The 139,358-nt window shown below is 54.3% G+C and overlaps 3 protein-coding genes and 1 non-coding gene across 11 annotated transcripts in view; all 4 read left to right on the top strand.

The window, feature by feature from the left end:
- Positions 1-55,416, top strand: part of IGSF9 (immunoglobulin superfamily member 9) — a 55,601-nt gene extending 185 nt beyond the window's left edge. The window contains exons 2-22 of one of the 4 annotated variants that reach the window (XM_043502088.1): positions 368-440; positions 1,295-1,708; positions 2,855-3,046; positions 17,169-17,321; positions 21,054-21,205; positions 22,767-22,884; positions 23,786-23,927; positions 26,393-26,538; positions 27,138-27,280; positions 27,373-27,513; positions 39,925-40,041; positions 41,003-41,153; positions 42,023-42,146; positions 42,465-42,640; positions 43,614-43,864; positions 44,708-44,792; positions 45,104-45,274; positions 46,271-46,316; positions 46,649-48,136; positions 52,243-52,388; positions 53,939-55,413. In XM_043502088.1, coding sequence (XP_043358023.1) covers positions 1,651-1,708; positions 2,855-3,046; positions 17,169-17,321; positions 21,054-21,205; positions 22,767-22,884; positions 23,786-23,927; positions 26,393-26,538; positions 27,138-27,280; positions 27,373-27,513; positions 39,925-40,041; positions 41,003-41,153; positions 42,023-42,146; positions 42,465-42,640; positions 43,614-43,864; positions 44,708-44,792; positions 45,104-45,274; positions 46,271-46,316; positions 46,649-48,136; positions 52,243-52,388; positions 53,939-54,168 — 4,230 coding nt within the window. In that variant the 5' untranslated portion in view covers positions 368-440; positions 1,295-1,650 and the 3' untranslated portion in view covers positions 54,169-55,413. Of the gene's footprint in view, positions 1-339; positions 441-1,294; positions 1,709-2,854; positions 3,047-9,944; positions 10,007-17,168; positions 17,322-21,053; positions 21,206-22,766; positions 22,885-23,785; positions 23,928-26,392; positions 26,539-27,137; positions 27,281-27,372; positions 27,514-39,924; positions 40,042-41,002; positions 41,154-42,022; positions 42,147-42,464; positions 42,641-43,613; positions 43,865-44,707; positions 44,793-45,103; positions 45,275-46,270; positions 46,317-46,648; positions 48,137-52,242; positions 52,389-53,938 lie in introns of those variants that run through there. The other 3 variants (XM_043502087.1, XM_038383154.2, XM_038383156.2) reach the window with 3 other exon arrangements.
- Positions 55,417-70,398: 14,982 nt separating this feature from the next.
- On the top strand, positions 70,399-99,110 carry TAGLN2 (transgelin 2). 3 transcript variants are annotated; one of them, XM_038383255.2, is made up of 5 exons: positions 70,399-70,423; positions 82,638-82,830; positions 83,239-83,413; positions 84,075-84,177; positions 84,711-85,864. In XM_038383255.2, the coding sequence occupies exons 2-5, from the start codon at positions 82,654-82,656 to the stop codon at positions 84,850-84,852; spliced, it is 597 nt and encodes a 198-aa protein (XP_038239183.1). In that variant the 5' UTR covers positions 70,399-70,423; positions 82,638-82,653; the 3' UTR covers positions 84,853-85,864. The 3 variants fall into 3 exon arrangements, with proteins under 3 accessions (XP_038239183.1, XP_038239182.1, XP_043358046.1); XM_038383254.2 differs by lacking the exon at positions 70,399-70,423 and adding an exon at positions 70,511-70,655; XM_043502111.1 differs by lacking the exon at positions 70,399-70,423 and adding an exon at positions 99,071-99,110 and having other exon boundaries at positions 84,711-84,887.
- Positions 99,111-104,520: 5,410 nt separating this feature from the next.
- Positions 104,521-136,121, top strand: CFAP45 (cilia and flagella associated protein 45). 3 transcript variants are annotated; one of them, XM_038383519.2, is made up of 12 exons: positions 104,521-104,672; positions 105,149-105,274; positions 112,392-112,534; positions 117,137-117,281; positions 125,257-125,427; positions 126,043-126,221; positions 126,461-126,590; positions 127,017-127,163; positions 127,805-127,918; positions 129,532-129,725; positions 130,468-130,692; positions 135,909-136,121. In XM_038383519.2, the coding sequence occupies exons 1-12, from the start codon at positions 104,670-104,672 to the stop codon at positions 135,982-135,984; spliced, it is 1,653 nt and encodes a 550-aa protein (XP_038239447.1). In that variant the 5' UTR covers positions 104,521-104,669; the 3' UTR covers positions 135,985-136,121. The 3 variants fall into 3 exon arrangements, with proteins under 3 accessions (XP_038239447.1, XP_043358030.1, XP_038239448.1); XM_038383520.2 differs by having other exon boundaries at positions 104,538-104,672; positions 105,199-105,274; XM_043502095.1 differs by lacking the exons at positions 112,392-112,534; positions 117,137-117,281 and having other exon boundaries at positions 104,522-104,672.
- LOC119848163 lies at positions 109,284-109,393 on the top strand. The gene has a single exon (XR_005290196.1). It is a non-coding gene; the product is annotated as a U6 spliceosomal RNA (small nuclear RNA).
- Positions 136,122-139,358: the final 3,237 nt, after the last annotated feature.

Genomic DNA, 139,358 nt, shown 5'->3' with positions numbered 1-139,358 from the left:
TGGGTTCTCTTGCTGGCGGGGGCGGTTCTCTAGGTACCTTAGCAGGGATGAGGGACTCCTGGGTTCTGCCCCCTCTGTGCCTCCGCTTCGCCGTCTGTAGTGACCCAGCCTGGGGGGGGGGGGAGGCGCTGAGATCCCGTGGGAAGGGTGAGCACAGGGAGGTGCGAGGGAAGAGGCTGCGGTGGGGGGCGAGCCTGGCCAATGGGGGCTGCCCGCGCTGGACGCCACCGTGTTTGTTTTTGAATGTTTTGCCCCGGCGATGGCGGCGGGGCGGGGGTGGCTGGGCGTGGGCAGGGGCTGGGCTTTGCCGTTGGCTGCAGGCACATTCGTTCCCCGCAGGAAAGTTGGTTTGTTTTCCGCATAAAAGCAGGGAAGTAAATCTCCCCTCGGGGCCCTGCATGGCAATCGGATCCGGGACCTAGAACAAAGGCAGCGGCCAGGTAGGAGCCCTGCTCCCCTTGCATGTGCCCAGGAGCACTAGGCCCTGGCAATGCCAGGGACAGGGATTGGGGCTGGCAGAAAAATGGCCTGGTGGGAAAGGACAGCGAGAGCCTCCCCTGTCGGGTTCTGCCAGGCTTCATGCCCAGATCTCAGCACGAGGGCACTAGGGAAGAGAGGCAGGTCCAATGCTACACCAGGGCACTGAGCTGGAGGGGGGTTCCTGCCGGGCATGTGCTTCTTATTAACGGAGTCATCAGCTGGGAAGAGCCCTCCGCAAAGCGGAATGCAACGGCTCCCAGCCGCCAGAGGACTGGAGAAGCAGGGCTGTGGGTCTGGGGTCCCTGGGCTGGGGATAGGTAAGGTACCCAAAAGGGGCTGGCTGGCTGAGGGCTCCATGGCTGTCCCTGAGGGAGCTCTTGCTGTACCTAGAAGGGCACAAACTCTGGGGGAACTAGGTGAGAGAGAAGTAATGAAAAGAGAAGAGCAAATGAAGGATGAAAGAAGGCAGGGGAGGGGAGAGCTGTGATGGGAAGGGGAGGAGGGGCTGAAACAGCTGCAGGCAAGGATCTCCCTTTGGTTGCCCCACTCTGCAAGACCTCCTCCTGCTCCCCCACAGACAGCTGGCTGATTGAGGGTGAGGCTGAGGGGCTCTCCTGAAATAAGGCTAGCAACTCCCTGCATCCCATTCTCCTGTTAACAGAGCAGGAAGAGAAAGGGGTGCAAGTGGGAGGCAGATGCTTTCTGAGCACTCGGCTATGCTGTGTCTAGCTGGGGCAGGAACATGCCGAGACAGCTCTGCTCGGACCAGCTAGGGAGCTGCTCCCTAAGGGCTTTGTGCTGGTTTATTTCCTAGGTGTTTTTTCGAGCTCCCGATAGCCCACAGGAGACCAAAGGGCAGCTGGGAGGTGAGACAAGCTGGATCTTGCCTGGATTACAGCGCCTGGTCTGTGCTAGCCGAGGGCTCTTGGTTTGAGGAGTGGTACTTTCCCATCAGGCCACCGGAGCACAGAACCTAGGAACAGTGCCAAGGAGGCTCCTGGCCCTAACGGGCCTCACCTGGGGGGACACCAGACCCTTCTGTCCCATCGCACAGCCATTTCGTCCTCCCACCCTCCTCCCCCGCCCCGGGTCTGGTCTCTAATTGGGCAGTGCGGCGAGCCGGAGGACTTGGGACAGGGGGTGCGACGTGGCTGTAAGGGGAGCTGTGCTATGAATTGGTGTTTATGGATTGCCTACCTCAGCCTGTTTGCCAACAACTTTGCTGAAGGTAAGTGGGTGAACATAGCACGCTGTATTGTGCAGCCCCACAGCTGTACGCACCAGGGGCCTGACCCAGAGCCACTGAACCCAATGGAGCCTTTCTGTGAGTTTGAATTGGATTTGATCAGGCCCCAGAACTTGGGGTGTGCAGAGGGGAGGGTGCAGGAGTCACTGAGGTCACGATTAGAGCAGCAAAGAAGGCTAGTGCTCCTCTGGGGGACCATGTTCATGAAGAGCAGAGACAGTGATGCTGCTGAACTGCCAAAGAGGAGGGGGTGGGAGGGAATCCCAGACGTTCACCCCTTGCTGGGGAGGTGGTGCCCTGCCCAGATGCCCAGGCAGCAGGTTACATTAAGGGAGCTCCACTGGGGATGCTCAATCTCACTGACCATGACAACTGGATCCCTGAGGGCCCCGGCACTGCCCCTGCCCTGGAATTCCAGCAAGCAGCCTGCAGGGCTGTTCGAGCGAGTTCTTTCCTGCTGCAGAGGGTCTGGGGTGGGGAATGCAGTACCCCCCCCCCCCCCCGCACACTTACTCTATTCCTTTCCCTTCAGCCCTGCATTCTGCAGTGATGTGGATGTGGGTATCCACGGACCATGTTTGTGGATAAGTTGTGGTTTCAAACTTTGTATCCATGCAGAGCTCTAAAAAGGGGGGTTTAGACAGTGCCCTTCCTCTGTGAAGGGTGCTGGGATGTGGGGCTGGAACACACTGCAAAGCCAGGGCCCCAGGCAAAGCCGGGCAGGATGCAGCCTTAGCTCTCCCCTTCTGCCTTTTTGGAGTGTGAGTTGCATCCCACGGGGCTCCCTCGTCATCAGCAGAATAGTGTGAGGCACTCTCCAGGAGTCACTTATGGCCCCAGGAGCCATTCCCTCTCAGGGTTTTGAATTCTGCTCCAAGAGTGCCGTGCCCAGGGTGCTGGGTGTGATGGGCCCTGCCTCGCTGCAGGGTATTGGGCGGGGCAGGGTACACGGGCTCTCCTTGCAAAACCTGGATACCTGTGGGAGCATCCCAACTTGGGGCTTGGCTGGCTGATGCGGTGCTGTGTCTGAGCTCCAGGACATAGCAGGGGCTCCACTGGAGACGGTGGGCTGCAGCTCATGGGATGTCCTCCCCATGAGTGTGAAATCTCCCTGTGCTGGCCCTACAGGTAACAGCCAGGTGAAGTCTCAGGCTGTGGTGGGGCGTGTCGGAGAGAGCGTGATCCTGGGCTGTGACCTCCTGAACGCAGAGGAGGCGCGTCCCCATCTCTACGTGATCGAGTGGGTCCGCTTTGGCTTCCTCCTCCCCATCTTTATCAAATTTGGGCTCTATTCCCCACGCATTGATCCGAAGTACATAGGTGAGTGCATGCTGGGACAGCAGTGAAAAGGTGAACCCGTTGGGAGGACCTGGGGGCTGGGAGGTAGCAGAGGGGACGCTGATGTATATGGAGGTAGGGAAGTCGGGGGGTGGGGCTGGGAGGTAGCGGAGGGGACACTGGTGTATATGGAGGTAGGGGAAGTCGGGGGGTGGGGCTGGGATGTAGCGGAGGGGACGCTGGTGTATATGGAAGTAGGGGGTGGGGCTGGGATGTAGCGGATGGGATGCTGTTGTCTATTGGGGATGGAGAAATTGGGGGTGGGGCTGGGAGGTAGCGGAGGGGACGCTGGTGTCTATTGGGGATGGAGAAATTGGGGGTGGGGCTGGGAGGTAGCGGAGGGGATGCTGGTGTATATGGAGGTAGGGGAAGTCGGGGGTAGGTCTGGGACTTGGCAGAGGGGATGCTGGTGTATACGGAGGTAGATGTGGCAGGGTGGAATGTAGCAGAGGACATGCTGGCATGTCTCAGGGCTGGAGGCTCTCTAGGTGGGACACACCGATGGGGGAGCAGTAGGGCAGTGGCTGGTTCTGTGGCATGTGATCCAGTGTCTGAGGTGCAGTCCATGGGCTGGCCTTGCACAGCTGCATGGTGTTTGCCTTCCCTGAGGCGAGCCCATCCCACCCTGGGGCCCAGAGGAGTTTCCTGGCAGGAGCCCTGGGTTCCCTCCCGTGACTGCAGTATGTGGTGACTGGCCAGGCCCCAGGAGGGTGAGGCCATGGCATTCCCTGTGCTGGACTAGCTCTGGGTCTTCCTGTGTGTACAGCGCACTAGTGCTCTACCTGCCACATGCTCCTCCCCGCTCCCCCAGCTGGGCCCCAGCCGAGGGCTGCTGCTGTCAGGCTGCATTAGTCACGCCCCATGGGCTGTGTAGTGCAGCAGGCAGGGCTCTCCCCCTGCCCATGCCAGCTTGAGGAAGAGATGGCCATGGGGCAAGGCAGGAAGGTGAAGGGGTCTGTCCCTGCAGCTTGGACTGACTGGTCTGACCCTCTCCGCTGGTAGGGATGGGAGTGTGGAGGAAGTGGGGGGAGGGGCGCTGTGAGAGGCTACAGAGGGGGTTCCCTCCCCCACCCTCTAATGCCTAAGGCTCTGTGCTGAGGGGGGTGGGGGATGTGAATCTGGCCTCAGCCACACACAGCCCAGCTGAGTGTGGGGGAGGGGATGGGGCTGTGGACACATCAATGGGCACCTGCTGAGGCAGGAAACTCCCATAGCGTGACCCTCCCCTTATTGATGTGCTGGTGGCCTCCACTTGCAGGGAGACTCTCCTCCCTCCAGCCTGGGAACAGGCCTGTCCGGGGCTGTGTGAGACGGTGCACTGCAAGGCTCTGAGCCTGCATCCATGCATGGCGTCACATGTCTGCACTTGAATGGGAGTGTTTCAGTGGCTCGGTGGTACATCTTTGCCTTGCATCGGAGTGTACTAGTCTCTGCTGGTCTGTGTCTTGCTGCCCAACGTGCATGCGTCCTGCTCGGCGCAGGGCAAAGGGAAGCCAGGAGGAAGCAGCAGGCCACACGGGGAGCTGGACCTTGCGGGGGCATCATGGGGCTGGGGCTGCTGAGAGAAGGCTGGCAGTAGATGAAGGTCCCAGCCTGAACAAGCTGCTGGCCCCTTTGTGCTGTGCGCAGGAGCTGGGTGCCTAGGGCCTGGGCCACACAAAGGCTCTTTCTTGCCAGGGTCAGAGATCAGATTGACACTGCTCCTGGGATCTTTGTTGCATTCTAATCCCGTAATCCCAACTGGGGCCTGCTGCTGCCAGGGGAAATTCATGCCTGGGAGCCAACCGCCACCTGGGCCTCCTGGCAGTTCCTAGGGCTCTGGGATGAGCTGGGAACCCGGGGGAAGAGCCGCAGGGAGCCCTTGGCACAACCTTGAGGGTGGGCTTTTGTGTGACAGTCACAGCCTCCTCCTTTCCCTAGTTGCACTGCCCTTGCATCACAGCCCCCTGCCCCTTGTTACCACTCACCTCCCCCCCCCCCCAACTTCTCTTCACTGCCTCCTGGCTCCTGTTACAGTCCACAAGCTGCCCCATCCACAGTGCCATGTGTCACACCCACCTTCCGAGTCACAGCTCCCCCACCCTCATCTACACCCACCTGCATCACAGCCCCCAGCTCCTGTTACTATACCCACACCCCACCTGCCCTTCTCTTCACAGCTCCTCCATCCACCACTCCTGTGTTACAGGCCCGCCGCCGCCCCATCCACGCTGCCCCTGTGTCACAGACCCCCACTGCTGTGTCACAGATCTCCACTGCTGTGTTACAGCCCCCCCACTGCCCCATCCACACTGCCCCTGTGTCACAGACCCCCGCCCCATCCACACTGCCCCTGTGTCACAGATCCCCACTCCTGTGTCACAGCCCCCTGTCCCATCCTCACTGCCCTGTGTCACAGACCCCCACTCCTGTGTTACAGTCCCCCCTGCTGCCCCATCCACACTGCCCCTGTGTCCCAGCTCCATGCGCACTGTCTGTGTCACAGTCCCCCACTCCCTGACCCGTCCCATCCCTCCACCCCATCCATGCTGCCTTGTGTCACAGTGCTGCTCATCAGTTGCACCTACCCAGTATGGCCAATATTCCCTGCTCTCCACCCCACCCTTGTTGCCCTGAGTATCAGACAGCTCCTCCTATAGGAGAGGACTAAGTCCTACAACACCATGGGACTGGGCACAGTCCTGCCTGTTCAGGGCCCAGCCAATCGCAGCTCCAAGAGTTGTTCAGTATTTGGGGACAAAACTAAAATCTCCTTGGGAGACACAGAAGGACACACACATGCACACCGCTCCCCCTCTCAAGTCTGCCCTGGGTTAGGATCTCTGTGGCTGAAGGGTCCTCTAGCCCCTCTGTCCCTGCCACACACACTGGGACTGAGCTAGCCTTTCCCCACACTTTTGTGGCTTGATCGCTGCTGGACTCCTGGGGCCGTGCGCGCTGCCTGCTCAGCCCTGCCTGGTGGGTCACTTGAAGGTTGAGCTTGGGGAGGGGATTTCGGCAAAGCTGCTAATTGGCAGTACTGGGTGGAGTGGGATTTGGAGCGAAGCTGCTGGAGACGGGGCAGTGGCGTGGGAGGGGGATGTTCTCCTACTCAGAGGGTATTTAAAGTGGAACAGTGGCAGATTTTCAGGGCTCTTTGCAAACACAGAGGCGTGAGCAACAGGATCTTCTCTTAGTGAAAGGGAATGCTGAAAGCTTTGGTTTGGGGTGGAGTGGGAGGGCTGGCTATGGGGCTGGAGACTGACAGCCCTGCAGGCCAGGGCAGAGGCTGGGGGCATTAACACAAACCACATCCCAATAAAGATCTGTCACAGCCAGACTCCGGGGGGCAGGGTGGGATAGAGCTGGGGCACCCAAACTTTGCCCAGGCAAGGCTGCATTGGCAAGCTATAGCAGGAGTATCCCTCCAGCGTGAGCAGGGCTGGCTGCAAAAATATTCCTGGACTTTGTTTCAAAAGCAAAAATTTAAAAAAAAAATAAAACCGTCCTGTGCCCAAGCTGGCCAATGAGAGCTGGCGTCTTGGACACCAAAATGCAGACCAAGAAAAGCCTATGGCCAGCAGGGTGGCCCTGCACCCACGGAAATCACAGCTTTCAACATGGGTTGAGTTGTGGAGGATTTAGGCAAAAAATGATCATTCTATTTCAGCCAGCTGGCATGGGAGAGACGCTGCCGTGGAGGTGGGAGGAGTTGATATACACTATTTATCTGAAAAACTTGGCCCAGCTCTGCTGCTCAGCTGACAAGTATGGAGTACTGCCCCCAAGCTCTTAGGCAAGTCCCACTGGGCTCCCCCGCCCACTCTCAGATCACCAGCAGGAAAGACTCTGCCTTCAGAATGGAGCTAATTCCACCTGTCTGTCTCCTAATGCCTTTAAACCCCATTCCCACTGCCAGGATGAAGCACAAGCCAGACTGGAATCCAGTTCCTCTCCTGTGGCTGTGCTGACTCGTGAGGGAGCTGATGGGACTCTGGACAAAGGGAGTGATTTGTCGAGTAGCAAGATACTACCTTGAAATAGCCAATCTTCAGAGCAGGAATGTGTGCACATTAATATTTAGAGGCTTGCTCCCAGCATGCACTGCTCTGTTCTTGGTTTGGGCAGTTGAGTTGCCCTCTGGGCTGCGGCTGGGCTGTAGAGGCCCTGAGTTAGGCTCTTTCCTGGCAGCGGGAACCACACATGGTTCAGCTTGCTCGTTCTGCACGGCTGGCCATAGGAGGGGAGCCTATACCAAGCTGTTCACAGTCCTGCTTCCTCACCACGACTCCTGGCTCACAGCAGCTGTGCCGGGTTTCAGCTGGGCAGCTGCACACCTCCCCAGTCTGGGGGGTCTCTGCCTCCTGGTGCTCACTTATGACTGGGGAATGGTCTTGCTTTGCCTTTTCCCCTGCGCTCTGACCTAGTCTCTGTGGAGACCAACTATTTCCTCCCCACACCTCTCTAGGGCATCTGGCTCCAAGTCTGTCCTGAGGTCTGGAAGGCATTCTTAGCTGGCCGGGCTCTGGGATCCAGAGGCACCACCAGCCCTGTTGGTTCCCTGGTCAGAGAGCTGCCCCAGCTGCCCCACTCAGCCTGTGGCTCAGAGCTGGCTCCTTTCTCTCTGCAGCCATGGCTGCTGTTCCAGGTTTGTGAGCTGCTGAGGGCAGGGGTCTCGCCAGGGCCGTTGAATGCAGGGTTCAGTGCTGCTCGCGGCATCTCTGCAGCAGTGAGGGGCTCCCCTGATGCTACCTACTTGCCAGGCCTGAAAGCACAGCAGCTTGCTGTGTGGGGACAGCCCAGCCAAGGCTCCCAGCATGCTAGGTAGAATCACAGAATATCAGGGTTGGAAGGGACGTCAGGAGGTTATCTAGGCCAATCCCCACTCAAAGCAGGACCAATCCCCAATTTTTGCCTCAGATCCCTAAATGGCCCCCTCAAGGATTGAGCTCACAACCCTGGGTTTAGCAGGCTAATGCTCAAACCACTGAGCTATCTCTCCTCCCCCCCCCTGAGATGGAGAAAGATGCTACAGGCATGTTTGTCACTGGTTAAGAGCCTGGCTTGTCTTAGCTCCCTGGAATCATAATGCAATGCCAACCAGTCAATGCTTCATCCTCCCAGGGCACCATCCTGGGCCTTTAGGTCTCTTGGAGGAGGATTTAAAAGCCTTGGGTTCTGTCTGCTTTGTGCAGGCAGTTCAAGATCCCAGGCAATTCCTCTTGATGCTAAACATTTGCTGTGTTGGCCGGTTGCCACCTCCCCAAAGGTGGTTGCACTTCAATACTTTTGTGTGAATCAGCCCTAATGCAGGTGCAGTGCCATGCATGGAAGCATGCTCCAGCGGCAGAGACCATGTTGGGGGGATGATGTATTTTGTGGTGGACTGGGATACTGATAGTGTGTCTCTGCTCCCAATAGTGACTGCAATAACGGCACATTTCCTCCCCGCCCCAGCCAGCTCTGCAGAATGTAGCAATTCCCAGCAGCCCTGCATGCTCCAGGAGCCACTCCTGCGGGGGCAGCGGCAATGCAACTTGGGAGAAGTTCAAGTTGGCCACACTGGGGCAAAAGGGCCACCCAGGGGAGGGCAGCAAGAGCCCCTCTCCTGGTACTGATGGGGGAAAGAGAAGAGCCTGGTTTGACTCATGGAGTGCATGGAGGGAGCTGGGGCTGGCACATGGAAAAGCTGGTTGGCTAGACAGATACTGACCAGAGGGACCCAATTAAGGGCAGAGGGGGTGCAGCTGTGACGATCACTGGCCCCAAGGCAGAGTTGCACTGGGGGTGGGTGGGTGGGTTGCCAGAGGCACTGGGCCTAGAGCTGTGCTGGGGGGAGGGGCTGGGAAGGCGCTGGGCCCAGGGCGGGGCCGGGCTGGGGGGAGAGGGCAGGGCTGGGTCCAAGTAGAGCCAGGAAGGGGCAGGGCTGGGCCCAGGACAGAGCCGTGCTGGGAAGAGGAGGACTGGGAGGGTGCTGGCCGTGCTGGGGGCAGAGGGCAGGGCTGGGGCCTGGGGGCTGGGCCCAGGGGAGAGCCAGGAGGGGGCAGGGCCAGGCCCAGGGCAGAGCTGTGCTGTGCTGGGGGGAGGGCGCTGAGCCCAGGGCAGAGTCCTGGGGCAGCTCGGTGACACCCTTGTTCCCATGGCAACTGGCTGCTTATTTTCAATCTTCTGTGGGGGATGGGGGTGAGTTGGGGGGCGGGGCCTGCCAATGGGAAGCGCCTGCGGTTTCACCAGGGAGGGCAGGCTGGGATTTCACATGGGATTTCAGTCCTGTTGCCGCAGTTCCCATGTGGCGCTTTTCAAACAGCTCCAGCCGTTGGTGGGAGCGGCTGGACAGGGGCCAGGAAGAATCTCACCCCCCCCATGTGGCATGCCCCCCGGGCCTCTGAGCAGGGGAAGGCAGTTCCTCAGGATGCAGCTGCTGCTGGTGAGGCAGGTGCATCTGCAGGGCCTGGGGCAGGCCATGACTCTTGCTGTCTCCTGGAAGGTTGCTTCCTCCACGCTCCCATGTGCTGCTAGTTGGGCTCCCTGTGAAACCAAGGTGGGGGCTTGGGGGCCGGGATTCATAGATACTAAGGTCAGAAGGGACCATTCTGATCATCTTGTCCGACCTCCTGCACAACACAGGCCACAGAATCACTCTCCCTGCCCAGAGGCCCAAAGATGCAGGATCTTAGTGCCACTAGACAAAGCAAGCCCTTCCTAATCTAGGCCCTAAAGCCTGAGCCATGGCCCTCTGTCCCTGCCTGGCAGCTGGGCGCAACCACACTCAGACAGGACTGGCTAAGGCAGGGCATGGAGTTCCTCTCTCCTGCGGAAACGGCGGCAGGTGTCCTGATCTTGCCAGCCTCTGTCTGCCTGACTTAGGGATGGCTCCATGGGGGCTGCTTTGGGGTGGCATTTGGAGGCCCCTGGGAATGGATTCAATCCAGACCAAGTGGTGCCTGCACACCATGGATACAGGTGAGTAGAGCAAGGTCTGGGGGAGCTGCTTCCAGCCTGCTGCAAGGAACTGAGTGTGGGGCATGGAGGGGGCAGCTGCCGAGCCCCGCGTAAATCCCCACCTGGGACAAGGATGCGGCACCAGTGCTGCTGCCTGGAGAGGTGTGAACAGTTCTTCCTCTCTCCTGCCCTCCTTTTCCTCCTCCTTTCCCCATCTCCCCCTGTGAGGAAGCGGAACTGTTCTTAATGTTTCCTCTGAATAGTGTGGGGGGTACCTCAGTTTCCCCTAGGCAGTTCTTAAGTCTCTAGGTGATGGGATAAGGGTGTATGATCCTTGCAGAGCCCTAGAGGGCAGGGGGTCTGGACACAGAGAATGGCCGACACCCTGTTTCCTGGCAACTGATGGCTTGGCCCTTCCCCCCTGCAAGGTGAGAGCTAAAGGGTTGGAGAACAAAGGAATCAGGTGCCCTCCTGGCCCAGGAAAGGGACAAAGCCCAGAGGAGGAGGGGCTGGAGAGAGTTTCAGTTTGGGGGCTGGCTGGGGACATGGAGTGAAGTGCAGACATGGTTGTCTGGCTCACTGCCCCCCAAAATGGATCCAGCTGAGGGGTCCTGTTCTCTGCACCTACAAGCTCTGTGTTAGACCATGTTCCTGTCGTCTAATAAACCTTCTGTTTTACTGGCTGGCTGAGAGTCACGTCTGACTGCAGAGTTGGGGGTCAGGACCCTCTGGCTTCCACAGGATCCTGCCTGGGCGGACTCGCTGTGGGAAGCGCACGGAGGGGCAGAGGATGCTGAATGCTCCGAGGTCAGATCCAGAAAGGTGGAAGTTGTGTGAGCTGTGTGTCCTGCAGACAGGCTGCTCCCAGAAAGGAGACTTCCCCAGAGTCCTGACTGGCTTCGTAGGGAGCAGTTCCAGAGCATCGCCCGGGGACTCCGTGACACCCCTATGTCAGTCAGTGCAGCCCCTGCCCTCCTCTCCCAGCCCTGACCTGCCACTCCTGCTTCCAGACACAGGAGCAGCTAATGGGGGGAGCTGCAGCCTTTGAAAGGTGGTTGCTAAGCAATGCGAGGCTGGGGTTGCTAAAGTCAATGATGTTTTGTTGCCAATCCTCTTGGTGAGTGAGGGGGAAGGAATGGGCAGAGCCAGTGCAGGGGATTATGGAGGGGTTGGGGGAAGGGATCGGGGAGGGGTCCCCATTGCAGTCTTTTTGCAGGGTTTAGTTCCTTCCAATGGGGCCTTTGTTTAGGAGCCTGGCCGCTGCTCCAGGCTAGGGGAGGGGAATTCCCCGGAGCTCCCTGCCTCACTGACTCTGCTACTCACCCCCACTTGGCCCTGCCCATGTGTGATACCCAGCACCCCTCCTCCTTGCCTGAAGGCCTGGCACCTCTCGGCAGGCACAGAAAGGGCAGAGTGGGATGGCGGAGAAGGATTCCAGGCAGCCCTGGGCCTAAATTTGAGCAGTCCCAGGAGCTGCTCTAGTTGACCCAGGCTGCAGACCGGAATTGCTGGAGCATGTTCCCCTTTGCCAGGCAGTTGCAAGAGGTCAGCAAAGGGGATGCTGAACCTGTACTGCACCTGCACTGGGCACCGTTACAGCAGGGCTGGGATCTGGCCCCTTGTTTACACTGGCAATTTGCCTCAGCTCCCTCTGGTGCAGCCCCTCTGGCAATCAGTTGCAGCTGGGGGAGCACTGGGCGTACCAGCATTACCCAGGGCCTACTCCGAGCAGGGTTAGGCCACGTGGCAGTTAATGCACTACTGGCTGGTCTACACTGGTGCCCTTCACTATGGGTGCCACAAGTCTGGTCATGTAGTTGAGAGTAAACCTGGGTAAACTGAGTTTACCCACTTCCTGTTTGGGGCTGTGGAGTTTAGCTTAGGGTAGTTTAGCCATTTCATTATTTATCACTACAACCCTGCAGAGGGGCTGGTGCAGGGACAGGGAATCCCAGCAAAATGCTGGTGTGTACCCAGCCTGAAAGGGGATTGTGAGCATAAGGCTTGGGGCAGAGGGCTTGTGAGCACACACATGTGCATGAAAGTGCATGGACGTCTGGGGGGTGGGGGAAGGCGGGGGAGTATGTAGCAACCTGCCACCAGATCACGAATGGACACTACTGACAAATGGGCACAAATCCAGCAGGGCACCCTCTTGGTGCACATCTAAGCCCTGTGTTTGGGGTCTCTGTGACATGCTGGCTGCGGCCTCACTAGAACGGGTTTGCCAGTGGAGCTTAGAATCATAGGGTTAGAAGGGACTGCAAAGGTCATCTAGTCTAACCCCCTGCCAAGATGCAGGATTTGTGTCTAAACCATCGCAGACAGATGGCTCCAGCCTCCAGTGAAGAAGCTTCCACAACCTCCCTAGGCGTCTGTTCCATTGTCCTACTGTACTTACCATTAGGAAGGTTTTCATGAGATTTAATCTAAATCTCTATGCTCTAGTTTGAATCCATTGCCTCTTGTCCTGTCCTCTGTGACAAAAGAGAACAACTTTTCTCCATCTTTTTTATGGCAGCCTTTCAAGTTTTTGAAGACTTCTATCCTATCCCTCCTTAATCTCCTCTTTTCCGAACTAAACATAAACTAAACTAAACTAAACCAGTTCCTTCAGCCTTTGCTCATGTTTTGCATTCCATCCCTTTGATCATCTTTGTCGCTTGCCTTTGGATCCTTTCCAATTTCTCTACATCCTTTCTATACACTGGTGACCAAAATTGGACACAGTACTCCAGCTGAGGCCTAACCAGCGCTGAGTAGAGCAGTTCTATCACTTCCCATGGCTTGCATGCTTTGCTTCTATTAATGCAACCTAAAATTGCATTTGATTTTTTTGCAACAGTTTTGCATTGCTGACTCAAGTTAAGGCTGTGATCTACCACCACTACCAGATCCTTCTTAGCAGTGCTGCTGCCAAGCCAGGTATCCCCCATTCCGTATTTGTGCATTTGGTTTTTCTTCCCTACGTGTAGCACCTTACATTTATCTTTATTTAATTTCATTTTGTTGTCTATAGCCCAGTTCTCCAATTTATCAAGATCCCTCTGCATTTTAGCTCTATCCTCCAAAGTGTTGACAACCTCCTCTAGCTTTGATCTGCAGATTTGATCAGTACGCACTCTAGTCTTACATCCAAGTCATTGGTAAAGATATTAAACAACACTGGATCCAGAGCAGATTGCTGCCCCACTTGAGACCGCACTTCACTCCAACATCATTCCATTAATAGTTACTCTTTGTTTTCGATTGTTTAACCCAGCACTTCTCAAACCCTGGGTCAGGACCCCAAAGTGGGTCACGACCCCCTTTGAATGGGGTCGCCAGGGCTGGCTTGGACTTGCTGGAGCCCAGGGCCGAAGCCCGAGCCTAAAGGCTTCAGCCCTGGCTGGCAGGGCTTAGGTTGCAGGCCCCCTGCCTGGGGCTGAAGGCCTTGAACTTTAGCTTTGGCCTCCTTTCCTGGAGTGGTAGGCCTCAGGCTTTGGCCCCCCACTTGGGGCAGTGGGGCTCGGGTGGGTTCAGGCTTCAGTCCCCCCTCTGGGGGTTGTGAAGTAATTTTTATTGTCAGAAGGAGGTCGTGGTGCAATGAAGTTTGAGAACCCCTGGTTTAACCAATTATCTATCCACTTAATGGTAGTTCTGCCAAGTCTGCATTTCTCCAGCTTACTTATCTATCAGAATGTCATGTGGGACTGTGTCGAAAGCCTTGCGGGACTGTGTCGAAAGCCTTGCTGAAGTACAGGTATATTTTGTCCACCAAACAGTTACCCTGTCAAGAAGGTTTCAGAGTAGCAGCCGTGTTAGTCTGTATTTGAAAAAAGAAAAGGAGTACTTGTGGCACCTTAGAGACTAACAAATTTATTTGAGCATAAGCTTTCGTGAGCTACAGCTCACGTCATCGGATGCATCCGAAAGCTTATGCTCAAATAAATTTGTTAGTCTCTAAGGTGCTACAAGTACTCCTTTTCTTCCTGTCAAGAAGGAAATCAAGCCAGTTTGGCATGATTTGTTCTTGGTAAATCCATGCTGGCTGCTAGTGATCACCCCATCATCCTTCAGGTATTTGCAAATTGAATGTTTTTACATTACTCTAGTAGCTTCCCACGTATTGAGGTCAGCCTGACTGGTCTATAGTTCCTGGCTCCTCCGTTTCCCACTTTTTAAAGATGGGGATTACGTTAGCCCTTCTCCAGTCTTCCAGGACCTCTCCTGTCATCCATGAATTTGTAAACATTATTGCCATTGGCTCCAAGATTTCTTCAGCTAATTCCTTCAGTACTCGGGTGAATAGCATCCGTCCCCGCTGATTTTAATTCATTCAGATCAGTCAGATCTCTGATATGTTCTTTACTTATCCCACTCTGCATCCCCCTTGCCCATTTTTGTCTATGGTAACTTGGAATGGGATTATGCTGAGCTGGTGGGGAGTGTTTCTCAGTGAACTGTGCGGTAAGCCCATGTTGCAGAGTGTTCCTCTCAACCTCCATGTACAGATCCCACCTCCATGCAGGAGAGGGATTATGGGACTCTGGGGTGTGTAACCCATGCAGCCAGAGTCAGCACCATCATTAAAAGGGACGAGCCTCAGAGACTGCGAGGTGCGGAGCCGGTGTGGGTGTGAAATGAGGGACAGTTGAGCAGTGATCTATGTTGAGACAAAGTGTGTGTGCTCACTCACATTTATATGGGTGTGTGCGAGTAGAGATAGGTATCTGTGGTAGGGATCCTGGTGTGCACATACAGGAATGTGGCCATGGGCGAGGATATGTTTGGTGTACATGCTTATGGGTGGGTGGCAATGCATGTGTGTTTGTGGGTTGCATGCAAGTGTGTACGCATGCATACAAGTCCTAAGCAGATGTCTCTCTTTCCCTGACAGTCTTTTTTTTACACTTTGTGAACCCTTGCATAGCTTGTCATGACGTATTATTTAATTGTACTGTATGTGTGTGCATGTCAGTGTGTGAGCATAAAGACATGGGTCTGTATAGGTGAACAAGGTGTGCGTGGTGTGTTAGTATGTGTGTATTAGGGTGTGTGTGTATATGTCTATATCTCTGCGTGTGTGTGTTGGGTCGATGGATAAGATATTGTTGTGTGTAATATATGTATCAGGGGTGCGTGTGTATCAGGGATGTAGCAGTGTGTATTTGGGGGGTTGTGTAGCACTGTGTATTGGGGTAGCTGTGTGTATTATGTGTGTGTCTAGCAGTGTGTGCATGTATGAGTATGTATGGGTAACTGTATGAGAGGGGCGTAGCAGTGTGTATTTGTGTGGGGAGGATGTAGCAGGGTGTAGTGGGGGTAGCTGTGTGAATTGGTGATGTGTAGCAGTGTCTAGCGGCGGTTGTTCAGCAGTATGTATTGGAGTAACTATGTATTGGAGGGTGTAGCAGTGTCCATATGTGTGTGTCGGGGGGTGTAGCAGTGTGTATTTGCGTGGGGGTGTGTAGCAGGGGTAGCTGTGTATCAGGAGGATGTGTAGCAGAGTCTAGCGGGGAGTGTTTAGCAATATATATTGGAGTAACTATGTATGGGATGGCGTAGCAGTGTGCATATATGTGTGTCGGGGGCTGTAGCAGTGTGTATTTGTGTTGGGGAGTGTAGCAGTGTGTAGCTGGGTAGCTATGTGTATCAGGAGGATGTGTAGCAGTGTCTAGCAGGGAGTGTTTAGCAGCATGTATTGGGGTAACTGTATGGGAGGTGTAGCAGTGGTCATATGTGTGTGTTGGGGAGTGTAGCAGTGTGTATTTGTGTGGGTGGTGAGTAGCAGGGTAGCTATGTGTATCGCAGGGGGGTGCGGTGTAGCCCTGCGTAGCAGGGTGTGTGTACACGTAGTGCATCACAGCCCCTGCACTGAGCCAATTGCCCACTGCGCTCCTGAGCCGATTATGGCTCTGATAATAGCCCTGGAGATTAGGGGGCTGCATTTGCTGCTTCTTTAGGGTACTTATCCTCCTGCTCATGAAAGAGTCTGCGCACTGGGCCCCCAGTTGGGTGCCCTGCAGCCCCAGACAGTGGGACTGAGGGCAGCCCCTGCATCTGGCTTGCTGCCCTCCCACCCTGCGCACGCAAGTGCCATCCCAGCCTACGGTGTGTATTCCAGAGCAGGGACTGGGATGCAATGCTTGAGGCCCGCAACCCCCACGGGGGGGCTGGGGGGAGATGGAGTCAGGCTGGGAACCAGCAGCTCGGTGGCTGGCAGGGGTAGGGACTGCTGGGGGAGGGTAGCTCCTGGGGGAGGCAGAAGTTACTGTAGCAGAGGAGGGGAAGTTCAGACTTTCAGGGGTTCAGTGAGGGCTCCAGGGTTATGGGGGGAGGGGCAGGGGAGAGTGGATTGGCCAGAGCTGAGGCAGGGTGAGGGGCAAGGGTTTTCTGGCGATGCTGGAGATGGGGAGGGGGTGGCCTCAGGCTCCCAGGGAGGTGGGGTTAACAAGAACTCTGGGGGGGAAGGGTTTGGGGGGTGGCACTAGTGGTTAGTGGGCAAAGGGGGCTGGAGGGGGCTCCCTAAGGAGGCAGCAGCTGCTGGGGAGGGGACCCTCAGCGCACAGCAATCTGCAGGACTTGCGGCCAGGGGCTCCCATGCCATAATAGGTAGAGGAGACCGGTACTAGAGGATGATTCTGGGGGGCCTCATTAGTTCCTCTATCCCAAGCCCCCTTTCTGCATCTCCCCTCCCCCGTTGCCTTGCCCCTCCTTCCCCGCTGGGCCAGCAGCAATGTGTCTAATGCTGAGTCTGTGTATCTGATCTTGTCCTCTGCCAGGCATTTGTTTGCCGGGCAGTTTCCAGTCCCACACCCCAGTCTGGAGCAGGAGCAGGGCTGCGAGGCAGGGGGTTGAGCTGTAGGGCCTCAGCCTGGACCAAGAGCCAGCTGGCCCCTTTGGGTGGGCTGAGGAGGAAGCTGGGGTACTGTGCTGGGAGAAGACAGGATGTGCTGAACGGGGACCGGGTAGAGCTCACTGCTCTGGAGCCTAGGGGGCTGCGAGATACTGCGCTGGCACTGCCAGCGTTGCACAGAAGGGGTTGGCGCAGGCTGGGCATGTGCCCTCCAGCATACGGCTGGCCCAGGCAACTGCCCTCAGGTAGGGGGTGTTCCCAGGCCAGGCAGCTTCCCCTGTTGGTGCCTGGCACTGACCCCAAGCAGCTCAGTGGCTGAGTGACAGGCTGGCTCTGTGTTGGCAGGTCGTGTGCGGATCCAGGAAGGCGCCTCGCTGCGGATCGACCTCCTGCGCGCTGAGGACCAAGGCTGGTATGAGTGTCGCGTCCTCTTCCTAGATAGGCACAGCAACGACGACGAGTTCCAGAATGGCACCTGGACCCACCTCACTGTCAACTGTATGTGCCAGGCCAGGCGTTGGTGTGCTCTGGTGGGGAGGCTGGGCCGTGCCACAGGGACATGGGGAGAGATAGAGACCATGCCAGCCGTGACCAGCCTCCCCCATGCAGGGACTCTTGGTCAGCTGTGACCAGCTTCCCCCATGCAGGGATGCTCTGAGTCCTGGTGGCAGCCATGACCAGTCTCTGCCACGCAGGGACATGCTCGGTCCTGGTGCCAGCCATGATCAGCCCCCTGCCCCTCATGCCAGAGCTGTCTGGGTCCTGGTGCCAGTGAAACCGAATTCCCCCCCTTCCTGGGGCATGTTGGGTCCTGATGATCACCCCCATCCCTGTGTCAGGGCACTCTGGGTCCTGGTGCCAGTCATGTCCAGCCATTGCCTGCGTTGGGGGTCTCTGGGTTCTGGTTCCAGGCATGACCATTCCCTCCCCTGTGACAGGGCCTCTAAGTCCCCGTGCCAGGCGTGTCCAGCCTTTCCCCATGCAGGGGTGCCCTGGGGAGTGACGAGCTCCCTCCCCATCCTGGGCACAAGATTTGCCTGGCACCAGCAGCTATTACAGCCTTCTTAGGCACTGGCACTGGCACTGGTCTCCCCAGCTCTGTGTGAAGGAGGCATTGCCTCCCCTACGTAGGGCCTAGGTTTCCTAGAGGCAGTGGTGTGGGTGCCTGCCTGCATCATGGCAGGGGCAGTGCTGGGCAGGGCCTGCTGAGGCCATCATGGCTCCATGTCATGTCTCGGGCTGGGCCTGATGGTGCTCCAGGGTGATTGAGGGTGTTGGATCCCAGTTCTTGTATTGGAATGGGGGGTTCCCAAACCCTGTAGTAGACTCGAAGCAGCTGTTGGCAGGGTGCAGCGAGGGCTGAGTGTGCTGGGGACACACTATGCTCTGGGGCTGATCTCTGCTCCCTACCCCTCCCCCCGCCCCGCTGCACTCTGGGCCTGATTCTCCTCCCCCAGGTACACACTGCACTCTGGGTCTGATCTCTGCTCCCCCCCACTGCACTCTGGGCCTGATCCTCACCCCCCCCTTCCCAGGTATACTCTGGGCCCAGTTTCCCCCCTCCTTCCTCCCAGTACACTATGGGCCCAATTCCACCCCACAGTGGCTATACCCAATGCTCTGGGCCCAGTTTTCCCCCCACCCCTCCCCCGGGTACGCTCTAGGCCTGATCCCCTTCACCGGATATGCCCTGGGCCCAATCCTCCCTGGGCTCTCCATTTAGCCCTGAGCAGAACGAGCACATGGTCAGGGTAAACACGGCCAAAGGACAGCAGCAGTGAGGCAGGTCCCCGTCAGGTCCCCGCCCCTCTTGCCTTTGCTAGCCTCTGTTTCAGAGTAGCAGCCGTGTTAGTCTGTATTCGCAAAAAGAAAAGGAGTACTTGTGGCACCTTAGAGACTAACAAATTTATTAGAGCATAAGCTTTCATGAGCTACAGCTCACAACCCTGGCAGCTGCTTTCCTCGAAAGCTCCACTTTTCCCCTCTGTGCCAAGCACATTAGCAGAGCAGCAGGCAAGCTTATTGCTCCATGAGCTGAGGAGCAGGGGGCCAAGCACCTGGCTGGACCCTCCCCCAACTGGGGGCTGGTTACCTGCTGGGGCCCAGGCAATGCATCTGCAGGAAGCAGCCCAGGGGTCCTGCTGAGCTTGGCCGAGCACGCCCAGCCCACCCCAGAGTTTGCACTGCCCACGTGGTGTCTCTAGACTCCTTACATGACAACACACAAACTCCTGGCCAGGGCTCCAAGGCCAAAGCGCTCTGACAAGGTTCCAGACTGGGGGAGCCTCAGTTCTTGGGAGCCCAACTTGAGACTCTTCCGGGAACCCTCTGCACATGCCTGAGGCAGCCCCCATTAGGGGTCCCTGGTAGACGTGTGGGTGTAATTCTCCTGTGCCCACTGGCAGTGCTAGCCCTGGGGATGTTGGCCAGGCTGCACTGCCATCACAGCCCTTGGCTTCAGCATTCCACACTGGATCTGAGCACATGGGCCCCGTGGCTGGGTTGCAGGGTCCCATTCCAGGTCTGTACAGCCCAAGTTGCTCAGCATAAGTGCTAGCCCGGAGGGGATCGTCCTGCCTTGGCCTGAGGATGCTGTTCCTGGAGCAGACACAGCTCCTGCAGGGCCCCGACCTCCACTCCCCCTTCCCAATCCACCTTCCCAGAGAAGCCTGCAAAGGGACCCAAACCCTCCCTCCTGAGTCAACACTTGTAAAAGGCCCAGCCTAACTATTAAACCTCCCAAAGAGCTGGGTCCGACCCTTGGACCCCAGGCAGCACACAATGAGCCTTTGTGCTGAGCCTCTTCTCCATTTATAGCAACTGGGGGTGGGGACCAGGAGGCCTGGATCCCAGGGCAGGTCCCTCCCTGCTCTTGGCCTGCAGGAGTCACCCTGAGCCTGTACTTCATGCCTTGTGGGCTTTCCCATCCTATCCAGCTGGGGAGGCAGAGGAGGTCCCCGAATGCCTCTTTTCTGGCTCAGCCCAGCAGCCCTGGCCTGGGGGCTGCAGGCACCCTGCCATCATCACAGGCCCAAGGGAGTGAGCCCTGCTCTGTAAGAGGCGTTGGCACAGTCTGTGCCTCCCCTCCCCTTTGCCACAGAAACCCAGTGGTTGCCCCAGGGTCCCAGCAATCCCGGACCCATCAGGACCAGCAGAGCTGTGCGCCTGGATGCAGGCTGGGCCCTGGGTGTAGTATCGACAGTGCCCTGGGAACTCTACAGCTGAGTGCAATGGACACAGGCCCTGCCCCAAGGAGTCTGCCATCTCCCTGCAGACAAGTCCTGCCCCACAACTGGTCCACCAGCGACAGCTGTGCACCGAGTGTGTCAGTGTTCTGCACTCCCGTGGGAGGAGTGTTCAGCACCCACTGCGCACAGCAGGGTCGTGTGTCAGCACTAGCTGCTCACTTCCCTGAGGGGCTTCCTGACCCCAGCTCCCCTCACGGGGGTGGGATGAGCGCAGTATTCCTGGAATTCGGGATTCCTGAGACTTAGAGGCTGACTCATTCACGTCTTCAAGCTTGTGTGACACCCCACCCCCCCCCACACACACATCAGGGTCACTTAGGCTGCTAAAGGTTAAAAGGGACTGCTCCTCTTCTGGCCCTTTGTTTGGGGATCTGGCCCTTCACTTTCTTTGCTGTTATTAAAAAAAAAAAAAATAGTTTAAAGCATCTGGGAACAAACAGTCTAATACCCCGTCACACAACAGACTTTGTTCACTCCAAAACAAATCTGTCGATTTTTCCCATTCGCTGACGTTTCTCAGCGTTGACAGTTTCAGTTTGGGCTGAAACAAACTTTTTCCAGTTTATTTTTTTCAGCACTGCCAGTGAAGCCCCCAGTCCATCCTCGGCCCCGCTCTGCTCCTCGCTTCCCCACATGCTCCCTGCACAACACTGCACTGAGGCTGGCAGGGTTACGGGTGGGAGAGAGAGGAAGGAATTTTCCCAGCGCCGCAGACAGGATTGGACTCCGCCCCCTGTCCATACCCTCACAACATCCTTTCCCTGAGCCAGGAATAGAACCCAGGAGTCCTGGCTCCTAGCCCTTGGCTCTGACCCTCAGATCACACTCCCTGCCCTGTGCTGCTGGCCCACCAGGACTAAGCAGAGTGAGTGCCTGGGGCTCTCTGCAGCAGAATCAGCTGGTGTGGCTGCACAAGGGAGCTCAGCCTGCCCTGGGGCCAGCAGCGCGGTTCTGAAGCACTGTTTCCATGTTCTCTCCGCAGCTGCCCCCACCTTCCTAGGGACCCCGCCAGCTCTTGTCGAGGTGCCAGACAGAGAACCCGTGAGTCTCACCTGCTCAGCCATCGGCAACCCCCAGCCGGTCATTGTCTGGAAGAGAAATGACCTGGCCATTGAGAGTGGAGAGAAGGTGCAGGTAAGGGAGGGGCAGCCCCAAAGAGGGAGGAGATCATGGAGCTTTCCCAGGCTGTCTCCTGCATCTCCCCAAGTGCTGTTCACTTGGGGCTTCCTCCCCCAGCAAGTGCTAAGAGGGGGTTGGGGCTCAGGCAGACAGAGGGGTGGCATTGTGCGGGGAGGAGAATCCCCCTGTCACTACTGCAGAGTTCTCCCAGCCCGGGGGGGCGAAACTTTGTGTGGGGAGGTAAGTGCACCAAGGGCCTGCTTTGGTGGAGACCCAGGCTCGAGCTGAGCCCCTGAGGCATAGGCCCCTCTCTGCCTCCCCCGGAGCTGCCCAGCTTAGCATAGAAACCAGGGTGGGGCCAGTCCCCACAGGCCACATGCCCCAAGCACTGGCCACAATCCCCTCTCCCCCAAGAGCTGTCTGGGAGTGATGCTGATCCACATGCTTGTCCTGGCCACTTTCTGTCACAGATCCTTAGGACTGGTGGAACAGTCTGTCGGTGGAAACCCTTTGATGGGCCAGGCTCCCAAAGGTCTCACTGTTCCTTCAGGGTCACCTTCTGAGACTGACCCTCTGGGGTCCAGCACTCCTGCTTCACGCTGTGAGGTCTGCTCAGCGAGTCCAGCTGAGCCGGACCCCTGGGAGAGACCTAACGCATCTCCCCCAGCATTCCCAGTGATGCTCACACAGCGTCTCCAAAACAGCTGGATTTATCAGTCAGCTGGAACACAGCAGCTGGAGGCCAGAGGTCAGCACAGAGACAGTAAGGCATTCTGGTCAGCCCAGAGCCCAGCCACACTGTAGTGAAGCCCATGTTCAGGCTGTGTTTGTATCTGTCTGGCCTCCTCAGTCAGTTCCAGGTGAGAGAGCTCCCAGCTTCCTCCAGGAGCCAGCACTTATCTCCTCACCTCACACCTTCCAGTCATTTGTTCTCCCTCTGGGCTCTTTGCTCAGCTTCCCTGTGGAGAGGTGGGGAAATTCTTTGACCTTGAGTCATTGAAGCTTGCATTGTCTCGCTGGTCTCCTTGTTGATCTGGGTCAGTTTCAGCCATTTCCTTACCTCTTCATTCCACCCAGCCTTCCCTGAGAGAAAACGTTGTCCCCCGCCCTCCCCCCGGTAGCCATGCCAAGTATAGGGGAAACTGAGGCACGCACAGCATTCATACAAATAATTCCCATTTTGTCACACTTTCATTCTGCCTCCCTAACCCACACTGTAGATTCAGTTGGAACAGGAGTCTTCTTCATTTCTTGTCCTGAGCTGCTGTGTCATCTTGCTGTTAAACAGCCACCATGTTGTATCCCAGAGGTGGCTGTGTTTTTGTGCTGGGCAACATAACTCTTCTGTATAGGACAGAATATCACTGGGGAAGGGGAGGTGAAATACTGGCCCCATCTCGCAGCACCATGCTAGGGTTGGCACTGTGAGCCTAGGGAAGGCAAGAGATTCAGCTCCTTGGGATGCTGAAATGGCCTGTACAGCTCATAAACCCGAGCCCTGGTCTGCTGCCAGGCTGGGAGTGCCTGAGAATGTCCTTCCCTGCACTCCTACCTGTACGGCTTTGTGCCTTCACAGGTGAGCAATGGGACGCTGAGGATCACCAGCGTGGAGCGGGCCAGCGCTGGCATCTATACATGCCACGCCTCCAGTAAGGAAGGCTCTGTCACCCACACCACCCGGCTGCTTGTTCAAGGTAAGGGGAGGGGTCTATCTCTGGGGCTCTGATTGATCAGGGGTGATTTCCATAGTCAGTGAGGTCCTGTCATCTGGGCACCTCTTACCTTCCACTGCAGAGACCAGCCTGTCATCGGAGTGAGCTTTAGCTCACAAAAGCATATACTCAAATAAATTTGCAAAAAGAAAAGGAGTACTTGTGGCACCTTAGAGACTAACAAATTTATTAGAGCATAAGCTTTCGTGAGCTACAGCATCCGATGAAGTGAACTGTAGCTCACGAAAGCTTATGCTCTAATAAATTTGTTAGTCTCTAAGGTGCCACAAGTACTCCTTTTCTTTTTGCAAATTTATTTGAGTATATGCTTTTGTGAGCTAAAGCTCACTCCGATGAAGTTAGCTCAGTGGTTTGAGCATTGGCTTGCTAAATCCAGGGTTATGAGTTCAATCCTTGAGGGGGCCATTTAGGGATCTGGGGCAAAAATTGGGGATTGGCCCTGCTTTGAGCAGGGGGTTGGACTAGATGATCTCCTGAGGTCCCTTCCAACCCTGATATTCTATGAAGTGAGCTGTAGCTCACGAAAGCTTATGCTCAAATAAATTTGTTAGTCTCTAAGGTGCCACAAGTCCTCCTTTTTCTTTTTTAGTGAGATGTGGGAGTCTGTTAACAGAACTTGGCCTCTCTCAGAGGATCTTGCAGGGATAGTCCTCTCCCTCCCCCTCAGGCCATGTTAGCCCCCCACATCCCCTGCAGCCAGACCCTGCTCGCTCCCCTTTCCAAGTCTCTGCAGAGGAACTGAAGCCTCTCTGAGAATCTGTTCTCCATGTCCCATTGGTCCAGTCAGCGCTTTCCCTCCTTGTCAGAGTGAGCTGTTGCCCCCTTCTGCCCAGAGCCTCACTCTGTACCCTGTGTGCGCCAGGGCCGCCGGTCATCGTGGTGCCGCCACAGAACATCACAGTCAACATCACCCAGGATGCCTTCCTGGCATGCCAAGCCGAGGCCTACCCTGGCAACCTCACTTACAGCTGGTTCCAGGGCAGCAGCAACGTCTATCACCTCAGGTACACCGCGCCGGGAGTCGAAGGGGTGGCACGGGGCAGCGGGCAGGGGCAGAATGGCCTCTTGTGGGGATGGGCAGGAGCTGCGTCAGGGAACTGGAGTCTCCACATCCACGCACACATCCATACCTGTGCATTCACTGACACGCACCCGCACACTCACACACTGCCGTGCACACACCCATTGCATTCACATTGCCACACACACACCCATTGCATTCACACTGCTGCATGCACACATACCCATGCATTCACTGACACATACCCATGCACTCATACACTGCCACGTGTGCATACACATGTGCACTCACATGCTACCACATTCACAGATATTGCACTCACACTGCTGCACGCACAGACACCCAAACACTCACTGACACACACCCGTGCACTCTCACACTGCCACAGAAGCACATACCTCATAGATGTTAAGGTCAGAAGGGACCAACATGATCATCTAGACTGCACATTGCAGGCCACCAGTGCTTAATTTGTAATGAAAGAGTTCCCGGGGCTCAAGCAATTTTTTTACATTCATAACTGATGCAGCAAGCCTAGCGGTGCCGGGGCTATGAACTGTCCAGCCTAGCGGTGCTGGAGCTCAGTCCTGGCACAAATTAAGCACTGCAGGCCACAGAACCTTGCCCACCCACTCCTGCAATAGACCCATAACCTCTGGCTGAGTTACTGACGTCCTCAAATCATGGTTTAAAGGCTTCAAGTTACAAAGAATCCACCATTTACACTAGTTTAAATCTGCAAGTGACCCGTGTCCCAAGATGCAGAGGAAAGTGAAAAACCACCAGGGTTTCTGCTAATCTGACCTGGGGGGAAATTTCTTTCTGACCCCAAATATGGTGATCAGTTAGACCCTGATCATGTGGGCAAGACCCTCCAGCCAGACACCTGGGAAACAATTCTCCATAGTAATTCAGAGCCCTTCCCATTTACCATCCCATCTCCAGCCACTGGAGATATTTGCTACTAGTAGTCACAGATCGGCTACATGCCAGTCCCGTCACACCATCCCCTCCAGAAACTTCTCAAGCTCAGGCTTGAAGCCAGGTAGGTTTTTTGTCCCCACTGCTCCCCTTGAGTTCTGTTCCAGAACTTCACTCCTCTGATGGTTCGAAACCTTTGTCTAATTTCAAGCCTAAACTTATTGATGCCACGCACACACATCCATGCGCTTATGGACCCACACCTGTGCACTCATATGCTGCTCCCCCACACACACCCATGCACTCAGTGACCCACACCTGAACTCCCCTCAGCTACGCACACTTTGGCACGTGGACACACACACACCATAAACACGCTCATGCACTGATTCATAGAGAAGTGTATACACTACGAGATATACACCTGTATACATACACATACACACACTGATACACATACACAACACAATGGCAGAGGTACTGCTGCACATGCACACACGGAATGTTGTGGAGACATATGCATGCAAGCACACACCTGAAGAGATGTGCGCACACAGATGTATAGTTGCTGACACACAACAATGGCATCGGATACACACCAAGAGATGCAGGCATGCACACAGGCCTACAGCAAGGGAGATGTTTAGAGTCCCTAAGCACACAGATACATGCAAGAACGTGTGTGCACACGGATACCAGCCCACGCAAAGCTGTGTGGCAAGGCTGATGTACACAGGCAGTATGGTGCTGGCACTGGTGACAGGAGCGGTGACCCCAGCTGGGTTCCTGTGATGTGCCAGTGCTGGTGGGAGTGTGAGGACTCCCTGTTAGGCCTGGTGGTGCTGAAAAGGGGACTCAGATCCTCTGGTGGCCTGACAGCTCAGACACGGGTGGTGATGCATGGCCTGTGATGCGGACAGTGCTGGCAGCACATGGAGCCCGTGGCTGGAGCAGGGTAGAGGGAGGAGATCGGGGCAGGGACCCCCCGCAGCACCATTCAGACCATACATACCTGGCCAAGGGCTTGCCCGGTGAGTGCTCAGGGGGTGATTTGATTGACTGGTGATGGGAGGATGAAGTGGTGCTGCTGGAGTCATAGGAGTCAGCGGGACAGTCAACAGTGATGAGCGTGTGGACAGGGCTGTGGTGATGGCAGCTGTAACGAAGTGATGGCGGCCATGGCAGAGCTGTGGGACTGTGGGGAGAGTGGTTGGGTCCCAGTGACGTGGCCATGGCTGGACTGTGGGGATTTGGCTGGACAGTGGTATGGCCACAGTGGCAGTAACCGGGTCACAGTGTCAGGGCTGTGGAGGAAGTGACTAGGTGCTAGTGGCAGGACTGTGGGGGCAGTGGGCAGGGCCCTGGGAGCTGGTCTTGGGGGTGCTGCTGAGCCGATGCGATTGTGTTGGGATCAAGTTATGTGGATGTGCCCTGAGCCCTGCAGTGGAGACTGCCAGCAGTTTGGGCGCTGGCTCGTTGAGGCAGCTCCTGCTGGGCTGCTGACTCTGCCCCCTTCTTTCCTTCTAGCCACCTGCAGTCTCGTGTTCGTGTCCTGGTGGACGGGAGCCTTTTGCTCCAGAAAACGACCCCAGACGACTCTGGCAGATACACCTGTGTTCCCAGCAATGGGCTGTGGAAACCACCCTCTGCCTCGGCCTTCCTCACGGTGCTGTGTAAGGCCCCACTATCCCTGCCCTCCCTGTCCTGTGTAAGGGCCACCCCGTCCCACACCGCCCTCTCTCAGGGATCCTACCGTACCCACACATCCTGGCTCCTGAGCTGAGCCCTGGTGGCCCCACTTGTTTGACAGGGACAGGGAAACGCCTCTGGCCTGTGACCTCCCCCTTTGTGGCCTGAAACCTGGAAGAGAAGGGCCCATCCCCTGCCGTGGTCCTTGGCTGGCCTCCCTATCCGCCTGCCCTGATTTGGGGTGTGCCTGCCTCCCACCTGGCCCAGGTCTCTGAGCTGAGGAGCCCATGTGACCATGGCCCTAGACGCACCCAGGGGAGCAGTGCTGAATTGCCAGGATCTGGGCTCTCTCCATGGGTAGATCCTAGGGTGTCCCTAGCTTTCCGGGGGCTTTGCCATGGAGAAGCCCATCGCATAGAGAAGGCACCGTCCCTGGTGCTGCTGCCACCTGGGCTCATCTCTGCCTCGTGGGCCAGCAGCATATTGTGTATATGGCCGCCACACCCCATTCCGCAGCCCCTGCGCTGCAGGTCAGGGAGCTCACCCAGGCCTTGACCACGTCCTGCCCATTGGTGCCTTGCAGATCCAGCCCAGGTGACCACCATGCCACCAGAGACCCTCTTGCCCATGGGGATGCAGGGCATGATCCAGTGCCCCGCCAAGGCCAATCCGCCTCTTCTCTCCATCAGCTGGACCAAGGACGGGCATCCCCTGGAGCTTGATAAGGTACTGACTACACCAGGCCTCCCTGGAAACTCAGCCTCTGCCACACACCCGCTGGCAGGGGGCCGCATTCTGACTTGTCTCTCCCTCTGCAGTTCCCTGGCTGGTCCATGGCACCCGACAGCTCCATTGTCATCGCCACGGGGAACGACGACGCCTTGGGGCTTTACACCTGCACCCCCTACAACAGCTATGGCACGGCTGGTACCTCAGCACCCACCCGTGTCTTGCTCAAGGTGAGAGAGGGGGCAGCCTGCCCTCCACACTGGCTGAGCAGGGGCATGGCTGGGGAGCTCTTTCTTGGTGCCCTCGCACAGCCATGCAACCAGTTGTATTAATTTTGGTGTAACAAGTGGGCCCAGAGAGTCAAGGTGTGAACGTGGCCCAGTTATTGTATAGCACTAAACAGTCAAACGTGGTCGGGGCTTTAGAGTGCAGAGATCTCCACCTGCTTAGATCCATGGCAAATGCCCAGGAATATTTTTAACCATGTATTACAGATACATAAGAAAATAAAAAAGTTAATTAGTATTTTACAGTTCAAATTATTAAGATTTTCATTTTAATAGTAACTCTTGTACCCTTCCCATTTAGCTGTAGAGAATTTTTACCTGGAAAAATGTCCTTGTTTGACAGTTTTTAGGTGGTATTAAAGATGGTGATAACTGTCCTTGTTGGGGGAAGGAAAAGAAGTTAGTTGAGATGGGCTGGAGCTGTTACTGCTGCTCTTAAAGTCTGATCCTTCTTCCTGTAAGACAAGGCAAGCGCACAAGAGGGGCGAGAAAAGACCAGCAAAGATAGAAAATGCAGCTTCTGTCTCTGGTGCTGACTCTCACTTGCAACCTCACTGCTGGAGAAACGCAGGCCCAGCCCATGGTCTGATCAGCTACTCCAAGCCCTGGCAAACTTGTACCAAGTCATTGCTTTTAGCTGCCTCTCGTGTCATGGGCTTAGAGCAGCATTGCAAAAAATGCCATTGTCTTGGTTGGCTGAACCAGACTCTTGTTAGAAGATGAAAGAGAGAGCGTGGGCTTATCTATATGAACACTTAAGTTTTTCCAAGTTGTTGTCCCTATGGGTGCTCCATGTGAGGATACGCATGCCCATAAATTCTCAATCAGAGGTTTTTCTGCTAGTAATGCCCGGTGCACCCTCCTCCCTGAGAAAGGGACTCTAGAAAGCAGCAGATGTTTGACCGATAGCCCTGGTGAGACCACCCATGAGGTCTAGTACCTTTCCCTTATGCCCCTCCACAGTGGGTTTTCTGGAAACTCTGGCATTCTTTTGGGGACCAAGTCTACAGGGTACCCTCACACACAAGAGGTCCTGCTGGAGTCTCTTCTGCCAACAACTGGGGAGCCTCCTTACTCAAGAGGAGCCATCAGTGCATTAAGAGTTGAGAATAGATGGGGAGGTGCCACTATCCTCTTTCTCCCCAAATAAGGCGACTGTCCCCCCCACTGCCATCCCACGTGGATGACTTCAGGGCCTTTCAGGGTTTGATGAAACGCATAGCAGAGGCTTTGCAGAATCCCTTGGAGGAAATCCAGGAACAGAAGCACTCCCTGGTGGACATCACTCACGCCTCTACCCAGGGCAAGGTAGCCTTACCTATTAATGAGATCCTCCTCTTGCCAGCCCACTCAGCCAGCATCCCATCCACCTGTAAGAGGGCCGATAAAAACGTATTGTGTCTAGCCAAGGGCCCAGAGTACTTGTTTACTCATCCCACACCCAACTCCCTGGTCATGAGAGCTGCCAACAAAAGGAGTAGGCAACATTGTTTCAAGGCAACAACATCTGACAAGGAGCTCAAGTGTCTGGACCTTCTAGAACATAAGAGCCACAGTTCTGAGGCGCTTGCTCCCAAGCCCTGATGGCGAATGTGACTTTACCAGCTAGAGTAAATTTTCACACTAAATTGAGTTTTTGCCTTAGGACGAGACAGAGCTGTTTCATGCTCTGATTACAAAGGGCCAGACAATAGCCAAAGCCCTCCTGCGGCCTCCCTGGACGTGGCAGATATGGCCTCTTATTAATGGCTACTGCCATAGTCGTGGGTCAAGCCTCCTGGCTAAAGTCCTCCAGCTTGCCCAGGGAAGTGCAAAATAGTGTGGAGGACTTGCCCTTTGAAGAGCCTAAACTCTTCAGTGGCACTACAGTTGGCTCTCTTCGCCCGTTCAAGGATTCCAGGGTGGTGTTGCGCACTCTTGGTATCTTTGTATCCAGCTACAAGGAGGAAATACAGCAAGTCTCAGACAGCACAACGCTGCCCAAGAGAATTGCTGAGCCGCCCGGAAAGAGGTTTAGGCCATACAAGAAAGACGCATCCTCCACTGTCACCTCCCAGGTGGCTGCCTCATCCAAACAACCATTTTGACACCTTGGTTGAGGCCCACATATCCTCCCTATTGGATCTTCAGCTACATCATTCCATTCACCCACTCTTTGGAGATCATCTTGCCCATGTCTTCCCTTCTTCCCAAAACCCTGGCTGGGATGATTTATTTGGGGTTGGTCCTGCTTTGAGCAGGGAGTTGGACTAGATGGCCTCCTGAGGTCTCTTCCTACCCTATGATTCTTGGGAGCGTAACACCTCAGACAAATGGGTACTGGCAGTAAACTTGACTGGCTATTCCATCTAGGTCAGCTCCATCCCACCTCCCTGTTCATATTCAGGAACCCCACTCAGGAGGAGCTCCTTAAAGCAGGAGGTAGAATCCATTCCTCCAGACTTCATCAGTAAGGGTTTCTATTTCCTGGTCCCAAAGGAAAATGGAGGTTGGAGACCGATTGCAGACCTTCCATCTCTAAACACTTTGATTCACATGCAGCACTTCTGGATAGCCACCCTAGCTGCCATCATTCTGTTGTTAGCTCTTCATCACCCTTGACTTCCAGGTTGCCTATTTCCATTTAGCCATATACCTAGCACCATGGTGTTTCCTCAGGTTTGTAGTGGGCACTGATCATCACCAGTACTGTGCCATGCCTTTTGGCCTATCAGCTGCCCTGAGGGGAAAGTCCCCTCCAGCATTACGAAAGTTCCCTCCATCATCACAGCCCACCTTTGGCATCTGGGAACAGTAACTTTTCCATGTCTGGATGACTAGCTCTTCAAAGGCCATCCTTCACTCAAAGGTCAGTCCGCCACCAAGAGGGACCTAGCTCTGTTCCACTCCTTAGGCCTTCACCACAGTGTAGAGAAATCAACCCTATGCAATGCAAAGACTTTATCAGGGCCACCATGGACTCTGGCAGCTAAAACATACCTACCTGTGGATAGGTTCACCTCGATGTCTCACCTGATTTCTGCATGACAGCAGAGCCCACAAACCATGGTGTGGGCTTGTCTTTAGCTCTTGGGATGCATGGCAGCCTGCACTTTCATAACCCCCCATGCAAGCCTGGCTTAGGACAGCTTACACCCAGTAAGCACAAGCTCTCCAGGGACACATCAGTCCCTTGGATGGCACCTGATTCCCTCAGTTGGTAGAAGGACCCTCAAAGAGTCTGTGTGGGAACCCCCCTCGCATTCACCTCCCACACGTCATCCCCATGGACGCCTCTCTTCTGGGCTGGGGCGCTCACTGACAGAATCATACAGTGCAAGGCAGATGGACTCCTTGAGAGTTGTCACTACACATCAACATCCTCAAACTTCAAGCCACCCGTGATGCCTGCCTTTGTTTCCTACCTTATGTGGGGCCAGTCAATCAGAGTAGGTTGGACAACCACGCGGCCACGTACTATATAAACTTCCAAGGAGAAGCAAAATGCCAATTCTTATGCGAAGGGTCACTGATACTATGGAACTGGTGCATACCCTAGTCCATAGATATCTCCGTGGTCTATTTGCCGGGATCACAGAACACCATCGCACATCAGCTGAGCAGAATTTTCCATCAAGACCATGAGTGGGTCTGACGGATGTATTCTTCTTCAAGTGATTGCTCATGTCTGTTCCACAATAGGTGTGTGTGCTTGCCACGTGCACCGGTGCCAGAAGTTTTTCCCCTAGCAGTACCCGTAGGGGGGAACGCCCCCCCCCCTGCAGCACATGCCTGGTGCGGTATAAGGAGGGCTGCGCTCCCCCCACCCTCAGTTCCTTCTTGCTGCCAGTGAAGGTGCATCGGAACTGCTCGGCTCCAGCTTTGCTGCAGCTCGTCCCCAGAACTCTTCGTTTGTTCAGTAATACCTGTCTTCCGTTAGCTAATTCAGTTAGTTTAGTTAGTCATTGCGCCCAAGCCGAGGCATGCCCTGCACCCCAGGCTTTAAGTCGTGCGGCTCTTGTAGGTGCTCTATGCCACAGAGCGATCCGCACGCAAAGGATTGTCTGCGCTGCTTGGGAAAAACCCATATCAGCGAAAGCTGCAAGATCTGCAAGTCTTTCAAGCTCCGGACCGAAAAAGAAAGGGACATTAGGCTCTGGGCCATCCTGATGGAATCGGCGCTGGCCCCGACCCCGGCACGCTGCTCCAAACTGATACCCGACATCGTGGTGTCGGTACACTGAGACCCTCCAGTTCCATCATCCAGTCGGCACCACTCCCCGTCCACGGGGCACGCCAAGAAGACCGGAAAGACTCCCTCTTCACAATGGCACCGAGGGAAGTCTGGGACAGAGGCTAGGCCCATGTCAGGTAGTCCTTGATCCCCATTGGGCTCTAGGCCTCCGACTCACATTGAGCGGAGTAGCCCGGCCCCTTCGGAGCAGGCCTCTCTAGGTGTTCGGATGCCATCTATGCCCGAAGCCCTCCAGGCAGCCAGGGATGTCATGTCCATGCTGGTGCCTGGAGCTCCGCCGGTGTCGGCCCCATGCTCCAGAGGCAAGCCACTGGTGGGAGCACCGCTGTCGCCACCAGCCCGGTACCAGTCTCAGTCGAGGGAACATTCCCAACACCCCTCACCGCCCGGCGACCGTTCAGGGCTCAGTCCATGTGGATTGCCCTCAACACCGGCCAGACTATCCGGATGGGTGCCATCTGACTGGGACTCCCAGCACTGCTCGTTTTCACAAAGCAAATATCGACGAGACCGTGACAGACATCACCAATGGTCCTCGTCTCGCAGGAGATACTGCAGTCGGTCGCGGCACAATCGTCAATACCGTTCCCGCTCAGACTCCCATTCCAAGTCTCCGCCAAGGCACCGTAGCCAGGCCAACCTCCCCTCACAGCGATCCATCTACAGGCCAAGCTAGCTAGCCAGCCAGCCCTGCCGGTGCCTTGGCAAGCACAATGGCACCAAGCGTCGTGGCTGGCCCAGTGGTACCACTGGGCACCGTGGCCTCTGGTGGAGGCTCGCTCAGTGGCCAGGGCCTCAGAAGCACCATCGGCGTCCATCTTTCGACCGCCAGAAAAAAGGTCGGGGGGACCTGTGTCCTTGGTACCGTGCCCTGAGTCTGACCAGGTGGTGGATCCTCCAGTGCCGGACGACACCCAAAGCACCGCACCGGCCTCACCCTGTCCAGAGGAGCTGATTGCGGCCCCGCCCCCCTCCGTCCCGCAGGAGGACGACTGGGCCCACCAAGACCTCCTAAGAAGGGTGGCAGCGAGCCTCCACCTCCAGGCTGAAGAGATGGAAGAGCCCTCAGACTCGCTGTTCAATGTGCTGTCCCCTTCAGCACTGGGCAGGGTGGCCTTGCTGCTCCATGAAGGGGTGGCAAGAATTTCAAATGCCCTGTGGCAAATACCAGCCTCGTTGGCCCCCATCTCTAAAAAGGCGGCGCACAAGTACTTTGTACCCACGAAGGGACACGAGTATCTGTATAACCACCCGGCGCCCCACTCCTTGGTGGTCAATTCGGTCAACCACAGGGAGCGGCAGGGGCAATCAGGGCAATCAGCCCTGACCCCCAAGAACCAAAGACTCTCGGAGGCTGGATACTTTTGGAAGAAAAGTTTATTCGTCGTCAAGCTTTCAGCTACGAGTAGCAAACCATCAGGCTCTCCTGGGTTGCTATGAGTTTAACCTCTGGGAATCCCTCACCAAATTTGAGGACTCTCTCCGGGAGGACGATAAGAAGGGGTTTAAGGCACTCATGGAGGAAGGGGCGTGGCTGCCGCAAGGGCATCCCTGCAGGCCGCTTCGGATGCAGCGGACACGGCCGCACGGTCCATGGCGGGCGTCATGACTTCTGCTCTCTGGGCTCTCCAGCGAAGCGCAGTCGTCTATGCATGATCTCCCTTTCGACAGAAAGGCTCTGTTTGCTGAGGAAACAGACACAAGTCTGCATGACCTGAAAGACTCCCGCACAACTCTCCAGACCTTGGGCCTCTGTGTCCCTCCTCTGGCAAAACCCAAGTTCAAGCCGCTGCAGGCTCCCGCCCAGGCCGCCCTCCCGAAGTACAAGGCCGCCCACAAAAAGCAGCGGGACTATAGAAAGTGCCCGCAACAGCAATCCCGGCCTGCCCCCCGGTCTGGGTCTTCTAAGGGCAGGCAGGCGGGCAAAAGGCGCTTTTGACGGGACGCTCGGGGGTACCCCACCAGTTCTCAGCAGGGACCTATCCCCAATAAAGCTCCTTTTCTCCAATCGGTTGTGTGCTTTCCTCCCAGAATGGTCGTGGCTCACCTCGGACCGGTGGGTCCTCAACACCATCTCCCGAGGTTACACTATTCAATTTACCTCCTCTCCGCCCCCATCCCTTGTGGGGGACCACTCTCATGAGGCTCTGCTTGAGTAGGAGGTGGGGCGGCTCCTGGACCTAGGAGCTATAGAGGCAAGGCGTTCCTGGGCAAGGAGTATTACTCCCGGTATTTCCTTATCCCGAAGGCCAATGGGGGCTCAGGCCCATCATGGACCTGCAAGGCCTGAATCACTACATGTTGAAACTCAGTTCCGCATGGTTTCCTGGGCTCCATCGTCCCCTCCCTGAATCCCGGGGACTGGTACGCTGCCTCAATCTACAGGACGCCTACTTCCACATCCACATATTTGAGGGGAACAGATGCTTCCTCGGTTTCATGGTGGGACAGAGTCATTACCAATTCACGGTCCTACCGTTTGTTCTGTCCACTGCCCCCAGGGTCTTTACAATCCGTATGGCAGTGGTAGCGGCCAACCTCAGACACTAGAGGTCCAAATATTCCCATATCTGGACGACTTGCTAGTCAAAGGCACCTCCCAGTCGCAGGTGAGGGATCATGTGGCGCTCCTCCTGTCCACATGTACTGCCCTGGGCCTGTTGATAAACAGTGCCAAAGTCCACGTTAGTCCTGGTCCAATGCATAGAGTTTATCAGGGCGCTGCTGGACACGTCAGCCAGGGCCTCTCTTCCACCAGACAGGTTCGAGATCCTGAAAGGGCTCATTGACTCGGTCACAAGGTTCCCGGTGGCTTGCCTGCAACTGCTGGGTCACATGTCTGCGTGCACATATATGGTCTGTCATGCCAGACTCAGAATGAGGCCCCTCCAGGTCTGGCTGGCCTCGTAGTTCTCCAAAGCCACGGACAGAATGGACAAAGTCCTCATCATGCCGAACTCGGTGATTCATAGATTCATAGATACTAAGGTCAGAAGGGACCATTCTGATCATCTAGTCCGACCTCCTGCATAGCGCAGGCCACAGAATCTCACCCACCCACTCCTATGAAAAACCTCACCCATGTCTGAGCTATTGAAGTCCTTAAATCATGGTTCAAAGACTTCAAGGAGCAGAGAAGCCTCCCTCAAGTCAACCATGCCCCATGCTACAGAGGAAGGCGAAAAACCTCCAGGGCCTCTCCAATCTGCCCTGGAGGAAAATTCCTTCCCGACCCCAAATATGGCAATCAGCTAAACCCTGAGCATATGGGCAAGATTCACCAGCCAGATACCCAGGAAAGAATTTTCTATAGTAACTCAGATTCCATCCATCTAATATCCCATCTCAGGGGATTTGGCCTATTTACCCTGAATATTTAAAGATCAATTACTTACCAAAATCCCATTATCCCATCATACCATCTCCTCCATAAACTTATCGAGTAGAATCTTAAAACCAGATAGATCTTTTGCCCCCACTGCTTCCCTTGGAAGGCTATTCCAAAACACCTCCTGTAGTGGTCACCTCCTGTAGTGGTGGTCCGCCCCAAACAACATGCTCCAAGGGGTCCCATTCAGGGACAGGGCCCTGTCATTGGAGCTGGTGTCCGATGCATCGGACGTGGGTTGGGGGGCCCATGTGGGGAATTTTCAGACCCAAGGCCTGTGGTTTCTACAAGACCTACCCCTTCATATAAACGTCAAGGAACTCAGGGCGGTGCGACTGGCATGTATGGGCTTCCACTCGCACCTGGAGGGTAAGGTAGCCCGGGTCCTCACAGACAACATGGCCTTGATGTTCTATATCAACAAGCAAGGCAGGGCCCAATCCTCTGCCATGAAGCCCTCAGTCTGTGGGACTTCTATATAGCCCACGACATCTACCTAAAAGCCTTCCACCTGCTGGGCGCCCGGTTCTGCTCCAGGGAGTGCCTTTACCCTGTCCTGGTCAGGCCAGCTCCTCTACGCCTTTCCCCCGTTCCCTGTGATCAGCAAAGTCCTGGAGAAAATAAAGACGGACAAAGCCAGGGTCGTCCTCGTTGCCCCGGCGTGGCCCCGGCAGCATTGGTACAGGACCCTCTCTGGGCTGGTGGTAGCTCTGCCATGGCAGTTGCTGCTCCGCCCAGACCTGCTCTCTCAGGACCAGAGCCGCTTCCTCCATCCCAACCTAGCAATGCTTCACCTTACCATGTGGCTGCTCAGTGGCTAGGTGGCGAGGAAAGGACATGCTCGGAACAGGTTCAGCGCATCCTCCTCGAAAGTAGACGGCCCTCCACTTGCCGCTCCTATGTGGTGAAGTGGTCGCGGTTTCCCCGATGGCCGTCCCGATCCAGCTTATCCTTGATTAACTCCTCCACCTGAGGGCCCAGGGATGCACCCTCATCGGTCAGGGTACACTTGGCAGCCATATCGGCCTTTCATCCCCCGGTGCAAGGGAACATGGTGTTTTTCCCATGCTATGACTGGCCAGTTCCTTAAGGGTTTGGACCGTCTCTACCCATATTCCAAGCCCCTGGTTCCACAGTGGGACCTAAACCTGGTGCTGGCTCGTCTCATGGGGGCCCTGTTTGAACTACTGGCCATGTGTTCCTGGTCTCACCTCTCGTGGAAGGTGGCCTTCCTGGTAGCTATCACGTCGGCCAGGTGGGTCTCAGAGCCCGAACCGCCGTATACAGCTTTTCGTAAGGACAAGGACAAAGTGTACCTCCGCCCACACCCCGTGTTCCTCCCGAAGGCGGTCTCCACCTACCACATGGGTCAGGACATTTTTCTGCCAGTCCTCTGCCCCAAGCCTCACGCGACTAGTGAGGAATGACCATCTCCACACGCTCAACGAGAGGTGAGCTCTGGCTTTCTACCTCGAGCAGACCAAGCCGTTCAGAAAGTCTTCGCAACTGTTCGTCGCCTCAGCTGAGCGCGTGAAGGGTCAGCCATTTCCACTCAGTGGCTTTCTAAGTGGATCACTTTGTGCCTCTGTTCCTGTTATGAGCTGGCAGGGGTTCCCCTGCCGTCCGTTGTGAGGGCACACTTGACTTGGGCGCAGGCCTCTTCAGCTGCCTTCATGGCCCACGACCCCATCCAGGACATTTGTAGGGCCACCACGTGGTCTTCAGTTCACACGTTCACCTAGCACTATGTGATCGTCTAACAGGCCAGGGATGATGCCAGGTTCGCAGGGTGATACTCTGTCCCGAGAACTTGTGAACTCCTACCCACCTCCAACAGATATAGCTTGGAATCGCCTATTGTGGAATACACATGAGCAATCACTTGAAGAAGAAAAGACAGTTACCTTTTGCGTAACTGGTGTTCTTCGAGATGTTGCTCATGTCTCTGTATTCCACATCCCACCCTCCTTCCCTTCTGTCAGAGTTGTCTGGCAAGAAGTAACTGAGGGTGTGGGGAGCGCAGCCCTTCTTATACTGCGCCAGGCAGGTACCGCTCCAGGAGTCACGGGGGGGCAGGGGGGCGCTCCCCCCTATGGTTACTGCTAGGGGAAAAATTTCCACCACCAGTGCACGTGGCGAGCATGCACATCTATTGTGAAATGGACATGAGCAACACATCTCGAAGAACACCAGTTATGGAAAAGGTAACTGTCTTTTCTTTGGAGAGATCTTCTTTGCCTGGGTTCTTCAACAGAAAGACCTCTTTGCCACAACTTCCAATGCAAAACGCTGCTACCTATTCTCAGGGGCGGGATGGAAGGGGAGACACATGGTCATGACTCCCTGGGAAATGCACTCCTTGCCTCTTGGCCCTGGGGTCTATTATATGCCTTCCATCCAACTCCACTGATCCACAAAGCCCTGCTTAAATTGAAACGAGAAAGCAGCAATCATTTTCATGGCTCTGGTGTGGCTGAGACAGGTGGTTCCTGACCATGATCCAGCTTGCAAAATATCTGCCTCTGCAATGTCCTCTAATGACAGACCTCCTGACCCAGGAGTTTGGCTCCATAACCCACCCTAACCTATCATCTTTGCCTGACTTCTCGGGCCTAGAACAGGAATGTTCTCCTGAAGTTGTCTTTTTTACTGAATAGCAGGAAATTAACCACACGAAGGACTCGCCTGCGGGAGGTGAAGCACTTCCAGATCTGGTGCACCCACCACTCTATATCCCCTACTGACTTTTCCCTTGGCATCCATCCTCGCCAGCTGACTAAATCTGAAATCTCTGAGACTGTCCCTGTACTCTGTCAAGGTTCATTTAGCTGCTATCACAGTATTCCATTTGCCAATCAAGGGTTTCTTGGTCTTCACACATCCTATGACAGCAAGATTCCTTAATGGCCTCCTTAAATTGTTTCCTCCAGTACAGGACCCTACCCTACCCTGCAACCTCAATTTAGTGCATAATGCATTAAGAGGACCTCCCTTTGAGCTTGTGGCAACCTACTCACTACTCCATCTGTCCTTGTGAAAATCCCCTGAGCCAGAAGGGTAGGGGAACCAGCTGTAGCCAGTGCTTTATCTGGACAACATAATGCTGTGTCCTACCCTCACTTCCTCCCTAACATGTCATCAGAGTTTCACGTCAATCAGGACGTTCAGCTGCTGGTGTTTTATCGCAAGCCCCACTTATCCAGAGAAGAGACCAGGCTCCAGACATTGGGTGTAAGTTGAGCCTTGGCTTTCTGTCTTCATTGAAATAAGCCCTTCAGGGTTTCCCCTGGACTCTTCATTTCCTCTGTACCAGATCCGCCCCTTCCACATTAGGGGCATGTTCTGGAGTCTCCACACATGAAGTACCCAGAGGGACAGTAACTTTATGCTAAGTAAGTAACAGCAGTTCCTGGAGATGTTTTATCCTGATGGGTGCTCCAGTACCAGCTCTCCTCTCGCCTCGACTTGAGAGCTTTATCAAGCTCTGAGGCTGAGAAAGGACTGTGTTGGTGTGGTCCGCACCTTCCTATATGCACTCGTACTGGAGCATGAGAGGCATAGCATGCAGGGGAGAAGCTCTGGGCACTGCTAGCAGAAAACTCGAGAGTGCGTGGGCACACTTATCCTCACCTGGAGCAGCCATGGGGACAAAACATCTCGAACTCCGGTTGCTGTGCAAGGTAAGTAGCCTGTCTTTTGTGGCAAGCTGGGGTGTAAGTCTGACCTGCACTAGCCTGCAGGACACTAACTGGCTGTGTGGTCCCTGCTGCACTGCGTTAGAAGTTCCCTAGTGCCCGTGGCTCTACCCTGCTTTGAAACAGGAGTAGATTAAAACACACTAGGGAATCTTTAGTGCATGGCAGCATAGTCCACATGGATACTTAATGCAAAGTAGATTTACACCCCAGCCAGCCATGACCTATGTGTTTATATAGGCAAGTCCTGAGAGATAGGAAAGTGAAGAAGTAAGGTGGGGAAGGAAAAGGGAGGTGGCGACAGTCAGAGGACTTGAAGCTGCCGTGGTCAGGATTCAGGTGGAGGGGGTGATGCCCTTGCTCTGGCCTGCTCTGGTCAGGATACTTAGGACAGTGAAGGCCCAGTGGAGTCTCAGCGATTCCCAGAAGACAGCAGGGGTGGCAGCCACGATGGGGAACCTCGCTCCTGTTGGTCCCAGCCAGTTGCTAATTTCATTTGAAGGACCTTAAAATGGGGTTGGGTGGAATAGCTCATCCCCTCCTAATCCCCAACACAGCAATTCTGGTGCATTGATTTCCGTCCCACACTCCTCTTGTTTACCAGGTGTGAACATAACACTTTCCTGGAGTTCCATGTGGAGGCCTTTTTACTTGTACTAATCCAGCCTGTCTGTCTCCCTCTTATACCTTTTCCCATCAACACCCATGGTTACAGGTGACTGGGACATTCTTCAACCTTGGATTAAGCTCAAATTGGGGTAGGCCTGCCAGGCCTGTTGTTACAGTACCCACGCCATCTATGCACCCCACAGAGCAAGCTGGGTAGCAGTGCTCATGCTGGTCTCTTCCCTGCCCTGAGTGCCATTGTGCAGGGCCCTCTGTCTGCACTGCTCCCTGGGCCTGTCGGATCTCTTGCCCATGAGTCCAGGCCAGCACCACCTCCCGCTTGAGCTGCTGAGCCCTGACCCCTTTGTCTGTCTGTCTCGCTCCCCCTGCCCCAGGGTGGGGTGCTGAGCTACCCAGTGTGTCTGTTCCAGGACCCGCCCGTGTTCATCATGAGCCCCAAGGAGGAGTACTTCCAGGAGGTGGGCCGTGAGCTGGTGATCCCATGCACTGCCGAAGGAGACCCCCCACCCACGGTCATATGGGCAAAGGTAGGGGGGCTGCAGCTCTGGGTTCAGATGGCAGGAGGGACTGGGGAGCCTGGGTTCTCCATGGCTCAGGGACTGTGGCTCCTTGACATCACACTCTCACTTCCCCCAGCCTGTGGTTTGGTACCTGCTCTGCTGCTGGCCACCTACTTGGCAGATTCCCCTTGGCAGTGGGGTGCAGCCTAGAGCTTCAGGACTCCACAGGCAGGACCCACTGTGGCCCAGGACTCGGCTCAGTGCTGCAGGGGGAGCCAGCCCCAAACGGCCCTGCTGCCCCATACAGCTCCTGCCTTACAGACGCACCCTGAGAGGCAGAGCCCTGGGGATGGGGGTCATCCACTGAGTTATTCGTTCCTCAGGCTGTCCCTGTGCAGAGACTTCCCTTGCCCCAACCCTTCCAGAGCTTGCGGTGGGGTGGGGGTCTCTTTCCAGAAAGCCCCCTCCCTCTGAGAAAGCGCTGACCCAGGACTCTGGGGTTTTGTTCCTGTTCTGCCCCTGTCTCTCACTGAGACCTTGGCCCAGTCACTGCCCCTCCCTTTGCCTCACCTTTCCCACCTGCCACTGGGGCAGCAGGTTCAAGGCTTTTGGAGGTGAATGCGGCCCTGGCACCAGTGTGGCAGGAAGCAAGCTCAGCTTGGTCACTGGCTGGATTACTGCCTAGAGACTCTCCTCAGCCCCCATCTATGCTCAGGGCCTCCCTTTTCTCCCCAAGCTGCTCTCCCCCAGGCCGGCGCCACCCTATCTCCCTGCCAGTCTGTGCACGCCTGCCGGCCTGGCCCCCCCCACATTCCCTCCCCCCCGTTTGCACGTGCAGGGCCCAGCCCCCCTCAGATTTGTGCTCACAGCCCTGCCCACTTTAGGCTCTCCCCTGGTTGGTGGACAATGGCACTGGTGGGCTCAGGGACCCGTGGGTGGGGGAGGGCTGGGCTGCCAGTGTCAGTGTGGCTGTGCTTTTGCTCTGCAGTTGGGAAGCACAGGGAGGAACGGTGCCCAAGTGGATGGGAACAGCAGCCTCATCTTCCGGCCCCTGGTTAAGGAGCAGCACGGGGCCTGGGAGTGCATAGTCAGCAACCAGGTGGCCCGGATCAGCACCACCACCTCCGTCTACGTGCTGGGTGAGTTGGGTCATGCCAACACCACCACCAGCCGCCCAGGGTGGGCGGGAGGCCTGACCTAGGGCCTTTGGGCTCTGAGGAGGGAGCTCTGTGTGTGTATGTATGGGGGGGGATGCATTGGCAGTGTGTCTATGGGGTTCGAGACGACGCTGTGTGTGGGGAGGGGGGTGTGGAGAGGTGAGTGGCTGTGTGTGTATGGGGCTCAGTGTGGGGGTGGGTGGCTGTGTCGGGGGGAATGAGGCTTGGGGTGGGGCTGGGCAGCTGTGGGGGGGTGTATGGGGCTCCGGGTGGAGGTGGGTGGCTGTGTATGTCGGGGAGGAATGGGTGTGGGGCTGGGCGGCTGTGTGTCTGTGTATGAGGCTCAGGGTGGGAGTGGGTGGCTGTGGGGGGGGGGCTCGGGGTGGTTGTGGGTGTAACACAGGGTGGGGGTGGGTGGCTTTGTGCCTGCCGAGGCAGGGGGAGTGCACTGTCTGTGCATGGGAATGCCTGGCAGAGTGTACATGAGACGAACACCCAATCTCCACGTCCCAGACCCCGTATCACTCTGGAATCCATGTTGGATTCGGCCTGTGCCCAGCTCCATTGGGCACTGCCAGGGACTCTGCAGTGTAAGACCAGTGTGCCCTGGTGAGCAGCAGCCCAGCCGCTCCCGCCAGCACAGCCACTGCCCATTGTGAGCCCACAGATGCAGGTGCCTCCCCTGTGGGTGCCCTGTGGATGGCACCCACCCGTTTCATCTGTGGGGCGGGGCATTTGTGCTGGCCAGGTGGCACTCTGCTTCTGGCAGCTCCCAGCCAGCGCCTGAGCCCTGGGAGGGGCAGGTCAGAGATGGCCCCTGACTCACCCCCCACCCCGGCTGTCTCCACCAGGCACCAGCCCTCACGCTGTCACCAAGGTCTCGGTGCTGCCGCTGCTGCTGGCAGCCAACGTCTCCTGGGAGCCAGGGTTCGACGGGGGATACTTCCAGAGGTTCAGCGTCTGGTACACACCACTGTGAGTCCCATGCCAGGCAGGGCTCTCAACTGCCTGGGGTGCCCCCATCTACCTGCTCTGGAAGTGGGCTGGTGTGGCCATGGTGGCACAGAGCCCATGGCCCAGGCTAGCCCTGGGTGTGAGCGCGGGGATCCCTGCCCCATGCAGGACAGACACAACACGGGGAGTTCCCAGCTCTCAGCAAAGGTGAAGGCTGTGTCCCTTGCACCCTCATGAGGGGCAAATTTGGGGCTCTCAGGCACAGGCCCTCACTGAGAGGGGCGCGTGGGGGGGTTGGCCCTCAGCACTGGCTCCAGCTTGCCTGCTCTGTCTCCTCAGGGTGAAGCACCTCAACCGGCCCCATCACGACTGGGTGTCGCTGACTGTGCCTGTGGGGGCCGAGCACCTCCTGGTGGAGAACCTGCAGCCAGCCACTGGCTACCAGTTCAGTGTCCTGTCCCAGAACAAGCTGGGCAGCGGCCCCTTCAGTGAGATCGTCACCTCCTTCCCCCTGGGTGAGAGAGCCTCTGCCCCTCCCCCCCCCGAGTACCACCCCCGCACCAGCACCCCTGGGAACTGAGCTCCCCTCTTCCCCCACTGCCTGCACCCCTGAGAACTGGGCCCCCTATGCCAGCCATGGGAATGGCCCCACCACCACCAGCACTCTAGAGAACCACCCCACCACAAGTCCCAGGAATGGCTTCCCCCACTGCCAGCACCCTGGGAATGCCCCCCGCCCCACTGCCCACACCTCTGATAAAGCAGGCTCCCCTCTCTCCACCCACCAGCCCCAGGAATGGCCCCACCACTGCCAGCAACCCTGAGAATCAGCACCACCACCACCAGCCCCGGGATTGGCTCCCCCTCTGCCAGCCCCCTGCCTCCTGGAAATATTCTCCTCTCCCTTCCCCCAGCCTCCGGGAACAGCTCCCTTACACCTGGGAACATCCTCCACCTAGAAGAGAGACCTCACCTGTAGGGGCACCCTGATCTTCGCCATTCCCCAGAAGGGGCACTCTCACTGGCTGCCCTGAACTCCTGGGAAAGGAACCTCCACCCCTCAAGTGATGCTGGAAAACCCCAGGGCTCTAGGGCTGCCCCTTCCTGTGTCTCCTTCCCATGTCCTGCCCCCCAGGGGGGTTACGATCACTAAAGGAAGAAGGAACATGCTTCCCAGCCACCCACTCAAGCTCATGTCCCCTGAGTGGCTGCCCTGGGGCTCCCCCCCACCATTTCCCCCAAACAGCTGCCTGGGGCTACCCCTCTCCCTGAATGGCTGCTCTGGGACTCACCCCCACCTTGAGTGGCTGCCTGGCGTACCCCCCAGAACCCCTCCTGAATAGCTTTCCTTGGGCTCCTCCGCAGCCCCTTCCCCCAAATGGCTGCCTGGGGCTCACCCCCACCCCCACCCTGAATGGCTGTCCTGGGGCTCCCCCACTCCCCACATGGCTGCCTGGTTCCTTTCCTCAGTGTCTCCTTTCCTTTCAGGTTTCCCGACGACCAAGGTGCCTCCTGAGCTGCCTACCACAGCCACACGCATCTTTCTGTCCCCCCCGCAGTCCCTGATGGCCAATGAGACATCACGCGGGGTCCTGCTGCAGTGGGAGCCCCCATTGCAGTTCTCCGTGGCCCTGACAGGCTACGCGCTGGAGTTACGGCAGGACCAGGGTGGCTGGGAGGTGCTGGATGGCTCCATCCCCAGCACGAAGACCCAGGTCCTGGTGCCAGGACTCATCAAGGTAGGCTGGGTGAGGGGGGTTGAAATGCCAACCTCTGGGTCTTGCAATGGATGTTTCTGCACCGGGTTTCCGCCTGCCGCTGCTGAGATTGGCAGCCTTAGCCCCTGGCACTGAGCTGTGAAGGATGCAGCCCCAGGCTTGAGGAGCAGCCCCTCCCTGGCTGGGTGGCACTAGATGACGGCACGCCCGGTGCGCTTTGTGGCCTCCTCATTAGTGCTGTGCAGATGTACCTGCCACTGTCTGGCTCTGTGGAGTTCGGAGACCCCTGCCAGGCAGGACCCCCGGGTAGGGAGGGGAGACCTGTACAAGCAGGGGGCTGGCAGCCCGTGGGCTGAACAGTGGCTCCAGACTGGTGCCTGGTGCTCCCTGCCGGGTGGGAAGCCCTGGGCCCTGGCTCGCAGGGTTCACTACGGAGCCTGTGCCCTGGTGCTGCAGGCTGCTGAGCTCTCGGGACAGCAGCAGGCCTCAAAAGGGCTAGTGGGGCCCAAACAGCCTGGTCAGGCCTGGGCCAAGGTGTATCATGGGAATGTCCTCTTGCCCAGCAGGCCACTGAGGGTGGAAATGGGTTTCTGCTCTGCTCTGGCACTGGCCCCTTGGTGGTGTATACTGCGTGGACGAGGCTGGCCGGAAGGGCCTCTGCTTGTCCCCAGGTATCCCTGCAGAGTTGCTTTGAGAGGTGCTTTGAGACCGAGTGCATCTGGTGCTGGCCCTCAGCTCGCTGCATACACAGCTGTGGCACTGCAGGTCTTGTGGCAGGAGCTGCCTCTGGTCAGCGCCCGGCATCATGGGGGAGAGCCGGCCGGCACTGGCGGTAACGCTAATGCAGCCTCTCTGCTCTCCCAGGATGCCTGCTACGAGTTCCGCCTGGTGGCCTTTGCTGGGAGCTACATTAGTGACCCCAGCAACACCGTGAACATCTCCACAGCAGGTAAAGCTCTGTGCTGCCCCGGACAGCCAGCCACGCCCTGGCGGGGCCCTGGGTATCCTTGGGGTGCAGGGGAGGGGACCTGTACTGCCACAACTCCTGTGCTGTCTCCTCAGGCATGGGCCTACCTCCATGCACCCAAGCCAGGCCAGCCTGGGTGTGACGGGTGCAGGAATTGAACTGGCCATTGTGCCCAAACAGAGGGCCCCTCCCTGCTAAGTAAGTGTCTATGGGCTGGTTTCCCCCTAAGGGAGAAGCACAGTATCCCCTCGCCCTACTGGCTGTCTGAGGCCTCTCCCCGTCACCTTGCCCAGGTATGGAGGTGTATCCATCCCGCACTCAGCTGCCTGAGCTCCTGCCGCAGCCTGTGCTGGCCGGTGTTATCGGGGGCATCTGCTTCCTCAGCGTGGCTGTGATTTTCAGCACCATGGTAGCCTGCATCATGAACCGCCGGCGTGCCGCCCGCCTCCAGAAACGCAGGCAAGGTAGGGACCCAACCCGGGCATGGAAGGGCAGCTGCTGAGGCTGGGAGCACAGCAAGGGGCTGGGATCCTGCTGGGTGACCCAGAAACACACTGGAGGATGGGGTGAGGTCTCAGGGGAGTCAAGGGTCATTCCCTACATAGGGGTAAGGGGTTGTAGCCCAGGTGGGGGGCACAGAAGGCAAGGGACATGAGGTTGTAACTCAGGTTGGGTGACAGCCCCCTCTAGGTTGGTTGGGTGGGAAGAGCCCAGAGGAGTGGGGAGCTGAGGTCAGGCTGGCATGGGACACGCAGAACCCCAGGACTGTCGCAGCAAGAGGGGTGAGTTCAAAGTGGTTCAGTTAACCGGGTGCCCTGTTGGTGGGGCTGCTCTGACTTTTGGTTGGACCCAGGCTAGTGAAGATTAGCTACAGCCATTAGGAACCAATGTAGGTTAAACAGTAACTAATCCACTGGGATGAGCCACAGTCCCCGGGGACTGCCCCGAGGTCACTGAACTCCTGGGGTTATACTGGTGCCACTTTCCCCAGTCGACAAGGCCTGGGAATGATGGAAGCCCCTTGATCCCAGCCTCTCTACCCATCCCTTCATCTGCTGCTCCCTCCTGGAGGTGCAAAACCTGCCCAGAGCATGTCCCTTGCTGGGAATGGGGCTGTGGGGAAGGAGAGCTGAGAAGCGCAACACCATTAGGTCAAGGGACTGGCTGGGTCAGCGGGGTGGGAAATGGGACACAGGGCCTTTTCTTTCTAGGGGACACCGGTTCTGATCCGGCCCCAGGGCAACAGGGTCTGTAACCCATCCGCTGATGGCTGTCTGGTGGCCCCTGGGCGCTGGTGGATTTCATTCCAGTTGTCACAAGCAGATGATCACCCCCCCCCAACCTGTGGGGGCTCTCAGGGCATGTCTGGGGGCCAGGGGTGGGCACAGGCCACTGCAGTCTCCTCATCTCACGCTGAGTTGCTCGCCATGTGATCCCCTTGTGTTCTCATGACCTTCCAGATCCACCACTCGTCTTCTCCCCCAACAAGAAGCTTCCACCTCCGCAGTAAGTCGTGCCATTCCACAACATCTTCCTGTCTCACCACGCTCCCTGTGCATTGCTGTTCTCCTTGCTTTCCTCATTCGCTCCCCCTGGCTCAGGGTGGGGCTTCGAGCGGGAGGGAGGGGGGCTGGGTCCTGGCCCCTGGGGTGGGGCTGAGGGGAACAGGGCCATGCTCTGGTGTGGAGCTAGCTCCCCAGCAGTGCACTTTGACCCTTCCCTCTCAGGGCTGGGGGGTTGTCCTCAGTTTTTGGAGTGAATGTGCAGGCCAGGTTGGATGGGGGGAACAAGTAGGGCAGGGGGATTCCCCCCCCAGTAATCCCTCTGTTTCTCTGCAGAAATTCTCTCAGCTCTGGTAGCCCGGACAGCACCATGAAGCTGAAGCTGCAGGCCTCCCCATACCAGAGCTTGCGCCGGACCCTGCTGTGGGGGGAGAAGGCTGGCACCAGTCTGGGCCTCACCATTGCTGGCGGCCCTAGGACCAGCTCCAAGTACACGGTGTACGAAAGCCATATCGGGGATGCGATGCCCCTGGAGCGCATCTGCCGGGGCCCTGACGGACGCTTTGTGGTGAAAACGGACAGGCTGCCCCGGGAGACGGATGGAGAGAAGACGGAGCTGTTCCCTGAGCTCCTGCAGCGGGATCCCTCCCCCATCCCTCCTGAGCCCAACCTGCCAGCACCCTACCTGCACATGTATGCTCCCCCAGAGGCAGAGGAGCCCATCTGGCAGAGGGGAGTGCCGCTGCGGCCCAAGGCCACAGGCCAGGCCCGCAGAGAAGCCAGATCCTCTGGCTACCGCCAGGGACGCTACTTCAGCTACAGCAGCAGCCCCATGGACGAAGCCAAGCCCTTGTGCGTCATCAACCTCAGCCCCGTGGCCTCCCCGATGCCCCTGCCCCTCAGCACAGTGGAGGAGCCACGAGACAGCACGTGTTGCGAGGGGTGCTGCCAGAGCACTGTCAGCACACTGTGCAACTCCCCAGGCCCTGGGGGCTCCCCTGTGCTCAGCAGGCTGCTGAGCACCCCAGCTCCGGCCAGCCCCAAGCCACTGGGCTCTGGGTCCCCAAGCAGCCAGCAGAGAGCCAGATCCTCAGCCCAGAGTGGGATCCTCCAGTACCTGAGCCTGCCTTTCTTCAAGGAGATGAGCGTGGATGGGGAGTGGCCGCCCCAGGAGGAACCCTGCGAGCCCCAGGCCCTGGGCAGCATGGAGCCCACCCTGCTGGGGGAGGAGGGTCCCATGCAGAGCACGGAGGGGGTGGCCTGCCTGGACTACATGGACGCGCATGGCACTGCAGAGTCTCCTCTGGAGCAGGCGCCCAGCAAGGCTCTCCTCAAACCACCAGAGCCACAGGTGGGCCCTGCCAAGGCTGCCCTGCCTGGGAACACGGTGTGGCCAGGCTTCCTGGGCTCCGACCCGCTCCCGGCCAAGGAGCAAGCCCCCTGGGGCCGGGGGCCATCGCCCACGGACAGCAGCAGGACCGAGCTGATGTACACAGCCGTCTCCTCAGAGTCCAACTGGGCCCTGAGCCTGCCAGGGCAGCCGCTGCCTGCAGGGCTGCTGGAAGCTCAGGTGTCTGAGAAGCACCAGGCCCCGGGACCACCTGCCGAGAAGTTGCTGCGGGGCAGCCTGACCAGCCAGAGCAGCGGCCGGGGCAGCGTGTCCTTCCTGAGACCCCCCTCGTTGGCGCTGTCACTGGGGGGCACCTACCTCAGCTCCCCCCTAGGAGAAACAGCAGGCTGGCAAAGCGAAAGCGAGTCCCGGGGCTCCATGGCAGAGGAGGGCAGGCCAAGGAAGGAGCTGGCCATTGCCACTGTCGGCAAGAGGTGAGCGGCATGGGTTGGGATGGGGGAGAGGGGTGGAAGAAACTCCAGGACTCCTGGGTTCTATTCCCAGCTCTGCTGACTCATGCGATGATGGGGATAATAACCCCAGGGCCTGTTTTGCAGCCTGGATGCTGAGAGCCCAGGGCAGTGGCTATGGGGAGCTATCCGAGGGAACCCCAAATCTGGCATTACCAGCCTGGAAACCAGCTGCACCCAGACACCTTACCCACCCAGGCCCCGAACACCCTCAGCTCTGCCCTGCCCTGGCTCCCGGGGAGAATGAGGGATGAAAAGCCCTTCTCTGTGTAATGGAATCGGGGACTGTAAAGTGCCCCAGCTTGGCCAAATGCAGGGGCTGGAGATGGACCTAAGCTGCTATGAGCAGAGCTCCCCCTGGCCTCTCCCCTCTTGAGTGATTTTTTCCTTCCCAGTGTTCACATGAGCCGATGCCCAGCTCCTAGGCTGTTTGTCCGCTGTGGCATGGGAGGGTGAGGGAGGTCCATGCTGCCATGGGTTTTGTTCTGGAGCAGGGCATGGGAGACTGCCCAGAGAGCCGCAGAGACTGCTGGTGGCTGGTCCATAGGGTGAAGAGGGAGTACAAAGGCTGTGAAATTCCTGGAGACCTGGCATGAGGCAGCCTGCCCTAGACACTGCCCAGTCCATGATTTTGAGAGAGACTGGATTTATGGCTCTTTACAATTACTTGTTTTCCACTAAGAACTCCCCTGTTCCCAGGTGTTTCCCCCCCCACCCCCACCCCCACCCCCCGCCAACCTCCTTTCCTCCCTAGGCTGGAGGGGTGGTAATGAGGCACTTCACCTTAAATGGTTCCTTGATGGGTGTTAACCACTTATGCTAAACTCTCTACTCTCCTTGTATTTTACTGTGACGCTGGGGGTACCTTTCCCAGCCCTGTCTAGCTCGAAAGCTCGTCTTTCTTACCAACAGAAGTTGGTCCAATAAAAGATATTTACCTCATCCCCCCAAATCTCTTGAACATCGCAGAACAACCACCTAGAGAGGCCTGGGGGGGCAGCATAAGCCCCGGGAGGGTAAGGGCCATCAGCCTGCAGTGTGGCCACACAGACTGATGCTGGTTCTTAAAGTAGTTTCATGTTTGAGCTCCAGAATCTCTTCATCGCCATGGAAATATCTGAGCCCCCTGGCTACCAAGAGCCCTCAGGCTGGCCACAAGGTGCTCTGCAGGCAGCCTGGACAGACAGCTCTGAGAGCAGGGGGACTGTTCTAGTGCCTCAAGGTGGTGTTGACCCTTAACCCTAACAATGGCACATGTCACTGCTGATTGCTTTAGCAGCAGCCCCCAGTTAAGGTGCATTCCCGAGACTGCTGAACGCAGTGTCAGATACCCAGCTGGGAGCAGCTTGTCAGTGTCTGAGATCGCTGGGAGGAGACTAAGGAATTCAAATGTCCCTCCCTTGAAATCTCCAGGCCTCCTTTGCCCTGATCCAAGCAGGTGAGGAAAGGAGGGGCTGTTCCCCTCCCCCTACCAGAGCCCCCAGAGCTTCTGAAACCACCTCCCAGCCCTCCAGGTGCCCTCCCACCAGTGGCTTTGCAGTTCCGGGGCAGGGCATGGCCCAAACCATGGGAGATGTGCTGAGCCAGGGGAGGGAGCTCTGGGGGTCCTGGCTGCATGTCAGAACGTGCTTGTGGAGTGGTGCCGTCCTAGCAGCCCGCTGCCTTGGGGGCCTCACTGGGTGTGTCGGGGGAAGCCCCTCAGCAAGTGGAGCAGAACTTATGTCCACGCCCTGCACGCCACGCCACAGCGCAGGTCCCCTGGCAGACCATAGCTTGGCCTGCTCCCGCACAGCCAGCTCCCCCCAATGCTGGAGGCCAGTGGGGTCATGGGGTGTGCAGGCCTCTGCTGCCCCTGGTCTGGATTGTCACCAGAGCATCCATCGCTCCCCAGTGGCCACTGTGTCAGCTGCTGCTGTGGGCCTAGCTTGGTCTGAGCTCCTATCTTTGCTGCCGTTACAGGGGAGCAGGTCAGGCCAGGCCAGCGGTGGCACCGGGCTCGGGTGTGTAATGGGATCACACCTGAGTGCCCCTCATTTTCAAGGCTCCTCAAACCCAACTCAGGCCAAAGGAAATTAAAATATTTCCCCACGTGGGCTCCACTTTACTCTGTCCTCAGCTGTGTCATGGCCCTCCATGTCCCGATCCCATTCAGTGTGTCTCTCCCTTAGCTGGGGGGTTCCCAGAGCTGGGCACAATTCAGTGTCTGTAGGAGCCGGACTGGCTCCCTGCAGCCACTGCTTCAAGCCAGCTACAGCTCCTCAGGCTTCTAGCTCCTGAGCATCCCCTTCACTGCAACCACCTGCTGCTCTCTGCTCTCCCAGGTGTGCCTCCTTTGGGAAGGGGTGCTGGCTAGCCACAAGCCTCTAGCCCTGCAGGGGCAAGCCACTTGGCATGCTCTACATGAGAAAGGGGGGCTGGATTGGTCCCTTGTGGCCAGATGGGGCCAAGCAGCAGCCCTCTTGTCCCTTCTCCCAGTGATCAGTTTGCTCACTCCCCGGGGAGGGGAGAACCCTGAACCTGTCTCGACTCACTCCCCCAGGGCGCTGTGAGGGGGGCGCTCCGTGTCCACCTCGGCTCACTCCCCCAGGGCGCTGTGAGGGGGGCGGGGGGCGCTCCGCGCCCGCCTCGGCTCACTCCCCCAGGGCGCTGTGAGGGGGGCGGGGGGGCGCTCTGCACCCGGCTCAGCTCACTCTCCCAGGTGCTCAGTGCTGCCAGTTGTCAGGTGTTATGGGCTCAGGATGGGTTTTGTGGCTCTGTGGCAGATCTAGCTGTGGGGCATGTGAGTGACTCTGTGTGGCCCATGGAGCAGCATGTGCACCCCATAGGGAAGGGAGGCTAAAGGTGACCCCAGCAGCCCAGGCAGAGTCACCGCCCAGCCCTGGGGCTCTGCTGTGTAGCCTTGTGCCGTTGCTGACGCCAGTGCACAGGAAGGCCTCTCTCCTATGCCGGGGGGGACGCTTGCTCGCTGGCCCAGGGACCCGAGCAGCAGGGAGAGTCCAGCCCAGTAAGCTGGAAGGGAGTGAGGAAGACGGTTGGCTACATCACAGAGCCCAGGTCAAGCCCAGCAGCAGGCTGTGCTTCTTGGGCCTGTCCGTGAAGTGTTGCCCTGGGCCCAAGCCATGCCCTAGGTCTGGGATGGATGGGGCATTGGGATCTCACTCCCATCCTGCACCATGTGGCCCCACACTGCTGGACCCAGGGACGGCCAGTCCCTGGGGCCTGCTGGGTGCAATGCCAGTCCTAGGGCCCTGGAGTTGGAAGGTCGCCTGGCACCTACTGTGGAAGTGTCAAGCTGTCCTGAGACAGAATCATAGAAGATTAGGGTTGGAAGAGACCTCAGGAGGTCATCTAGTCCAACCCCCTGCTCAAAGAGGACCAACCCCAACTAAATCATCCCAGCCTGGGCTTTGTCAAGCTGGGCCTTAGAAACCTCTAAGGATGGAGATCCCACCACCTCCCTAGGTAACCCATTCCAGTGCTTCACCACCCTCCTAGTGAAATAGTGTTTCCTAATATCCAACCTAGACCTCCCCCACTGCAACTTGAGACCATTACTCCTCATTCTGTCACCTGCTACCACTGAGAACAGTCTAGATCCCTCCTCTTTGGAACCCCCCTTCAAGTAGTTGAAGGCTGCTCTCAAATCCCCCCTCACTCTTCTCTTCTGCAGACTAAACAAGCCCAGTTCCCTCCTCTCCTCATAAGTCATGTGCCCCAGCCCCTAATCATTTTTGTTGCCCTTCACTGGACTCTCTCCAATTTGTCCACATCCTTCCTGAGGCACCCCCTCACCCCAGCAGCCAGTCCCTTGTTGGCATCCTCTCTGCTCTCCCCTCACCCTGCGCTGGGCATGGCATTGGGGCAGTGGTTCGGCCAGCTCCCTGGGGCAGTGTTCCCCTGCTCCCGTCTCCTCAACACTGAGCATGGCACTGGGGCAGCCAGCCCTCTGTCAGCCTCCCACTGCTCCCCACCCCATGGCATTGGGGCAGCCAGCCCCACCCCCAGCACTGAACATTGTCCCACATCAGCGCCCCAGCTCCTACCACTTGCTTTTGCCCTCTGCCCGGCAGGAGGAACACATCTGTGGATGAGAATTACGAGTGGGACTCAGAGTTTGCGCTGGAGTCAGATATCCTGGATGCGCTGCAGCTGTACCGCAGTGGGAACCCCAAGAGACCCGTCTCCACCATCGCCGTGCAGGAGCTGGAACGGCAGAGTAAGTGAGCAGCGTGCTCCTGCCTGTGGGCTGGCCACCCAAGTCCCAGAGTCCTGCCCCCCGAGCCCTCCCTGCTGTTCCAGGTGCCTGTGGGGCCTCTCTAACTCTCTGCCCTGGACTCCTGTACAGGGGCATGAGGATGTGAGTATAAACAGCAGCCACATCCTACTCCGGAGGTGGCTGCATCTCCATATGGGAGGTGAGCAGAGCCTATATTGTGATTTGAGATTCCGGGGCCTCCGGTGTATCCCAGGGATTAGCACAAGCCCTCCCCTCCAGGATGAGGCATCCAGAGAAACAGAAAGTTACAGCATGGTCCATCTTGGCCAGCACAGAGACCTCTGACCCCTCTTTAGTCCCAGCCCAAGAGCATCTGCTGCTTCCAGCAGCCCACACTTAACAACCCCATGAGGCCTTTGTTCTCCAGCTGGTCACACTTGCAGAGGGTGGGCCATCCATGGTTGTTAGTTGCTAGGTGCCAAATGTCCGGGCAATGGGAGAGGCCATTGTCTTCTCGGACTTTCCATGGGCTTGGGGCCCCAGGCCCCACACAGGCAGGCATCAGTTACACCTGGATCTCTGCCAAGTAAGTAGAGGCCTGTCAGCTGAACAACCTTTTCCCACCTTTGACTTAATCATGCACCACCTAGGGAAAACTGAGGCACATACAAAATATTACAAAAAATTCCTACTCTGCCCCAGGGCTGGCTTCAGACCAAGCTTCCCATGGCCCTGCTGTAGGCCTAGCAGTGGGTTAGCTGGGCACAGTGTTGTATTCCCACCCCACCACACAGGAGGCCACCAGGCCCAGTCTAGCTCCTCACCTATTCCCGTCTGGAGTCAGAGCCCCTCAACCCCACGGGCTCCTGTTTGGTGCTTCTCAATCCCAGCTGGGGGCCAGGCTCACCAGCTGTTACCCCACCCATGAGCGGGCACCAAGACAGGGCTGCGAGCAGTAACTCTACATCCAGGAGGGACCTAACCCATGGATGAGCCATGCTGAGCGGATCCCAGCCGGGAGCCCCTGTGGGCAGGCCCATGTGAGCCAAGCTGAGCAGTTCCCAGCCGGGAGCCCCTGTGGGCGGGCCCCTGAGGGCGCCGTGCTGAGCCGGTCCCAGCTGGGAGCCCCTGAGGGCGCCGTGCTGAGCCGGTCCCAGCTGGGAGCCCCTGAGGGCGCCGTGCTGAGCCGGTCCCAGCTGGGAGACCCTGTGGGCGGGCCCCTGTGAGCTGTGCTGAGCCGGTCCCAGCTGGGAGCCCCTGAGGGCATCGTGCTGAGCCGGTCCCAGCTGGGCGCCCCTGTGGGTGGGCCCGTGTGAGCCGAGCTGAGCAGATCCCAGCCAGGAACCCCTGTGGGCGCTGTGCTGAGCCAGTCCCACCTGGGAGCCCCTGTGGGCGGGCCCGATTGAGCCATGCTGGGAGTCATTCTTTGCTTCCCTTCCCCCAGCCCTGGAGCAGCGTCCTGGGGACCATGATGAGGGAGGGCAGGACTGGGGTGGGGGGTACTTCCTGCCCTCCCCTCCCTTCACACCGTCCTCTTTGCTGGCTTGCAGGTGCCAAAGCTCCCAGTGATGGCAGTGGCTCCCCAGGAAACTCCAAGTCAGTGGATGCCCTGGAGGCATCGGGCTCAGAACATGCCCTTGCCAGCCCAGAGGCTCGCTGCGTGGCCCTGAGGGAGGAGTTCCTGGCATACCGGCGCCGCAGGGAGGTTGCCCAGCAGTGCAGGCAGAGGATGAGCAGCCGTGGCTACGATGAGTGCTTTGAGCAGGCCACGCTGCTGTGAGAGGATGCACCCCCGCTCTCGCACAGCCTGGCATGACTGGGCTGCAAAGAGTCTGCCGGGTGGCAGGGCATCCCTGCAGCGCCCCGGTTGCGCCGATGCCATGCCCCACCATGGGATCATGAGCACATGTGGGGTCAGGACTCAGGAGGCCCCTGCAGTGGCTGATCTGCCAGGCTGTCCTACGGCCTGTGATGGGGGGAGTCCATGCCTGATGCTCAGCCTGCCAGGTGCGTTTTGGCCTGGCCGGCCCTTCGTACAGCACGTGGTTGAACAGCTCTGGGGACCGAGCTGAGCCTAGGCCCAGCCCCAAGCCCACAGATAGCACTTGCCACAGGCTGCTTGTCCATTGCTCCTGCCCCCAAGAGCTCCCAGGGGCTGGGCCAAGGGCTCCTTGTGGGGGATGGGCCAAGGGGGTCCTATCAGGGGATGGGTGGAGGGCAGAGGCATTTGTAATGGAATAAAGAGACTTGCACAGACTTTAGCCCCCGTGGGAGTGACAGACCACACTGGAAGGGGAGACAGGTGCCAATGCCAGGCAAGGGAGCCTCCCCCCCATCTGCCAACCCCCTCCACCCAGCTCTGTAGAGCTCCCTCCCACATCTTCCCCTGGCCCCAGGGAGCGTCCTCCCCTATCTCTCGCTGTCGCCCCATGGAGCGCCCTCCCGCCATCGGTCCCCGGCCCCACGCAGCACCTGCCCCCATCTCCCACCATCCCTATGGAGTGCCATCACCCCCACCTGGGGCCACGCAGCCTTTCACCTCCAGGGCTCTGCTGCTTCCAGCTGCCTTGGCTCAGGAGGGCTGGGGCCTGGGCCTACTCCAGCTCATCTGTAGTTGGCAAGTGCCCCCTCCCCTCTGGCCCTAGCGGCTGCAGGTCCGTGGGCAGAGGGGGGGCAGGCTGACCAGGCTGTGGCCTCCACGCAGCGCCGGGGGGGGGCAGCAGCATGAAATCCAGCAAGGCTGCTGCAGTGGCCAGCAGGGCCTGCTGGGGTGATGGGGCAGGGCTGTGGTGCAGCCCCTGCGGCAGGGGCACAGGGGCTAGAGCCGGCCCTGGAGCAGCACCTGGCATGGGCAGGGTTAACGGAGGCCACGCCCGGCTGCTGGGGCCGGATGGGCTGCACTTCCTCTTTCCCCAGATTTGGCCAGGCTCAGGCAGGTCATTTGACAGGCCCTGCCCCATGAACCCCTCTCTCCCCCACGCCGGCTGCCTCCTTCAACCCTGCCCTATGGACCCCTCCCACACACAGGGTGCTTCCCTTTGCCTTCCCCTCCCCAGACCCTTCCCCACAGACTCCCCTGTACCAGCATCCCTGCCCCAAAGACCCACTTCTGCCTCACCCACCCCACAATCCTCCCCCAATACCCCTCTGCCCCACCCCCATACCACAGATTCTTCCCTGCAGTTCCCCCTGCCCAGCCCCCACTTCCTTTGCTCCCGCTGCCCTGGGATCCCTCCCCCCACAACTGAGCCAGGACAGGAGCAGCATGAGGGTCCCTGGGGGAAGAGGTAGCTTGGGGTGAATGAACTCAGGCAGCCTTGTCTATCCCCCCAGAATGCCACCTCCTGTAGGCACTGCCCCCCTCCCCCGTAGGCAGAGTCCCCATTACATTACCCCACACACAGGGAGCAGGGATTGGCCCAGAGAGCTGGGGGCACCTGCTGGCTGCTTGGGAGCCTGGTCATGCGGCAGGAGCAAGTGGGGCCAGCTCAGGCCCCGGTGCCGCTGTTGCTGGGTTTGTAGCTGCCCCAGAGCTTGCTGCCTGCAAAGACCTCGTGGGCAAATGCCTCCCCCCACCCCCAGAGGTGACAGGGGTTGCTTGGCCCTGCTCCGTGCTGCTGCCCAGCATACCCTGGGCAAGGATTCTGCCAGGCACCAGGGGCCAAAGGGCACCCATCACTGTGAGATCAGGGCACTGCTCCCTGACACATCCCCACTGAGGCTGGGAGCTGTTGTGCCAGCCCAGCCCACAGGCCCCAGGATGCCGGGGGCTGGGACCAGGGGCTTGCCCTGGCTGCTGGGACTGGGGACAATCACTGCCCAGGAGGTGGCACTGGACTGAGACCCAGGGGAGCAACGAGCCTCCTTCATGGGTGAGAGTTGGACTCCACCACCCCCAGTTCCCCAGGCTGCTCCCTGGCAGCAGAGGCTGGACACATTCTCTGGGACAGGACTAGAGTCTCGAGCTGGGGGAGGAGAGGGGGCTGTCCCTGCTCCCTCCACTTCCCCCACATCGAGGGGCCTGCTGGCAGGGGCATCAGACAAACTGATGGACTTCAGCATTTCCCATGGAGGGGCACAGGGCCTGGAGCATGAGCTGCGTGGGCATGAGTCTCTGGCCTGCCCTCGCGCCACGTGCCCTGGGATGCGGGCACCCCCCACATCATTGCCAGCCTGGCTAGGCTGGGAGGCCGGGCTGGGGGAGCATATAACCAGCCCCAGCGCGCACCACAGCGTGAGCGTCCCCAACCCCTTGCAGCTGCCTCAGCAGCTGGGGCCTATTCACAACAGCCACTCCATGGGGCTGCCTGCCCTCAATGCCAGGGTACCTGGGGGGCTTGATGGGGCTGCCTGCCCCCAATGTCAGAGCACTGTGAGGGGGGCTCCATGGGGCTGCCCAGGCTGTCCTCAATGCCAGGGCACCTGGGGGAGCTCCATGAGGCTGCCTGCCCCCAATGCCAGAGCACTAGGGCGGGGGGCCCTCCATGAGGCTGTCCTCCATGCCAGGGCACCGGCAGGGGGCTTCCATGGGGCTGCCTTCCCTCAATGCCAGGGCACCTGGGGACTCCATGGGGCTTCCTACCTTCAATGCTAGGGCATGGGGGATGGTCCTTCCCTCAATGCCAGGGCACCAGTTGGTTGAGCACCAGAGCTCAGAGGAGATGGTCATAAAAGTCCCCTCTGGCCTTGAATCTAAGGTGATTCCCCTGATCACCACGTGTAGGGGCAGTGATAGGAAGGAGGCTGAGTGGGATGGGGTCAGAGAAGAGATGGGTTGAAGGGGAAGAGAAGGGGAGGGCTGTGGGGGGCAGGAGACTGGTGAGCAGGAAGAGGGGGGGCTGGTGCGATTGGCCAGAGGGAAAGGAGTTGGACCCCTCCCTGCCTTGGAAGGGGAGGAAGCAGTCCAGGCAGTGGAGATAACACCTGTGGTTTTACATGGGCATTTAAGGTTGAATCCTGGCCCTGAAATCCTCCCTGCAAACCGGACAGCAGCTGCCCCAAAGGCTCGAGTTGTGCTCGAAGCTGGGATTATCCGCAGGCATTCGGCTCTCAGGCACCGGCAGCACCTGCAGCGACTGCAACAGGAAGCCATGAACCCGGTGACTGGGCACCTGGGCCAGCCCTCCCTGGTCTCAGCCATGGGGCGGGGGTGACACCAGGGCCTTGGCATGGCTGGGCTGAGTGACAATTGGATTGTGCCAAAGTAATTCTTTTCATTTTTAAAAAGTTTTTTACAACCTTCACTATCGTATTCACCTTTTCCACCTCCCCTCCTTCAGCCCTGCCAATGCACATCAGCCCCCTCTTACCTCAGCCCTGGGCTCCCCTTTCCACACCCTCCATCCAGACCCTCAGCGCCCCGGAGTATCCCTTGGGCCGGCTGCCCACCCTTTTTGCCTGTGACTCTCAAGGCTCAGACCCAAAGCTGGATCCTGGCTGACCCCGAGCCTGCCTGGCCAGCTGCTCTCTGCCTCCCCAGCAGCAAAGAGTCCTTCAACTTTCCATGCCACAGACAGTCCCCAGCTGGGCTGTTGCTGGGATCTTCAGGGCCCCAAGCCATCGTCACAGAGGAGCCAACTCAACCCCATGCAGTGGGTTTGTAGCATCTAAGGGTCCCACCCCACTGTACTGGAGGGATGTGTCCCCCTGACTCACTTCCTCCTGGGATGGAGCCTGCAGTGATGGCCACAGCCACATTGCTGCCATAGAAATGCCTGCCCCCTGCCCCCCCACCCAAACGTGGGGGATCAAACAGCAGGAGAGGGTGGGAGCATGGCAGGGAGGGTGGAGTGGGGCAGGAGGTTCCTCCCTTTCCAGCAGAGCACGAATAGTGCTCCGAGTAGGGCCCCCCCATTGACCCAATCCCCAGACTCAGCCCCCAAGGGAACACATCACACTCTGCCGTAGTGATGGGCCGCAGGAGACCCCCTCGGGGTTAGCGTCACAAACTAACACAGGCGTTGGAACGTCAGCATCACGGTGGCTAACACTGGGTGCCCTGCCACTGAGGGGAATCTTCACCAGGTTACCTGCACACAATTCTCAGTTACTCACGAACTCCAGGACATCCCACCTCTACCTAGTTCCTAGGGCTCAAGATGTAACCAGATTAATTTAGGCACCCCCCACCCTTACCCGGTTCCTAGGGCTCCAAGCGAAAGGCACCTAACTTTACCCCTCTCTGGGCTCCAGGCTCTACTCCTCTGGGCTCTGGGTAAACACCCTTTCCATGCCTGACTAACCTAATTACCTTCTATGATGAGATAACTGGCTCTGTGGATGAGGGGAAAGCAGTGGACTTGTTATTCCTTGACTTTAGCAAAGCTTTTGACACTGTCTCCCACAGTATTCTTTCCAGCAAGTTAAAGAAGTATGGGCTGGATGAATGGACTATAAGGTGGATAGAAAGCTGGCTAGATCATCAGGATCAACAGGTAGTAATCAATGGTTCCATGTCTAGTTGGCAGCTGGTATCCAGGGGAGTGCCCCAGGGGTCGGTCCTGGGGCCAGTTTTGTTCAATATCTTCGTTAATCATCTGGAGGATGGCGTGGATTGCACCCTCAGCAAGTTTGCAGATGACACTAAACTGGGAGGAGTGGTAGATATCCTGGAGGGTAGGGATAGGATACAGAGGGCCCTGGACAAATTAGAGGATTGGGCCAAAAGAAATCTGATGAGGTTCAAAAAGGACAAGTGCAGAGTCCTGCACTTAGGATGTAAGAATCCCATGCACCGCTACAGACTAGGGACTGAGTGGCTCGGCAGCAGTTCTGCAGAAAAGGACTTGGGGGTTACAGTGGACGAGAAGCTATATATGAGTCAACAGTGTGCCCTTGTTACCAAGAAGGCTAACAGCATTTTGGGCTGTATAAGTAGGAGCATTGCCAGCAGATTGAGGGACGTGATCATTCCCCTCTATTCAGCATTAGTGGGGCCTCATCTGGAGTACTGTGTCCAGTTTTGGGCCCCACACTACAAGAAGGATGTGAAAAAATTGGAAAGTGTCCAGCGGAGAGCAACATTAGGGGACTGGAACACGACTTATGAGAAGAGGCTGAGGGAATTGGGATTGTTTAGTCTGCGGAAGAGAAGAATGGGGGGATTTGATAGCTGCTTTCAACTACCTGAAGGGGGTTCCAAAGAGGATGGAGCTCAGCTGTTCTCAGAGGTGGCAGATGACAGAACAAGGCACAATGGTCTCAAGTTGCAGTTGGGGGGGGGGGTCTAGGTTGGATATTAGGAAACACTATTTCACTAAGAGGGTGGTGAAGCACTGGAATGGGTTCCCTAGGGAGGTGGTGGAATCTCGTTCCTTAGAAGTTTTTAAAGTCAGGCTTGATGAAGCCCTGGCTGGGATGGTTTAGTTGGGGATTGGTCCTGCTTTGAGCAGGGGGTGGGACTAGATGACCTCCTGAGATCCCTTCCAACCCTGAGATTCTCTGATTCCACGTGCCTGCACAGATTTGAAAATTACTGGGTCTCATTAGCTCCAGATATAGCATTAGTGGGGGAAGTCTGGGGTCACGTGGCCAAAGGGTTCCTCAGATACAGCCAACCCACCTACCACCCCACATTAGTAGCAGAATTTAATATTGACATTGCTCTAAAACCCAGAAGAGCAGCTCTGGGTGGCTCGAAAGCTTGTCTCTCACCCCCCCCCCCCGGAAGTTGGTTGGTCCAGTAAAAGATTATCTTGTCTCTCTAAAAGCCACGTGCACAGGGAGAGTTTATTGGAGTGCCACAACAGAGACCGAGGGAGCAACAGTGGGGGAAATCTGTGGTCATTTGATGGAGAGAGGCAGCTCCCATCCTGCAACATGAGCTACTTTTAATGTTTAATGTGCTCTAAAACTCCATGTGCAGAGGAAGAGTGGCGTGGCCTCCCAGGAGCAGGGAAGAGCAGCTGGGGCCAATCAGAGGTTGTTTGTCAAGGGGTAGCTGAGAAATAGGCTCCCCAATGAGCAGCTTTTCCCATTTTCAGCTTCTCATAACTATTTCTGTGCCGTGCTGGGGGAAAAGGAAGGCTCTACCCAGCCCCTGCGTTCTGCTAGCCACTGCTACCAAGGACATGGCTGGAAAGTTTTAAAAAAAACACTTTATTACTTCTGCCTACAGGAGGTTTATGTCTGTGTGGCCTATGGCTTCTTCCAGAACGCCTTGGTAAAGACATATCCCGAGTGGTCTGCCTGGCTGGCAGCTTAGGGAACAAGCCCGCCTCCAGAATCAGGGATGCTGAGCTCGTTCCCAGGTGCAGCGTACATTGTTCTCTTACCCTCTGGGTAGCAGCTAGGCCCACACCAGGCTCCTTCTGGAAGTGTGAGCGAGCTGTGTGTTCACTTTGGAGGAAGGTCAGCAACCCACAAATTCACCCCCACTGCCATCCACCCAAGTCTTGTCATGCGCCCCATCCCGCACTCTCCAAGCTTACCAAAGGTTTTGAGTGGCAAGCAGGAGCACAGACCTAGTAGCCAAGTGGTGGAGAGCTGTGCCCAGGAAGTCCCCCAGTAATGCCCCCTCACATACCAATTTTTCCTTAAAAACAGAAATTCACTGCCAAAAATGTTAAGGCAGAGTTTGGGCTGGCCAGCATTGCCAGGCCCTTCCAGAACACCATGTGTACGTTGACTTAAGCTCTGAAAGCCAAAAAGCAACCCTGATGTAATAGACTGACTTCTGTAAGGCCTTTGACCTGGTACCATATGACACTGATTTAAAAAAACCTAGAAAGTTTAAAACTAACATGGCACACATTAAATGGAATAAAAGCCAGCTGATAGGTCCCCAAATGTAACTGTACACAGGGAATCATCATCATCAATGGGCTGTTTCCTGAGGTGTCCCACTGGGACCGGTTCTTGGCCCTACACTAGTTAACATTTTTATCAAGTGACCTGAAAGAAAACAAAATCACTGAAAATTTGCAGATGACTCAAAAATTGGGGAATGGTAATTAACAAAGAGGAGCAACATTAACTAGCAAACAGGTCACTGACACATTGACAGGCTTTCTTGGTAATTTGGGAGCAAGGAAACAATAGGTGTTTTAATATGGCTAAATGTAAACTGCCAGGAACAAAGAATATAACCACACTTACAGGATGGGGAGGGGGACTCCCTCCTGGGACTGAGAAAAATCTGGGGGCTATGGTGGAGAATCAGCTGAACAAGAGCTCCCCGTGCAACACTATAGCCAAAAAAGCATATGCACCCCAGCATGCATTAACAGGAGACTCATTTTGGAGTAGAGAGGGGTTATCATGCCTCTTTTGGGCACTGGTGCGACTGCTGCTGGAATCCTGTGACCAGTTCTGGCATCCACAATTCAAGAAGGATGTTGATAAACTGGAGAGGGGTAGAGAAGAGCCACCTGAATGATTCAAGGATTGGAAAATAGGCCTTATAGGGATAGACTCAATTTATTTAGCTTAACAAGGATCAGTTAAGGGGTGACTTGATCAGTCTGCAAGTACCTACCTGGGGAACATATTTAATAATGGGCTTGTGACAGGGCATGTTTAAACCCCCCACTGGATGTCCCAGGGATCAGCTCTGCTAGCCAGTGCACCCTCTTCTAGTGGCATCTCACCACCATCACTTCTGTTCCAGGGACCCACATCACTCCCAGAACCACAGTGTCCTCCTCATGACACAGCCCTCTGAGTTTGCCACACTGTGTTCCCCCCTTCTGGGGAATCTACAGTCCACTGTCCAGCTGCTTCCTCAGTGGTGAGGACCCGGGACTACTCACTACTCCAGTTCCCAGCCAAGGGATCCTGTAGATGGCCACTGCTTGCAGCATCCCCTCCAACTCATCTGTAGATCTCCCTGGGCCACTTCCCCATGGCCCCAGCACCCTCTTAGCCCTTGCCTCAGAGTCTCAGCTTGCAAATCCCTGCAGCCTACCAGAAGCTGCCTTTAGCTCCCTGGGTCTTTGCCTGCAGCACTGCTCTGTCCTAGATGCTTGCAGCCTGCAAAGCAGCCAGTCCTCCTCAAGTTCTGGGTAGCAACTAAAGCTGATCTATTCTGCAGCCCTTTTTATATGGGCCAGCCCAGCCCTGATTGGCTGCCTCCTGCACAACCTCCCAAGGGCTCTATTAACCCCTTAAAGTCCAGTGTGGGGCAGGTGCCCCATCGCACACCCTCCTCCCTTAACTGCTGGGGGCAGTGGGGGGTTATCTCCCCTGCTTCCTCCGCAACCGTGCTCGCAGGGTGTCCCTCTCTTGTCTCAGGTTCTACCACTAGGAGGACCAATTTGTCATTCTCCTCCCCGGTATTCCTAATTTTCCCTGTCTGTGCCATCTTGCTCTATTCGCAAGGCCAGCTCGGTGGCTTTCAGCCTCTCCCATAGCCCTGGCCCTTGCTCTGCTGGCTCTCCCAGTACCCCTTCTCCCAGGGTCTGAGTTCCCAGTTCCATTCGATTGGTCTGTGTACAAGTCCCCACATCCTTCAGCTGGATGTCTAAGGGACTCTTCCTTCTCTCCTGTTTCTCCTTTCTCTCCTGCTCGGCCCTTTGGCCTGCTCCACCATTTTGGTGCACCCCCACAGGATATCTAGCACCTCTTTCTGTCTCCCTTGCCCTTCTCCTGGCTTGGGTCCCCTTTCTCATCCCCAGTCGGGATGCTGCCCTTCCCTCAACTCCTGTTCTGTCAGTGAGGGCACTGCCTCTTCACATGCCCTGGTTTCCCACAGGTAAACAAGCATCCTCCCTTCCTGCTCTCTTCACAGGTCAGGGATCTTGGGGTTTCCCTGCTCCCTTTCCCTTGGGGATAGGCTTCTTCTCTTCCTGATAGGGGCACCCTCTCTTGAAGTGTCATAGAATCATAGAATATCAGGGTTGGAAGGGACCTCAGGAGGTCATCTAGTCCAAACCCCTGCTCAAAGCAGGACCAATCCCCAACTAAATCGTCCCCACTGCCTACAGGCATAACACTGCCCTGCTCAGGCTTCTAGTGTGATCCTGGGACCTGGGCTTCTTGCCCCAGGCCCTCTGGCCCCTGATTACCTCCTGGAGGGTCTTGAGCAAATAACACTGTTCTTCTGCTAGTTGCCTCAGGCATTCCTGGAAAACCAGTGGTAACAGTGGGTCTGCCTCACCAGGGCCTGAATCCCCCCTTGGTTGCTCTTCAATCTCCTTCAGTGGAAGTGGCAACACCAAAGTCCATCCCAGGAAGGTACACCTGCCTTCGGTCAAAAAGGCCTCTGTACACGGCAGTTCCACCGTTCCTTTAATAGTGTTCCAAACTCCCCTTCTATTAGGGACAGCTACCAAAGAGTCCAAGTCTCTCACTCTTCCCTTGGGGCAACCAAATGCCCGCATTCTCCAGGGTGCAACTCACCACTCCAGTGCCGCCTGCTGGCTGTCACACAGCTTAGCTCTTCTTGCCAGTGCACCCTCTTCTGATGGTGCCTTGCTGCCGTCACTTCTGCTCTGGGACACACGGTCACTCCCAGGTCTGCAGCATCTTCTTCAGTGACACAGCCCTCCAGCCATGTTACACCTGGGTTCCACCGCTTCCGGGTGGGATAGTATCATAGTCCAGCCACTTCCTCAATGGTGAGTGGGGGAGGGGACCTAGGCCCACCCACTAATCTGGGTCCCGACTCCCAGCCCAGGGACCCTGTAAATGGCCACTGCTTTCAGCACCCCCTCTGACTTCTCCTTGGGACACTTCCCCACGGCCCCAGCACCCTCTTTGCCCTTGCCTCAGGGCCTCAGCCTGTAGATATCTGCAGCCCACCAGGAGCTGCCTTTAGCTCTCCAGGTCTTTGCCTATAGCACTACTCTGTCAGCTTGCAAGGCCTTATTGGAAATCCTGGGAGGTGCGCCTGCCCACATCTAAAGGCTCCTCCCCCAGACTTGTGGAAGGGACCACTGGACCTGGGAACCAAATGAAAATGGGGGACAACTAAGGAATAACAGGGTCAGGAGTGAAGGTCACAGGTTCAAAACTAGGGATCCAGAGGGGAACACTGAGCAGAGAACCCCGGACAGCACCCACTTCTCCTCACAGCTGTCTAGGGAGCCAGTAGATGCTGCCCAGAGGAACTCTGCCCAGATGTGTGAGACCAGGGAGGAGCAGAAATAGGCCACATAGTCACAGAGCACCCCCTCATCTAACATCCTCCTCCTGATGTTGTAGATGGCCACCTAGGCCAGGGGTAGGAGGAGGTTGACGAGGAAGTCTCACGACTTCATAGGGCCGCGGACAGGGTGTGCAAATGTAAACAGGTGTGGGGAAAAGTGCAGCCAGAACCTCAGCAGAAGGTTCTGGAGGAGCTGAAATAGGGGCTGCAACCTGGTGCATTCTAGATAAACATACGGCAGGTTCTCCCTCACACCGCGAAAGGGGCAGGCATTGGAAATGGGGTGAACCACACCAGGTACACACTCATGCTCACGGCTCCATGAAGGGAGCTGCCAGCTGATATCCCCCAGCAGGCCGTGGGTGGAATTGAGGCTGCCCACCGGGGTTCCTCACACTCCACAGGTGGTAAGTAGTCCCACCATTTGATATCAGGGTGGGACATGAGGGTGAGGAAGTGAAACGTGTGGATCCCGAGCATGTATAGTTGTTTCCTAGGCATGGTTCGGAAATGAACTGGCTGCAGGGCGTGTAGCCAGCTCGGATTGTGGAAGGGAGGGGACCGGGAGGGCTCGCAGGACAGTGGCCTGATGAAAAGGTCCAGAGGGCCCAGGTTGAGGGGTGGGCGGGGAGCTCCCTCTTGCAGTAACCGCTTGAGAAAAACCTGAGAGGTGGGCGACAATGCTGCCCCCACCTCCTGGAGTATGCGCAGCGGGGTCAGGAGGATGGAGAGTGCCACGCTCTGACTGAGCGCTCGAGGGTCCACCGAGTCCCCCTGTCATAGTCCAGGAGGTGTCCGATTCTGGTGGTTTCTGCCAGGATCAACCTCCAGTGCACTGAGGGGGACTCCACCACCTGCACACATAGGTTGGAGTTGTGCAGCAGGGGCTCCGCCAGGAGGTCTGCCCCCTCAGTGGCCACAATGGACCTGGTCACCGAGAATAGCTTCCAGGTCTGGAGGAGGTCCTTGTAGAAGACCGGCTGCCCGGAGAGGTCTCTTGGAAGACCTCTTGGATGCAGATAAGGGAGCTGCCGGTCATATCGGAGGCGGCGGAGAAAGGTGTGCACCAACATGCTCCACGTCGGACTACCTGCACCATAAAGGAGTCTCTGCAGGGCCTGGAGGCTGAAGACATGCACCTGGCTGCGGAGGCAGACCAGGCCCTGTCCTCCCTCCTCCAGGGGAAGACTCAAGGCCCTTGCAGAGACCCAGTGAAATCCTGGGCAGAAGAACTCCAGAGCTACCCTGGAGCCGGGCCAGGATCTCCAGGGCTGGGCCCGGGTGTTGAGCCAGTGCCAGAGCATGGACAGGACTAGTTGGTTCAGTACCAGTGCCCTCCCTCACAGAGAGAGGCCTTATTGGAAATCCTGGGAGGTAGGCGGGCACAAGGCCACCCAATTCTAAAGGCCCCTCCCATAGCCTAGCTGTAGGGACCACTGGACCCAGGAACCAAATGAAGACGGGGGACACTAAGAAATAACAGGGTCAGGAGTGAAGGTCACAGGTTCAAAACCAGGGATCCAGAGAGGGGCACTATGCAGAGAACCCCGGACAGCACCCACTACTCCTCAAACTGTCAAGGGAGCCAGTGGATACCATCCAGAAGAACTCTCCCCAGATGTGTGAGACCAAGGAGGATCAGAAATAGGCCCCACAGTCGCAGAGCACCCCCTCGTCCTGCTTCCTCCTCCTGGTATTGTAGATGGTGACTTTGGCCAGAGGCACAAGGAGGTTGACAAGGAGGTCTCGAGATGGACCACATCCACCAGCACGGGCCCCAGCCGTAGCGAGATGGCCTTTGCTATGACCTTGTAGTCCCTCGGGGGGGAGGGATAGCTCAGTGGTTTGAGCATTGGCCTGCTAAACCCAGGATTGTGAATTCAATCCTTGAGGGGGCCATTTGGGATCGGGGCAAAAATTGGGGATTGGTCCTGATTTGAGCAGGGGGTTGGACTAGATGACCTCCTGAGTTCCCTTCCAACCCTGATATTCTATTATTTGATTCTATGATGAGGAGCGAGATGGGATGCCAGTTCTGAAGGTCGTGGAGGTCCCCCTTCTTTAGCAGCAGGCGAGCATGGCTCACCTGCACGACAGAGGGAGGACCCCGGTCTTCAAGGACTCAGCCCAAACGGTGACGAGGTCTGGGCCGAGACATCCCAGAACACATGGTAGAATTCTACAGTCAGACCGTCCATGCCCAGGGATTTGTTGGTGGGCATGAGATGGAGGGCTTTTGAAAGCTCAGCCAGAGTGAGAGGCAGCTCCAACTAGTCCCGGTTGCCCACGCTGACCGTCGAGAGTTTGGGCCAGAGCACCTGCAGGCTTCAGCATTGGTCAGGTCCAGGGAGAAGAGGCTGGCATAGAAGGACCCAGCCCTTCTGCACATCTCCTCCGGATCTGTGAGGGGGGTGCCATCCTCTGCCAAAAGGCAGGTGATGTGCTTTTTCACCCCTCTCCACGGGGGGAGGGGGAGAGGAAGAACAGAGGTTGAGCGTGGGTAGAATTGTCTCTGGGTTTGGGTTTTCAATGCATAGAAATAGAGGAGAGGTTAAGCCTGTTGGGATACTGGAAGTGGGCGGCAGAAGCTCGCTCACTGCTAAAAGACCTCCCCCAGCCTAACGGGAGGATCCACAAGGTCTGGGACCTCATTTAATTATGGGGGGACAACTAAAGATATAACAGGGAAAGGAGTGAGTTCACAGGGCTAAACGAAGGAAACCTAAGGGGGACACCGAGCAGAGAACCCCGGATAGTGCCCGCTGCTCCTCGAAGGCGTCAAGGGAGCCGGCGGACACTGCCCAGAGGAACTCCACCCAGATACTTGAATGGACGGAGAACTGGAAATAGGCCCCGCATTCTCAGGAAGTCCCAGCAGCCAACCACCTCTCCCTGGTCTTGTAGATGGCCATTTTGCCCAGTTCTAGAAGGAGATTGACAAGGAGGTCCCGCGACTCTGTGGGGCCATGGATAGGGAGTGCATAGATAAGGAGGTGAGGGGAAAAGTGCAGCGAGAAATGTAACAGGATATCTAAGAGGAACCGGAATAGGGGCTGCAACCTGGTGCACTCCAGATACATGTGTGCCAGGGTCTCCCTCACACCACAAAAGGCGCAGGTGTCCGGGATGGGGGTGAACCATGCCAAGAACATGCCCGTGCTCACGGCTCCATGGAGGAGCTGCCAACTGATATCCCCGGCGGGCTTCAGGACCAGGGTGGAGTATAGGCTGGCCCACTGGGGTTCCTCACCCTCCAGAGGTGGTAAGAAGTCCTGCCATTTCACGTCGGGGCGGGACACAAGGGTGAGGACGTGAAGGGAGTGGAGCACGAGCGTGCACAGATGTTTCCTTGGTGTGGTCCAGAAATGAGCTGGCTGCAAGTTGTGCAGCCAGCTCACGGTGAAGGGGTTGAATGGCTGGGTAGGTCCCAGGGGCACCATCCAGAGGGTCTGGGGTGCAGGGTGGGAGGAACCCTCTCGCAGGACCCAGTCAAGGTAGGCCTGAGTAGCAGGTGGTAAAGCGGCCCTCACCTCCTGAAGTACGTGCCGGGGAGTACGAGGACCAGAGAGCCCCATGCGCTGAGTGAGCATCAGGGGATCCACCCAGTCTTCTCGGTCGTAGTCCAGGAGGTCTCCGATTCTGGTGACTTCTGTCAGGACCAGCCTCTGGCACACTGAGGGGGACTCCGCCACCTGCACACGGAGTTGAGGGTTGTGTAGCAGGGGCTCTGCGAGGAGATCTACCCCCTTGGTGGCTGCTAAAACTTGGTCACCAAGATCAGTTTCCAGGTCCAGGTGAAGACCTGGTAGAAGACTGGCAGCCCGGAGAGGTCTCACAGAAGACCCCTCAGATGGAGAGAAAGGAGCTGCCGGTCGTATCAGAGCCCTCGGAAGTGGCGCAGGAAGGCGTGCACCAACATGCTCCACATCAGACCACCTGCACCAAAAAAGAGCCTCTGCAGGGCCTGGAGATGGAAGACGTGGACCTGAGTGTGCAGACACTTCAGGCCCTGTCCTCCCTCCTCCAGGGGCAGGTGGAGGACTCCTGCAGAGACCCAGTGCAGTCCTGGCCAAAGGAACCCCAGAACCAGCCTCTGGATATCAGCCAGGAAACCCGGGGCTGGGAACAGGCTGTTGAGCTGGTGCCAGAGCATGGACAGGACTAGCTGGTTGAGCACCAGTGCCCTCCCTCGCAGGGAGAGGCACTGGAGTAGTCCTGTCCATCTCCAGAGCCACTCTGCCACCCTGCCCTCTAAACCTTGCCAGTTCTCCGGTGGAGACGGATGCATGGCAGAAAGGTAAATGCTGAGATAGAGCAACAGACCTGCGCTCCACCGGATGGCTTGAAGCACAGGTGAGAGGGAGCTTGCCTGCCACTCGTCCCCAACCACCAGGCCAGAACTCTTGACCCAGTTGACCCAGACAGAGGGGGCCGTCGAGTAGATGGTCTGGCAAGCCTCCACCCACACCAAGTTGCCTGGGTCCTGGACCACGAGGAGAACACCGTCAGCATACGCCGACAGGACCAGGCGCAGCTCTGGCTCCTGAAGCACTAGCCCCATCAACCTCTGGCAGAGGAGACAGAGGAAGGGCTCAATCGCCAGAGCATACAGCTGGTCTGACAGCAGACACCCCAGATGCACCCCGTGCCTGAAGCTGATCGGTTAGGTCAGAGTCCAGTTGATCCTGACCAGACACTCCGCGGAGGCCTACAGCACCTGGAGAAAACCCATGAGCTGGGGCCCAAAGCTGAATACCCGCAGAGTGCCCAGGAGATACCTGTGGTCCACTCTGTCAAACGCCTTCTCCTTATCCAGGGACAGAAGGGCGAACAACAGACCGTCCCTACACCCGAGCTCCAAGAGATCCTGGACCAAGTACAGATTATCAAAGATGATCCGGCCCAGGACGGTGTAGGTCTGGTTGGGGTCCAGCAGGGACCCCAGCCGCAGCGAGATGGCCTTCACTACGACCTTACAGTCCGTGCTGAGGAGCAAGACGGGATGCCAATTCTGAAGGTCGCGGGGGTCCCCCTTGGCAGCAAGGCGAGCAGGGCTCACCTGCACAACAGAGGGAGGACTCTGCTCTCCAAGGACTTGGCCCAAACGGTGACAAGGTCTGGGCCGAGGATGTCCCAGAACACATGGTAGAACTCCACGGTCAGCCTGTCCATGCCCAGGGGTTTGTTGGTGGGCATGAGACGGAGGGCTTTCAAGAGCTCAGCCAGAGTGAGAGGCAGCTCCAGCCAGTCCTGGTCACCTGCGCTGACTGTCGGGAGTTTGGTCTAGGGCACCCTGCAGGCTTTGGCATTGGCCAGCTCCAGGGAGAAAAGGCTGGTGTAGGAGGACCTGGCCGTTCGGCGCAACTCCTTGGGGAGGAAGGATAGCTCAGTGGTTTGAGCCTTGCCCTGCTAAACCTAGGGTTGTGAGTTCAATCCCTGAGGGGGCCATTTAGGGATCTGGAGATTGGTCCTGCTCTGAGCAGGGGGTTGGACTAAATGACTTCCTGAGGTCCCTTCCAACCCTGATATTCTATGATCCATGAGGGGGGCACTGTCCTCTGCCAAAAGGCAGGTGATGTGCTCCCCCCCCCTCCATGGGGGCAGGCGGAGAGGCAGAAGGGAGGTTGAGGGTGGGTAGAATCTGCTCTGCGTTTGCTTTTTCAGTGCATGGAAATAGTGGGGAGGTTAAGGCTGAGCCCAGACCTTGACCCCGCCTTCCCAGAGTCCTGTGTCTGGGGATTGCAGCCGGATCCCAACAGGGCGGTGAAAAGCTACAATATTCTCAGGGGTGTGTCGGGAAGGGACAGTCACAGCCTGGCCTCCGGGGGGTTCCCATCGGACAGACGCAGGGGGCTTCCCGCTACACGCAGGAGCAAGCGGCCTCCCTGAACTCAGCGCCCTGCTCCCCTGAAGGTGCCGCCGGGCTCGACCCAGGCTAGGGGAGCTAAAGGCAAGTTCAAAGCGGGCAGCTCTCCCCTGGGGCCTGGCACAACCCAGGCGGCTCTAGCCCTGGAGATCGCCTGACACCACCGCGACCCCCTCAATGCGAGGCGGGCCGGGCCCTTTAAATCCCTTCCCCCAGCACCGCCCCTCTCCCCCCCCCGGACGCTGACATCAGCCCTCAAATAGCCGCGCGGACTGGGTGCGGCCCCATCGCCTCGCCCCAGCTCCAGCTCCAGCAGGTCAGAGCCGCGCTGGGTGGGGCGCCCCAAGCTGCGGGGCCGGGGGGGGGGAATCGAACTTGTCTCACGCTTGGGGGCGAGCGCGGGGCCCCTTAGGGCTGGGGGCTCCTGTGGGTGCCGCGCTCCTGGCAGCTCCGGCTCAGGACCTGGGGAGTTCCCGGGGTGCGGGGCTGTTCCCGGTGCCGGGCCGCGCAGCGGGGCCAGATGCGCCGCCTGCCCCTCGTGTGCAGCGGGCGTTACGCTGCGGGCCCGCGGGCTGGTTGAGCGGCCCCGGCCCCGGCCCCGGCGCAGGCTTCCCACGTGTCAGAACAGCAGCCATCCCCGGGGCTGAAGCCCTGGCTTGGTGTAGCCGGGGCCGGAGGTGGGGACCTGGGGCTCGGCTGGGCCAGTGGGGCTCTTAAGGGTGGTGGCTTTGCTCGGTGCTGCTGCCGGCGAAGGCTGCCCCAGGACCCCCTGTTTGCAGGCCCTGGGGGAGAGGGGGCTGTGGCCTGGCCTGTTAAATCTGCCACGGCTGGAGCGAGCGAACCAGTGGGTCCCCAGAGGGGAGCTGGGTAGGTGTGGTGGCTGCTTCGCCCTCCCAGGGGAGGTCACTGGCGAAGGCCCTTGGGTGCTGTGGGGAAAGTCTGGGTCTCTAGTGCAGAAACTGCTCTCTCCTCGGGGATCGTGACCCCTCCGCCGCCGGCTGGAGCGAGCAGCCTGTTGCTACAACAAACTACTTATAAATCAGGGAACTTCTGCAAACTGGCTGCTGGTCCTGGCTTCAGGCCTGCTCTTCTCCCCCTGCCTTGAGCGCCCCAGCTTGGCAAGCTGCACAGTGGTTACAAAGGCTGGTGAGGGGCTGACAACTTCATGCTCAAAACAGTCTCCCGGCCTGGGCCCTCTTTTCTCTCCAGAAAAGGAAAAACTAGCAGCTCTTCTGGGTCTGACCCAATTCCCCAGCTGCTGGTTGGTTTCCAGGACTCTGCTTCGAACATGGCTGTGAGCAGTGGAGATGTATGAAGCCTTTGCCCTCCCTGAGGGACTGGCCATTTGGAACAGCCACAGCTGGTCCCTCAAGCAGGCTAATGCTGCTTTGACCCAGAGTGCAAATAATGGGTGAGCTCTCCAGCTCTTAAGTCCCTTTCCCCCTGCCGTGGCTGGTCAGGGTGGTGCCTGGCATCCACCCAGTAGCATGCTGTTGGGCAGTGTGGTGTGAAGTGGCTGCACTTCATCCATAGCTTCCAGGTTGCTTTTCTCAGGCTGTGGTGTGAAAATCCCTCATTCAAGAGCTGGGGCAGCCCCGATGCAAGGCAAGGAAGGCCTAGACTAACACAGTAGTTCTCAAAAAGAAAAGGAGTACTTGTGGCACCTTAGAGACTAACAAATTTATTAGAGCATAAGCTTTCGTGAGCTACAGCTCACTTCATTGGATGCATTCCATCAGTACAGTACAGAACAGTAGTTCTCAGGTAGGGATCGGTATACCCCTGAGGGCACACACAGGTCTTCCAGGGGGTATATCAACTTATCTAGATATTTGCCTAGTGTTGTAACAGGCTACACAAAAAGCACTAGTGAAGTCAGTGCAAACTAAAATTTCATACAGACAATGACTTGCTTATACTGCTTGTATACTTCCATTTCAGTGCATAGTATAACTGTATTCCAGTTGAATTATTTTATAATGATATGGTAAAAATGAGAAGGTCAGCAATTTTGCAGTAATAGTGTGGCTGTGGCACTTGTATTATTATGTCTGGTTTTGTAAGCAAGTAGTTTTTAAAGGAGGTGAAGCTTGTGATATGCCAACAAATCAAACTCCTGAAAGTGGGGGACAGTAGCCTGGAAAGGCTGAGAACCAGTGGTCTAGCTCTAGCAGACAGTTTGTATCAATGTAGTTGTTCTGGCTAGGGTGGGGCTCGGCAGTGGCTAAATCAGCCAAGGCCTCTAGTGTAGATGCTGCGCTGCTGGTTTAGAGGTGCCTCCCCTGCTGGCATAGCTAGTTGTGTATGACCGGGCTGCAGCTGTACTCTTTTACCAGTATAACAGCAGCCAGTGGTGTGGTACAGTGGAAGTGGTTCCAGTGCTGTGTAGACCACTCCTGTGGAATGGCCTCCTGAGCCAATGAAGCTGCTGTGGAATTGGACTGGCCCTAGTGGGGGGGGGGGGTGTTTGCTGGCTCCTGGGTTTGTCCTTCTCCAGAACTCTGTGCAGGGCTCTGGGGGCAGGGAGAAGCTATTGCAGGTAACTGGGATGAATGGGAGCTAAATCCATCACTTTGGCCTGTTGTTGGCATCTCTTGTGGGACAGCAGCAAATCCAGATGGGTTCTTGGGAGCAGGCTAGGCTTTCCTGTCCCAGGCTGCCTGATGGCTAGGAACATGTAACAGCCCTGCCTTCAGCATGGCTAACACAGGGAAAAGGTCTTGTCCAGCTTCCAGTTTGGCAAGCTTCAGTTTGGCATGTCTATGTACAGCAGGCCTGGACTTGGGAGGGTGGCAGCATGTCCCAGGGCAGCAGATTAATAGCCGTGTTAACAGCCTGTGCTCTTGGGCTGGAATATTTTATGGGAATCTGCTCACAGCTGAATTGAGGGCCTCCATATAGTGAAACTGCCCCATAAAACAGCAGCTGCTGTTCATGTGAATCGACCTGCTGCGTGCTGGCACCTCTCCAGGGACAGGCAGAGCCGACATTTTTATTCCCATCCGTAATGAGCATCTCTCTGCAGCTGGCTGAGCCTCTGAATGGTGGAGATAGGTGGGTTTGGGGGGGGGGAAGGGAATGTGCCTTCTAAAGTTTCATGAGATGCTGATCTGGCTTATGCATCCTGATTTCACCAAATTCTCCTCTGCTCCCAGGGTGCTCAGTTCTGGGATCTGCAGGTTGGAATGGCTGGGGCCTGCCCTGACTAGGGTCCCAAAACTCTCCTGGGTGGCCCAGCTCTGAGCAGGGAGAATCTGCACCTCTGATGGGGGACCAGAGAGACTCTCCACTCCCCCCACCCAGTAAGACCTTCTGCCTCCCCCACTAGCCCCCCCCCCCCCCCCCCCAGCCAGCAGGCTCCAAAGAGCTGACCTGAAAGCCAAGAGAGCTGCATAGCTCTTGCGCAGCATCTGTATGGGTGAGTCTCCTTGTGGCTTGCCTGCTTGAGGTGCTGCAGGCCTGCTCCCAGCTGGAGCCAGGGTCAGTGTCCTCAAGAACATGGGCTGCAAGTGAGTGGATGTGGGGGTGGTGGGAGGAGGAGTGAGTAGCGTGGGGCCTTTCCTTCTTTCTGATCCCCGTGTGGGACATGGCCTCCCCGCACCTTGGCAGTCTCAACAGCTGAAGCTGCAGGCTCTGTTGGTGCCTCTTAGGGTTACTACCTTTGAAATGCAAAAATATCACCACCCCCCAAGTAAGGTGGCTGCACCCCCAACCACAAGGCAACTCCACAACCCCCCTCCCTTCAACTGCCACTTATAGTATTGAGAGAGTATACTTTTTTATAGATAAGATCAATAACATCAATTTCTTAGTCCTTTGCAGACAGGAGGGGTGGCTGCAATTTCAATTTTAGTCTCTAAGGTGCCACAAGAACTCCTCCTTGTTTTTGCTGATACAGACTAAAACGGCTAACGCTCTGAAACCCACAATTGCTTACTTAAACTGCAAAAGTGGGAACACTGCAGCATCCTTAGCTGCACGCAGAAACTGTTAACATCTGACAGCGCTGTGGGATAGCTGATCCTTAGACCCACACTTTATTTAAAAAAAAAAAAAGCAACAGATTAAATTATTTTTCTGGCAAAACCAGCCAGGCTGGTCCTGCACCAGCCAGGTGGTAACCTTAGCTCCTCCCCCTGGGCTCTTGGGGGTGGGGGGTGACACAGGCCAAAACAGAGCTGGCCCAAACTCCTGGGGAGGAGAGAGGGTGGCTCAGCAGCCAGCCTCTCTGCCCAAGGGCCCAGCAAGGGGCTTGTACCTTCTTTCTGGCTCGCTCCACTCCTTGGCAGCTCTTAGCCAGAGCCCTTCACGTGGGGCGTGTCTGCCCAGACACATGCCTCATGGAGTCCTGTGCTCTGGTGTGCCCACATGAACATGCTGCCCTCCTGGGACTTGAGCATAGCAGGGACCCTGCACTCTTGGTGCCTTTGGGTCTGTGGCTGGCTTGTGTTGTGTTGCCATGGCAACATCCCCAGGGGACCCGCCCAAACTTCCAGGGAGTTTCCTGTCTGGGGATTTCAGCAGCAGCAACTTGCCCTCCCTGCTCAGATGGGGGGTGGGGGGGGCTCAGTTCCCCCAAGGGCTTATCGCTTCCTGGCCACCTGGTTGCTTTCCGCTCAGTAGCATCCTCCCCCAGGGCTGGCTCTCTTGTCTTCCAGCCTCCCACCCCTCGTAGACAGAGTGCTCATATCTCCTGCAGATTCTGTCTGTGGCAGGAAATCAGCCCTGTCTCCACCAATTTCAGTTACTGCTGGTCCTTGGCCTGGAGCCCAGTGCTGCTAATCCTCCTGGGGAGCTGCTTTTCACAGCTACTACAGGCTGGGCCTGATGGGTGCCCTCTTTGCAACTACGCTCCAGAAGCTCAGCTACCTATTCTGTAGCTTCCCAGATAGGGCTACTAACCTGGGCAGGGGCCATTCCAGTCCCCCTTCATGTCTTTTCTGTGGCTTGTCCTCTAGGAGAATCCTTGCCAAGAGCCTCTGGCTAAGCACCAGAGTCTGTCCCACTAATCTTGTGGGAAGTGGGGTGCTCTCCCTCCCTCAGCCCTCTTGCTGCTGTCCAAGGCCCAGTGCAGGCTCTGCCCCACTTGATGTTGCTCTAACTCTGCAAAGCTGCACTCTGGCTGGTGAGCTGCAGCAGAAGTAGGATCTGACTCTTTGGCCACCCCCCGTCTGCCAAGGACTGATCCAAGGTTTGGCATGGGAGTAGGGGGCTCTGGGGATAACCCTCCTCAATTAGCTTCTCAAAGTGCCTGCAGGTCCCACTTGGGGCAGGTGGAAGCACAAAAGAGTGAGTGAGGGAATGTCTACCCAGAGAATGTAAATGATGCAAACAAATCTCCAGCCAGCTTGTGGGTTCTAGCAGTGGCTCCTCACAGCTACCTTACTGCCTGGATGGGACAGGTGCTGTCTCCTCTGCCCATGTTCCCAGTGAAGGGTGTGGCATAGCGCACTGACTTGGCAGCAGCTGGCCCTGTCCCATTGTTCAGTGTGTCCCATTTGCTGCCCATGTCCAGACTGCGAGAGAACAATGGGGCAGCGTAGCCTGATGCTCTCCAGACAACAAGATCCTGCTGGGACCCAATTAAAGCAATGTTCTCGTAGATTTCAAGACCAGAAGAGACGGTTGTGATCATCCACTCTGACTGCTTAACACAGGCCAGAGCCTCCCAGCCCAGAACTGCCAGCTGAGCTCAATGTAAAATCTCCATGTGATGTAGGATCCCCACATCCCTGGCCAGTCTACTTAGTGGCTAATTACCTTTTCCATTAGCACTTTGCTGATTTCATTTTCATGTCATTGGCTGATGTTGCTCATCTGGCTGGTTAGATCTTTGGGTACAGGATGTTGCCTCTGTGCAGGTGTCTGAGCACTTTGTGAAGCTAAATACAATAAAAACTTTATCTGGCATATGGGGGGGGGGAATGAGAGGTGCTGGTTAGTCAAATTCTGGTTAACTAAGAATTATACTTGCAAAGGGAGGGAGTTTGGGTGGGAGGGGGCTGGGGGTTGGGGTGCAGGAGGGGGGAGAGGGTGTAGGCCATGTACAGAGGTAGTGCCCCCTTTCATTCTGCTTACAGACAGGAGGGTCACTATGTCCCATGTACGCCTTGGGAGTATGTGTTCAGGAAGGGAGCATGGTGAATAACCAAGTCCCTGCTTGCTGCTTTCCAGCCAGCTGCCTATCTGCAAGGGCCCTATATCCTCTGGTCCTAGATATGACCATGCACTTGGCTGTGTGGCTGAGGCAGCCCTCCTCTAACCCCATCTATAGTACATGGGTGGGTGTGCTCACATGGCTGTGATGGCTCACAGGTAGGGACTGTTCTGGGAAATGAGGTGATGTAGGTTTTCTTCTTCCCTGACATGCTGGGACAAAGCTGTGTTGTGCCATCAGCTCTCAACACCTGGCAGGATGAACTGGAGAATTGGTGACACCAGCTCCTCTCCTGGCTCTGGTCCAGTTTATGACTAAGTGCTGGCCTGGCAAGCACCAAACAGACCTAACCCCTACTGTAGGGAAACCAAACCCTGCCTTCCGAGCCCATTTCTGCTTAAAGCATCCATCTAAGGGCTGGACTGGGCAGAGTTCCCACATGCCCTGGACTGTCTTGAGCTTGAGAATGTGAAACTAATGGGGGTGTGGGGGGGTGCGCAGAAGTTAAACCCAGCTCAATGAGTCAATGATGAGCAGTGAGTCAGGCAGCATCTGGCCTCCCGTTAACTGGCCCCTTCATGATTCAGCAAGCATGTGCCTGAAAGGAGCTCGATCTGCATAAGTGCTGAAGAGGTGCTGGCTTCCCAGAAACACTGCCTGACCGTCTAACCTGCATGGTGCAAGTGTGGGTGTGAGATGCTCTCTGCAGAGCTGATCTGATAGGGAAGGTGTCTGTTCCCAGCCTTGGCAATGGCAGGGAGTCACCTCATGGCAGCGCTGCCCCAGGTCTCTTTCCCCACTCCCATTGGAGCTGTACACTTGCACTCCTGGACTGTGTGCCACAGAGAGTAGTGTAGTGAACACCAGGTTGTAGTTGAACCCATGCAGCACCTTCCCCCCCCCCAGTAGCAGTGACTGCCTGGAGCCTGGCTAGGGCTGACCTGGGAGGATGATCATGGCTCTGGCCATCCTGATTGGACTGGCTGCTGTTGCCCCCTGAACAGGCCGGGACCCAGGGGTGAGCTAGCCCACTCCTTGTCTTGAGTGCTGGCTGGGAGACCTACCTAGAGAGCTGGGCTCCCTGCATGGGGTGGTGGGGAAGGGGGGACAACCCACCTGCTGCAGTGCAACCTGAGGAGCTTCTGGAACATGCTGAGACAGGACTTGCCCCCGTCTGTTTCCCACTGCCTGGGTGGTTCTGGCCAGCTACACTGAACTGGAAGGAGCTGCCTGCAGCACAGAGGGCTGGGAGTTGGCATGTGGCTGGGAGGGGCTGGAGCCCTCAGGGCTGGCTCCTTTGTGTGACGGGGTCCTAGCTGGGTGTGTCTGCACCCCCTCAGACTGGCTCTCCTGCCTCTTCACACCACCTCTGCAAAGCTGGCAGGTCTGACCCAGAGCAGCAATTCCACAGCTGCTGAGCTGGATCTTCCCTTCCCCCTGCCTCACTCCAACCTGTCAGCCATGCAGGCACCTTGCTGGGGACAGATGGTCTCTACCTCAGTAACGCTGGCTCAGTGCTTGTGGAGGGCAGCCACTGGTGCAGGGGTGAGCAGTGGCTATGGCTGGGGTTTTGGGGACTGCTGAGGACAGGCAGGCAGGGGCCATCAATGAGGAGGGTTGGTAACACTGCTGCTGGGGGAACAGAGCCAGCAGGACGGCAGGTTCGTACTGCAGTTGCTTTCTCAGACAAGCTTTGGGGGTGGCTCAAACCTTTCCCTGTGCCCAGCAAGCTGGGTGAACTCTCGGGGGAGCTGTAGTGCAACCTAACAGCCCCAGGCCTGGTGGGATCTGGGGTTCTGGAGATAACCGGCTCCTCCCCTCATCCCCACCCCAAATGCTCAAGTACTTCTGGAAAGAGCATTTCAGGCCACCTTAGCAAAGGCTCAGGCTGCTGGCTCAGGCCTCTTCCCCAGGCATCTGCAGTCTGGGTGGGGTAGAGTGCCTAGCCTTCCAGCTCTGGAATAGCACCCCTCCCTCCTGTGTGTGACTGGGAACCACATTTCCATCTGGCTTAGCCCCTGGGTCCCAGCCTATGGAGGTGGGAGCCCCTGCCTGGATGGGTGCATGTGCCATTGTGTCTAGAAGAGCTCTCCTTTCTTACCCCTCCCTTGCCATATTGGCACCAGGCTGGAAGGGGGAGGGCCTGCTTTCTGCCACAGGAACGCTGAATGCTGCAGCATCCCTGGCTTGTGGCATCCTCGCCCCTTCCTCTCAGCTGCCAGAGCCATGCATGCCCTGAGCATCCAGCATAGGCTAGGTCTCAGTGACATTGAGGGATCTGGAGGGAACCAAACTACTGACAATCTCCAGACATGATTAAATTGCCAAGTTGCTCAATAGCAATTGTCCCTGGATGGGAGTGATTCACCCTTCCCCCTCCCCTCCCCGCCTCTGGGCCCCAGAGCCATTTCCCAACCCTGGTAAACATTCCATGGGAGGGGTGGGGTGCTGGGTCCGCTGGGCTCTTGCAAGGTCAGCTCCATAATAATGGGTGGGGTGGGGAGCCAGCCTGCTGGGTGCCCATGTGCATCTGGGTTGTGCTGCCCCCTTGTTTGACCAGCTGAGGGTCAGGATTATAAGGAGCTGCCCCTGACTGAGTTGCTGGGGGAAGTGGGCAGGGAGCAGTGCAGTCAGGGAGGACTGGGGCTCTATAAATAAGGGGAATCTCTGGAAAGGTCTCGCTCCCATCTGGCACCAGGGCAGGGACCAGCAAATGCTGATTATTTCCTTCCCAGCCTTCCCTTGGAGCTTCTCCCTTCAGAATGGCTGCAGGAGCTGAAATACCCTCCCTCCCCCTTACCACTTCCTGCTCCTAAAGGTGGTGCCTGTGAGTGGGGTCTGCCATGGACACTGTTTGGGGGTGGGGGTAGGAGTTGCTTGGGTAGGAAGTTCCCTGCAAGGGTGATAAGTTGCTGTCCAGGAAGTGCTGGTGTAGCATCATGGTGGGGGGGGCTGTTGGCTCAGTCCTGCCTTGGGGCTGGCTGGCCTGCAGGATCATTTATTGGGGCTTGTCTGTTCCACCTGGTTTAGTCTAGAGGGTGGTGGCTGTCATCCTGCCCACTTTATGCCCAGCATGGGCCAAAAGTCTCTGCAAGGATAGGCTCTGTTGGTGCCTGCATGCCCTCTCTCCCCACGACTCTGCTAGAACTGCCCTGCAGGCATGGATGGGTACCCAGGCTTGGCACATCAAATGCTGCTGCTTGCTCCCTCCAGGAGCCACAGCAGAACTGCCCATGTTCACAAGCCCTGCAGGGGCCTGCCATGGCAGCCCTGGTCAGAGTTCCTCTGGCCCAGCGCTGCCAGCTGCCCTCCCAATAGTCTAGCCTTCTCTGCAGCTCCTGGGCATGGCCCCCTCTGCCTCCATCTTGCCCATGTGCTGGAGATGCCTGGGTCCTGTGTTGAAGATGACCAGCAACTGCTCCATGTGCAGCCTGCACCTCGGGCAGAGCTTGCAGCTTCTCTTGCTCCCATGTTGTGAGGCAGGAATCCCAAGTCTCTCTCCTTGGCTGAGTGCAGCATTATTGTATGGCACCCTGTGCAGTCTCGCTCTCTCCAGCCCCTGTCTCTGCCTCACTAAGCAACACTCCCCTACTGCTGGTGGTAGTGACACTGGCAGCCCTCACAGAGGTGATGAGGTCTCCTGGTTGAGAACTCCAGCCTAGGCCTCACCCAGAGGTGCAAGCATGATTTAGCAGTGGTTGGAGGTGGAGCAGTGGGGTGAATTGTATCAGAGTTGCAGCTCATTCATCCCTCTTCTTCCCCAAAAGCTTGGTCCCATCTGAGACCCCATCCTGCTACCAGCTGGCCTGGGCAGGAGGAGCACAACAAGTGGGATTGAGATGACCATCCCAGCAAGTGGGGAGGGGCGTGGCACCTATTCCCTTACACAGGCCAAGGGCTGGACTGGCAGCCCCAGCCAGAGGCTCTGCCCTGGCCTGGCTGCATCTGTCCTGGAGCCCTGGTTTCCCCCTAAGGCTCCATGTAGCAGCCTGTGGGGCTGGGTAGCTGCCCGGCCCCTGCAGAACAGCTGCTGGGCTCCTGAGGCAGCTTGGGGCTGGGCCGAGGCTCTGGCACGTCCTGCTTGGCCCCAGCACAGAGCTGCGTTCCAGAGATTAGGGCTGGAATGTGCCTGGCCAGCAGGGCTGTTGACTTTCCTGATGCAGCACCCAGTGTACACGGTGGGTGGGAGAGAGAGGCTCTCAGACAGGCACTTTCCCACCATCTGGAGAGACCTTGGTCCAGGCTGCAGCCAAGGCCGCAACAACTTCTCCTACAATCCTAACCCACCATGTTTTCATCTCCTCTCCTGCCCTGACCTTGCAGAGTGGGCTTTGGCCCAGGAGGCATTTTTGGGTGGGTGAGGGGAGGGGCTGACATGCTGAATCTGAATGATGCTCTGCTGGGCCCAGTGCAGAGGTGCCCTGATCAGTGCTGACCCTATAGTGCCCCAAAAGCTGAAGGGATCCAGTCTTGGAATAGCAGAAGCAGGAACTGGGTGTGGGGAAGGGGAAGCCATATCTGGAGCCCATCCCTGCCACACAGCTTCCTTCCCCTGGGGTAAGGGCCTTCCGAAAAGGCAGCCCTGGGCTGGGGGAGGGGTTATACTGAGTTACAGGAGCACCATCCCTCTGCCCTGCACCTTGTCAGAAGGCAGAGAGTCTCCAAACAACACCCCTGACAGTCAGCTGTAGGGTGGGGCTTCCCAGGGCCTGGTGTGTCCCATGCTGTGGGAAGTTGGCTGCTGGGAGTATCTTTGAAGAGACTCGCTCTGCAGCAGGGGCTTGTTGGGCTGGTGATGGGCCCTGGGCAGGGCTGCCAGGGGAGGGGCAAGTGTGGCAATTTGCCCTAGGCCCCCACGAGAGTTTTCAGGGGCCCCCAGAGTTTTCGGCAGTGGGTCCTTCAGTGCCACCGAACACAACTGGAGTGAAGGACTCGCCACCGCTTCTTCCGCTCCTGGTCTTCGGCAGCGGGGGTCCTTCTGCTCCATGTCTTTGGAGAAGTGTCCCAAAGACCCAGAGTGGAAGGACCCCTGCCACCAAAGACCCTCAGCAACCTGAATCCTCTAGGCAGCCCTGGCCCTGCTCAGTGACCCACTGCAGTGCTGTGATGGGGCCCAGCAAAGGCAGTCCTTCAGGCTGGGGGTCCTGTGTAGGCAGAGTAAAGGGTGGGTGGCTCCATGAAGTTTCTCTGCATGCAGTGATTGGTCTGCAGGTGGAACCTGGGTGCTGAGCTTCCCTCTGCAGGCTCAGATAGCCCCCACTCTGCCTAGATGCAGGATTGGCCGTGGGTGGGTTGGTCCCACTCTTACTGCTATCTGCTCCCAGCCAGGGGAGGAAGGGGGCTCCCTCTGTCTGGAAGGCAACACCAGAAGGGGCCAGTCCTGTTGTGGTGTCTGCCCCTTGCAGACCCTGGGCATTGGGGACCCGGCCCGGCATCAGCACATCATATAGGCCAGCACTTACCTTGGGGCTCTGCCCCACCTGGGGCTCAGAGCTGCAGGAGAGGGAGGAGTGCTGCTGTGCACTCCTCCTGGAGAGAACAGTGTTTGGGGGAGCATGCAGGATGCTGTGCTGGAGACTAGGATCTCAAGCAGCCGAGTCCAGGATCTCCCTGCTGGCTTGAAGTCTTGAGCTGGATGGGAGATGCCCAGACTGCGCTCCCAGGGCTCCCCTCCCTACCAGGAAATGGGCCTAGAGCATGTGCCCCTCTGCTGGGGAATGGACAGGGCTTTCAGGTTGGCTTGCAGGGAGGATGCTGCACCCTCCCTCCCCTGTGACTGTGACCATCCCCAGCACATGCTGCTCCTGCTCTGGTAAGACCTCCCAGCTTTGGGACTGCAGAACAGAGCTGCCTCCCACAGGCAGGTGAGGTCTCTGTCCCTGGCCTTTGGCAGGGGTGCCCCACTGTAGTAGAGACCCCCAAACTCAAAGCAGGGGGGGACTGTTCCCAGGGCAGTCTCTAATCCAGAGCCAGCCAGGATCAACTCTGCCCTGGGATGCCCAGCAGTGGCCAAAGGGGCTGGGCCCTTGGTGCCATTTGGGTCTGGCTGATGGATCCTGCCTCCCCCAGCCTGTGCTGCCATCATGGCTCAGACGGCAGAGGGTGCCTCACTCACCTGCCCTGTCTGTGTTGGCCCTGCAGACACTGCACCATTGCCATGGCAAACAGGGGACCAGCCTATGGACTCAGCTGGGAGGTTCAGCAGAGGATTGACAAGCAGTATGACCCAGAGCTGGAGCAGATCCTCACCCAGTGGATCCTGGCACAGTGTGGGGGCATCCAGCCACCTGAGCCTGGGAAAGAGAAATTCCAGGAGTGGCTGAAAGACGGCACAGTGAGTATCGCTGGGGCAGGAGGATCCCCCTGTGTGCCCCAGCAGCTTGGGCTTCCCAGCATGAGCTGGGATGTCCCTTCCCCTCCAGGGAGCTGGAGCCCCAGGCAATTCCCCCTCCTTGATGGGGCAGTGAGATACAAGCATCCTCCAGGGTCTCTGTGCGGGGGCAGCACAGCTCTATAGACCAGAGGCACCAGGCCCTCCCTGCTGCCCCTTGAGCCTCCCCTAGCAGGAGTGGAGCACACCAGGGCACACGCTGGCTGAGCTGAGCTAACAAGGGGGACTCTGCCCTGAAGTAACCCCCACAGAGGGTCCTGTCCCCAGATACAGGGTGCTGTGGAGGCTGCTACAGAGACCAGCCCAGCATGCTGGCTGAGTCCTGGGTTTATCCTTGTCCTTCCTGCCCAGGTGCTTGGCAAACTCATCAACAGCCTCTACCCAAAGGGCCAGGGGCCGGTCGCCAACACAGAGCCTTCAAACAAGGCCTTCAAGCAAATGGAACAGATCTCCCAGTTCCTGCGGGCTGCTGAGCAGTATGGCATTGCACCCACTGACATCTTCCAGACTGTGGACCTCTGGGAAGGTAGGGAGAGCAGGGGAAGGGAGGGTTGGTCTGGGACATAACTGCCCTGGCTTATGTGGGAGACTTAACCCCTAGCATGGGGCTGAGCAGGGAACCCCTGAGTTGGAAGGTCCACATGAGCAGCCTTCCCTAGATTCAGCCCTTGTGCTGTGCCGAAATCCAAACTCTTCCCCTTCATGGGGTCTGGCTTCATCAGCAGAAAGCTGCCTCCCCAGGCTCTTCTTGTCCTGGGGATCCTCCTCTGGGTGACTCAGCCCATGTATCTGGGTGGCACTGGGTCTCCTGCCTCCATGAGTTAGCAGAGCCCATTTGACCCTTTCCCAGCAGGCTCCACACCTGCTGGGTCAGCAGATGCTTCTGCCAAATGCAGCCAGCCTGGCACATCCAAAGACTGTGCTTGGACCCAGGAGAATCTGTCTGGGGATGGTATTGTCACCATTCTCTGGAATGGCTGCTTATCCTGAACCCTGACCAGGGCTCTGTACAGGGGCCAGATAGCTTGGGGGTGAACTGAGATGAGCAGCAGGCCCCACTGGCAGGTAGGGTTGGGTTACTGAACCCATCCAAGTGTTGCCTGGGCTTGCTGCAGAGGCTGGGCTCTGTGCTGAATGCACCTAGGTCAAACCACAGCACGTCACTCATGGGTTCTCTGCTCTGCCAGGAAAGAACATGGCCTGTGTGCAGAGGACCCTGATGAACCTGGGGGGCTTGGCTGTCACAAAGCAAGATGGCTTGTTCGTGGGAGATCCCAACTGGTTCCCCAAGTAAGTGGTACTTGAACTTCTGAGAGTAACAGAAAATCAGCCCCTCAGAACAGGGTGGGGGGTATCAGGCCAAGCAGATGTGGCCCAGCCCTGGGTGCAGTAAGGTTTGGGGCTCCCTGTCTCTAGCTGACCTTGGAGCCACTGGAAGAGGATTCCACTCTCCAGGCAGGGAGTAGAGCTGTGCAGAGCCACCTCTCCCAGCAGGAGGGCTAGAAATGATGCAAGCACCTCCCAGTGTTCTGCTGCCCCTCTCCCCCAGCCTGCAAGAGGGACTCTGGGGCTCAGTCTGTGACTGGCTTGGGGACTTCAGTACATGGAAGCAAAGTGATTAGGGCCTCAGTCCCTCTACAAAGGAACTCATCCATGTTGGCTCATCCAGCCTGACTGTCCTGGAAGGCCCTGTAGTGTAGCCAATACAACAAAGGCAGAGCTGTTGCTCCTCTTCGGCATGCACTGCTGCCTAGCCATTAGGTGCCACCCAGGTGCTCTCCCTATGACCCATCTGGTCTGACTCATGTTTTCTTCACCCCCAGGAAATCCCAGGAGAACCGCCGTGACTTCTCTAAAGACAAGCTGAAGGAGGGTCAGAACGTGATTGGGCTGCAGATGGGCACCAACCGGGGTGCATCGCAAGCAGGCATGACAGGCTATGGGATGCCACGCCAGATCCTCTGATCAGCCCAGCATGGCAGCACTCCCTCCCCACCATCCCTCCCCCCCCCGGGTTTAATATATTTGTCTACAGTCTAGAAAATTGGGGAGTGGTGCCTTGAACACTCCCTGCAAACCATCACAGTGAAACAGGCCAGGGCCTCATGCCCTGAAAGTCTGTATTCAAAGCTTCCTATCCCAGCACCATGAACTCCCCCCAAACTGTCTTGCACCCTAGTTCTGTAGGGTCCAAACTCCCATTTCCATATTGACCAAATGACTGTCTAGACTGACATTGGGACCAATCAAGGCTGCCCCCTCCCATCCTGCCATCAAAGCAAAGTGCCAAAGCTATGGCTGCTAGCCAGTTCTCTCCTCCCTGGGGCTTGGGGCTCTGCCTGAAGCAGCAAACCCACTTCTTGCATTCCAGGTACCCAGGCCAGTGGCTCTTGCTGATCTGTCAATAGTCTTAGGACCAAAAATCTCCTTTGCAGGGCTCAGTCTACCTGTTCAGCTGTAAGACCTGCTAGCAACTGTCTTGTCTCTAATCCTGCACGTGTGCTGCAGAGTGGTCTGTATTGTCCTGGAGTAACTCTCCTGTGCTAGTAACGAAACATGTAACATGATGTCCCAGGCTCCAGTAGCTGGGATGGAGGCAGAATGCTGCCCAGTTGGGGCTGTGAAGAAAGGGCTGCAATACCCTGCCCTGTTGCCCCTGGGGCTTGGGATAGGGCATTGTCAGCCAGCTGGTCCAGGTCCTCCCTCAGGATTAGGTGCAGCTGTGTGCTGTGCTCTCCCAGGTGGAGGAGCTAGGAAGTGCCTTGCATCTGTAACACTGGGGCTGGCTCTAACACCAGGGGGCCCCAGTGCTCCTGGCTGACTTGTGGTTTGACCCTAACCCTAGCTGGTCCAGCAGTGTTGCATGCCCAGCTCTGGAGCTAGGCTGTAGCTGTCACCTGTGCTCTGATCACTCTGACTGTGGAATGTATCTCTGAGGTCACCAATCAGAATAAAGGTCACCCAAAACTTGTTTATACCCCTGAGTCCTTGTGTGTGATGGGGAAGCCTAGCACAAAGCAGGGTGGGGGTGGAGGGGTGGCACTGGGGTCTGAGCAGCTCATTCAGGGTTGGCTTAGCTGTCAATTCTCACGGACACTGTTGGGGCCGCAAAGAATGAAATGGCAGTGCAAGCAAACGGCCACCTCTGCACGGCCTATGGGAAGGGGGAGCACAGGAAGGGTTAGTGCCAGGACTCTGTTCAGGCTTGGGTCCCTCTGTGCTGGAGGGAGCATGAGTTGGTGGAGACCAACTGGCTGCTCCTATTGGCCCAACTTCCTCTGTCTAGGACACACGAGAGGCCCCCTGAAAGGGGGTGAGGCCAGACTTTCACTGGTGGGAGCAGCCTGTTGGCACTAGGCCCTTACCCAGCTGGGCCTCTGCTCCTGTATTGAGGGGCAATCCACAAAGGATCAGGCATGTCCATGCAGAACAGCCTGTGCCTTCAAGCAGGTGGACCGAGTGGGAGGGGCCATCTGCCTTGGCTGTGCCATGGCCTGTGATCTCTAAGAGGATGAAATGGGCAAAAGGGGGAGATGGGAGTAATTACCTGGGCATGCTGTAGGGGCTGCAAGAAGCAGCCTGCTGCCCAGCCACTGTTACAGTAATGGCCAGACAGCAGCAAGCTGAGCATGGTGTGTGGCCCATCTTCCCCCCCACCAGGATTCTTGGGGGGGGGGGGGCAGGGGGTGTCCAGAAACCAGGGCCCTCAGTTTTGGAAGCCCCTATTGGGCCCCTAGATAATGGGGCAGCTCCTGCCAGGAGTCGCCCTCACCTCAGCCTGCTGAGTCCCTTGGTGATTGTAGGCTCCGCAAAGTGGCAGGATGCTCTTGGTGGTAGAATGGGTGTCTGGGTGGAGTCCTGATCTCTCGTGGGCTGTTCATCTGGGTGGGTTGCTCAGCACCAGGTGTAGAAACTAGCTGTGGTGGGGCACCAGCTCTGCTCCCAAAATACTGGAGGGGGCAGTCCCTGGAACTGTTTTTGCTTCTCCCCTCTGGGCTGCTTTGACCTAGGGGTGCTGGGTAGCCCATCTACACAGGCACATCTGCTGTTGCTGGGACTCATTGCCCTTTACAGTGGGCAGTTGGCTTAGGAGGAGCCAGTCACCTCAGGCCCTGGCAGTACATGGCAGGTTTTTCTGCGTTTGGGTCACTCTGATCCATGGTGTTTGGGGGGTGCCTAGCTCTGAGAAGCTGCAGAGAGTTAATGCTGCTGCAGTCAGGATGGGCTGCTCAGAGCAGAGGCTAGTAACCCTGGCACAAGCTGGCAGCCTGGATATCTGTCTTCTACAGGTTGTGTGCAGTGGCTTGAATTCTCAGAAGCAGTGGCTTGCTCTGGCTCTGCTTTGGAGCTGTGTCCAGCATGCTCTGCACTGCTGAAAGCAGCAGCTTGGGCTGCAGTAGAATGGAGTCTGGTTTGCTACTTAATGTACTGGCCAGGGCAGCAGGAGATGTGGCACCTCCCAGCTCTGCACGTCTTATCTCACTCAGTCTGTCACTCTGCACAATAGAGGCAAGTGACCCTGACAAGGGCCTGGCCTAGCATGGTCAGGGCAGGGCTCTGCTCAGAAGGGCAGCCCCAGCCATTGTTGGGGTGTGGAAAGTTAATGATATTAGCAGAGCTGCTGCCCACACCCCAGCTCTGGTGGGAACAAGGTTTGTATTGTAGCCAGGGCTTGGGCCTAGCTCACTGCCAAGAGCCTGCTTCGATCAATGCATGTACTGCCTGGAGCTGAGGGCTGCAGCAGGCCTGCCTCTCTCCAGTCACCTATCTGGGAGCTCTGAGTTCCTAGCACTTGGTGAGGACAAACTGACCCCACACAAAAAGAAAGACTTGTGGCACCTTAGACTAACAAATTTATTTGAGCATAAGCTTTCGTGAGCTACAGCTCACTTCACTGGATGCACACAGGCTCTTAATCCTACCCCCACCAGGCAGACTGCCCCTTGGCCCTACTCAGCTACAGCCAGTAGAGCCAGCCCCTATCTACCTGCTCTGGCTCTGGTTTAGGCCTCCCAAAAGACAGGCAGGCCCTGGGGCCCCTCCTCAACCATGGTGTGGTGTGTATTGAGCACTGTGGGAATTGCAAGCTATCACTTTAAGACTGGGGTGGTGGGGTTGCCTGGTCCTGCTTGCAGGCTCTGGGGATCAGAAGCAGAGTCAGTCTAAAAAGATCAACTTGGAGCAAGGTGGGGTGAGTTGTGCCTTGCTGCCTTCCACCCTCTGAAGGACAGGAGTGGGTACCAGGGGGACCCTGGCCCAAGCTCTATCTTCTACAGGTTGGGTGCAGCAGTCTGAATTCTAGGAAGCAAAGTGGCTTGCTAAGTTCCAACACTCCCAGAAGAGCATTTGCCTTGGTGCAATCTGCCTGCATGTGCATTGCAAAGTAACACTAGGCAGCACCTGGCTCTGGCCATGCTCTCACCCCAGCCACAGCCAGTCCAGGAGTTCCAGTTGGAACAACCCTCAGCCAGGCACAGTGAACACACCCAGCTCCCATGGCCCATGCTCAGAACCCTGGGCACATTCTGGGGCCTTTACAAGCAGCAGTGAATATACCTTCGACACCCTGGGGTGCAGGCCCCCCACCCCCCTGAGGAGCTGTAGTGGGCCCACCTCCAGGGGATCCCAAGTCAAGGCACCACAGCCTGTGTTTTCCCGTATCCTGGATCTGGGGAAAGCACCGCCAGGGGGGCGAGTATGCCCTCCCACCATCTGCCCCTGCAGCCAGGCTGATCCTGCAGTCGCTGCCCCTCCTGCTGGCACAGTTTGTGCTAGCTCATTGCAGAGCCTGATACCAAAGGCATTTGCAGCCCTCTCAAACCTCAGGCTGAACATGCAGCCACCTTCCAGGGCAAATATTTACTCTCGACACCGTGTTGCCTTAACAACTGACCAGCCTGGCTCAGGGTCCCTGCAGCCACCAGCCAAAATTCTTCCTGAGCAAGAACCCCTGGTGGAAGGCTCCCTGTGGGTGCCAGGGCAAGGCCACCCATAGGACTGGTGTAGCCTGGCCCTAGGGCATGGTGCTGAGGAAGTGGCCAGCCACAGAGAAGGCCCTGCTCTGGGTCAGCACTGTTAAACCATGACTTAGCTGGGCTAGAGCAGGGATTTGATGCAGGTTAAACCCACTCAGGCCACAGCTGCTGTGGCCAGGCAACCATCATTACCTGCCCCAGGCAGGCCCCTGTTGCTGAGCTGTGGGTCAGGCTGTTGGGTCATGGATGTTACCATGCTGGCCTGATCCCCTGCTTCTGTTGCCATCATTTATATCAATGCCAAGGGTGTGCAAAGCACCACCTGCTGACCTGGCAGCGCTTTGCATGGCTGTGAATGCCTGCACACAGGGTGGGTGGAGGGCTCAATGGGAGCAGATGGGTGGCCCTGGATGGGGGGAAGGGGGTCAGCCCCAGACCCCCTTGTGGCATGTAAGGGAGTAGAGAGCCCGGCCTGGGGGGTGGGGGGGCAGCTCCTCCCCTCGCTTGGAGTCTTGGCTCCAGGGATGCATGTGCTGGCAGACTGTCCCTGCTGCATGTGTGAGTGGGTGCTGGGGGGCGGCAACAGGCTCAGGCATGGTTCCATGCTGCAGCAGACAAGGGAGATGGCAAGGGATGAGACGGGGTTTGTACTGCTTTAATGCTATAACTTTGAACCCAGCACCACTGGACCAGGCCGGCCTCTGGTGCGGACACCGCAGTCCTGGGGTGAAGGGCCGTGGGCTGGTGCTATTCCTCTGCAGCATACCCTTGGCCGGTAGAAGGCCCCTTTAGCCTAGTCTAACTAAGGCCCCAGAGGGGGCTACGCTGATTTCGCTCAGTAATACTCACATCCCACCACCATCATGCCATCCCTGCAGAACTGGGTGCGGGCCTGGCCTGAGACTGATGGGCCCTTGCTCCAGCCCTGGGGAGGGGGCAGAGAGCAGGGAGGAGAGACCCAGCTGGGATGAGGGGTGACTGGGGAAGGGAACAGAAACCAGCAGGGTCACAGCAGCAGGATAGGCACAGAGCCACCCCCTCCTTACAGGCTCCCCTGGCTGAATTGAGACCCCCTGCAAAACTCCAGAACCAGCTGATAGGAAGAAAGCTGGGCTGGGGGGGGGGGGGGAGCGTGAGGACAGGGCAGGGTGTTTGCACTCAGCATGTGTGCACATGTGGTGGGTGTCAGGATGCGTCTGTTTGCTCTACTGTCATTGGTGCACATCAGCTCACCTATGCGCACTGGCCAGACACAGAGGCCAGCTCCTAATCCTGTCTAAAGAGCCCCTGGTCAGCAGTGAACCAACATTCGGGCTGGGTGTGAGGCTGGGAGCAGCGGCAAGGAGGTGACACAATAGCCCAGTGAGTCATTTCCTTTCATTCACGTAGTGGAAAATCATTGTCAAGGGCTGTCTGGGGCAGGCCCTCAGATCAGAGGCACTCGAGTGTATTGGAGTGAATGAGACATTCCCAGTGCAGGGGAGGGGAAGGGAAGGGAGGATATAAAAAGGCCCAGCTCCAGCTTGCATGTGTGTGCTCATGTGCGTACACACTGTGACCCAGCATTCTCTCGAGGACCCTGGGAAAGGGCTGGGCTGGGCCTCCGGCCCCAGGCGGGAAGCGGGGCTGATATTCCCACCTCCGTAGGGCTGTCAGGTTTCCTCATCCCCTGAGTCATCAAGAACCAGCTCTGCCTCTTGGCAAGGGGCAGTGTGATGAGCCCCTGTTTTCAGTTGTGCTGGGTCTGGCATTACCCTGCAGTCCCCCTGGCTCCCTCTACATTGCAATAAAAGGCCCACTGCAAGGCTTCAGCTGACTCAGGCCTGCAGGGCTATAAAATTGCAGTGAAGATGTTTGGCCTGGGGGCTCCGGGCCCCATGGTGGGGGAGGGTCTCAGAGCCCAGGAGTCCGCCCAATAGCTATGCTGCTATTTTTAGCCCTGCAGCCCAGGGCTGTGAGACTTGGTGCTGCAGATTGTTTTATTGCTGCATAACCGTTCCCCCTCAGTACGGCACCACTGCACTGGCCAGAGGGGGCGCTAGCTCTGCACTGTCAGTGCAGGGTGGGCTGCTGCTGAGGTGCTGTTTGAGGGGTGCTGCTCTTACTGGTTTTAGACATTCGGGCTTTTAGCTACAATCGGGGTGGGGGAAGTCACAAACCCTACTGAACCAGGACAAGGCTTGGCAGGGAATTTGCCTGGCTTGGGCTGACATTTCTTTGGCTTCTTTAGCAGCATCTTGTGCTGTCCCCAGTCACTGACCTGACTGGCCTCATTAGGGCACCTGTCTCTTTGGCACATTCACAAGAGGAAGCCAGCTCAGCAAAAAAGTGGCTGGGATGCTATGGAACAGCAGCTTGCTGGGGTCAGGGTGCCCCTCCATGGTCTCACAGACCAGGGGACGCAAGGAATACCCTCTTACTCTGGGGTGAACATGTCTGACTGCCCCACTGCTGGACAAACTTGCTGACAGGGGAGGGGCATCTCATGTTGGGGCACTTTGCAAGAAGGTGAAAGAGATGGGATGGAGTCAGCCTCTTTTGGGGAGAGCTCAGTCTGTTTATACCCAGCATTTGAAGGGTTAACAGTGCACCTGTTCCCTCCTCAGTGCTGGCCATCAGCACAGGGGCTCTGGAGCCCGCAGCCAGAGCTGCAGGAGCTAGAGCACAGAAACCAGAGTCTTTGGCATAGGCCCCAAGTCACCCATTGCTATGTACCTGCCCCTTATGCCTGTGATACATTCAAGGAGGCAGACACCAGCTCATGCCATGCAAGACCCAAGGAGTTAAAGAGAGACCAGGCAGCTGTCTGAATGGGTCAGTCAGGACCATATGATCCAACTGTTCGGTGAAGATCCTCCACTTCCCCTTTGAACAAAAACTCCATGTTGTTTTCAACCTGCTTCTAGGGTGTGAACTTCATAAGACTCTCCAGAACCAAATGCCACAGCCCTGCCCAAACCCAGAGCATTGCACCCCATTCCCCCAGGAGCCAGGTAATCTCTACTATGGGCATTTATGAGGCATCACCCAGGAACTGAATTCCCTAGCCCACAGGTGGGCAAACTTTTCGGCCCGAGAGCCACATCTGGGAATATAAATTGTATGGTGGGCCATGAAAGCTCACAAAATTGGGGTTGGAGTGTGGGAGGAGGTGAGGGGTCTGGCTGGGGGTGCGGTCTCTGGGGTGGGGCCAGAAATGAGGAGTTCAGGGTGCGGAAGGGGGCTCCAGGCTGTGGATAGGATGTGGGGGGCAGTAAGGGCTCCAGTTGAGGGTGCGGGCTCTGGGGATGAGGAGTTTGGGGTGCAGGAGGGTGCTCCGGGCTGGGAGCGAGGGGTTTGGAGGGCAGGAGGGGGATCAGGCCTGGGACAGGAGGTTGAGGCATGGGGGGAGGCTCAGGGTGCAGGCTCTGGGCGGTGCTTACCTCAAGCGGCTCCCGGAAGCAGCGGCATATCCCTTCTCCGGCTCCTATGTGGAGACGCGGGCAGGCAGCTCTACGCGCTGCCCCATCCAGAGGCATCGTACCTGCAGCTCCCATTGGCCACGGTTCCTAGACAATGGGAGCTGTGGAGCAGCGCTTGGGGTGGGGCCAGTGTGCAGAGCGGAGTCCCCTGGCTGCCCCTATGCACATGAGCCAGAGGGGGGCCATGCTGCTGCTTCTGGGAGCAGTGTGGAGCAGCCCTTGACCCTGCTCCCCAGCTAGAACGGGGCAAGCCCCAAACCCTGCTCCCCAGCGGGAGCTTGAGGGCTGAATTAAAAAGGCTGGGGGGCTGTAGTTTGCCCACCCTAGCCTCTGCACTTTCCATAGATACTAAGGCCAGAAGGGACCATTGTGGCCTCCTGGATACCACAGGCCATAGAAGTTCCCCAGAATAATTCCCAGAGCAGAGCTTTTATAAGAACATCCAATCGTGATTGAAAAGTTTGTCAGTGATGGAGAATCCACCATGACCCTTGGTAAGTTGTTCCAATGGTTAATTAGTCTCAGTTAAAAATGTACATCTTAGTTCCAGTCTGAATTTGTCTAGCTTCAATTTCCAGTCACTGGGTTGTGTTAGTCCTTTCTTGGCTAGACGGAAGCCCAGTGTCAAATATTTGTCCCCATGTAGGTTCTTACAGATTTTAACCAAGTCAACCCAGAACCTTCTTGTTGTTAATTAAGCAGCTGAGCTAGGAGTGGAGCCTGGGCTGCGTGCTGGAGAATGTGGATTTCCAGCCCAGCAGCAGGACACACCTTCATGATAGCTGCAGCCCTGCTCTATCAGCCAGACCCTGTCACAGACCAGAACAGCTCAGTTAGGGGGCTGGGATGTTGCAATCAGGACAGAAGTTAGCAGCCGCAAGGCCCCAGCACAGCTTTTTCATACAAGGAGAGTGAAGTCTGTTCCAGGCAGGCCCAGTTCACACTGGGAACACATGATATAGGCTCCTTCCTCTCTTACCTCTGGCCAATTCCCTGCCCCTGAGAGAAAAGGCAGGCTTCCTGCTGCTGATGTATGCCATAAGCATGGAAATTGTGGGAGCTCTCCACAAGGTGGGTCTGAGTAGGCGTGCTGCTAAGCTCTCTGTAACCTAACACAGATAGTGCTAAAAGAAAAGGAGTACTTGTGGCACCTTAGAGACTAACAAATTTATTAGAGCATAAGCTTTCGTGAGCTACAGCTCACTTCAATCGGATGATCTCTGCAGGCCTGGCAGGACAGAGAGTGTGCAGCTTGAATGCCCCATATTCTTCTCCTTGAAGGGGAGGTGTAGGGTGTGTGTGATTTGAACCTAGACAAGGAACTTAATCACAAGCCCATCCTCTCTCCTTAGGCACATCAACCCTCCAGGACCCAAAGCCTACTCTGCCACCCCCTCCTTTCTAGATATTTGTTTGGATTCCTGAAGCCCTTTAGGGTTCAGGTGCTGGCTCCCTTATACCCATCTCCCTCTCCCGCAATATGCCAGTGAGATCCAGCTGTCATAGATTCATAGATACTAAGGTCAGAAGGGACTATTCTGATCATCTAGTCCGACCTCCTGCACAGCGCAGGCCACAGAATCTCACCCACCCACTCCAATAGCTCAGACATGGGTGAGGTTTTTCATAGAGGTCCTTAAATCATGGTTCAAAGACTTCAAGGAGCAGAGAAGCCTCCCTCAAGTCAACCATGCCCCATGCTACAGAGGAAGGCGAAAAACCTCCAGGGCCTCTCCAATCTGCCCTGGAGGAAAATTCCTTCCCGACCCCAAATATGGCAATCAGCTAAACCCTGAGCATATGGGCAAGATTCACCAGCCAGATACCCAGGAAAGAATTTTCTATAGTAACTCAGATCCCATCCATCTAATATCCCATCTCAGGGGATTTGGCCTATTTACCCTGAATATTTAAAGATCAATTACTTACCAAAATCCCATTATCCCATCATACCATCTCCTCCATAAACTTATCCAGTAAAATCTTAAAGCCAGATAGATCTTTTGCCCCCACTGCTTCCCTTGGAAGGCTATTCCAAAACTTCACTCCTCTGATGGTTAAAAACCTTCGTCTGATTTCAAGTCTAAACTTCCTGGTGGCCAGTTTATACCCATTTGTTCTTGTGTCCACATTGGTGCTGAGCTTAAATAATTCCTCTCCCTCTCCTGTATTTATCCCTCTGATATATTTATAGAGAGCAATCATATCTCCCCTCAACCTTCTTTTAGTTAGGCTAAACAAGCCAAGCTCCTTAAGCCTCCTTTCATAAGACAAGTTTTCCATTCCTCGGATCATCCTAGTAGCCCTTCTCTGTACCTGCTCCAGTTTGAATTCATCCTTTTTAAACATGGGAGACCAGAACTGCACACAGTATTCTAGGTGAGGTCTCATCAGTGCCTTGTATAACGGTACTAACCTCCTTATCCCTACTGGAAATGCCTCTCCTGATGCATCCCAAAACTGCATTAGCTTTTTTCACAGCCATATCACATTGGCAGCTCATAGTCATCCTATGATCAACCAATACTCCAAGGTCCTTCTCCTCTTCCGTTACTTCTAATTGATGCGTCCCCAACTTATAGCTAAAATTCTTGTTATTATTCCCTAAATGCATAACCTTACACTTCTCACTATTAAATTTCATCCTATTACTATTACTCCAGTTTACAAGGTCATCCAGATCCTCCTGTATAATATCCCGATCCTTCTCCGAATTGGCAATACCTCCCAGCTTTGTATCATCTGCAAACTTTATTAGCACACTCCCACTTTTTGTGCCAAGGTCAGTAATAAAAAGATTAAATAAGATTGGTCCCAAAACCGATCCCTGAGGAACTCCACTGGTAACCTCCCTCCAACCTGACAGTTCGCCTTTCAGTAGGACCCGTTGCAGTCTCCCCTTTAACCAATTCCTTATCCACCTTTTGATGTTCATATTGATCCCCATCTTCTCCAATTTAACTAATAATTCCCCATGTGGCACGGTATCAAATGCCTTACTGAAATCTAGGTAAATTAGATCCACTGCATTTCCTTTATCTAAAAAATCTGTTACTTTTTCAAAAAAGGAGATTAGGTTGGTTTGGCACGATCTACCTTTTGTAAAACCATGTTGTATTTTGTCCCATTACCATTGACTTCAATGTCCTTAACTAATTTCTCCTTCAAAATTTTTTCCAGGACCTTGCATACTACAGATGTCAAACTAACTGGCCTGTAGTTACCCGGATCACTTTTTTTTTCCTTTCTTAAAATAGGAACTATATTAGCAATTCTCCAATCATTCGGTACTATTCCTGAGTTTACAGATTCATTAAAAATTCTTGCTAATGGGCTTGCAATTTCAGGTGCCAATTCCTTTAATATTCTTGGATGAAGATTATCTGGGCCCCCCGATTTAGTCCCATTAAGCTGTTTCAGTTTCGCTTCTACCTCTGATATGGTAATATCTACCTCTATATCCTCCTTCCCATTTGTCATGCTACCATTATCCCCAAGATCCTCTTTAGCCTTATTAAAGACTGAGGCAAAGTATTTGTTTAGATATTGGGCCATGCCTAGATTATCCTTAACCTCCACTCCATCCTCAGTGTTTAGTGGCCCCACTTCTTTCTTTGTTTTCTTCTTATTTATATGGCTATAGAACCTTTTACTATTGGTTTTAATTCCCTTTGCAAGATCCAACTTTACTTGACTTTTAGCCTGTCTCACTTTATCCCTACATGTTCTGACTTCAATAAGGTAGCTTTCCTTGAGGATCCCTCCCATATTCCACTCCTTGTATGCTTTCTGCTCTCTTTCTTAATCACCTCTCTAAGATGCTTGCTCATCCAGCTTGGTCTACAACTCCTTCCTATGAATTTTTTCCCCTTTCTTGGGATACAGGCTTCCGATAGCTTCTGCAGTTTTGATTTAAAGTAATCCCAGGCCTCCTCTACCTTTAGATCCATAAGTTCTTCAGTCCAATCCACTTCCCTAACTAATTTCCTTAATTTTTGAAAGTCAGCCCTTTTGAAATCAAAAACCCTAGTTGCAGATTTATTTTTTGTTAATCCTTCCATTTAGTTTGAACTGAATTAGCTCATGATCACTTGAGCCAAGATTGTCCCCTACAACCATTTCTTCTATGAGGTCCTCGCTACTCACCAAAATTAAATCTAAAATGGCATCCCCTCTAGTCGGTTCAGCAACTACTTGATGAAGGAATCCATCAGCTATCGCATCTAGGAAAATCTGAGCCCTATTATTATTACTAGCACTGGTCCTCCAGTCTATATCTGGGAAGTTAAAGTCTCCCATGATCATGCAGTTTCCATTAGTATTTACTTTATTAAAGACATTAAAAAGGGCTTTATCCATATCCAGATTAGATCCCGGAGGTCTATAGCACACCCCAAGCACTATCGTAGGAGAGGCTTTACTAGTTTTCTTCCCCAATGTAATTTTTGCCCAGACAGACTCTGTCTTATCCATTGCATCGCTTCTTATTTCTTTACATTCTACCTCATCATTGATATACAATGCTACTCCACCCCCTTTACCTTTGTTTCTGTCTTTCCTAAACAGCACATATCCTTCAATACCTGTAGTCCAGTCTTGACTACTATTCCACCATGTTTCTGTTATCCCTATAATATCTGGTTTCACTTCCTGCACCAGTAGCTCTAGTTCCTCCATTTTGTTACCTAGACTCCTCGCATTGGTGTACAAACATCTTAATTTTTGCTGTTTGGCCTCGCTCACATTTTGTACCCTATTAGGCACAGTCATTCTACATCCAGTATAACCTATTAGACTAGTATCCACACCGCCCTCACTCCTTATATACATTCTCCTACCCACGGCTGTATCCATTCTTACTTCATCTTCTTCCCTCTCAATGCTAAAATCTGGCGTGGAGATTTTCTGGACATCTCCCATCCATCTCCCCTCAATTCCTAGTTTAAAGCTCTCTTTATCAGTTGTGCCAGCCTCGATCCTAGAAGTCTATTTCCTTCCCTACTCAGATGAAGTCCATCCCGAGAGAACTGACCTCTGTCCGTGAATGCCTCCCAGTGGCCATACATCCCAAAGCCCTCCTTATAGCACCACTGCCTAAGCCATCTGTTGACAGTCATAATCTTGTCAGACCTTTGTTGCCCTTCTCTAGGAACAGGAAGGATCCCGCTAAAGATCACCTGAGCCTCAATTTCCTTAAGCGTCTTCCCCAGCCTAGCATAGTCTCCCTTAATACTTTCCAGCGAGAATCTAGCCGTATCATTTGTTCCCACATGAAGGATAATTAGGGGATTCTTTCCCGCTCCCTTTAGGATCCTTTTCAACCTCAGGTCTACATCCTGTATCTTAGCACCCGGAAGACAGCACACCCTTCTATTCTCAGGATCAGCTCTAGTTACAGGCCTGTCTATTCTTCTCAATAAAGAGTCCCCGATCACATAGACCTGCCTTTTCCTGGTGACAGTGCTATTCTCCAGTGTCTCCCCTGTTCTCTCTGGCTGCAAGTTCTTTCCATTCCTATTTTCCCTTACAATCTTCTTCAACCCATCCTGTATCCTCCTGGGGCTCATATTTGGTGTAGTCTCCCTTGACTCTTCCCCTTTTTCTATAGGACTAGCCTCTCTTCTCTTCTTCCTTACCCTTCCACCTTCAACAAGTACCTGCTGAGCCCCTTCTTCATTTTCCAACTCTGCAAACCTGTTCCTAAGCTCTATTTCTCCTTCACTAGCCCGTCTTTTTCTCTGCCTGGTTCTTTGAGTCACATGTTTCCACTGACCACTTTCCTCATCCAGTCTCTCCTCAAAATTCCCCAGCCCTGGTTCCATCTGTGAGTCTGAGCTTTTCCCTTCAGATACCTCATATCTTTGCTCCATCATCTGCTCAAACCCCTTCCTAAACTCAACCAGACTTTCCACCTGCATCTCCAAACCTCGGATCTTTTCCTCCATCAGCTCTATCAGACGGCATTTCATGCGGAAAAAACTCTTACCGGTTCCCCCCTCCAGGATCATGTACATACCACAGCTTCCACATCCAGTCATCCTCAATGTGTCTTTCACTGCAGGAGTCACTCCCACAGCTGCCTCTGTATCTGTCATCTCCTTCCCACCTAAATCCTGTTAATCTGGGAAACACAAGCCACACCAAAAAGACCACAACCCCCCAGCAAAAGCAAACCCCAAACAAGCACCACAATTCAAACTCCCCTGTTTACAGCTCTGTTTGCTAGCTCCTGTACCGCTGCAGCTGTCTGTGCCGCTGCCTGACTGGCTGGCTACCTTTATAGGGACCATCTGCATGGGTAAGATCAGCTGAGGCACTTGGGCTAAAATCCCACAGGTGTAGATGCAAGGATTTGGGGATTAAGCATTCTTGGAGTGCCTGCTCTCCAGGGGCCAGATCAACTTTTTGTAGGCCCCCCCGGGGAACAATTGTGTAAGACAGCAGAGCGACACAGGAGTTGTCTTTCACACAGCAGCACAGGCTTTATTTACAAGTTTAAGTTGCAGATGGAGGTGGCTGCCACTAGGGCTCCAGCCATGGTAGCCCTAGAGCAGCGGTTCTCAAACTGTAGGTCGTGACCCCATTTTAATGGGGTTGCCAGGGCTGGCGTTAGACTTGCTGGGGCCCAGGGCTGAAGCCAGAGTCCAAGCCCCACCGCCCAGGGTGGAAGCTGAAACCAGAAGGATTCAGCCCTGGGCGGTGGGGCACAGGTTAGAGCCCCCTGCCCAGGGCTGACACCCTCAAGCTTTGCCCCCTACCCCACAGGGCGGTAAGGCTCGGGCTTCAGCCCTGCTACCCGGGGTGATGGTGCTCAGGCTTCAGTCCCCCTTCCCGGGGTCCTGCAGTAATTTTTGTTGTCAGAAGGGGGTCGCAGTACAATGAAGTTTGAGAACCCCACTCCTAGAGCAAAAGGCACACATACAAGTGTACCTCAAATCCATTATAAAAGAAAAAAATACAGAATAAAAGACAGTGGGTAACAAAAGCCAAAGCAGCGAAAACACCAGCTATGTGCTGCTCTCACTAAAAGGGAACCTTCACATTTCTCTCTCCCTAAAAGCAGTTTGAGAGTTGTCTTGGAATTCTATAACATCATATGGAAAAAAGGAGCGATACCAGTAGGGTGGAAACACGCAGCAGTAATTCCAATGTGAAAACCAGGCAAAGTAGCCATGAAAGTGGATGTCTATAGACCAATTACCCGCACGTCCTGTCTGGGTAAAATTACAGAGAGAGAATGGTGAATGAAAGATCAGTTGCCTATTTGGAAAACAATGGCATAATAGACAAGGTCAGAGTGGTTGCAGGAGAGGAAGAGGTACCATTGATCCCAGTGTTTAATTAACTATGAGGTAGAAAGCGTTCACGAGAGTGGTCTTTCTAGATATTGAAAAGGCGTGTGACATGCTGTTGTATAAAATACGTGGCCTAGAGATACAGGGAAGAATGTATGGGTAGATTAGAGAGACAAGGTGGGTGAGGTAATATCATTTATTGGACCAACTTCTGTTGGTGAAAGAGACAAGCTTTTGAGCTACACAGAGCTCTTCTTCAGGTCTGGGTGGATTAGACACTTTTTGAGTAAAAGGACCATGCAGGTCAGAGTTGGGAAAGTTATATCTAATGTACATAATATTGAAAATGGTACACCACAGGGAAGTGTTATCCACCCGATATTTAATATTATGATAAATGATCTCCCAAAATGAATAAGTACTGGGGTAGGTGTCATTCTGTTTACAGATGATTGTGCTCTGTGGGTTAGAAGCAGGACTGTTGGCATGGCAGAAAAGAGAATCAAAGTGTTACAACAGACCTCTGAGTGGGGAAATGCCTGGGGTTTTAAGTTCTCCATTGCTAAAAGCAAATGACTAATCTTTACAAGAAAGAAAAGATATAAAGGAATGTGAACTGCACCTGTATGGAAAACAGATATCGTTAAAAGGTTTAAATTCATATGGGGGTAATATCTGATACTAAATTACTTTGGAATGATCATATAGCTGATGTTAAAGATAAATATACATATAGTAAATATACATATAGATCATATAGCTGATGTTAAAGATTAACCTATATAAGAGTCTTGCTGGGACTAACCAGAGGGCAGATAAGAAAACACTGCTGAGGGTATATAGAGCCTTAATCTGAGCCATTACTGACTATGGCTGCCAAGGTTTTGGGTCAGCATCAAAATCAGAACTTAAAAAATTAGCTTTAATTCAAGCTAATTGCATGTAGCACATCTATTATAGCACCTATATGCAAACTACTGATAGCTTCTAGTGAAATGCTAGTTACACTAGGAATGAAACTACCAGACCTAACTTTTGGGGCCAGAGTTAACGGGAATTGCAATGATAGTATCAAACAAATATATCAGGATTGTGGGGAATTTGACAGGCAAATTATAGCACACTAGCAAAAGACAAAAACTGACAGCAAAAATAAATAAATAAATAAATAAATAAATAAAAAGTACATCAGAAGCAGGAAGCCTGCCAAACAATCAGTGGTGCCACAGGATGTAGGAGGTGTTAAAGGAGCTCTCAAAGGAAGACAAGGCTGTTGCAGAGAAGCTACAAGTTAAAAAGTCACCAGGACAAGATGATATTCATCCAAGAGTTCTGAAGGAACTCATATATGAAATAGCAGAACTACCATGTAACCTATCACTTAAATCAGCCTCTGTACCAGATGATTGGACGATAGCTAATGCAACGCCAAGTATTAGAAAAGGCTCCAGAGGAGATCCTGGCAATTACAAGCCCGTAAGCCTAACTTCAGTATCAGGCAGATTGGCTGAAACTATAGTAAAGTACAAAATTATCAGATGCACAGATTACCACAGTATGTTGAGGAAGAGTCAATATGGCTTTTGTAACGGGAAATCACACCTCACCAATCTATTAGAATTCTTTGAGAGTGTCAGAAAGCATGCGAACAAGGGTGATCCAGTGGATATAGTGTACTTGAACTTTCATAAAGCCTTTGACAAGATCCCTCCCTAAAGGCTCTTAAACAAAGTAAGCAGTCATGGATAAGAGGGAAGGTCCTCTCATTGATCAGTGACTGCTTAAAAGATAGGAAACAAAGGGTAGGAGTAAATGGTGGTTTTCACAGTGGAGAAAATTAAAGAGTGGGGCCCCCACAAGGATCTGTACTGGGGCCAGTGGTGTTCAACATATTCATAAATAATTCAGAAGAGGGGTAAACAGTGGGGTGGCAAAGTTTGCAGATGATAGAAAATTATTCAAGATAGTTAAATCCAAAACTGACTGCAAACAGTTACAAAAGGATCTCATAAAACGGGGTGACTGGGCAACAAAATGCAGATGACATTCAGTGTTGACAAGTGCAAAGCAATGCATATTGGAAAACATAATCCAAACTATACATACAAAATAATGGGGTTTAAATTAGTTGTTACCACTCAAGAAAAAGATCTTGGAGTCATTGTGGACAGTTCTCTGAAAACAACTGCTCAGTGTGCAGTTGAAGTCAAAAAAGCTAACAATGTCAGCAACCATTAGGAAAGGGATAAATAATAAGACAGTAAATATAATAATGCCTCTATATAAATCCTTGGTACTCTCACACCTTGAGTACTGCTTACAGTTCTGGTTGCCCCGTTTCCAGAAAAATATATTAGAACTGGAAAAAGTACAGAGAAGGTCAAGAAAAATGATTAGGGGTATGGAACAGCTTCCACAGGAGGAGAGTTTAAAAAACTAAACAGAGTGTTCAGTTTAGAAAAGAGATGATTTGAATGGTGTGAAGAAAGTGAATAAGGAACTACCCCTTCACATAACACAAGAACCAGGCGTCACCAAATGAAATGGTTTAAAACAAGCATAAGGAAGTACTTCTTCACAAAATGCAGTCAACCTGTGGAACTCATTGCCAGCTAGGGGGTGTTGTGAAGGCCAAAAGTATAACTGGGTTAAAAAAAAAAAGTTAGACAAGTTCATGGAGGATAGATCCACCAATGGCTATTAGCCAAGATGGTCAGGGATGCAACCCTCTGCTCTGGTGTCCTAAACCTCTGACTGCCAGAAGTTGGGACAGGACAACAGGGGATGGGTTCACTTGATAATTGCCCTAATCTGTTCACTCCCTCTGAAGCATCTAGCATCAGCCACTGCCAGTAGATAGGATACTGGGTTAGATGGACAACTGGTCTGACCCAGTACAGCCAATCTTATGTTTTGACCTCCTGAGGTCTCTTCCAACCCTAATCTTCTATGATTCTATGTTACAGTGTTAGAACTCCACAAGTTAAAAGTGTGGATGCAGAAACACAGGGAAAAACTAAATGGATGGAAGAAAAGGAGTATTTGTGACACCCTAGAGACTAACAAATTTATTTGAGCATAAGCTTTCGTGAGCTACAGCTCACTTCATCGGATGCATTTGGTGGAAAATACAGTGCGGAGATTTATATACACACACAGAGAACACGAAACAATGGGTTTATCATACACACTGTAAGGAGAGTGATCACTTAAGATGAGCCATCACCAGCAGCGGGGGGGGGGGGGGGGGGGAGGAGGAAAACCTTTCATGGTGACGCATGGCTGCTACTCTGAAACCTGTCATAAATGGATGGAAAGTTGCATGTCCAAATGTGGATTTAGATTTATTTTTATAAACTTAAAGAGTAAAAAAGAGACTGTGGGTATTAAAAATGAAGTGTACCATATATATATATATATGTGTGTGTGTGTGTGTGTGTGAAAATTGGTGTTGGGTTTACCAAAACTTTACAGATAGGTCCAAAAATGAAAACAGGAGGAGTCAGAATAGCGTATTTTACGCAAAAATTTGGAATTAGTACATCTAAAAGAATATTTGATTATATAGCTGTCTTGAGAGCCAAACTACTAGCAATAAATCCTAGCACTCAGCTGAAATTGGACTGTACATCCAGTAGTGGTAGTCATTTTTTTGGACTCAGTCTCAGGCTTTAGGGTGATAAAAAAGGTGTCTCAGTATGTAGAAGTGATTAATCAAAGAAATTATATTCCTAATAAGAGCATTAGTACAGAGATGGATACACATAGCATTAGCTTGGATCCCAGTGCATATTGGGATAACAGAGAATGAAATGGCGGACAAAGCTGCTAAAACGCTTTAAAAATGGAAAGACTGATGTAGAAATACCCATGAATGAACAGGAATTCAAGTCTCCTACAGAAAAATGGAAAAGAGGAATGGAAAAAAATCGGATTCGGATTAAAGAAAAGAGAGGAAGCAGCTTTTCTGAATTGTGCCCTAGAGTTGAGGATAACAAAATACTTCAAATCTTGGTTAGGAAAAGCCAGGTGCTTTGGTTCAGGATACTAACTGGTCAGGGTGGTTTAAACAAAGATCTTTTGCAATAACTAGATGCAAGGAAGGCTGATGCGCGCTCTCTGGGCGGGAGAAACAAGCGATCACCCCAGGAGGGCGTGTAAGTGCTTGGACAGAGCCAGGGAAAAGCTGCGGGAGGAATTCAAAGGTCTCAAGGCAACAGGAGGGAGGTTCCCCTGCTGGGAAGCTCCTGGGGCAGCAGCGAGGCGCAGAGAGGGACTGGCCCAGCACCCACGGGCCAGCCGGGGCACCGCAAACCGTGTAAGGGCCACAGCCGGGGGCAGCCACAGTCTGCTCTGCCCTGAGGCGAGGAGCCGAGCCAACAGACACCCCCGTGCCGCCTGCACGGGGGCCGAAGGCTGCAGCGAGCACGGGGGCAGGGGCCCGCTAGGCAGGGCTCGGGCCGGCCCTGGGCCAGAGGCGCTGGACCTAGGGGTGCTGGGGATGCTGCCATATCCCAGCTTGAAGCGGTTTCCGTCGTATCCAGGGTTTACAGTTTTGTTAGTCTCTAAGGTGCCACAAGTCCTCCTTTTCTTTTTGCGAATACAGACTAACACGGCTGCTCCTCTGAAAAAAAGTTTGGTTCAATGGCTCTCACCCGCCCCGCCCCGGGCAACCTGGGGCTCAGGGCAGCGCCGGGCACAGGGAGGGCGCAGCGCCGGGCACAGGGCGGGTCCCGCCCCGCTGCCCCAGCGCGCCCCCAAGCGGGTCGTTCTAGCACCAGCTCCTCCGACGCCTCCCTGGTGCCGCGCTCTCTGCAGTACAACCCCGCCCCCCCCCCGCCGTGGACTGACGCGGAAGCGGCCTTCCCCCAGCCAGGACTGCGGGGAGGGGGCGGGGCTGGCTGGGTCCCCTCCGGCTGACCCGCAACGTTCCACCCCGTGACTCCGGTTGCCTAGGAGAGGCCGCGGGCTCTGCGGTTGCCAAGGCGACCAGTCAGCCTCTGCGGGGCGTCCCTGCGCCGAGCCGGGCGGCCGCGGCGGCCCCAGCGAAGATGGTGAGAGCCCGGCCCCGGCCCCGGCCCCGCCCCGCGGGTCTCGTCATCCCGGCCCGGCTGCTCCCGCAGCGCGCTGGGACCTTTCCACTGACCCCTGACGACGGGCCGCGCCCCGGCCTCTTTCCCCGAGGGCGGGTTTGCCCCGCAGCCCGAGCCCAGCCGACTCCCGGGGCTCTCCCAGGCGGAGCCTTCAGCCCAGGCCCCCGCCTGCCGGCTCGGCTCCGCTCCCTGCGCCCGCTGGGGGGCGTCGCCCTCCCCTGCCCGCGGGCCAGGCCCCCCAGCCCCGCCGCTCCCTCGCAAGTGCCCGGCCGGGGCGGTGCGTGGATGTTGGGCCGAACCCCTTGTTCCAGGCCCGCCCCGAGGGCAGGGGCACGTCCGCATCCTAGGCTGAAACCTCTGGCTTCTAGGCTTGCGTTGGCCCCGTGCTGGGCGCGGCTGTGGCTAACGAGGGCTTGGGCTCTCTCCCTGCTTCCCAGCCGGCCAGCATGTCTGGCTCAATGAGCGCTTCATCCAGGGCATCCAACAGGTGCAGGACCCGCGCTCGCTACAGAACCAAGGCCATGAACTCGGAGGTGGACGAGAGCCTGTTTGGAATCGCCAAGGTAAGGAAAGGAGCTTGTATGGGCAACTGCCCCACCCTTTCGGTCTGTGCTCCTGTTGAGACGCCAGCTGAACAACGCAAACAATACTTCCGAAGCACAACCCTCGAGTATAAGCGCCCTAGAAAGAAACGAAAACGAATATACCCCCGTTAACTCCCTTCTTTCCTTGGATATACAAGATCTCCACTAAAGCACCTTTCCAGCTCCTTTATTGACGAGACTCAGGAAAGGGATTGTTTGAGGGCTCTTAGAAAGAGGCTTTTATAGCCTGTGCTGTCACTATAGGCAGGAGTAGTCAGCCCACGGGTGGCCCGTTGCTTACACTCTTGGTCCCACTGCAGTCAGGCTTTGAAAGAATCAGTTGTTCCTAATTAAATCCAACCATATTCTAATCTCTTAGGCCCAGAGTCACAAAGGGATTTGGGGGCCTGTGCCCCAATTTTGGGTACCACCATGATCTACAAAAAACCTGCTCAGCTGCTGCCTAGCCCTGTAGACATCTGAACTCCCTTGACAGCTGTTTTCATTGTAAAGATTTCCTAGATGCCTATGAGTCTGCCTCCGGGCACGCACGCTGCTACCTCATTCTAGGCGTCTCGATGCCCGAGATCCGTTGCAAACCAAAAACCAGGGGCAGATAGTTGCTCCTCCACCTACCTTGCCTGATCAAGTAAGTGTGCTTAGAGCGTGCCTACCACATCAGGCGCCATTCAAAATCCAGGAGGCGGGGGAGGTAGCAGTGATGATCGTACGAGTTTTAGCACAGTGGTTAGAATGCTCATCTGGGATATGGGAGATATACATTTAATTCCCCTCTCTGTCTGATGGGAGGCACCCTCAATCTCTCTTGTTGAAGCTGTTCCACTTACGATAAATGATTGAAGTATGACAGGGGTAGCCGTGTTAGTCTGTATCCACAACAATGATTGAAGAGTCACTGGAGTGGGGGTCGGGATCCTGGATTTCCCACCTTCCTGGTGGGTGTCCTAGCCGCTAGGCTATAGAGTCATTCTGATCCAGTTTCTCTCTGTCCTAACGATTATTTAATTAGTTAATCCAAAGTGGAATGGCTTCAACAAGTGAGACTGAGAAATCTCCAAATCAGACTATCACATAGCCCCGTGTTTGGGCACTTTCCTGAGAGGTAGAAGACCCCCCTGTTTCAATACTTCCCCGCTCCCTGTCCCCCATCAGACAGAGGGAGGAATTGAATCTGAATCTCTGACTGCTTGGATGAGTGTACTAACCACTGCTGTAAATGTTATAACACTACCATGCTTTATTTTAAATGGAATTAGGTGGGTGCCTAATTCACAGGAAATAGTTCAGGTGCCTAAGCCACTTGACTCCAGGAGAGCGGTGTGCAGCTCTGGGTCATATGCTTCCCTGCAGCCAAGGCTTTTAGGCACCTAACCCTGAAAGAGGCAGGGCTTAGGACACACCCCTCTCATTGATATCAGCCATTGGTTAGTTTAGGAGATTCCCTGCCTAACGTGCTTGCTTTTGTGGCTTGCATTCTCAGGCCTCTGTCTCTCCCCATTTGTGGTACAGTAATTCCTCATTTAATGTTGTAGTTATGTTCCTGAAAAATACAACTTTAAGTGAAACGATGTTAAGCGAATCCAATTTCCCTATAAGAATTAATGTAAATAGCGGGGGTTAGGTTCCAGGAAAGTTTTTTTTGCCAGACAAAAGACCACACACGCACACACACAAAATAAGTTTTAAACAAACCATTTAATGCTGTACACAGTGATGATAATTGTGAAGCTTGGTTGAGGTGGTGGAGTCAGAGGGTGGGATATTTCCCAGGGAATGCCTTACTGCTAAATGATGAACTAGCTGCCCTCAAGGGTTAAGTAGTTATTAATGGTTTCAGAGTAGCAGCCGTGTTAGTCTGTATTCGCAAAAAGAAAAGGAGTACTTGTGGCACCTTAGAGACTAACAAATTTATTAGAGCATAAGCTTTCGTGAGTTACAGCTCACTTCATCGGATGCATTTGCCTCACACTCTACAAAGCAGCACGAATGGAGGGAGGGGACACAGCATGGAGGGAGGGGAGACAGCTTGGCAGACAGAGACACAGGCCCTGTGTGTGAAAGAGAGAAATGCGCATTTCCCCTTTAAGTACCTGACACCACTCTTAAGTACATTACCTTGTTAAGTTAATCAGCAAGCTGAGACTGCAGCAGTTGCTGCCAGAAAGCTCCCTCTGTCCTGAGCCCCGTTGTGTGTCCCCCCCCCACCCCGCTCTATGGAGATGGGGTAAGCAGGGTGCAGGGGGACACCCTGACATTAGCCCCCCTCTCCCTCTGAAAGCAGGAGGCTCTGGAGAGCAGCTCCAAGGTAGAGGGTAGGAGCAGCACATGGCAGAGGGGGAGGGACAGCTGAACTGCTGCAATTGATAGCCTGCTGGGCGGCTGCTGCACAGGGAACTTAGGGGAGTGGGGATCTGATGTGGGTCTGCTGGTTCACCTGGTTCCAAGCCCCCACCAGCTAGCTGCAATGGGCTGCTCTTCCTGCAAGCAGTGGACAAAGCAGGCGGCTGCCAAAGACATTATAAGGGAGCATTGCACAACTTTAAATGAGCATGTTCCCTAATTGATCAGCAAGTAACAATGAAACAATTATGTTAACCGGGACGACTTTAAGTGAGGAGTTACTGTATAGGGAATCCCAGCACCTTACTTGGACTTGGTAGGTTCCATGGGTTGTTCCAGTGATTTCCTGGATGCCTAAAATGTAGGCATTGTAACACGCAAGTCTCGTTATGGCTCTGGACTTTCTTGCTTGTCTTCACTGATTTAAAAAAAAGGTGTGGGATGTTTTTTGTTCTTGTTTTTTCTAAAGCTCAGGGTAACTAATTCATGTGAGTTATCCCAAAGTAAAAACACCATGAAGACAAGGCACTTTGGCCCAGATCTACAACCCCAGACTTTGGCATCTAGACCCAGATTCCCAAAGGTACTTAGGTGTTGCAATACCTAATTATTAGGTGCCTAGAAACACTGGAAGAACAATGGTATCCACAAAGCCTGAATTAGGCCCCCAGGCTCCCAACATGCTAGGCAAGGAGCCATCTAAGCTAGCCAGTAGGATATGCTGGCAAGAAGGGTGTGTCTTAAGTCCCACCCCTCTCATGGAAGTCCAGACACCAAGTACCTAAGTCTGTTTATCAATGCACAAATGGGAATCTGTCTCCTGGAGTCGGGTAGTTTAGGCTCCTAAATGGTGGTGGTGGTGGTGGTGCTGCCTTCTCCCTTGTAACTTTAGGCCACTAATTGGAGCACTCATCTAGGATGTAGGAGACCCAAGTTCAATTCCCGACTTTGTCTGATGTGGAGAAAGGATTTGAAATGGGGCTGGAGTGGGGCCAGTCTCAGGTCTCTCAGGAGAGTGTCTTAACCGCTGACCTACGTAATAGTCTGATGTGGGTATTCCTCAATCTCTCCTGTTAAAGCCATTCCATTTTGGATTAAATAGTCATTGGGGCAGAGAGAGGGAATGGCTTTATAGCCTGGGGGGAAATATGAGGAGGACGGATTTCCCTTCTCAAGTGTCTTAGCCATTGAACTATGGGATATTCTGATATGGGTTCCTCCCTTTCTCCTGTTGAAATAGTTCTACTATAATGAAATAATTGAATATTCTCAATAATTAAATATTCATAGACTCATAGGAGCACAGGGCTGGAAGGGGCCTTGAGAAGTCATCAAATCCAGTCCCCATTGCTGAGGCAGGACCAAGTAAGCCTAGACCATCCCTGACAGGTATTTCTTCAATCTGTTCTTAAAAACCTCCAATGTCGAGGATTCCGCAACCTCCCTCGGAAGCCTTTTCCAGTCATAACTCTCCTTATAATTAGAATGTTTTTCCCAATATCTAACCTGAATTCCCCTTGCCACAGATTAACCCATTACTTCTTGTCCTATCTTCAGTTGACATGGAGAACAATCAATTACCAGTCTCTTTATAACAGCCCTTAACAGTCCTCAAGTATGTTACCAGGTTCCCCTCGCTTCGGCAGCACATATACAAAAATTGGAACGATACAGAGAAGATTATCAGGGCCCCTGCACAAGGATGACGTGCACAGTCGTGAAGCGTTCTCATTTGTCTTTTCTCAAGTCTAAACGTGCCCAGTTTTTTTAACCTTACTCATAGGTCGGATTTTGTAAACCTTTTTATAATTTTTGTTGCTCTCCTCAGACTTTCCAATTTGTCCACATCTTTCCTCGTGTGTGGCACCCAGGACTGCACACACTACTCCAGCTGAGGCCTCACCAGTGTTGAGCAGAGTGGGCAGTCACCTCCCATGTCTTACATATGACAATGCTGTCAATACACTATAGATGACATTAGCCTTTTTCATTACTGCATCCCATTGCTGACGCATATTCTATTTGTGATCCACAATAACCACAGATCCTTTTCAGCAGTGGCACCACCTCCTAGCCAGTTATTCCCCATTTTGTAGTTCTGCATTTATTTTTCTTTCCCAAGTGAAGTACTTTACACTTATTGTTATTGAATTTTATCTTCTTATTAATTGGGGCAGACACAGAGCAACAGTCATTCCACAGTCCGGTGGTTAGGACGTTCACCTGAGAGGTGGGGAATCCTTGTTCAAATCGCTTTGTCTCATCAGGCAGAGGGGAAATTGACCAAGGATCTCCCATATATTGGGTGAGTACCCTGACCACTGGGCTAAAGATTATAAGAGTGGTTGCCTTTCTCCGTCGACCCTAGCCATTGTGTGTATAGTTAGGGAGACCCTTACTCATTCTCATAAGAAACAGCTGAGGCACCTAAGCCATCTGACTCCACGAGAGTAGTTCCCGTCTCTGGATCCCAAGCAGAGAGAGGCACTTCCCTTGCAGCCCAGATTTAGGTGCTGAACTCTGAAGGGCGGGGGGCTAGGACATGCCCATCTCGTCGGCAAGCTTAGATGGTACCCTGCCTAACATGCTGGTTTTTGTGAGTCACAGTATAAGGCACCAGTTTATTGTAGTGGCGCCTAGGTGCCTAACTCGGACTTTGTGGATCACAGTGTTTGTTCCAGTGATTTTCTAGAAGTCTAAAAGTTAGATGTTGCAAAGCTTGGTGTTGCCATGCCTAAGTCCCTCTGTGGATCTGGGCCTTTAGTTTTACCATGTGGTAAACTAGGTGAGGTCAGCACTATACCCACTCCTGAGGCTTATCTCCCAGTGAAACTAGTGCCTTGTCTTCACTGGGTTTTCCCCATGGGATAGCTCATGTGCTATATACTCCTTTCTAGCAAAGAAGGCAAGGCTTTAGTGGCTACTTAGTCAACACAGATTGAGAACATCTTTATTCAGTCACTAGGGGAAGAGCTGTATAAGCCAGGAGCGGCTGCTGGCTCCCAGTCCCATAAGTGCTGATTGCTGCACTCTAGCAACTTGTGAAGGACGTGTTCCATTCATTTATCCAAAATGGCTGTTTTGGGCTAAAACTTCCTATTTCTGCCTCACTCCCAAGATGATTCTTTCAGAGACAATCGAGTAAAACCCTTTTGGCCATTTCTGGGTTAGGAAAGCAGAGGTAGAAAATGTGGTTAAATGAACAGTAACTGCCCTTTCACACTTCAGGCTTCTCAAGAGGCACCCTGGTTCACAAGGAGGAGGAGTCCAGCTTTAGCTGGGGAATAAGTATTGGCCTGAAGTCTGGTACTTGCTGTATTAAAGGCCAGACTAGTGCCAGAAGAGCTCTAGACAGGTTTATGATCTGATATCACACAAGCTCCCAGGCTGATATTGTTTTTCAGCAGGGAGTTTATTGTAGTAATCACAGTAGCATTAATTGAGTTCCTTGATATGTGTGACAGCACAGAGTAAACACAGCCACTCAATGATGAGTTGGGATCAAGAGGAACTGAGATTGGCTGACTCAGTCACAGACTGGAATAAATGACACTGTTTTCTTTGTGTTAAAGGGTAGGTAATTCAGTGCTAACACTGTTATTTCATCATTTGCCACTTAGACGCTATATTGACAGGTAGATTATATTAATCTTGAGAATTCTGTCACAGACAAATCAGGATGATCCAAAGTTACAATCCCCAGAGCAGCATTTATCTTAGCCACATTGCACATCCAGGTGTGCAAAGAGCTTTGAGGCACTGCAGACACAGCACTATTCAGTACGCTGCATTCACCACCCCGGGACCATTCTGCACTGGGTCTGTCCCAGCACCACAGTCCATCTCTGATCTCCAGGAGTGCTGCATGGCTCAGTTAGCATTGTTCTGGAGACCATCACCTTTCACAAAAAGAAAAGGAGTACTTGTGGCACCTTAGAGACTAACAAATTTATTAGAGCATAAGCTTTCATGAGCTACAGCTCACACGAAAGCTTATGCTCTAATAAATTTGTTAGTCTCTAAGGTGCCACAAGTACTCCTTTTCTTTTTGCGAATACAGACTAACACGGCTGCTACTCTGAAACCTGTCACCCCTGGAGTGTGCTGGATTGTGCACTAGGTGGCAATGTCAGCTCAAATGAATGGGGGCAGGACCAGCTTTAGGGAAAGTTATTCTTTGGAAGGTTCATTTCTAGGGCTGAATTAATCTATTCTGCAGGATCCAGTGTCTGTGACGGGGCTGGATGGTTGGCTCCTACAGAATCCAAACCTCGTCCTCACTCCTTTCTGCTTTTAGCTTCTTGCTTCTGCCAAGCCCCAATTAGAGTAAGTACGGCTATTTCTGGGGCATTAGGCAGGTGGATTGTGAACAATGTCAGCTCAATTCAGCCATATGTTCATGGAATAGGGCTGATGCTGGCACCTAAACAGCTGTTAGGAGAGAATATCCTTCAGGTTCTGGTGACTGGGGCTAGAAAGGGGCTGGGTGTTTGGCCTGGATTAGAACCAGGTGAAAAGCTTCAGCTCCAGTTCCCTGACCTAGTAGTCTATCAGGATGTTTGCCAGAAAGGGTCATGAATGTTCTGTGGTAAGTTAGTGCTTGGGGGTTAGTGCTCATACAATTGTACAGCCGTGCACAGGAGCCAGGGGAGAGACACATCAGGATTCCAAAGGTGTGTTTTGTGTGGGGAGCAATGAGCAACCCTGAGAAGACCCCACTTTCTTTTTCTTTCAGAACCTGCAGCGATCAGGCTCTGGCAGCCCCCCAGTAATCTTACGGGATGTGCAGACTGTCCAGAAATCACCCTCTGCCTGTGGCTGGGGCCACAAACCTGAGACCATCCGCCTCATCACCAGGGACCTCATCCGTGATCTCATGTAAGCCAGCACCTGAGCTTCTGCTTTGACATTGTGTTAGGGACCCCATGTGGCTGCATGCCTGTCCCATTAAAGTGCTACAGTGCTAGGCTAGCCCTTACTGTGTAGTGTCCTGTAGATGAAGCAAGTGGCAATCCCCTGGAATGCCTGGTCTGAGGTGTGAAGTGAGTTACGCACTGTGGAGGGGAGTGACTCCTCCTGAGAGCCAGTCAGAGAGCACTGTTAGCACCCTGCTCTATAAAGCTCCCTCCCTCAGTGGCCACATTACAGGCCCCTCTTGTTCAATCAATAGTATATGCTGGGCAGGAGCAGCACAGAGGACCTTCAGGACATAAGCAGTGATTGGTCAAACATATGTCCCCGTATGTGTGAAAGGCAGCTTAAGTACAGAAAATAGTGCATTGTCAACACCCAGCAGACAGGGCTGTGGATTGCTCCAGGAATGTTTTCTAAGCAGGACTGAAATGTAAAAGAAGGGCCATGATTACTCATTAAAGAACCTGCAGCACTTTGCAAGAATAGGGCTATTGTCTGAATTGGTATTTAGCCAGGACAATTACTTTCTGCCTCACTAAATTTTACCTGCAGTTTTAACTTCATGCAGGCTTCTTCACCTCCTGGCTTGAACTGTTGTGTACTGTGCATTGTTAAACAGCCATCACATCTCACTCCAGAGGTGGGTTCATTTTTGTGGTAGGTGAAATGACCCAAGACACTCTGGTTAACATTTTCGAGGGTGGCTACTGATGTTGAGCACTCCAATTTTTTGGGCACCCAGTTTGAGACCCCTGAGAGCTGACTTCTACAGATGCTGAGCAGCCAGAGCTCCAACAGAAGTCAATGGGAGCGCCTGAAAATCAGGCCCAAGCTGTCTCAGACTGGGCAACCAAACACTGAGGCACCTTAGGTTAATGTCTCATTTGACAAGGTGGCTGTTTTGGATCCTCTGGGATGAAAGGTTCTAAGTATAGCAATGATATTATTATTGCTATTACCATTCTTTGAAGTGTTTCTGGAATCCTGTCTGCCTCTGTCATCTTTGAAGAAATCGTTCAGCAGGTATCACTATTTATGTGGGTAGATGAAAGGCAACATATAATAATACTACTAATAATTTATTAAATACTTAGCACTGAACATCTTCAAAGTGCCTTACACATTCTCTTCTATTCAAGTTCTTGTACCGCGCCCATCACCATGGTATCTGAGTAATACACAGAGTCATTTATTTTTTAGAACTCCCCTAGGAAATAGACCTATATTATCCACATTTTACAACTGGGAAAATGGGGGCACAGTCAGCTTCCTCTAGGTCACGCATTGAGTCAGCTGCAGAACCTGGTCTAGAATTCAGTTGCTTCTGTTTCCTCGTTCTGTTCTCATTACAGGAAACCACACTGCCTTATATAAAGATATTAACCCTTTAAGGGTCATTTGTCAGCCGTGTGTGTCGCATACAGCTGTTTTCTGTTTCCTGGTTAGGAGAGTGTCCTTATATTTTCCTGGTATCTTCTGTCCCTAGAGACTCAATACACTTTGCAATCTCAACAAACTGCCATACAAACTAGGCACAGGGATTACATCATCCGTTTACATCATCCGTTTCTGAAATGCAAAGATCACTGGGGTTATTATTATGCTTATAAGAAGCACACGGAATCTTTTTCAGGGGAAAAGGCAATACGCCATGTTTATTGGATATACAACAATTAGCATATGCATTCAAATACATACACACACTATCCTGCCAGTCAATGTTATAGTTACCAGTCCAGAGTCCAGATCAATCTAGTGGACAGCTAGGTTGATCACAGGTAGAGAGGAGCCGGGTTCTGTCGGTCGCGACATGATGCTCCAGGGAAATTTTGGCTAGACGAACCCAAAGTTTTATGGCAAAGCACCCTGTTTATATAGTTGTTGTTTTTTGTTTTTGTTTTTTTTATTGGGACCAATGAGTTTTGCACCGTTATGCTGTAATCAATAGCCGTTTGAGTGCTTGTTTTTTTAGATTTTTTTTATTTTATTTTTTATTCCTTTCATTAGTCTTTCAGGAGAGACATGCTAGTTTTGATTACAGTTATTTTGTCCCCATTGATGGGTGTCTGCCACATCTTTTAGAGTCGCCTTCCTCTGACATCTCAATAGGGGTGTGTTGCAATCTCCTGGCACCTTTATGTCCATCCTTAATTCCTCCCTAGAATATCTGGTCCGGTGATGACCTTTACACTTATTTTCTAACACACACATTCCTCATTCACACACACAACAGGATTGATTTACATAAAGCATTGAACAGGAACATTAAATTGCAATGCAAAAGAAAACAATCATTGCATTTTTTTTTTTTACTTTATTTTAAAATGCTAAACCTACAACAAAGTGGTGATCTTAAAGGTCTGTCACTGCCTTGAAATTAGCTTCAGACACAAGATTTTGGCTAATACATCTTTATCAATGGCACACTAGGCCATTCCTTTCTGCTTTCAGAAAGGGTGGCTGGCAGAGTATGATCAATCATACATCAATACATTTAATGCATGCTACATTATTATTTTTTATTATAATTATACAAAATACAAACACAAAATCCTACTACTACAGTGGAGGACAACAGCTGTTTGACAGTGCACAGCAGTGCTGACCTGCTGTTGAGGACAGGTAGTGAAGATGATCATGTCCCACTGAAACTGGTGAAAGCACCAGGATGACAGTTGAGCTGCTTTCACAAAAAGTTGGGAAATTCAAGTCTGACTCTGAAATGTTTTGAACTTCTTTTATCAGGGGCTAAATAGCTCCACACGTAGTGTTTTTGTGATTCAAGTCAAACTTGTGGGGAGTCCACAGGAAATGACCTGTTGACATCATGCTATTACAGATGCACCTTGTGCTGTTCGGTACCATGTGGTTTTATCCAAACTCCATATAGATCAAATCCAGTCCCTGGAGGAAAGCTGGCCTATAGGCTTTGGGCTTAGGCTTAGTCATGATTGTCTTTGTGCTGCCCCTCTCTCTCGTGTGCATGTATGGCATCTGCAGAGCAACATTCTGTAGATGCACTTGCAGGTCAATAAGCCATTTCAAAGCCTGCTCTTGATGTTGTGGATGTCACCCAGTTCACCTTGGAATCCGTATTTGGGGTTCTGCATTATGACATGTTTGATGGTTTCGATGTTTACACTGGAGTCGCACGAAAGGGAGTCTTTGATTTTCTGCACTTACACAGTATCACTGGAGATATCTAAACACCGTCACTCTTGGAGTGAGGTCAGTTTGCCCAGCATGTGATAGCTGCTCTCCCTGGGGTTTGGGGATCTTCCTTCTCCACAAACCTGACAGTGCTTCTCCTGAAGCACCTTTGCCTACTCCCTACACTAGACTAAGCCCAGGCACTTTGGCCCATATACACAAAGGTCCAGATTTGGGTTCCACAGCAGTTCACCAGATCCCTGCTCAGCTGCTGCCTAACCCTGTGGACACCTACATGTTCATTGTAAAAGTCCCCAAGGCACCTAAGCTTTTGCCTCGGGGCACGGACACTGCTCCCATGGGTGTTTGGGTGCTTGCCTATTTCCTAATGTGATCCTCAAACCTATCCTGCCTGCAGGGCCTGCTCTGATCTGTGTGCTCTGAGAATGCCTAACTCCACAAACTGGCCAGAGCGAGGGGACATGGAGGAACTCCCCCAAACCCTTTAGTGCAGCAATTATGAACCCACCTGGGTGTGGGAGACTCTGATTCAGTTCCCCCTTTTGCCTGATGAGGAGAACGGATTTGAACAGGGGTTTCTCACCTCTCAGGTGAGTGCCCTAATCACAGGGCTATGGGGTGTTCTGGAGCAGGGCTCTCCATATCTCCTGGTGAAGGTGTTCCATTTTGTATAAATAATGAAATAGGCATTGGGCCAAAGGCAGTGCCAGTGACTTTACACCCAAATCCCTTCTCTACTCTGTGGCACATGATGGCTAAAGATTGCAAGGGAGGCCTCCTCCTTCCCCTCCCATTTTGTATGGAGTGAGGCATGTGCCACTCTTCTTGCAAGAAGTGGCTTAGGCACCTGACTCCAGGAGAGGGAACTCAGATGTGGATCCCAAGCAGAAATAGGTGCCTCCCACTAGCCCAGGCTGAGGAGCCTAAGTCCTGGAGAGGGGTGGGGCTTAGAACACGCCCCTCTTGTCAGTACCTGTGATTGGCTAGTTTAGACAGCTCCCCACCTAGTGTGCTGGCCTTGGGGGATCTCATTCTCAGGCACCTATCTCTCCCGATGCATTGTGGGCCCAGGCACCTAATTCAGGCTTTGTGGATTCCACTGGGTGGCAGGGTCCAGATCTTAGGCATTGACATGCTCAACGTGGCAATGTCCTTTGTGGATCTGGGCCCTCTTGTATGTGGCTCTGCTGACTCGCTCAGTCACTCACATGGTCCTTCCATGGATCCGGTAACCCTTATTGCAGGCAGCACCACAGGGTCTGTTCTCCACACAGGAAACCACTAGACATTGCCCAGGCTGACATGTGGTTATGGGGAAGTGTGTGCGAGGTGTGGGATAGGGAAAATCCATGTCAGTGACTCTGCTTTCTGTGCCCTGCTCACTTGTTCTGCCAGTGTTCCTGCAGAGGACCCGTCAGGAGAATCCCTCATTATGAGCCCAGAGGATTACCACCGCATTAAGACCGCATCCCGAGTCCTGACCAAGGAGGAGCGTGAGGCCAGCATAGCAGCCCTCAAGGCAGAGAAGGAAGCTGTTATAGTATGTGTCTCCTGTTGCTTCCTTTTGTCAGCTGGTTTGTAGGCAGATTCCAGGATGCTGTTTGAAATGGCCATGTAGGGTTGACTTGCTGGGGAAAGGCTCACTGAAGGGCCTACGGCAGCCACCCCAGGCATTCCTGGTGTCCTGCGTCCAGCTGTCGCCTGCCAGAGGTCATTGGGTTAGACAGAGAGGGAGGTGGGTGTGACATTCCCCTCTGGTGTTGTGTGGACCAGTGATCTGCTAGGCCAATAAAGGCCACTCCCATCCTTGACTCTGGGAGCCAGCCTTACCCTGCTCTGCGGTGAGAACCCCACTCCTGGGCCATTCATGCACAGCCTCTGGCATGTCAGCTGTTCCCAGCTACTTGCAAGCAAATGACACTAGCCAATATCTAGACACAACCCTGGGAACCTCAGTCTTGCAGTGTCCAGTTATGCCCATTTATGCCAACTGGACGCTGCAAACTTATATAAGTTCATCAATTTAACAAAGAAATTAATATGTACCAGGCTTCTTATCCCAAGGGGAGCCTCTGACACTGCAAACCAAACACACTGCTTCAGGTAGGATAAACAAACAGATTTATTAACTATAAAGATCAATTTTAAGTGATTATAAGTCAAAGCATAACAAGTCAGATTTGGTCAAATGAAATAAAAGCAAAACGCATTCTAAGCTGATCTGAACACTTTCAGTGTCCTTACAAACTTTGATGCTTCTCACCACAGGCTGGCTGGTTACTTTTCAGTCAGGCTCGCCCCTTTGATCAGCATTTCATCTGGGCTTTGCTCCCCCCACCCCCTTCAGTGTCAGGTGAGCATTACCTCATTGCAGTCCCAAACTGCCCAAAGGAAAGGGGTGACTGCCTCAAGGGTCTAACAGATTCTTTCGTTGCTGCCTAAGCCAGTGTCCATTGTTCCTGTGAGGCTGGGCTGGGGTTGTCTCATCCATGCCCTGACGAGGTGTGAACTGCCTCTCTGTTCTTGGAGAGTTTTTGCATGGGCTTGCTTTAAGCCATGAGGATACATTTTCAGCCTCATAACTATGTACTATGTCCCTCATACCTATGTATGAAATTATAACCTTTACTGCAACAATTACTATAACATCACTATAAGAACCATGCTCAGTGTATTAGGAGCTTTCCGAAGACACACAACATGACAAACTTTGCATTGGATACCACACAATCGTTTTATAAAGATGAACTTGGGGGTGTAAGGTGTTCCCCCAGGTTACAGAGCATCACACCTCCCCTCTTATTTAGTGACTAACCCTCTTGCAGAAAGCTTTCTCGAAGGAAGTTTGTTGTTATAGTTCTCTTGGCATCCTGCCATTAAGGCCATGAGGCAGCATGCCTCAGTTTCCCCAGTCACACAGCAAACCAGGTGTGTTGTTTTTTTATGGTTTCTCTGTTGTGATAAGCTTTAAACCTGTTTTCAGGTATTAATTGATAAATAGCATTATCATAAGGTTTAACATCTATGTTGAAATTCTTATCCACAAAACTTAACATTAATACCAAAATTTTTATCACAGATGGGTGTTTACAAATATCTTTGATACCATGCCCTCTGTTCAGTTAGTGTAGTTTGAGATTAGTTTGTTCATTACCCTAGTGTCCTTTGACTCTCTCCCATGTAATTAGTCACTGGCTTTTTTCCCTCCAGTGTTTCCCTTTGTGTGGGCTCTTAATTTAATCATGTTTCTGGCATTTTGGTATCTTAGGGTCTGGGAAGATAAGGGTCTAGGTCCTCGAAGGCCCTTTGGGGAGCTGTCTCCCAACCCCAGGACTGTACATATGTAGGTAATTGAGCTCCCCTTTTGGGGTTACCCTGTGTTTCTCCCTCCCAGCACTGAGTCCTTCCCTGCCCCGAGAGGGCTGTGATCTGTGCTCTCTGGGCTATGTGTATTTACCCTTTGATCAGATTCACCCTTTCCCAGCAGCTTTCCCATAACTGCTCTCTGTGTCTCACCAGCCTGGGGGAAAGCACCCCCACTTTGGTGAGTAGGGTCGTCTGCCAGAATATGTAAACAAAATGAAAGATTTGTTGAGAAAATGGGTGAGGGGTAAGGAGGTGGCAAGTTTTGAGGGAATGTTGGATCTTGTTGCTCAAGAGCATTTCCTAAGCATATGTGAGGCTGATGTGAAGCAGTGTCTATGGGACAAAGATGAGCAGACTCGGGAGTCTATTGAGGGCAGGCCCCAGAAAGAGGGGTTTAAAACTGGTGGGAAGGGAGGATCCCATTTTACCCCTGGGAAGAGAGAGGGGGGCTGGGAGCCTAAACAGTCTCTTGCCCAAAAACATTCCTCTACTGACAGGTTTCAGAGTAGCAGCCATGTTAGTCTGTATCCGCAAAAAGAAAAGGAGTACTTGTGGCACCTTAGAGACTAACAAATTTATTTGAGCATAAGCTTTCGTGAGCTACAGCTCACTTCATCGGATGCATGCAGTGGTAACTCTCATCCCAAATCTCATGTAAAAGCAGAAGAGGCCAGAATGTGCGATCAGTGTAATTACACTGATCTCCTGAGGAACAGATGCCCTGTGCTAGGAGGAAGCAGGCAAACAATAGCTTATGTTAGTTCTGCTGTCCTCAATACAGAAACCCCCCAAGCAATGGAAACCTATCATACTGGTTCTGTGAGGTTAGCCTCTGCAGAACCAGATATGGAGCATGTTAAGGCTGTCCAAATTGATGGCAGGGAATACTCGGAGCAGAGGGATACAGGGGCCTAGATCTCTCTGTTTAAGCAGAGTGTGGTCCCAAAGGCCACTATGTTGCCTGGCCAAATGGGAGAGATTGTCGGGGTGGGTGAAAGCAGATTCCTCATACCACTATCTAAAATCCATTGGTTTGGAAAGGTTTGGAAAGTGTTTTGACTGTGGGGGTAATGTAACACCTCCTATTTGACCTGCTCCTTGGTAATGATTTTTTTCAGTGTAGCTCAGGTTAAAGTATTTGCCTGCAACAGGAGGGAGTGTTATGCTGGGACCCGTGAGGGGAAGGGGAAGGTCTCAGGAACTGCTGAGAGAATGGGAAAGAGTCTCCTTGATTCTTCTGCAGCGGGAGGAAGCAGTGTGCTTCCAGGTGGGAGGGTGGTTGAGACCAACTCCTGCACTGCAGCTGGAGGCAACACCACATCAGGAAGGGATGGGAGTGTAATGCCTGCCAGAGAGAGAAGAGTTCAGGTTGTTAGCTGCTAGCAGGTCACAGCTGAACCAGAGGCAAAACCAGCTCTAGGGAGCAGAGAGCAATGTGTCCAGAGGAGAGCCCGGAGAACAGGGGATCTCAGAAACCACTGAAGTGGGTGAGGATTCCTGTGACTCTGTAACACAGGGAAGCAGGGTGCTTCCAAGTATGGGAGGAGCTGAGACTAGCTCCTTTCCAGCAGAAGGCAACATGTCCTCAGGCATAGGGGCAGGAGAGGTGCTGTCAGGGATTAAGGAAACTGTCCCAGTTGTTAGCTGACAGAGTTCTCCAGCTGAAGGAAGGGGCCCAGAGGAGGAAACTGGGGAAGGAATAGTGGGGGTACAGGAATGTCTCCTCACTAGTCACTTGTGTCCTGGGCATCCTGCCCCTAGGAGGATGGCTGGGTCAGCATCTGTGCACCCAGGCACTCAGCCTGTGACCCAGGTTTTGAGAAGGAACGGTGCTACTGACCTCCTGGAGGGGAGCAGTCACACAGCTGACTTCTCAGGGACAGAGACGGGGTGATGGAGGGTACCCAATCCAGATCCCAGTTTTTCAGGATGCTATTCCTGATAAGTTTTTGGAAAGTAACTGTCTTTTTACATCAAGATGCAGCTCCAACGCCTGTAACAGCAGAGGAGTTGAGACCTGGAAATTGCGAAGTGGTCGTACTTGTGCCAATATCCCTTTTAAGATTCCTAAATTTAACTTTATATGTTCCGGGGTAATCTGAAAATTTCGCAAAACAGTATCTTTAAATTTACAATAGTCTAAAGCATCTTCAATAGGCATTCCATTGAATACATTTTCAGCTTTACCAGTTAATTTTGCAATCAGGGTAGGAACTCTTATCACGGATTTCATGTATTACATACAGCCTTTCCAAGGTAGTCAGATATTCAGCAATATCATTGTCCTCACTGTATGCAGGACATAAGTGTTCCCATTTGTGAATTTTTGGAGTATGGGAGTCGTTGAGGTCGGCAGGTTCTGGGTCTGCTTCTCTAGAAGGTCCAGTTGATGTTTTCACTCTCTCTCTCTCTCTCTCCTTTCTTCCTGTTCGCGTGCGCTCTCTCTCTTCCGCGGCCCTTCTGTGTCCAGCTTCCTCCCTGACTGCCTTTTTTTTTTTTTTTTTATCTCCAGTTCTTTCAGTTGTAGTAATCTCTGGTGTTTCCTCTCTTTTTCTGCAGACTGAAGCCTAAAAAGCTCCAACTTTGCAACCGCTTCACTGCTTTCAGTCATTTTCCTGCTTTTCTGTTCCTACTTTCCTTTCCCAAAATAAACAGAAAATAACAAAACTGTGACCTCCTCCTGACAGTTCTTAGCCACTGCACTTAAGACTCACTTAAAATCACAAATATCAGTGCTTAAAGTGTGAACTTCATTTGGAGTAACAAGCCATACATACACCCTGCTCGCTGCGCCACTGTGACGTTCCCCTCTGATATTATCTGGACCAGTGATCTGCTAGGCCACTCCAATCCTTGCTATGGGAGCCAGGTTTACCCTGCTCTGCTGTGAGAACCCCCACTCCTGGGCTGTTCACGCACAGCCTCTGGCACGTAAACTGCTCCCAGCTACTTGCAAGCGAATGACACTAGCCAATATCTCCGGTCTCAGACACAACCCTGGGAACCTCCATCTTGCAGTGTCCAGTTATACCCACTGGTCGCTGCAAACTTATATAGATTCATCAATTTAACGAAGAAATTGATATGTACCAGGCTTGTTATCCCAAGGGGAGCCTCTGACACTGCAAACCAAACATACTGCTTCAGTTAGGATAAACAAACAGATTTATTAACTATAAAGATTGATTTTAAGTGATTACAAGTCAAAGCATAAGTCAGATGTGGTCAAATGAAATAAAAGCAAAGCGCATTCTAAGCTGATCTGAACACTTTCAGTGTCCTTACAAACTTTGATGCTTCTCACCACAGGCTCGCTGGTTACTTTTCAGTCAGGCTCGCCCCTTTGATCAGCACTTCAGTTGCTTGGTGGTGGTGGTGTCTGCAGATGTAGGTGGAAGAGAGAGAACGAGCATGGCAAATGTCTCTCCCTTTTATCATGTCCTTTCTTCCCTCTTGGCTTCCTCCCTCCCCCTTTCAGAGTCAGGTGAGCATTACCTCATTGCAGTCCCAAAAATGCCCAAAGGAAGGGGGTGACTCCCTCAAGGGTCTAACAGATTCTTTTGTTGATGCCTAGGCCAGCGCCATTTGTTCCTGTGAGGCTGGGCTGGGTTTGTCCCATGCATGCCCTGACAAGGCACGGACTGCCTCTCTGTTCTTGGAGAGTTTTTGCATGGGCTTGCTTTAAGCCATGGGGATGCATTTTCAGCCTCAACTATATACATGAAAATTTAACTGTCAAGGTTCCTTCGCCACTCTGAATTCTAGAGTACAGATGTGGGGACCTGCATGAAAGATGCCCTAAGCTTTTTCTTACCAGCTTAGGTTAAAAACTTCCTCAAGGTAGCTTCCTCAAACTTTGCCTTGTCCTTGAGCCCTATGCTGCCACCACCAAGCGTGTTAAACAAAGAACAGGGAAAGAACCCACTTGGAGACGTCTTCCCCCAAAATATCCCCCCCAAGCCCTACACCCCCTTTCCTGGGGAAGGCTTGTTAAAAATCCTCACCAATTTGTACAGGTGAACACAGACCCAAACCCTTGGATCTTAAGAACAATGAAAAAGCAATCAGGTTCTTTAAAAGAAGAATTTTAATTAAAGAAAAGGTAAAAGAATCACCTCTGTAAAATCAGGATGGTAAATACCTTACAGGATAATCAGATTCAAAACATAGAGAATCCCTCTAGGTAAAACCTTAAGTTACAAAAAGACACAAAAACAGGAATATGCATTCCATTCAGCACAGCGTATTTTACCAGCCATTAAACAAAAGGAAATTTAACGCATTTCTAGCTAGATTTACTAACTTAACACAGTTTCTGAGACTGTATTCCTGATCTGTTCCAGGCAAAAGCATCACCCAGACAGACCCTTTCCCCCCCACCCCCTCCAGCTTTGAAAGTATCTTGTCTCCTCATTGGTCATTTTGGTCAAGTGCCAGCGAGGTTATCCTAGCTTCTTAACCCTTTACAGGTGAAAGAGTTTTGCCTCTGGCCAGGAGGGATTTTTATAGCACTGTATACAGAAAATTGGTTACCCTTCCCTTTATTTTTATGTCAATAAACTGTAACCTTATGTCATAAATATAAAGGGAAGGGTAACCACCTTTCTGTCTGTGTGATGCTTTTGCCAGGAACAGAACAGGAATGGAGTATTAGAACTTGTTAGTAAGTAATCTAAGAACTGCGTTAGATTTCCTTTTGTTTAAAGGGCTGGTAAATAAGCTGTGCTGAATGGGATGTATATTCCTGTTTTTGAGTCTTTTTGTAACTTAAGGTTTTGCCTAGAGGGATTCTCTATGTTTTGAATCTGATTACCCTGTAAGGTATTTACCATACTGATTTTACAGAGGTGATTCTTTTACCTTTTCTTTAATTAAAATTCTTCTTTTAAGATCCTGCTTGCTTTTTCATTGTCTTAAGATCCAAGGGTTTGGGTCTGTGTTCACCTATGCAAATTGGTGAGGATTTTTATCAAGCCTTCCCCAGGAAAGGGGGTGTAGGGCTTGGGGGGGGATATTTTGGGGGGAAGATGTCTCCAAGTGGGCTCTTTTCCTGTTCTTTGTTTAACACACTTGGTGGTGGCAGCATAGGATTCAAGGACAAGGCAAAGTTTGTACCTTGAGGAAGTTTTTAGCCTAAGCTGGTAAGAATAAGCTTAGGGCATCTTTCATGCAGGTCCCCACATCTGTACCCTAGAGTTCAGAGTGGGGAAGGAACCTTGACACCTTACTATAACAAGCATGCTCGGTGCATTATGAGCCTTCTGAAGACACCCAACATGCCAAACTTTGCATTGGATACCATACAATCATTTTAGAAAGATGAACATGGGGGTGTAGGGTCTTCCCCCGAGGTACAGAGCATCACAGTGGGGTGCAGACTGCAAGGAGGGGGTGGGGTTCTTGACCAGCCAGGGCCCCAAACCATGTAGGGCTTTACAGAGGAAGCCCCTGGACAAGCTCATGTCTATGGGCCAGCAAACTGTTTATGAGGCTAACCCCAAACTGCGTCCCTGTCTGTCCTCCAGAGTGACCCCTGGTGGCTCCTAAGAATTGGCAGAGGTCTGGAAAGAGCTTTCCACCCAAATGCTTCCAGCAGCAGAGACATGGAATGTGTATCCTGTACTGGGACCCAAGGGAGCAAGCCCAGACTCTGATGGAGGGGTGTAGGGATCAGCCAGCCCCTACAGTTCATATCCCAGTGAGAATCCTCACCCCCTGTGGGGTGGGGAGACAGCAGTGCTACAATCTCAGGAAGTTCTGGCAGGGGAGAGAGTGGCTCATTTAATGGACTTGGGTGGTTGCTACCAAACTCAGGGATCCCGTGTAGGAAGGAGCCTTCTGCACAAAGCCACTGACTCATGAACACAGGATGAGGGGGTATATCACAGAGCCCATGGTTCCAGGCAGCTCTCCTGTCTCGGAGACTATAGGATTCGAGCGTCTCCCTCAGCACTGCTGCCTCCCTGAAGCACCCCCCAGGCAGGCCCAGCAATCCCTGCAGTGCAGGTCAACCCCACCCAGATATGGTGGTGCTGGCCCAGAAGAATCTGGCTTGTGGCAGCACTCTGGAGCGAGGGTCAGCCAGGCTCTCCAGTGCCAGGAATGTGGTGTGGGGATCCCTCTGTCAGCAGCCTGCCTTTCCCCTCCAGGCTGGGGTGAATGAGCGCAAGAATGTCTTGAAACAGAAGGGGATAGTGCAGAAGAAGAAGGAGAAGCTGAGCAACCTGGAGGAGGAGGCCAAGGAGCGAGCCCAGTACCTGCTGCAGCGGGCCAACAGGATGCGCATGGAGCAGGAGGACGAGGTCAAGGAGTTCAGCGAGGTGGGGTCCCGGGCTCTCTGCTCTGCAGTCTGCCCCTCTCCCTAATAACTAGGCCCTTCTGCGAAGCAGGTCAGAGCTATACCCACTGACCCATGGTACTCAGAGCCAGGTTTATCCAAATCAGGGCAAGCTCAGCCTTGCCCTGGAGGGACCCTGTACAGGGAGAGGGAAGCTGAGTCTTCTTGGCCCCTGTGCGATGGCTGTCAGTGAAGGTGCCTGCTGTGATGGTGCAGATCATGACCTGTCTATGAGGAGTGGGACAAAGACTCATTCCACGCGGTACCACTGGCCAGCCATCTGATAGCAAGGACTTACTGTCACTACTGACCTGGGCTGGATATGAACTGGTTACCTGCTGGGGGAAGCTCTTTGGGTCATTTCCAGCCTCCTGTGTCATGCGGTCCTTGCTGTACTCAGATGTGAGGAAACCAGGGTGCAGAAAGGCTAAGTGACCTGCCCGAGGGCACAGGGTGAGTCAGTGGTATAGCTGGAAATAGAGCTAATTCTTTGCTCTAACCACTAGATCACAGTCTCTGTTTCTTTCTCCTTGAACTGTCTCTCCCTTCCCCTCCCCCATGTGCAAGGATGAGCCAGTGCAGTTCTTCGTCCCCACAGATGATCCTGAATGCAAAGTGCCAGGCGATCCGCGATGCACAGATGCTGGAGAAACAGCTGATTGAGAAGGAGCTGGAGGAGGAGGAGAAACGCCTGGACCAGATGATGGAGGTGGAGAGGCAGAAAGCCACCAAGATGCAGGAGGAGCTGGAGCAGAAGAGGAAGCAGGAGCAGATCAGGTGAGCAGGAATGCCCCTTCCCCAGCACTGGACAGAGCTAGTCATAGTGCAGCCCCTCTCCCAGCACGTCCCACTTCCAGTGCAAGGTGAGAGGCACCCAGGGATACCTGCCTGTGTGGCCATGGGGCATGGCCAGCATAGCAGCCCTCAAGGCAGGTTTTGCAGGCATTTGTGCTGGGGACAATATGATGGGCCACTCATGTCTCCCTGCCAGAGACATTGTTGTGTCCTGTTTCCAGAGGGAGGCAACATATCATCAGGCAGATAGAGAAGAACCAGGAGGAGAGGGCTGTGAAGGCGGAGCAGCGGGATCAGGAGGCCCAGGAGATGCTGGATTATCTGGAGCAAATGCAGATGGAAGACCTGAGGGTAAGAGAGAGACATGTGAGGTGAGGTGTCAGAGATTGATTCTGAGCCCATCCAACTGCTCTTCTCTCACTCCCAGCAGTGTAAGTGAGGAGGAGCTCTGCTGCCAACCCAGCGCATGTGAGAGGAAACTCAGACTCCGGCTCTCTAGTATCCCCTGGGGCCAGGGGAAGGGGCAGCCCAGAGCTAGTTAATCTCACGGTTGAGGACTATGGGAAGCAGACAAAGAGCCCACCTGGAAAGTGAGCAATTGGAAAGTGGGCTCTTCAACCCCCGCCCAGTAGTTGGCCCCTCTGTCCCTCCTGTTGCATGGTACCAAGAGGGCTCCAGGCAAATGCCAAAGCAAGAATGGGTCAGGAAGGGGTCTGTGCTGGGGCCATCTTCCTGGGGTCCCTCTCTCATGGCCATCTTGTCTTGTACCTTTCTCAGGACATGGAGCACAGACATGAGCAGAAGATGAAAATTCAGGCTGAGATTAAACGTATCAATGATGAAAACCAGCAGCGTAAGGAGGAGCAGCTGGCACAGGAGAGGATGGCTGACCAGCGGGTGCTGGAGTACCAGAAGCAGAAAATAGTATGTTCTGTGGGCAGGGGGACGAGACCAGGTGGCATTCCTGCCCAGTAAATTGAGAGTGCATGTCACCATGAAGGTTCTGCTCTAGTTTAGCCAGGAGTTCTGGGCCTGGTGCAGAAATTACTGTGTGAGGGGTGCGATTCTCTGGCCTGTGCTATGCAGGAGTTGAGACTAGATCACCATAATGGTTCCTTCTGGCATTGATGTCTGTGAATCTGTCTGTGAGATCCATTTGTGCTGATGGATGTCCATATCCCACAGGCAGAGACACACATCTGTATGTACCACGTTTTCTGCTGTGTGAGCATTGTTCAGCTGAGAACTTAGGCAGCATGTCTGGAGAGCTAGATGCTGGCCCCTATAAGGAGTCCAGACAAGAAGGGGAGCAATTTACTAAGGGTCGTGGTGGATTCTCCATCACTGACAAGTCTGGATGTGTACCTAAATATCTGCTCTAGGAATTATTTGGGGGAAGTTCTCTGGCCCGTCTTATACAGGTGCTCAGAGATGTGTGTGTGAGCGAGAGACAGAGACACTGGGTGTGTATTATGCTGTGCACTTGCACGGGTTGGCGATGGGGAAGGGCTACTGTTAACAGCCTGGCTGCAGTTCATTGACCCGGCACTGTTTGCCTGGCCCAGGCACGGGAAGCAGAGTTCGAGGCTGAACAGGAGAAGATCCGTCGGGAGAAGGAGATGGAGACGGCACGTCTGAGGGCGATGCAGGAAAAGGCCCAGGATTACCAAGCAGAGCAGGTAACATGCTCGCAAAGCCTGCCCCCATGCCAGTCCGTCCGTCCGTCTCTCTCTCTCTCTCTCTCTCTCTCCCCCCTGCTTCCATCCCATCCCAGCCAAGTCAAAACCTCAAGAAACCCAATGGGAGTAGCAGGGGAATGGTTACTCTTGCCAGACCAGTCCCTAGAGCCCTAGTGGAGTAGGGGGCATGGGTGGGGCACACCCCCTGGCCAGGACACCTGGTCAGAGTGCATTATGTCTGCATGCTCCAGAGCCAGTGGGCGGAGGGGCCAAGCAAGGGGCCAGGGGAGATGCTGCATTCTCTTAACAGACTTGCATCAAGCAGCATGTTCCCCTGAGCAAACTCCTTCCCCAGTCCTAAGGAATTAGCAGCTTCCCTTCACGCAGAATGTCTGTCCCCCTTGCTGGAGCTGGCAAGGGGCTAGCAAGCGCTGCTGGGACAGAGGTAAGATGGAAAAGCTGGAGCCTCTCTTCTCTGCTGGGTGTTCTGCCAGGAGCTGTGGAAGCCCCTCACTCAGCCCATGCTGCAGCTAGGAGGGGGGATATTTCAGTGAAACGCACTGAGAAATGGACCTTGTTAAACCAGTTGTGTTGCCCTGTTGAGGCACCGTGGTGTAGAGCAGCCTTCCCTTCCCCTGCCCTGCCCTCCAAGGAGGTCTCATCCCATCCCTTGCCTTGGCAAGGGACCGGGAATGATGCTGCTGCCTCACACACCTCGTGGGGGTCTCACAGCAAAGCAAGGGAGACATGAGAAACCTGTGTCCACAGGACTGTAACCTGGGCTGTGGCAGGGCAAGGGCCCCTGGCTGAGAAAGCTCTGCTCTTTGTCCTGGAGAGGCCACCTCAGGAGCACAGCTAGGCCTTGCTGCCATAATGGGGTGGGAGGCAGGTTTCTCAGGTGGCCCCAGGCCAGAGCTGTGGAGATCTCCCCAGCCCCTCAGTGGACCCACTAGAACCTGTGTTATGCGCTCCCAACAGCCTGCCTTGCTCAGGAGGTGGCTGCAGCATCCTATAGATCAGGGATAGGATATTTTTTGTCAAGGTACAGTCCAGATCCACACTCCAGAGAAAATTAAAAAAAAAAACCCCACACACAACAACAACAACGATAAGTCAGTCAGAAAAAATGTCAGGGTCTGTTCAAAAGCACCTGTCAGTCCGGATTTGGCCCACAGTCCGCATATTGACTACCCCTGCTATAGATGATCACTGGCTCTGAAGGACCATGAGGAACCTGAGGTTGTGAGCTGGGTGCCAGCATAACTCATAGATGGCACCAACACATTGTTCTGTATTTTTCTTCTCTCCGTTCAGCTCAGATCCCAAGTCTAACAAGGTTTCTGTAATGTCCAGCACCACTGGCTCTGCCCATGCTCAGCCACTCTGGCTGTGTCCGTCCTGCATCACTAGTAGGAGCATGCACATAGCTGGATGCTGTGCTGGGGGGCAAGAGGCAGGACGGAACCCAGCTGGCTCCTCTGTAGCCCAGACAAAGGGAGCCCAAGGTCCTGAGCAGCAACAGAGGCTGTCTGTCCTGGGCTCCGCATCAGGTGTGTGGAGCTAGGGTCCCTGCTCTGCTCACAGTGGGAGTCAGTGCTCTCCCTTCCTGGCAGGATGCGCTGCGGGCCAAGCGGAACCAAGAGGCCACCGAGCGAGAGTGGCGCCAGAAGGAGAAGGAAGCTGCGCAGAGGAAGGCGGAGACTGAGGCCATGCTGAAGAAGAGTCGGCTGGAGCAGATAGCCTACAAGGAGCACAGCCTGGCTGTGCAGGTGCAGCGGGACCGCAATGAGTTCGAGAGGATACTCAGGTAGCACAGGTGGTGCTAGTGGGGTCACTGATGTAGTAACTGAGACCCAGCCCCAGAGAGCCAGGTAGTTCAGGGACCAAGTTCCCAGTGATGCTGCGAAGCACCCCTGGTGTGCACCTTCCTTCTGCCCTGTCCAGTGCTGAAGGGACTGGGGGCTGATCTCCTGCCCCCTCAGCACCAGGGTTTCCTTCAGAGGCTTTTCACACCATGAACAATGGTTTTGTGGATCTTTGATCACATGATCAGAAAATTCTACCCAGCATGCACTTTGTCATTTCTGCCCCTCCAGCTTCGAGCAGCATAGTGGGAAGCAGGGTTCTGTACAAAATATCCCTCTGTATGTCAGGCTCACGCTGCTCTCTGGCTGTTCAGCCTGGGAACTGGGTGGGCACATCAGCCAAAACGCTGGGCCTGAGCTGCCTGCTCAGGCTGCAATCTGCCTTGGACTGCACTGGGAGCCTGCCCATTGCAGGTCTGTCTGGGGAGCCCAGCTTCCCCCATGAAGCCATGGTGAGGAGGACACAGCCTGGGCAGTCAGCAGCAGGAACAAGGAAATCCTTGTCTGCACGGGAGGGTGCGTAGCATGAGAGTGGGGAAGTGAAACCGGAATGCATCGAGAGGAACCTATGGCTGCAGCATGGGCCAGAGCCTTGGACAGAGGGTTATCTGCCTTTCCAGCGCTGCAGCTGGGGCAGGTGGCAGTTCGAGCACAAGGGTCATGCAGCCCAGTGTCTCCCTGCAGAGCCCAGCAGGATCAGATTGAGAAGGAACGGAAGGAGCAGGAGCGGCGCGCAGCCCTGCAGCTGATGCACGCCAACCAGGTGCGACGCCAGGTGCGCGAGCATCAGCAGAAGCAGGTGCAGGAGAGAATTGCTACCTTCGAGGAGGGCAAGCGGCTGAAGGAAGAGGCACGCCAGCGCAGCGAGCGTATCAGTGAGATCAAGAGGAAGAAGATGGAGGAGCTCAGGTGAGGTTGCAGGGCCAAGCAGAAGACCCGTGCCTTAGGAGTCTGGGCTCCTGGGCTGGGCTTGGCATGACATCAGCCCATTCCTAGTGCTGGGAAAGGCCATGGGAAGGGCTTAGAGGGTCACTGCTCATGCAGCACAATCCAGCAGGATACCCCATTACGTTTTGGGGTGCAATCCAGACCAGTAAGGGGTTGTGCCCTGTAACTCTGAGTGCTGTAAATGTTCTGCTGCTATAGTTCACAGCTCAGACACCAACAGCCGGCAGACAGGCATGCGATATATCTTGAGTGTCTGTGTGCTGTGCGCCCTGGGTCAGCACTTCTGACTTCAGCAGCCTGCCACAACATAACAGTCCCTCCCTGGTGTCTACCAACTTTGATTACACCTGGGATGACAACCCTGTAGCAAACCACTGACTTACCGGTGCAGCGCCTCCTGCTGGTTGTCTTGGGAATTAACTCTTCAGCATACAGAGCGCCTCCTACTGGCCAGTGTCTTGCCTGCCGCTGGCCCCCATTTCCCTCCAGACCCCAGTGCTCTTTGCCCTGGGGTTCTGCCCCTGCGGTACCCCCACACTCTGGGTCTCCCCTCCCAGTGGAACCCCCAACCCTCTCACCCACCTTGCCTCAGTGACTACTGCCAGTCATCATTTAGCCCCTGCTTACTGGGGCAAACTGCAGTCTGTCATGGCCACTCATCATTGGCAAGGAGATAGGCAGAGGCAGCTGGTCCAATCTCTGGTCTGCACTTCCCAGCCCCTGCATAGGCCTTTACCAAGACCTCAGCCTGAGGAGTTGCCAGGCTGGAGCTCCCCAGCTCCTCTGGCCTTTCCCCCAGCCCTGCCCTGCCCTGCCCTGCCCCAGGTACCCTTTTCTCCATGGCAGCTAGGTCCTTCTTTCGCCATAGCTAGAAGGAGACTGACCCAGCTCCTCCCTGAGCCCTTATTACAGGGTCAAGTGTGGCCTGATTGGGTCATGGCCCCAGCTGTGGCTGCTTCCCCAGTCAGCCTAGTCTTTTCTCTCAGAAGCGGGGTAACTGCTCTGCTACAGACCCCAACATGCTTCCAGTCCTGAATTTCCCCAAAACCATCTGCCTTGAAGTGTCCAGCCCTCTCCTGGATCACTCAGAGAAATCAGGGTCGTTTATTCCTTTAAAGAGACAGTACCCAGCAGCTTGCCATATTAATTGGAGTTAACAATTCCTTCAATTCAGACACAGCACTAGGTTGGTTTAGATTAAAATAAAACCAGTTGATTAGCAACAGGGCACAGGTTAAGTGATGCCAAGTAAAAGATATAAAGGGGGAGATGGTTTCAAGAAATCAAAGTGAAAACTCATATTTAAAAGACTCAAACTTTATCTAGCAAAGCACCGTGTTTGTTTAAGATGGTGTCACTGACCAGTTATTCATGGTCCAGCATGGCTGACTGTCCTTCAGTCAGGACCATCACAGAAATACAGGGCACTGGTTCCCTTGTCTCCATGGTGAAGGATAATAACTCAGTGGTTCACTGTCTCTCTCTTTATGGTCCAGTAAGCATTTGAAAAGCTTCTCTCTTAAAGTGCATTGATCCTGCTTCAACAAGGACAAAGGCTTCCTGGGGGTGGTGTCTCCATCAGCCGTTGATAGTTTAGTCTTCACCTCTTCTCCTTGTTCACTGAATGGCTTTGTTACCTTTCATGTAAATGTAGTTTCATTGTCTCTGCCTGATGATGAGGCTGGTTAGTCAAGTGAATACACAGTCGTTTATGGTCTAGACATGCTGACTCCCCAACCACCAGGTGAGATTTAATGGTTCTAGGTTTCAGAGTGGTAACCGTGTTAGTCTGTATCAGCAAAAACAACAAGGAGTACTTGTGGCATCTTAGAGACTAACAAATTTATTCGGGCATAAGCTTTCATGGGCTAGAACCCCAATTAACAGTAGGATACCAAGGGAGGAAAAATAACTTTTGTAGTGGTAATGAGAGTGGCCCATCTCATTAGACTGACCTCACACTTGGTAAGGCAACTCCCTTCTTTTCATGTATGTATATCTGCTCCTGTATTTTCCACTCCATGCATATGATGAAGTGGGTTCTAGCTCACGAAAGTTTATGCCCAAATAAATTTGTTAGTCTCTAAGGTGCCACATGGACTCCTCGTTTTTTTGAATGGTTCTTTTTACAGTTCCATTGTCACCAGTCACCTGCTTCGTTAGTATGCAAGCCCTGGGCAGACCTGTTTCTACTTTGTTCAAATACAGACTTTAAAACATAGTCGCAAGGGACATTCATAACTCTTCATGCAGCTTTGTCACATCTATTCTACAATGATAGTATTGACTTGTGTATTAGTAGTTTTCAAATGATACCCCACAAGGATAGTTTGGTCAGTGCTGTGGGCGTAGGGCAGAGGTGAGCAAACTACGGCCGGCGCGCCACATCTGGCCCACAGGACCCTCCTGCTTAGCCCCTGAGCTCCTGGCCCGGGAGGCTAGCCCCTGCCCCGCCAGCCTCAGCGCGCCGTGCCACGCTCTGGGTGGCTGGGCAGTGCAGTTGCAGAGCTGCAGCCTGACCCAGTGCTCTGGGCGTCACAGCTGTAGCGCCACCAGCCACCGGTGCTCCAGGCAGCGCAATGAGGGGGTAGGGGGGGTTGGATAAAGGGCAGGGGAGTTCAGGGTGTGGTCAGGTGTCAGGGGTGTGGATAGGGGTCAGGGAGAGTCAGAGGGCAGGGAAGTTGGATGGGGCAGAGGTCCTGGGGGGGGGCAGTCAGGAATGAGGTGGGGATTGGATGGGGCGGCAGGGGTGGGAGGTCTGGGGGTGGTCAGGGGACAGGGAGAAGGGTGTGGTGGATGGGGCAGGAGTCCCAGGGGGGCCGTCAGGGGACAGGGAACAGAGGGGTTGGATGGGGCAGGAGTCCTGGGGGAGCCGTCAGGGGGCGTCAGATAGGAGGCAGGGGCCAGGCCACACCTGGCTGTTTGGGGAGACACAGCCTCCCCTAACCAGCCCGCCATACAATTTTGGAAACCCGATGTGGCCCTCAGGCCAAAAAATTTGCCTGCCCCTGGCGTAGGGTGTGAATACAGGGGTATGTAGGGTCACAACCCCATCTCTGCTTTCTCTCCCCATATCCACTCCCTGGTTCTGGGCCCAGCAGGGTAGATGGGGGCTGTGGAGATGATGGAGTTGGCAGAGAGATGGGGAGGAGCAGCTGCTGGGCAGAGCTGGGCAGGCCAGAAGAGGAAGTTGGTTAGCAGGGCTGAAACAGTTCACTAGGAGAGGTTCCTAGTGCTGCCCCCAGGGCTTCCCTTTCTGCCCCCTTTCTGAGCCTCCCCTCCAGCCCTCCTTTCTGCCCGCCAGCACTTCTTCCACCATACACATATGGGGATGGATCACCGCATGGAAGAGGCAGCAGATTCCCTCCAGCTGCTGCCAGCCCCCAACCTCTTGGTCAAACAGAACCAGCTCCATCTTAGAATCATAGAATATCAGGGTTGGAAGGGACCTCAGGAGGTCATCTAGTCCAACCCCCTGCTCAAAGCAGGACCAACACCAACTAAATCATCCCAGCCAGGGCTTTGTCAAGCCTGACCTTAAAAACTTCTAAGGAAGGAGATTCCGCCACCTCCCTAGGTAACCCATTCCAGTGTTTCACCACCCTCCTAGTGTTTTTCCTAATATCCAACCTAAACCTCCCCCACTGCAACTTGAGACCATTGCTCCTCATTCTGTCATCTGCTACCACTGAGAACAGTTTAGATCCATCCTCTTTGGAACCCCCTTTCAGGTAGTTGAAAGCAGCTATCAAATCCCCCCTCCTTCTTCTCTTCTGCAGACTAAACAATCCCAGTTCCCTCAGCCTCTCCTCATAAGTCATGTCTTCTAGTCCCTTAATCATTTTTGTTGCCCTCTGCTGGACGTTTTCCAATTTTTCCACATCCTTTTTGTAGCGTGGGGCCCAAAACTGGACACAGTACTCCAGATGAGGCCTCACCCATGTCGAATAGAGGGGAACGATCACATCCCTCGATCTGCTGGCATTGCCCCTACTTATACATCCCAAAATGCCATTGGCCTTCTTGGCAACAAGGGCACACTGTTGACTCAAATCCAGCTTTCCGTCCACTGTAACCCCTAGGTCCTTTTCTGCAGAACTGCTGCTGAGCCATTCGGTCCCTAGTCTGTAGCAGTGCATGGGATTCTTCTGTCCTAAGTGCAGGACTCTGTCCTTGTTGAACCTCATCGGATTTCTTTTGGCCCAATCCTCTAATTTGTCTAGGGCCCTCTGTATCCTATCCCTACCTTCCAGCGTATCTACCTCTCCTCCCAGTTTAGTGTCATCTGCAAACTTGCTGAGGGTGCAATCCACACCGTCCTCCAGATCATTAATGAAGATATTGAACAAAACCGGCTCGAGGACTGACCCTTGGGGCACTCCGCTTGATACCAGCTGACAACTAGACATGGAGCCATTGATCACTACCCATTGAGCCCGACAATCTAGCCAGCTTTCTATCCACCTTATAGTCCATTCATCCAGCCCATACTTTTTAAATTACTGGCAAGAATACTGTGGGAGACCATGTCAAAAGCTTTGCTAAAGTCAAGGAACAACATGTCCGCTGCTTTCTCCTCATCCACAGAGCCAGTTATCTCGTCCTAGAAGGCAATTAGATTAGTCAGGCATGACTTGCCCTTGGTGAATCCATGCTGACTGTTCCTGATCACTTTCCATTCCTCTAAGTGCTTCAGAATTGATTCCTTGAGGACCTGCTCCATGATTTTTCCAGGGACTGAGGTGAGGCTGACTGGCCTGTAGTTTCCAGGATCCACCTCCTTCCCTTTGTTAAAGATGGACTCTACATTAGCCTTTTTCTAGTTGTCCGGGACCGCCTCCGATCGCCGTGAGTTTTCAAAGATAATGGCCAATGGCTCTGCAATCACGTCTGCCAACTCCTTCATTGTGACCAGGCAGCGGGGCCCCAGGGGGAGCAGCTAGAGGGACAGATTTAAATTCCATGCCGAAGAGGTCCCCTGCCCCACCAGACAGAGGCCCCACTGATCATGGTGAGGAGGCTGGTACTGCCAAGTCCAGTTTGGCCCTCCCAGCTGACTCTGTGGGACCTGGGAGAGATGGGGGCTCAGGCTGTGGGCTGGGCCCATACCCCATCATTCTGCAGCAGTGCCTTGGGGCTTTCAGTGACATCCCTTCCCTTGTTTTCTTTGTTTCTAGAGCTGCTGGCCTGCCTGAGAAGTACTGTGCCCAGGTGGAGCGCCGAGCCCTCGTTGGTCCAGCCTCCGTGCACTGAGGATCTCCAAGGCAGCATTGCCTACCTCAACCTGGCTCCACCGCACAGCAAGGAATAGCAGCCCAGCCTCGCCAGGGGCCTAGATTTTATATTTTGTTAGTTTCTGAGAGTGTTTTATGAATAGAGATATTTATGGAGGTGTTGGTGTCCTTCGCTTTACTGTGTCCCCAAACCAGCCCCACCAGGGAAGGTGGGAACAGCATCCCCTCTCCAGCTCGACGGGCTGTGGAGAGTGGCTCACTCATGCTCCTCAGGTGAGAGGGATGCATTAGAGGGTACCTCCCCTCCACTTCCATGGAGGGGCTTATGTCAGGTCCTGGACATGGGTGGTCAAACCACAGGCTTCCTGGGTTATTGTGGGCAAGGTACATGGGCATTTTCTTCACTGTGCTACAGTCCTTAGCTCAGTTACGTGGGGCTGCTCAGCCAGCTTGCAGCTTGTGGCCAGAGCCAGACCAGCCAGTCACTGGCAGCCGGGAAAAATCCCGGCTTGATCTGTTCCCATATCCCCCTGTCCATCAGTATGGAATGCTAAAGGCTGGAGTCATCTGCTGATGTCTGAGAAGAGCAAGAGAAACCATACGCTCCTGGAAACCCCGCTGGGCCCCTGCCCTCCGGACGGCATCGGCTCCAGACGCCGCTGGGCCCCTGCCCTCCGGACGGCATCGGCTCCGGAGCCCCAAACAATTCTTTGGACAGAGTTAGATACAGTACAGGTGGGTCCCTTCCTTGGCTTGACTATGACTTGATGGCTCTCAGCTCAGTTCCAGGTCCCCTAGCATCAACAGCACTCCCTGGGCTCTAATAACCCTTGTCATTAAAGCTGGATGAACAGTGTAGCAGCTGCCAGAACACCATCAAGAACTCTCAACAGGTTCATTCTCCCAGTATACCCTGGCCTTGGCTCCCGATTCCCATTTGGATGGCTGATAGTCCCCGCACAGCCCCCCCTCCCCCCCGTCCTGCGTGCAGTATTGGCTCTGTAGTGCTGTAGGGATTGGTGCTGAGAGCAGCACTAGAGTTAAAGTTGAAACTGGATTTTCCTTTGCTGTCTAGTTCTGTTCTGCTGTCAGTGTTTTTTGGAACAAATTCTTGATGTATATACTCTGAGAACGACGTACTGGAGGGAGTCACATTGCGTGGGGAAATGGACTGGCGCCAAGAGCAACAACAGCAGAAAATCCCTGAGTGCTGATAGATTGCTCCCAGCTGTGCTACGCAGGAGTGCCAGGAGTCAGTGTGTCAGGCACAGTAGCGTACCCCACAGAGAGCTTTCTCTGGAAGAATCACTGTCAGAGGGGTTGAGGCCGGAAAATTTGCCTAACTGAAGGCTCCAGGCACCCATATCCCTGGGACAGAAGTTTTTCCAGCTGCTCCTCCCAGCTCATACAACAGCATCTGCCTGAACCCCAGAGGTGATAAACCTTTGTTGTTACAGAGAGGCTTGGGGCGGGAGGAAGAGGGGGAAAGGAGGAGAGAGAGAGCAAGCAGGGAATGGAAAGATAGGAAAAATCACCGGAGGGTCTTTGATAGAGGGAGGCACAGACTGGCTTACCTCTCTCCTTTGGCTCCTGCAAGTCCAGCTCTGTCCCCATGTCCCAGAACAGCATGGTCCTGTACATGGCGTCAGGGGCTGTCAAGGTTCCTTCCCCACTCTGAACTCTAGGGTACAGATGTGGGGACCTGCATGAAAGACCCCCTAAGCTTTTTCTTACTAGCTTAGGTAAAAAGCTGCCACCACCAAAGTGTTACACAAAGAACAGGGGAAGTTCCCACTTGGAAACGTCTCCTCCCATCAAAATATCCCCCCAAGCACTACATCCCCTTTCCTGGGAATGGCTTGATAAAAATCCTCACCAATTTGCAAGGGGGAACACAGACCCAAAGCCTTGGATCTTAAGAACAATGAAAAAGCAATCAGGTACTTAAAAGAAGAATTTTAATTAAAAAAAAGTAAAAGATTCACCTCTGTAAAATCAGTATGGTAAATACCTTACAGGGTAATCAGATTCAAAACATAGAGAAACCCTCTAGGTAAACCTTAAGTTACAAAAAGACACAAAAACAGGAATATACATTCCATTCAGCACAACTTATTTTATCAGCCATTTAAACAAATCAGAATCTAACGCATATCTAACTAGATTGCTTACTAACTCTCTACAGGAATTCTGACCTGCATTCCTGCTCTGGTCCCGGCAAAAGCATCACACGGACAGAGAGGACCCTTTGTTCCTTCCCCCCCCCCCCCAGCTTTGAAAGTATCTTGTCTCCTCATTGGTCATTTTGGTCAGGTGCCATTATCCTAGCTTCTTAACCCTTTACAGGTGAAAGGGTTTTGCCTCTGGTCAGGAGGGATTTAAAGGTGTTTACCCTTCTCTTTATATTTATGACAGGGGCAGGCTAAGATCTCAGCTGGTGGGGCTGCCTCTCCCTCTCTGAGCATATGGCGATGGACATGGAGCTCAGGGTTTGTTCTGCTGAATAATTCAGAGCAGAGTGATGGACACAACAGATCTGAGAGCATGTGAATCTCTACAGTGCCTTGCGGGCCTCAATCAGCACAGGGGCCTCAGAGATGCTGTGTACCTCTCCTGTGCAGAGGCAGATGGGGACTGATTGGCGCAGGCTAGAGCAGCCTGAGGGCTGCCCTAAGTAATAGGCTTTCTAAGCATTGTGGCAGCAGAGTTTAGCTAGGGTGCAAGACTCCATAGGCCATGTCTCCTGTCCCTGAATGCTCCCTGTGCCAGTGGTTCTGCAGGAGTGGCACAGAGCTGGAAGATCCAGGCCTCTCTGCACAGCTTAGCAGGGGCAACGTATCCCCAGAGCGAGGGTGAATCCCCTGCATGGGGGAAGCAGGCCAGGCAATTCTTCCCAGAGCCCAGAATGTCACAGACCTATCTGTTACAACGGGACAGGGAATAAGGCCCAGCTGACAGCCGCATAGAGGAGAGCGTTGAGGTTGTCTGGGCTAGGAGGGCAGGGAGTGTGTGTGATAGAAGAGGTGCTGGGGGAAGTCCGTGGTTTTAGAATAGGTTCTGTGGTGCTGGGTGTTGTATCATTGTCCCTTAGGAACTCAAAGTGCTTTTCCAGAAGCATTTACATGTGAATAGCCCCAGGCCCCGTACCACCTTGTGACCTCTCAGAAGCAGACCCTCCCCAGCAGGAACTGTGCATGGATTAATTCCTCAGTAGGAGATTCCCTCAACCCTATACGTTGTTGGAGACGTCAGAGCCAGACGATCAGAGACGTATGCACCAAGTGTTCCCAAAGAAACCCAGAGGAAACAGCTACCTCCCTGGATAGGCTTAGCCTGCTGACTAGGAGACAGTGCACTAACCTGTTGTGCCACAGCCATGGTTTGCGAAGATAA

The sequence above is a fragment of the Dermochelys coriacea genome, chromosome 24, assembly GCF_009764565.3.
Source record: "Dermochelys coriacea isolate rDerCor1 chromosome 24, rDerCor1.pri.v4, whole genome shotgun sequence".
NCBI lineage: Eukaryota > Metazoa > Chordata > Testudines > Dermochelyidae > Dermochelys > Dermochelys coriacea.
Note: the sequence above shows the minus strand (reverse complement) of the source record. Positions and strands in the feature narration are given on the sequence as shown.

What these genes read in the sequence shown, in the direction of transcription:
- TAGLN2 (XM_043502111.1), top strand. Translation starts at nt 82,654, where the DNA reads ATGGCAAACAGGGGACCAGCCTATGGACTCAGCTGGGAGGTTCAGCAG. An exon ending in GACTGTGGACCTCTGGGAAG is followed by an intron (nt 83,414 to 84,074) that starts GTAGGGAGAGCA and finishes CTGCTCTGCCAG; the next exon opens with GAAAGAACATGGCCTGTGTG. An exon ending in GATCCCAACTGGTTCCCCAA is followed by an intron (nt 84,178 to 84,710) that starts GTAAGTGGTACT and finishes CTTCACCCCCAG; the next exon opens with GAAATCCCAGGAGAACCGCC.
- CFAP45 (XM_038383519.2), top strand. An exon ending in CAGAGAAGGAAGCTGTTATA is followed by an intron (nt 117,282 to 125,256) that starts GTATGTGTCTCC and finishes TTTCCCCTCCAG; the next exon opens with GCTGGGGTGAATGAGCGCAA. An exon ending in GAGTTCGAGAGGATACTCAG is followed by an intron (nt 129,726 to 130,467) that starts GTAGCACAGGTG and finishes GTCTCCCTGCAG; the next exon opens with AGCCCAGCAGGATCAGATTG.